General features: G+C 44.1%; 1 protein-coding gene and 1 pseudogene across 3 annotated transcripts; one reads left to right on the forward strand and one right to left on the reverse strand.

The window, feature by feature from the left end:
- Positions 1–22,312: 22,312 nt before the first annotated feature.
- Positions 22,313–22,491, forward strand: LOC139228433 (U2 spliceosomal RNA; annotated as a pseudogene).
- A 7,637-nt stretch (positions 22,492–30,128) lies between these two features.
- mapk6 (mitogen-activated protein kinase 6) lies at positions 30,129–54,101 on the reverse strand. 3 transcript variants are annotated; one of them, XM_070858417.1, is made up of 6 exons: positions 53,884–54,101; positions 44,333–45,552; positions 34,602–34,746; positions 34,059–34,223; positions 33,391–33,592; positions 30,129–32,669 (listed from the first exon to the last, which is right to left on the reverse strand). In XM_070858417.1, exons 2-6 carry the CDS (start codon positions 44,885–44,887, stop codon positions 31,541–31,543), a joined length of 2,196 nt encoding a protein of 731 aa, XP_070714518.1. In that variant the 5' UTR covers positions 44,888–45,552; positions 53,884–54,101; the 3' UTR covers positions 30,129–31,540. The 3 variants fall into 3 exon arrangements, with proteins under 3 accessions (XP_070714518.1, XP_070714517.1, XP_070714519.1); XM_070858416.1 differs by lacking the exon at positions 53,884–54,101 and adding an exon at positions 51,755–51,862; XM_070858418.1 differs by lacking the exon at positions 53,884–54,101 and adding an exon at positions 46,304–46,323.
- Positions 54,102–144,179: the final 90,078 nt, after the last annotated feature.

Genomic DNA, 144,179 nt, shown 5'->3' on the forward strand with positions numbered 1-144,179 from the left:
TGCACGCATTACGTACTTGCAGCAGAGCTGGTCTCCAGTCGTCTTGGTTAATCATTGCCACTGGACCAAGACCTAGCGCGGTCAAGCCCGTGTGGTGGCTGGTGTGCAATGGCCACGTTAAAAAAATCAACGCACAGGCATCTTCCACCCTTCAAAATATAGTTCGGGACCTGGAATATCAGGTCCCTCAGTGAAACACCTGTGAACTCATCCCTTTTTGGCATGGAAGCAAGTCATCCTCGATATGAGGGACCACCTATGATGATAATGACTGAGGCTCAAACCTGTGCTTGTCAGCTGTCTAATGAAAACTAGCGACTGTCCTTGAGGTGGCTCTGAGTTGATATGCATGTTGATCTAAACTCAGAAACCTCCACGGTAGACATGATAGTACATGAACTGGCAGATTGGCAATATACCTGGACACCATTGATAATTACAAACCGGTGTCTTACTCACTCATGCAACCTTTTGGAATAGACTTGACACCGGGGGTAAGTCGATGCCATAATGGGTAGGGTGACCCTAGCTGGACAAGCAGCAGGAAACCTGCCATATTCTGCACCGGTAAGCTGCATGGTTTCAGCTGGTTATACACCAGCACTACCCCGGCATGCCCTTGGGCATGCTAAGCCTTTCTCTGCTGGCCGCCGCATAAACTCTCTGGGTCAGTTGGATGTACCCCAATAGAGAGAGGATTTACAATACATACTGGGCAAACAGAATGCCTACAAGTTGGTGTAGATTGGCAGTAGTTTAATGTGAAGATTCTTAAAAATGGTGATGGATTTCCAGGCTCGTCAGGCTGGCCAAGAAAAATTGCAGTGTGTGTGTGTGTGTGTGTGTGTGTGTGTGTTCATGTGGATCAATCTCACTGTCACTGTGGAAGGTCTTGGGAGGGAAAATTGTCGTGAAATCTGGTCCTTTTTTCTGTGAATACTGGTAAAATCTAAAAACACAGCAGATCCAAAGCTGAGGATTGGCCTTGTTGAAAGCCATTGTGGGAAACCGAGCGGGAAGACATGTCGTGGCCAGAAGAGGTCCAAAAAGGTTAGTGTTGTTCTTCTTATTAAACTTTCCATGTGGGGCCAGGAGGAGCAGGTGTGCCCCTCTGGGACCCACAAATAAAATTTAAGCCTGCACCCGCCCCCCCCCCCCCGCCCCCACCACCACCTTCCCCAACCTTGAGGACCTCCCGAACCCCTTCAGAGCCACTGACCCGAGCACCAGGGATTGTCCCTTTGGTCTTCAGGGGCGACTTCCTACCACCTAACATTCGCCCGGCCTGCTGATACTTCCCATCTGGAAACTGACTGAGTCCACACCAATTTTAACACCGAGCGCCTCACAATGCCCATATCGGGACTGATGCTGAGAAGATGTTTCCCCTCGTCAGGGAATCTAGAACTAGGGAACATAGTCTCAGAATAGGGGGGTGCCCATTTAAGACGGGGTTGAGGAGGAACTTCTTCTCTCAGAGGGTCATGAATCTTTGCAATTCTCTCCCCCAGAGAGCTGTGGAGGCTGGGTCATTGAATACATTCAAGGCTGAGATGGGCAGGTGTTTGAATGATAAGTGAGTCAAGGGTTATGAGGAACTGGCAGGAAAATGGAGTTGAGGCCAAGATCAGATCAGCCAGGATCTTACTGAATGGCGGAGCAGGCTCAAGGGGCCGTATGGCCTACTCCTGCTCCTATTTCTTATGTTCTTATGCCCCATGCCTTAACAACAACAACAACAACAACAACTGGGTCGTTACAAATGGGTATGATTTGGTGGCCATTACAGAAACGTGGTTGCAGGGTGGCCAAGACTGGGAATTAAACATACAGGGGTATCTGACAATTCGGAAGGATAGACAAGAAGGGAAAGGAGGCGGGGTAGCTCTGTTAATAAAGGATGATATCAGGGCAGTTGTGAGAGATGATATTGGCTCTAATGAACAAAATGTTGAATCATTGTGGGTGGAGATTAGAGATAGTAAGGGGAAAAAGTCACTGGTGGGCGTAGTTTATAGGCCCCCAAATAATAACTTCACGGTGGGGCGGGCAATAATCAAGGGAATAATAGAGGCATGTGAAAAAGGAATGGCAGTAATCATGGGGATTTTAACCTACATATCGATTGGTCAAATCAAATCGCACGGGGTAGCCTGGAGGAGGAATTCATAGAATGCATACGGGATTGTTTCTTAGAACAGTATGTTACAGAACCTACAAGGGGGCAAGCTATCTTAGATCTGGTCCTGTGTAATGAGACAGGAATAATAAACGATCTCCGAGTAAAAGATCCTCTCGGAATGAGTGATCACAGTATGGTTGAATTTGTAATACAGATTGAGGGTGAGGAAGTAGTGTCTCAAATGAGCATACTATGCTTAAACAAAGGGGACTACAGTGGGATGAGGGCAGAGTTAGCTAAAGTAGACTGGAAACACAGACTAAACGGTGGCACAATTGAGGAACAGTGGAGGACTTTTAAGGAGCTCTTTCATAGTGCTCAACAAAAATATATTCCAGTGAAAAAGAAGGGCGGTAAGAGAAGGGATAACCAGCCGTGGATAACCAAGGAAATAAAGGAGAGTATCAAATTAAAAACCAATGCGTATAAGGTGGCCAAGGTTAGTGGGAAACTAGAAGATTGGGAAAATTTTAAATGACAGCAAAGAATGACTAAGAAAGCAATAAAGAAAGGAAAGATAGATTACGAAAGTAAACTTGCGCAAAACATAAAAACAGATAGTAAAAGCTTTTACCGATATATAAAACGGAAGAGAGTGACTAACGTAAATGTTGGTCCTTTAGAAGATGAGAAGAGGGATTTAGTAATGGGAAATGTGGAAATGGCTGAGACCTTAAACAATTATTTTGCTTCGGTCTTCACAGTAGAAGACACGAAAACCATGCCAAAAATTGCTGGTCACGGGAATGTGGGAAGGGAGGACCTTGAGACAATCACTATCACTAGGGAGGTAGTGCTGGACAGGCTAATGGGACTCAAGGTTGAAAAGTCCCCTGGTCCTGATGAAATGCATCCCAGGGTATTAAAAGAGATGGCGGAAGTTATAGCAGATGCATTCGTTATAATCTACCAAAATTATCTGGACTCTGGGGAGGTACCAGTGGATTGGAAAGCAGCTAATGTAACGCCTCTGTTTAAAAAAGGGGGCAGACAAAAGGCAGGTAACTATAGGCCAGTTAGTTTAACATCTGTAATGGGGAAAATGCTTGAAGCTATCATTAATGAAGAAATAGCGGGACATCTAGATAGGAATAGTGCAATCAAGCAGACGCAACATGGATTCATGAAGGGAAAATCATGTTTAATTAATTTACTGGAATTCTTTGAGGATATAATGAGCATGGTGGATAGAGGTGTACCGATGGATGTGGTGTATTTAGTTTTCCAAAAGGCATTCGATAAGGTGCCACACAAAAGGTTATTGCAGAAGATAAAGGTACGCGGAGTCAGAGGAAATGTATTAGCATGGATCGAGAATTGGCTGGCTAACAGAAAGCAGAGAGTCGGGATAAATGGGTCCTTTTTGGGTTGGAAATCGGTAGTTAGTGGTGTGCCACAGGGATCGGTGCTGGGACCACAACTGTTTACAATATACATAGATGACCTGGAAGAGGGGACAGAGTGTACTGTAACAAAATTTGCAGATGACACAAAGATTAGTGGGAAAGCGGGTTGTGTAGAGGACACAGAGAGGCTGCAAAGAGATTTAGATAGGTTAAGCGAATGGGCTAAGGTTTGGCAGATGGAATACAATGTCGGAAAATGTGAGGTCATCCACCTTGGAAAAAAAAACAGTAAAGGGAATATTATTTGAATGGGGAGAAATTGCAACATGCTGCAGTGCAGAGGAACCTGGGGGTCCTTGTGCATGAATCCCAAAAAGTTAGTTTGCAGGTGCAGAAGGTAATCAGGAAGGCGAATGGAATGTTGGCCTTCATTGCGAGAGGGATGGAGTACAAAAGCAGGGAGGTCCTGCTGCAACTGTACAGGGTATTGGTGAGGCCGCACCTGGAGTACTGCGTGCAGTTTTGGTCACCTTACTTAAGGAAGGATATACTAGCCTTGGAGGGGGTACAGAGACGATTCACTAGGCTGATTCCGGAGATGAGGGGGTTACCTTATGATGATAGATTGAGTAGACTGGGTCTTTACTCGTTGGAGTTCAGAGGATGAGGGGTGATCTTATAGAAACATTTAAAATAATGAAAGGGATAGACAAGATAGAGGCAGAGAGGTTGTTTCCACTTGTCGGGGAGACCAGAACTAGGGGGCACAGCCTCAAAATACTGGGGAGCCAATTTAAAACTGAGTTGAGAAGGAATTTCTTCTCCCAGAGGGTTGTGAATCTGTGGAATTCTCTGCCCAAGGAAGCAGTTGAGGCTAGCTCATTGAATGTATTCAAATCACAGCTCGATAGATTTTTAACCAATAAGGGAATTAAGGGTTATGGGGAGCGGGCGGGTAAGTGGAGCTGAGTCCACGGCCAGATCAGCCATGATCTTGTTGAATGGCGGAGCAGGCTCGAGGGGCTAGATGGCCTACTCCTGTTCCTAATTCTTATGTTCTTATGTTAACTTGAATTTATATAGCGCCTTTAACGTAGTAAAATATCCCAAGGCGCTTCACAAGAATATTATGAGATTTTAAAAAATTAACACCAAGCCATCTAAGTAGAAATTAGTGCAGGTCACCAAAAGCTTGGTCAAAGAGGTAGGTTTTAAGGAACGTCTTGATGGAGGTAAGAGAGGGAGAGGCAGAGAGGTTTAGGCAGGAAATTCCAGAGCTTGGGGCCTAGGCAATGAGCGATTATAATCAGAGATGTTAAAGAGGGCTGAATTAGAGGAGCGCAGACATCTCAGGGGGGGGCGGGGGAGGGGGGGAGGAGTTGTGGGACTGGAGGAGATTACAGAGATAGGGAGGGGCGAGGCCATTGAGTGATTTGAAAACAAGGATGAGAATTTTGAAATTGAGGCGTTGCTTAATCGGGAGCCAATGTTGGTCAGCGAGCTCAGGGGTGATGGGTGAGTGGGACTCGGTGCGAGTTAGGACACGGACAGCCGAGTTTTGGATCACCTCTAGTTTACGTGGGCTCCCCTGCCCACACAACAGCTGCCCCCAGTTAAAATCGGGGCTAAAGAGTTGTTTTGCCAGTGTGATAAGCTGCTACACATATGCAAGCATTCTCTTCTTTCAAAGAGTTGCATTTTCTGTAGGTCATCAATGAACTTCTAAACTGCAAACAAAACAATCACTGATGCTGAGTCCCACCACAACATTGTCTCTCTTAATCTTTCTGGATCAAAATGTTTGCCTTTTTTTCTTATTTCGCCCCATCCTTTACAGTTGGCCGAATGATTCAAGCCTTTGAAAAGTGCCAAACGTTCAACATATCAGTGGTGGGTATCAGTGGGCAGGTTGGCTCCTCGGGCAATCACCATCATAGGCAGTCCCCCGAAATCGAGGAAGACTTGCTTCCACCCCCAAAGTGAGTTCTCTGATGGCTGAACAGTCCAATACGAGAGCCACACACCCTGTCACAGGTGGGACAGACATTTGTCGAGTGAAGGGGTGGATGGGGCTGGTTTGCCGCGCGCTCCTTCCGCTGTCTGCGCTTGGCCTCTTCACGCTCTGTGCGTTGAGACTCTTAGAACTCAATGCCCTCCCGGATGCACTTTCTCCACCTCGGGTGGCTTTCGGCCAGGGTCTCCCAGGTGTCAGTGGTGATGTGGTGATGTGTTATATGTTGACAATGGTGGGAGCTTCCGCACGCAGACCACAGAACGTCCGCTGCCGTCTGGTGGAAGTGCCGCTTCCTGCCCTCGCCGCCTGAAGCGATCTTGGTGACTGGAACTGAAGGAATTGCATCATCGAGGATTTCAATCCACGTGGGCTGGATTCAGCGCAGTTGGTTTCAGTAAGCTATTTGATGAAACCTTAGACCTTTGTCAGCCCATTATGTCGAGCCTTCCTGTTTGGATTATAGATAAATCCACAGCTGCTAGCCCAGCGACAGACATCAATGAGAGGAGCTGAAGGACATGACTGTTCTTGGCTTTGATCTCACTCAGCTCAACTGTAGTTCCAGATCTGATCACGGGATTAAAATGTTGATGAGCTTTTTAATTTTAAGCATTTTTTTAATCAAACATGCCTTTCTTAACAATCTTCCCGATCATTATTGAAGCTTCTCTTTGACTGGCTGACTGAGAAGATGTATTTTTGCAGGGCAGGGCTGTCCCTATCAGCATTTTTCCCGCCTATGAGGGATAGAGCGCCAAAAAGAAAGGATTGAATTGTGTGGAGCGGCTGTGAAAGCTGGAGCTCTTTATGAGACAAAGACGTTGCATTTATAAAGAACCTTATCATATCTCTCAGATAAGTCCCAAAGCACTCCACGCACAATGAGGTACTCTGAGGTACAATGGCTGTTGTGTGGGTGAATGCAGCCACCGTTTGCACACAGCAATATTCACAAACAGCATTGAGACAACTGAGCGATGAATCTATATTTGGTGGTGTTGTTTGAAAGATGGATGTTGTCCAGGACACCTGCCTGCTCTTTGAATAGCGCGGTGGGCCCTTTAATCTCCATACGAACCACTGAAACAGGCAGATAAGGCCTCAGTTTAGCGTCTTGTCTAAAGAGCAGCACATCTGACAACGCAAGACTCCTCTGTACTGCACTGAAGTACACACTCCAGGAATTACACACTCACATCCTGAAATAGGACTTAAACCCCCAACATTCTGACTCAGAGGCAAGAGTTCTAGCAACTAAAACAAGCGGACATTTTAGCCTTGAAAGAGGAGACTGACATGGGATGTTACAGAGTGTACAAGATATTCAGTAGACTAGAAAAGGTAAATTAGAAGCAGAACATCAAGGTAAGCCAAGATACTAGAGCACAGGAAAATGGAAGGAAGAATTTGCTTTTATGTAGTGACTTTCGCATTCTCAGGAAATCCCAAAGCATTTTGCAGCCAGTGAATTACTTTGACATGTAATCAATGTTGTTATGTAGACAAACAAAGAAAGACTTGCATTTATATAGCTCCTTTCACGACCACCAAACATCTCAAAGCGCTTTACAGCCACTGAAGTACTTTTTGGAGTGTAGTCACTGTTGTAATGTGGCAACCAATTTGTGCACAAGCAAACTCCCACAAACAGCAATGTGAAAATGATCAGATCATCTGTTTTTTGTTATGTTGATTGAGGGATAAATATTGGCCAGGACACCGGGGATAACTCCCCCTGCTCTCCTTTGAAATAGTGCCATGGGATCTTTTACATCCACTTGAGAGGGCAGACTCGGTTTAACATCTCTTCTGAAAGACAGCTCCTCTGACAGTGCAGCACTCCCTCAGCACTGCACTAGAATGTCAGCCTAGATTCATGTGCTCAAGTTCCTGGAGTGGGACTTGAACTCACAACCTTCTGACTCTGAAGTGAGTGTGCTAGTATAGTAGTATTAGGCAGTCCCTCGTATCGAGGATGACTTGCTTCCACACCAAAACGGGATGAGTTCACAGGTGTTTCAATGAGGGACCTAACATTCTAGGTCCCGAACTACATACTGAAGGGTGGAAGATGCCTGTGCATGGATTCTTTTAACGTGGGGTGGCCATTGCACATCAGCCACTAACGGGCTTGACAGAGCTAGGTCTTGATCCAGCTAGGCAAGGGTTAACCAAGACGACTGGAGACCAAGTTCTGCTGCACAGACCTAGTGCGCACACATGCTCCTACTATCCGTAGATCGCACTGTGTGTTGGCCCATGCTGCCCCTGGGCCCTCGCCTCTCCTGGGCCCCGAACCCTTGCCTCTCCTGGACCACGATCACGATGCTCCTGGGCCCTGATCTCTCACTGCTTCTCTGCCCCGATCAAAAATGGAGCAGTCAGAAGCAGGACATCAATTAGTCTCTTCATATCTTGGAGACATCAAATATCGACACTGTTATCTGAAATATCAAAATATTAAACTCTAGCCTAGTTGAAGGGTCATTAACATCAGCAGAAACAAACAGTTATTACTGCTGTTATTCACATCCTTCTGAACTGTTTGTTTCTGCTAATGTTAATAATCCTTCAACTAGAGTGTGCTACCCACTGAGCCACAGCTGACACAAAGCTACAAATCTGCCACCAAGCCCACTGCCATCAAGTAATACCCACCCTCCTGTATGGCTCAGAGACATGGACCATGTACAGTAGACACCTCAAGTCGCTGGAGAAATACCACCAGCGATGTCGCCGCAAGATCCTACAAATCCCCTGAGAGGACAGGCACACCAACATTAGTGTCCTAGTCCAGCCCAACATCCCCAGCATTGAAGCACTGACCACACTTGATCAGCTCCACTGGGCAAGCCACATAGTTCGCATGCCAGACAGGAGACTCCCTAAACAAGTGCTCTACTCGGAACTCCTTTATGGCAAACAAGCCAAAGGTGGGCAGCGGAAACGTTACAAGGACACCCTCAAAGCTTCCATGATAAAGTACGACATCCCCACTGACACCTAGGAGTCCCTGGCCAAAGACCACCCTAAGTGGAGGAAGTGCATCCGGGAGGGCGCTGAGCACCTTGAGTCTCATCGCCGAGTGCATGCAGAAATCAAGCGCAGGCAGCAGAAGGAGAGTGTGGCAAACCTGGCCCACCCACCCCTTCCCTCAACGACTATCTATCCCACCTGTGACTGAGTCTGTGGTTCTTATATTGGACTGTACAGCCACCTAAGGACTCACTTTAAGAGTGGAAGCAAGTCTTCCTTGATTCCGAGGGACTGCCTATGATGATGACCTGTTTGCACACAGCAAGGTTTCACAAATAGTAATAAGATAAATTATCAGTTAATCTGTTTCGATGGTGTTAATTGAAGGAAATTATTCACCAGGACAACTCTCCTGCTCGTGTTGAACTAGTGCCATCAGATCTTCTACATCCCCCCGGAACAAGCAAATTGAACCTTGGCTTCACATTTCCATGAGAGATAGTACCGCCACAAAAGGAGTTTTAACTTCTGGATCTGTGAGGCCCACACCAAGGCTAACCCCAGCAGCAGAACATTTAAAAGTTTGCTTTGTACTAGAATCAATTACATTGCAACCAATGTGAAGCCTAACTGGTGTGAGATTGGTCAAGGGGTTCAAAACAGTGTAAATTGTGTTGTATAACAATAAAGAACTTGCGTTTATATTATGTCTTATCCTGTCCCAAAGTGATTAGGCCTATAATAGACTTACAATATATGATTCAAGCTATCATCATGTCCAGTATCAGCAACTATAAACTTCTGCAAAATGACACTGAATATCTTGAGTAAAGAAATTACAAGTGGCTTTGGATGGTAACAGAGAATCTAAAGGCTATTTAACAAAAAAGAATCAGTTCATCGTAATTGGGATTTAAGAAAGAAATGACACCATTCGAGATTCAACAAATAGACCAAAAAATACAGTGGGGCAGAAATTCATCTCGAACTGTGGTGTCTGTTATTGACTGCAATGGGACTGAATATCAGGCGCTGCATATAACAGGTGGCTGATCCAATACCACCCGTTTAGCGGCACCGCCCGAGTCAAATTTCGAGCCCATTGTCTCTTAAACAATCCAAGCTGGAGAGATTGTTTACCTCTGTAATGACTGTAATCTAACAATACAGTGCTTCGGACTTATTATCTTTATCTTTGGGCTTGAATGAATTATTTCCTTTTGTCTCCACCAACAAATAGCACATCTTTTAAGAGAGTGTCTCATGCTGTTCCTACCCCTCCCCACCCCCCGACCCCGCTCTTCACCACCACAACTCAGCCTCAGGACTGTTTAGTAGGTCATTCCAGATGTAGCTACAACGCTATGAACTTTGGCAAATCTGTAGCTGTTTCAGCTTTTGAAGCCAAAGTTCAGACCATTAGAAAACCCTTGGAAATAATGGTCTTCATCATCGGATCTGAATCCCCACACTCTTACATCTATTGCTTAGAACATAAGAACATAAGAATTAGGAACAGGAGTAGGCCATCTAGCCCCTCGAGCCCATGGCTGATCTGGCCGTGGACTCAGCTCCACTTACCCGCCCGCTCCCCGTAACCCTTAATTCCCCTTATTGGTTAAAAATCTATCTATCTGTGACTTGAATACATTCAATGAGCTAGCCTCAACTGCTTCCTTGGGCAGAGAATTCCAGAGATTCACAACCCTCTGGGAGAAGAAATTCCTTTTCAACTCAGTTTTAAATTGACTCCCCCGTATTTTGAGGCTGTGCCCCCAAGTTCTAGTCTCCCCGACCAGTGGAAACAACCTCTCTGCCTCTATCTTGTCTATCCCTTTCATTATTTTAAATGTTTCTATAAGATCACCCCTCATCCTTCTGAACTCCAACGAGTAAAGACCCAATCTACTCAGTCTATCATCATAAGGTAACCCCCTCATCTCCGGAATCAGCCTAGTGAATCGTTTCTGTACCCCCTCCAAGGCTAGTATATCCTTCCTTAAGTAAGGTGACCAAAACTGCACGCAGTACTCCAGGTGCGGCCTCACCTATACCCTGTACAGTTGCAGCAGGACCTCCCTGCTTTTGTACTCCGTCCCGCTCGCAATGAAGGCCAACATTCTATTTGCCTTCCTGATTACCTGCTGCACCTGCAAACTAACTTTTTGGGATTCATGCACAAGGACCCCCAGGTCCCTCTGCACCGCAGCACGTTGTAATTTCTCCCCATTCAAATAATATTCCCTTTTACTGTTTTTTTTCCCAAGGTGGATGACCTCACACTTTCTGACATTGTATTCCATCTGCCATACATTAGCCCATTCGCTTAACCTATCTAAATCTCTTTGCAGCCTCTCTGTGTCCTCTACACAACCCGCTTTCCCACTAATCTTTGTGTCATCTGCAAATTTTGTTACACTACATTCTGTCCCCTCTTCCAGGTCACCTATGTATATTGTAAACAGTTGTGGTCCCAGCACCGATCCCTGTGGCACACCATTAACCACCGATTTCCAACCCAAAAAGGACCCATTTATCCCGACTCTCTGCTTTCTGTTAGCCAGCCAATTCTCGATCAATGCTAATACATTTCTTCTGACTCCGCGTACCTTTATCTTCTGCAGTAACCTTTTGTGTGGCACCTTATCGAATGCCTTTTGAAAATCTAAATACACTACATCCATCGGTACACCTCTATCCACCATGCTCGTTATATCCTCAAAGAATTCCAGTAGATTAGTTACATATGATTTCCCCTTCATGAATCCATGCTGCATCTGCTTGATTGCACTATTCCTATCTAGATGTCCCGCTATTTCTTCCTTAATGATAGTTTAAAGCATTTTCCCCACTACAGATGTTAAACTAACCGGCCTATAGTTACCTGCCTTTTGTCTGCCCCCTTTTTTAAACAGAGGCGTTACATTAGCTGCTTTCCAATCCGCTGGTACCTCCCCAGAGTCCAGAGAATTTTGGTAGATTATAACGAATGCATCTGCTATAACTTCCGTCATCTCTTTTAATACCCTGGGATGCATTTCATCAGGACCAGGGGACTTGTCGACCTTGAGTCCCATTAGCCTGTCCAGCACTACCCCACTAGTGATAGTGATTGTCTCAAGGTCCTCCCTTCCCACATTCCTGTGACCAGCAATTTTTGGCATGTTTTTTGTGTCTTCCACTGTGAAGACTGAAGCAAAATAATTGTTTAAGGTCTCAGCCATTTCCACATTTCCCATTATTAAATCCCCCTTCTCATCTTCTAAGGGACCAACATTTACTTTAGTTACTCTTTTCCGTTTTATATATCTGTAAAAGCTTTTACTATCCGTTTTTATGTTTTGCGCAAGTTTACCTTCGTAATCTATCTTTCCTTTCTTTATTGCTTTCTTAGTCATTCTTTGCTGTCGTTTAAAATTTTCCCAATCTTCTAGTTTCCCACTAACCTTGGCCACCTTATACGCATTGGTTTTTAATTTGATTCTCTCCTTTATTTCCTTGGTTATCCACGGCTGGTTATCCCTTCTCTTACCGCCCTTCTTTATCACTGGAATATATTTTTGTTGAGCACTATGAAAGAGCTCCTTAAAAGTCCTCCACTGTTCCTCAATTGTGCCGTTTAATCTGTGTTTCCAGTCTAATTTAGCCAACTCTGCCCTCATCCCACTCTAGTCCCCTTTGTTTAAGCATAGTACGCTTATTTGAGACACTACTTCCTCACCTTCAATCTGTATTACAAATTCAACCATACTGTGATCACTCATTCCGAGAGGATCTTTTACTAGATCGTTTATTATTCCTGTCTCATCACCAACACCAACACGATATGCACAGCATTTAGTCAGATGCTGCAGAGTTAGAGGGTAGGAGATAATTGGACCAGGGTACACAGACATAATTCAGTCCCCAATTTAGTTATAGATTGTGTCCTTGTTAATATTTTGACAAATCTTGAGGCATCTTCTTCTACTTAGGCGATCCCTCGAATCGAGGATGACTTGCTTCCACGCCAAAAAGGGATGAGTTAACAGGTGTTTCAATGAAGGACTTAATATTCCGAATTCCGAACTGCATGTTGAAGGGTGGAAGATGCTTGTGCATGGATTTTTTTAACGTGTGGTGGCCATTGCACACCAACCACCACACGGGCTTGACAGAGCTAGGTCTTGGTCCAGTGGCAAGGATTGCCCAAGATGACTGGAGACCAGTTCTGCTGCACGGACCTAGTGCGCACACACATATTGCAGTGTGGGCTGGCCCGTTCTTCCCCTGGGCCCTCGCCTCTTCTGGGCCCCGAACTCCCGCCTCTCCTGGGTCCCAATCACATCCCTCTACAATCTCTCGCCGCTCCTTCGCCTCGGCCTCGCGGGATGTACCTGCCCAAGCTCCAATCACTGACCTGGCTTATGATGGCATCCAATCCAGTCGCCCTCATCACTGCTGTCACGCTCCTGCACCAGCTCACGCTGCTCCCTGGAGTGGTACGCTGCCATGCTGCTCCCAGGGCCGCTCGCCTTTTATAGCCCAGACCTGCTGCAGATGTTCCCTTGCAGGTCGGGGCTGCCACGTTGCTCCCATAGTGGTACGGTAGAATAGTGGTTATGTTAATAGACTAGTAATCCAGAGGTCTGGGCTAATTACCTGGAGTCATGAGTTCAATTCCCACCATGGCCGTTGGGAACTGAATAAAAATCTGGAATTAAAAGCTAGTGTCAATAAGGGTGACCATTAAACTACTGGATTGTCGTAAAAACACATCTGGTTCACTAATGTCCTTTAGGGAAGGAAATCTGCCGCCCTTACCTGGTCTGGCCGATATGTGACTCCAGAGCCACAGCAATGTGGTTGATTCTTAACTGCTCCTATGGCTCACCATCACCTTCTCAAGGAGAATTAGGGATGGGCAATAAATGCTGGCCTTGCCAGCGATGCCCACATCCCGTGATTGAATTAAAAAAAAGGTTTGGAGGAAGCAGAGAAATAGAGTTGGTTGCAGCACAGGCTGAGGAGGAGGGAGATACAAAACGGAGATGCTACAGCACCGGCATTAGTGAGAGCGTAGTAACTTTGCAGAAGGAGTTTACATTTTAAATGTGGACATAGGAATCTATAATTGAAAAAGCTGATCGTTGAACTGCATGCAGGCGTAAAATTTATAATTTATTATCGATTTAAAAGTGCCTGCAGAACAGCAATGTTTGGACCTGTCCACCATCTCATCATGGTGTAGTGTTCAAAGTGTCTGTTCTGTCTTGCTTTGCCCCACCATTGACTGCTGTGTCTTCAGCCGCTAGGGCTGTACACTCTGAATCCCCCTCCCTAAATTGCTTCACTTTCCTCACCTCCCTCTCCTCCTTGAAGATCCTCCTTAAAATCCACCCTTGTTACTGGGCATTTAGCCTCCCCTCCTATAATCTCCTTTTTTGGCTTGGCGTCCATTTTGTTTTGGCTTCTGACTCTGCGAAGCAGATGTTTTTCTACGTGAAAGGCGCTATGTGAGAGCAAGTCCTTGTTGCTGGACAGACAAAGAGAGGGATGTAACAAGCAGGGACTTTATGAATGAGACATTAAACCGAAGCCTCGTCTGCTCTCTCAGGTGGACGGAAAAGATCCCCTGGCACTATTTCGAAGAAGAGCAGGGGAGTTATCCCCGGTGTCCTGGGGCCAATATTTATCCCTCAATCAACATAACAAAAACAGATTATTTGGTCATTATCGCATTGCTGTTTGTGGGAGCTTGCTGTGCGAAAAGTGGCTGCCGTGTTTCCCACAATTCAACCATGACTGCACGCCAAAAGTATTTCATTGGCTGTAAAGCGCTTTGAGACGGGAAAGGTGCTATATAAATGCAAGTCTTTCTTTTCTTTCTCAATCACTGTGACACAATTTCAAACCGTTATCTGTACCGACTGCCTCCAGTCTCACATACCAATCACCAGCCCTTAGTGGAGTAGGTGTGCACAAGAAAAGCACCTGCTGAATACCCATTCAATCGAAAAATCTTAGGCCTCTTAAAATCTTTATCATGTTTATTTTCCACTTCAGGTCTTAGCTACTAATATGATGGCATGTTTACTGGCAATATAGATAAATGTGGAATGAAAACTACTAAGTCCATTTAGCTTGATATTTATTCATCACAATGAACTAACTGCTATCTTTCGGTTACCAAGACCTGTAGGAGTGTTTCCAAATATATGAGCAAGGCCCACACACAGAACAAAACAGATAACGCAGTGCCTCTCTACGCTGCTATTCCCTTACTCCCAGCAAATCCCATCAGAAAATCCCGTGACTTCAAGGCAGCCCCAAAGAAACAGGCAATAAATCGGAAACGGTTACCGCTTGACTACTGTTAACAATTAGTAACAAAGCTGCACTTCACAGTGATGTCAGCTCTAGCCTTACTATAGAACTGGTAATAAAAACCGCCTGACATCTGCAAGCTTGTGTCTGGCTACTTTAGGGGATTGTGTGGGTAATTGCTCTCATACGTTCGATGTGGGAGAAAGTTATTGTTTGGATTCTTAAATAACATACAGCTCCGTGTTGTGAAAACATGGCTCATTGGGAGGCTGGGGAGGGAGGCACTGTAGCTTTTAACTTGCCAAAGGTTTTAGTCGGGCATGGACCGTACTTGAGGTGCACAAAATGCAATGTTCCTGCTTCTCTGGGGAGGTGGGCACCTCTGCAAACGGAGGGGGAGGGCCCATTGGCAGAATCTCCCCAGCCTGTTGTTGCACGCCAAGGTTGCAGGTTGACCACGCAGTTCTACATTCAACTGAAGAATGGTGCAGAAAAGAGGATGTTCAAAGTGGTCATGGAGGTAGGTTTAACCTCAGATCTCGGGCAGAAGTAAACCTTGTAAGCGAGCTCTGGAATTGCTTTGCAGTCTCCCCGTGTAATGTCAGGAACGTGCTCACTTGTGTATTGAAACAACAACAACTTGCATTTATGTAGCGCCTTTCACGACCTCAAGACATCCCAAAGCACTTTACAGACAATGAAGTAATTTTGAAGTGTAGTTACTGTTGTAATGTAGGAAAGGGATGGAGTTACAGGGCTTTTAAAAAATTAGTTCATGGGATGAGGGCGTCGCTGGCAAGGTCAGCATTTCTTGCCCATTCCTAATTGCCCCTTAAGAAGGTGGTGGTGAGCCGCCTTCTTGGCAACAGAATGGCTAGCTAGGCAATTTCAGAGGGAAGAGTCACATGTAGGCCAGACTGGATAAGGACAGCAGGTTTCCTTCCCTCAAGGACATAGAATCATAGAATGGTTACAGCACAGGAGGCCATTTGGCTCATCAAGTCCATGCCAGCTGTCTGCAAGAGCACTTCAGCTAGTCCCTTTCCCCGTAGCCCTGCAAAGTTTTTTCCTTCAGGTACTTATCCAATTCCCTTTTGAAAGCCTCGATTGAGTCTGCCTTCACCACCCTTTTAGGCCGTGCATTCCAGATCCTAATCACTCGCTGCGTAAAAATGTTTTCCACGTTGCCTTTGGCTCTTCTGCCAATCATCTTAAATCTGTGGCCTTTGGTTCTCGACCCTTCCACCAATGGGAACAGTTTCTCTCTATTAACTCTGTCCAGACCCCCCATGATTTTGAACACCTCTATCAAATCTCCTCTCAACCTTCTCTGCTCCAAGGAGAACAGCCCCAGCTTCTCTAGTCGATGCATGTAACTGAAGTCCCTCATCCCTTGAACCATTCTTGTAAATCTTTTCTTTAGTGACATTAGTGAACCAGATGGGTTTTTACAACAATCCAGTAGATCCATGGTCACCATTACTGATACTCGTTTTTTAATCCAGATTTATTTAATTAACCGATTTAATTTCCCCCGATGTCGTGGTGGGATTTGAACTTTTGCCCCAGATCATTAGTCCAGACCCCTGGATAACGAGTCCAGTAACAGAACCACTGTGTCACAGTTTCTGCTTAGGGCCCAGGTAGCCTCGGCAACTGAAAGGGCACAGTTACAGGGCACAGGATTGGCTTTCATTTTCACTACTGGCACAGTGACTAAATTACTCAATGGGGAAATGCATTAGCAGAATTAAAGTTCATCGGCATAGCTTACTTAACAAAATGTGTAAAGGCCTTGAACACTGTACTTAGTTAAACTATTTTTGTCCAGCCAAATAAGAATGGATTTCACTACACAGAGCACTTGTCAATGAGTGAGTGACTGCCATGGTCATGGATACATGATACACAGAACATAGCGCGCTAATAATGTGTTTGTGGCACCGATCAATAATAAGCACGTCAGTAAAACCATCCCACACTGAATTATGAGTCAATAGACTGTTCCGATTATCTGAGAGGTTACTGACTCACTTATTACAGAAGCAACAGGAAGTAGCAGGCTTTAGAATTACATTTCAAATTCAAAGAAATGTCAAGGATCAGAATAATTTTAAAGTGAAATGGTTTGACAGTGAAAATGCAGCCCACATACAGAAACATTAAGGAAAGCAATGCTTCAATTAGCCAGTGTATAAACACCAGGTAACTCAGTCAGCCAGTCCCCGAATGTCATGAAACTCAATCAATTTTCGGCAGCACCTCCCAAACCCGCGACCACTACAACCTTGAAAGACAAGGGCAGCAGGCGCATGAGAACACCACCACCTTCAAGTTCCCCTCCAAGTCACACATCATCCTGACTTGGAAATATATTGTCGTTCCTTCATCGTTGCTGGGTCAAAATCCTGGAACTTCCTCCCTAACAGCACTGTGGGAGTACCTTCTCCACATGGTCTACAGCGGTTCAAGAAGGCAGCTCACCACCACTTTCTCAAGGGCAATTAGGGATGGGCAATAAATGCTGGTCATGCCAGCAACGCCAAAAGTACATAGCATACACCATGGGTTTCTCTAATAGTACAGCAGGAGAAATAGGAAGCCACATCACACAGAGTTTGGGAGACAAAGCAGCACCAAACACATCGGGGAACCACACTTAGATATGCTTCACAGTCGTATGATTCGGAGGAAAACAATCATTTTACTAGAGTTTGCTGCCCTGGGTTCTCATATCTCAGGACCCAATAACAACAACAACTTTTATTTATATCTGATAACGTAATGAAACGTCCCAAAGCGCTTCACAGGAGTATTATGAGATAAAAGATTTGGAGACCGAGCCACAAAAGGAGAAATTAGGGCAGGTGACCAAAAGCTTGGTCAAAGAGGTAGGTTTTAAGGAGCCTCTTAAAGGAGGAGAGAGAGGTAGAGAGGCGTAGAGGCTTTTAGGCAGGAAATTCCAGAGCTTAGGGCCCAGGCAACAGAAGGCACGGCCACCAATGGTGGAGCGATTATAGTCAGGGATGCTCAAGAAGGCAGAATTTGAGGAGCGCAGAGATCTCGGGGGGGGTTGTGGGGCTGGAGGAGATTGCAGAGATAGGGAGGGCTGAGGTCATGGAGGGATTTGAAAACAAGGACGAGAATTTTAACCCAGATCATTTTCAGGGCCCCAAAATCCTGGGATTCACAGCCTAGGATTTTGGGAATGGGCAGTGACAGAAGAGACAAAACATAGCTCACCCTGTGTTGTTCCTATTGATTGGGAATCATTACTAAGTCAAACCTGGGCTCACAAAGGCATGTGTGATTGCAAATCTTAATTGTAGATAACTACAGACCATACACTTTATTGTCTATTTGTAAAAGCTGTCTTAGTAAAATCAATAGCAATAGCATTTTTTTCAATGGAGTTTCTATGTAACTTCACATACTTTGTTTCAGTGGCTGAGGGAAAATAAACCCCCCAAAAGGAATGTAATTTTTTTTTCTAATGAGTGATATGTTTATATTCGATCGGCACAACGTAAACGGACAGATTATCCTTTATTCTATGAATGGGTCAAAATTATAGCTTTTAAATTGAGAAGCCTAATTGTAGGCCCATAAGTTGAAAAGGAGAGATGAAGTAAATCAGGAAGTTGACACCATGTTTGCCATTTATAAGCCTATAGACTCGATGGGCTGAATGGCCTCCTCCTGTGCTGTACAATTCTATGATTCTATAGGTTGTAGAGAGTGGGCAGGGGTGGGGGGGGATGGTGGTGGAGGGAAGACTGAAGAGGCCAGGAGTTCCAAAGTATTTAGGTCCTGGGAGAGAATGAATTAGAATAAGAGACAATAAGAGTTTTGATTCAACAACAGTGACAGAGAGAAAGAGAAGCTTGGGAGCCAAGTATGACCAAGAGATGAAAGCTCTAAAGAGCAATGCTCAAAGCAGAATCAAGAAAGTCAAAAGAAGCCCAGAAGTGGATCATGCGTGATACCGATTTTATTTTTTTTTTACTTTACTTGTCGTAAAAGACCTTTTAGTTTCGTGGTCCATGTGATGCTTGAGACTTGTATCTTATTCCGGGGGGTAAGAACTGACGCAAGCTGCTTGGTAATGCTAGTTAGTGACCCAGCACTCACCTCTCAGTAACAACAAACCCCATTCAGGCCCCAGGCAGCCCAGCATTTTCTCCAGGCGACTGATGTTTGCTCTGCTCTGGTCTGGTCTGAGCCACTGGGCGAGGCGCTGCACTAAATAGAAGGAAGAAAAACTGCAAGTGTCTGTCTTAGCCTCCTAAATAAAACCTTCTCCCAGCTCCTGGACAGTCACCGAGGAACTCTGTGAACATATCCTAGCCTTTCCTGAGGGAGGAGGATGGGCTTAACCAAGAGGCCCTTGAAAGGAAGATAGGGCAATAAATGAACGTTTAAAAATTCTGACATCAATTTCCTTATCATATATTCACAAAACATGACTCAAACCTTCTTTAAATCTCCAGTAAACAAGCGTCACCTGGTAATAGAAACAGTGGCACAGGGACATGAGTATATTCCAGGTTGTTTAATATCCCTAGAGTAACCATTGATGTGAAAATTACATTATTAACAAATCATCATTCATTGTGCAAAGGATAGAATAGCAGGGTGCTGCAGATGTGGAGTTCATCTTGAATAAATGTGTGTACTTTGTAATATGGGAGCCCCAGTGTGTCAGGAGAGGTTTGGCCTGGGTTAATATTAATAATCGAATAAATGGGATGAATCACTTTTGTGCAACGTCCCAGTTAGCTGGTTGCAATTGTACTTCGGTCCTTCTTCAATTAGCCTTTGTTGCTTCGGAGGACTTACAACTGAATACTGAAAGTGCAGGGTCACAGTACATCTTCCTACGCAAGCTATTTGGGATGACCCAGTAACGTGGTTTCATCAAGTATAGAATTTAACAACGGATAATTTACCGACCTTTAGAAAAACATTGCGTTCTCTTTAACTGTAGATTGCAGCAAGTAGGTAGGAGTTCAAGCTCTGTGTTTGCTCTACAATGTTGTCTTAAAACAAGGGGCTCGAAATGCAGTCGAAATTGCAGTCGAGGATTTAAACACAGTACAGATTTTAAACTGTCTAACATGGTCCCCTGGACTGGTGACTGAAAGTAGTTTTCAAATCTCCACACTTGGTTACGTCCACAATGACTAACATTGTAGTTATATTATAGACTTGGCCAGAGCATACAGCCTGAGGCCCAAGCTCCGCGTGTGCTCCTCCGAGTCCTGGTAATCTGGCCTTTGAAACCTAGGCAACCCAGTCCCACTTGTGTTCGCGTTTGTTCTTAGCTGATTTGTTTTTTACATTTCATGGCCTGGAGGTTTGGAAAAAAGGTTGTTCTCAGTGTTGTTGCCTCATTGGTGGATAAATCAGGGCACCGAGAGTTCTTAGTACAGTATCAACAACTTGATGTATATATATATGCAAATGAAAGATTGCACGTGACCCCCAACCCCATGACCACCTCCCCCTGCCCCCCACCCCCAGCTCTATAGTTCACACCTGTGCAGCTCAAGAAAGAAAAACAACCTTGGAACCCACTGGCCAAGCCACCTGTTTTCAGTTTTTATGGAAAACTAGTCAAGTTTGGCGAATGTAATCCCAAAACACTGGTTAACATTCCAGAATCTCAAGTAATAAAGAACAGAAATAAACTCAGTAAAGCAGTGAGCCTGCACACAGAGGCATCTAAAACTGAAACCTGCTGTTAGAGAGGCAAGTGGATAGAAGTGAGTTATTGGGCTGCAATACACATACTCACCAATCCCTGACTGCTGGGAACATTTCCAATGTTAGGGAAGAGTTCATGGGGACAATGCTGAAGGTTGGCTTTGGACTAAATGCAGCTGTGCTGACTGGTTGCTTGGAGGTTTTAAGTTAGAGAACCCAATTTGCTAAATACCTATTTTTAAGGTACCGTTTTGAACTGATACTTGGGGAATTGATAGCCCACTTATACCGTCGAATGAAGCAGCATCATAGAATTTGTAACTTTTAAATCAGTTTTTCAAAGATCCCATGTGTCCCTTGTACCTGTGCGCTCTCTCTCCTTTGGATTTCCTTCAGAGCAAATAGCTCCGATATTAGTTCGGTCTGGGAATCACATGGGCAGGGCATGATGCAGGCGGAATCTGAGGTGGGAGGGGGTTTGAGGCGGGAGGGGGTCTGAGGTGGGAGGGGTCTGAGGTGAGAGGGGGTATGAGATGAGAGGTGGGAGGGAGGGTCTGAGGCGGGAGGGAGGGTCTGAGGCGGAAGGGAGGGTTTGAGGTGGACGGGAGATGAGGTGGGAGGGGGTCTGAGGTGGGAGGAGGGTCTGAGGCGGGAGGGAGAGTTTGAGGTAGGAGTGGGGTCTGAGGCAGGAGGGTTTGAGGTGGGCGGGAGGTGAGGTGGGAGGAGGTCTGAGGTGGGAGGGGGGTCTGAGGCGGGTGGCAGGTGAGGCAGGAGAGGATCACCCACATCCATCGGGTGCCCTTCCTGCCTGCTCAGAAGAGGAGATTAAAATCGGAACCTGCTGTGAGAACAAGACCTATGCAGGTAATTCTCCAGGGCGATTTTAACTGCCCACCTTCCCAGTTTCCGCCAGATGGGCAGGGTTAAAATTGTCCCTTTATGTTTGCTTTGAGCCAATTTTTAGGAACTGGAGATGCCCCACCCATGGGGCAGGGCGGGGTGGAGTGGGACCGGGTTTCCACTGCCCCTCATCCTCTCCGAGTGTGAAAACAAGAGGTTGTAAGCAAGTTGGAGGTTGCGGAGTTCATCCCCAGGTCACTCCCATGCTTGTTTCTGCCCACTCATGGTTCTCAGCTGCTACTCACCAACACACTGGTGACGATGGACTCGCAACCGCCCCGCTCATTCACTTATGGGGTATGGTAGCATAGTGGTTATGTTACTGGACTACTAATCCAGAGGCCTGGGCCAATAATCCGGAGACACAAGTTCAAAACCTACCACGACAGCTGGGGAATTAAAATTCACGAATTAATTAAATCTGGAATAAAAAGCTAGTATCGGTAATGATGACCATGCAACTACTGGATTGTTGTAAAACCCATCTGGTTCACTAATGTCCGCTAGGGAATGAAATCTGCCACCCTTACCCACTCTGGCCTATATGTGACTCCAGGCCCACAGCAATGTGGGTGACTCTTAACTGTTCTCTGCCACTCAGTTGTATTCAAGAAGGTGGCTCATGGTGGGTGGGGTGGTTTGACCCATCCACCTCCACGGAGGTGTGGGGGGGGGGGGCCCTGACCCATCCACCTCCATGGCACGAACCTGGTATTGCAGTACTTCCAGGAACAGTGCAGTGGCTCTAGGCCTTTTGGCTAAGAGCATTGGCGAAGAGTGATCCTTGATGTGTGCAAGGTGACCTCTGGCGTTTGTAATCTGACAAGATGATCTGACAAAGAATTGGAAAGATTGGCAACGAATAAAATAAAAAATTAAGGAGGCGCTTCTCGGCCTTTTGGCTAAGATCAAGTGTAGTATCTATTCTTATCAGTTTAATATCCCCTATGGGAACATGATATTGAATTGATTTTTGGACAGGGAGCTGGATCAGGGGCATGCCCCGTCCACTCCATGCACCGACCTGGTATTGCAATATTTCCAGGAACAGTGCAACTTCGCCTCTCGGCCTTTTGGCCTAAGATCAAACACATTGGCGCAAAGTGATCTTTGGCGTTAGATTTGATCTGGAACGAAATTGGATTTTAAAAAATGTTTTTTAAAATAAAAAAATTAAAATTAAAAATAAAAAAAAATAAAAAAATAAAAATAAAAAAAAATTAGGGATGGGCAATAAATGCTGGCCTTGCCAGCGACGCCCACAGCCCGTCAGTGTATTAAAAAAAAGAAAAATTCAGTTAGGCCTGGGATGGTCTATATATTGGTTTCAGAGGAAATTCGAATGCTGAAATCCATTCAACAGATCTTGACCAATGTTACTTAAGTGTTAAAGGTTTTTGGGAAGTAGATTTTAAGAAAGTGTGGGAATACCACATTGAGCTCACCCACTTGTAACAAATGTTTAATTCTGTGTGGGTTTGATTGTAATAATGATGTAATCATTATCTGTTGCTCAACTCGTGATGGTATAAAATACTTCAATTGGTTATGGCTCTTGTGTGAATGAACGAGATATCATTACAAGTAAACAGTAAACATTTTACAGATGGTAAAGGCAAAACTTTACCTTAGCCCTTGTCTAAATTCATGCACACAGCTGAGATTCTGCAATACAACACTTAGCAATCTCAGTTCACACATTAACAGGAGGACCAGACCGTCTGATCAGTCCAGTTCTTTAAACTCGGCTGCCCGTGTCCTAACTCGCACCAAGTCCCACTCAACCATCACCCCTGTGCTCGCTGGCCTATATTGGCTCCCGGTTAAGCAACGCCGCAGTTTCAAAATTATCATCCTTGTTTTCAAATCCCTCCATGGCCTCTCCCCTCTCTATCTCTATAATCTCAAGCCCCACAACCCCCTCGAGATATCTGTGCTCCTCTAATTCTGCCCTCTTGAGCATCCCTGATTTTAATCGCTCCTCTATTGGTGGCCATGACTTCTGTTGCCTAGGCCCGAAGCTCCAGTTAAACCTCTCTGCCTCTCTTTCCTGCTTTAAGACGTTCCTTAAAATCTACCTCCTTCCTGCCCTAATTTCTCCTGGTTCAGTGTCAAACCTTTTGTCTCATAATACACCTGTGAAGTGCCTTCGGACACTACACTACATTAAAGGCACTATATAAATATAAGTTGTTTTTGTTGTTGCACAGTTAAAGCATTGCTCAAATTCTATTTCAGCTCATAAAAAATAAAATTGTTTGAATTTTGATGTTTAACTTTTGCACTAAAGTATATCGTTCGTTACTGTGAGGAAGAATATTTCACACTTTCTGAAATTGTGTCACAATTTTCCAATAAATTGGAGTAACATAATCATCAGAAACAGGAACTCAAACAATTATTATCTATATCTGTCAAGAGAGAGTGAGAAGTGGTTAAAACCACTATTGTGGTGCTTGAGATCACTTCAAATTACCACGTTTTTACTAAAGATTATAAAGCATTCACATTTATCTGACTTACGTAATTGCAATCTATTGTTATTAAATACTAAAAAAAATGAAATTATCCTGTAATTTCAATGAAAGAAAATTGAAATCTTAATGCTAAAAAGAGTTGAATTTGCAGATAATTCGAATCTGTAATTCTCTCCCCCAAAATGCTGTGGATGTTGGGTCAATTGAATTCTTCAAGACTGAGATCTGCAGATTTCTATTAGGTAAGGGTATCAAACGATATGGATCAAAGGCAGGTAAATGGAGTTGTGATACAGATCGGCCATGATCTAATTGAATGGCGGAAGAGGTTCGAGGAGCTGAATTTTCCTAAACCACTCTTATCGAAAGGACCTTTAAAACTGCAAGTCATTGTTGTTGTAATGGTTCCAATTGTTCTTCAGTACAATCATACGTGCAATGAGCAATTGGGAAATATGACAGTGAAAACAAACTGAGATGACCTGACTTTTGTTCCAATAATCTAAGAACAACTAACGTAGACCAAAGGCATTTCACCGGAATGTAATCAAACAGCAATTGACACCAACCCAAAGGAGCAGCAATAAAGATAGGTGGCTAAATCCTTAGTCAAAGAAGAGCATCTTAAAAGACTGAGGTTTAGGGAGGGAATTCTGGAGTTTAGGGCCCAGATGGCTGAAGGCATGGCCGACAATGGTGGGGCAAAGGAAGTGGGGACTGCACAAGAAGCGAGAGTTGGAGGAAAACAGGGTTCTTGGAGGGTTGTAGGGCTGGAGGAGTTTACAGAGATAGGGAGGAGGAAAAAACTCTTAACTTTGAGTTTATTTCACAGACTTATTTGATTGTAAGGAAGGTGCTCAAAAATGGCATACAATATACTATAGTCTGCTTTAACTGCATAATTAATTTTCAGTTTGAAATAAGCACCAATGTCTCCTTGTGTGCATTAAATTAATATCACATCAGATCCAAATGATACAGAGATGACTGTCTGTTTCTTTCCCTATTTAACCCCAATCCCTCTCCTTACCTTTCTTATAATCCCATGAACATTATTTCCCTGATCGTTACTTCCTGATTTACCTTGTCTTCTCTTACTCTTCAAACTCAGTGACATCCTGCCCTCTAGGTTTAAATCCTTCACTTCAGTTTCTCAATGATAAACGACATTCTTAGATCAAAATTGTTTCTAAATAGGCAACCCTCCAGACAGTTCTTAAACGTTAATGACTGATGTGGAAGGACCAACTGACAGTCAATGAGAATTAACATCAGCACATTCAACAAACAAGAACAGAAAAGCCTTATTTAATCCTTTTGAAAAATTGATCAACTTAATGTAATCCAAAGGAAGTTTACACGAGTCGTCCATTTCTGTGGTTTATTTGCCTCTTCCAGATGACATGGCTGCGGGAGGGTAAGACATATCTCGTCATGATGGTAACATAAGAACATAAGAATTAGGAGTAAACCATACGGCCCCTCGAGCCTGCTCCGCCATTCAATAAGATCTTCGACCTCAACTTCACTTTCCTGCTCTATCCCATATCCCTTGATTCTTCTGGAGTCCACAAATCTCAGCCTTGAATATACTCAACGATTGAGCATCCACAGCACTTTGGGGAAAACGATTCCAAAGATTCACAACCCTCTGAGTGAAAAAATTTCTCATCACAGTCTTAAGATGGCCGGCCACTTATCCTGAGACTATACCCCCAAGTTCCAAATTCTCCAATCTCTCAGCATCTACCCTGTCAATCCCCCTCAGAATCTTACACATTTCTATGAGATCACCTCTCATTCTTCTAAACTCCAGAGCGTATAGGCCCATTCTACTCCATTTCTCCTCATCGGACAACCCTTTCATCCCAGGGATCAATCTAGTGAACCTTTGTCACTCCGCCACTAAGGCAAGTGTATCCTTCCTTAAATAAGGAGACCAAAACTGTGTACAGTACTCCAGGTGTGGTCTCACCAGAGCCAATCCTTTATCCATTACCCCCAACCCCATGTGCCCTTATGTTCCAGCCATCATGAGTGTAGGGCAGGGCTTGATGGACCAGATGGGTCTTTTCCTGCCTGTCATTTTCATATGTTCGTACAACGTCACATGCAGCTTTGCATAGGCTGACTGTAATATATAGTCTGGGAGGAGGATCTATCTTAATGATTTGAATAACTGTACAACTTTACATCAATTTTAATATTCTCAAACAAGACTAGGCTCATTTGCATACTAGGAGACTTGCCAAGAGGGTTGCTATAAAGGAGCTTAACCGTGAAGTTAAAGGTCATGCACTTGCAAGCTGCTATGTTCTTTTTTGTTTACTGCCTATCTCATTTACCAGTTGCAAAATCAAGTGCAAACGTGTTGTAGATTAGGTGATGCGTCTGTAAACTGAACCATCTGCCTGTGAGTCATCAGGTGCTTTGATTTGATTACATTTCCGCCTTCTTGATGAGACATTGCAAACTTTTTGTGTGTAACCAGCAGCCATTTGTTGATTTAGTGGGACTGTCAAAATGGCAAGTGACAGTAATGGAAATTTAGTACAACTGAAAAGTGTAGAGAAAAGGTCATCTACTGATGCTGCCGATTGTTTACTGGTTGAATTATTAGCAAGACAAAAATCGATGCCCGTTCAGCTTGAAAACATTGCTTTTATCGTTGATGAAATCTTGTCACTGCTGGTGAACGTTGAGTAGGTGCTTGACATTAATAGTCTCCAGTAAAAGTCAAGGCCATCACACAATGGCATTATTGAAAGTCTGATAAAAAATTATATCTGATTTAATGTAGTGCACATCCAGTCAATTTCATATTTTATATTCAAAGAACACTTTAGCTGGAGGAGTGAGTGTATGCTTGTACACTGTCCCTTCACTTTCCGACCCTAGATTGAATTCAGCCCAAACTGGTTGGGTGGCAGTTTTCCATCTCTGCTGTGACTCCTGCATGGAATGGATGGTCTGGACCCAGGTCCAATTGGGCCCAAGCCCATAAAACAAATTAGGCCACAATCTTCCACAAGATGCTGATCTCAGAACAACCATAATTATAGCTGCATGAAAGGTTGATCATTTCAGTGCTACAAAGTCAGACTCTTTAAGGTTGGGGGGGGGGGGGGGGGTGGTGGTGCGGTTAAAGTACATTGCAGGTGAACAGTCGAGGGAGCGTTCCTATTCACCCAATTGTGCTTGATCTTAAATGTCAACACTTCTTTTTAGGCAATAACTTAAAAGGAGCAATTTTGACTGCTACAAGTTGTGGTATTGCTATTTAAAAAAATACTTGATTTATGTAGCTTCTTTTAGAAACATCTCATAAAACACTACACGTACAATAAATTCATAGAATCAAAGAGTGTTACAGCACCGAAATGGGTCATTCGGCTCAGTTCCGTGCCCGTGTTTCCCGTTACATAAAGTAGCTAATCTAATCCTGCTCTTCTGCTCATTCCCATAATCTTTAATATTCCTTTTTCAAGAAACTATTTTGTGACTACTTCAAAAAATGTGACAGAAAATTCCACACCTTCTGTCTAAAGATTTTTTTCCAAACCTTCCCTTTAATTCTTTGTGATTATCTTAAATTTATGCCCTCTCGATTGAAAAACATTCATCATTAATCTTATAACCCTTCATAATCTTGAAGACCTGTCAGGTTACCCCTTAACATGCTTAGTTTTAGTGCAAAAGGCCCCAACTTGTCACTAGAATCACCATTGAATACACAGTAGGCATGTTGAAGGTATGCTTTAGCTGCTAGGATTGATCTCTGGGCATGCGAAGTGTTAGGAATCATGGTGGCGTGCTGTACGCTGTACACATTTTCTTTCATGAAAGCACAAGGAAATAGTCATCTTCAAAAATGGCATCAGCAGCAACCTGAAGAAGTAGGTGACAGCCTATTGCCAGCTGCAAGAGCTATTAATGATAATCTGATACAATAGACCTCTTCATTACCACATCTACTTTATTGACAATAGTGCCCGCACCTTTGACCTTCCCATCACAAATATGACAATGTGCAGACATTTCTCATACCCTCATTAACGCCACTTCCAAATTTTACCAAAAAATGAGCGATGAGTTCTTCCTTAGTTTTATTCAAAATCCAGTGTGCACACATTTAGTGCTTCTCAGCACTGTGCTTCCCCTCAGTGAACTATGAGAGAGTTCTGGGTGTTACCCAAGTAGTAGAACAGTGTGTGTCTGGACCCCCCTTGTCTCATGGCAGCTAAATTCTGAGACTGAGTTGCTGCTGGTCCTTGTACTGCATGTGCAACCTGACCCTGCCTCTTTTCTGCCAAACATGCAGGCACTGGAGGGAACTGGCAGGAGAGCATGCATGAGCTATCATCCTTAGAGATGGTGCCGTCCTGATATATCACTAACAGTGGCTCTGCCTGGCCACTGATTGAATATGAAAAGCAGATTTAATGGCCTCAATGAGATCATTGAAGGGCTCTGATAAGTTTCAAAACCCTGGAGTTGCCATTATCATTCACATTGAACTGCAATGTTGTTAAATGGTCCTCTATTATGTTGAGTATGCTGCTGGCCAACTCCACCTGAGCTGCCACCTGCACTATGCTGACTGGTACATTGTCCAATGCCTGCTGCTTTGTGAGCGTTTTTTTTTAAATGCACGGGCCCCAAACTGCAGAGTCACCTCGACCTTTTTTTACCACCACCCGGTATGCCAACTCCCATGTCTCCCCCAACTTCCACACACACTTTTCTCAGCTGTAAGGCAGTTGCACAGGAGGAATGGAATGATTAAGGATGCATGCTGCAGAAAGCCAGCATTGCTGAGGCACCAGTTAAACTGGTGATCAGCAGAATTCGCATAACACTTTGTTGAATGCGACAGCAAGATTTTGTGATATGGGGAAGCTGATTATGTGATCAAGGCTACACATCACTGGTATTGCTGCCCATAGGAGCGGACCGTCCCCATAAAGCAGTTAAATGGCATTTAAGCGTATTGCTCATAATGCACTGGGCACATCTTGTGACTAGTATTTCAGGCACCAACCAGTCGAGCACTGCTACTGCTTGAAAGTCCAAGCAGTGGACACCTTTTGTTCACAAGCAACTACACTTCGAAAATAATTAATTGACTGAGCGCCTTGCAACATCCGAAAGATATTAAAAGCGCTATATAATTCCAAGTTCTTTCTTTCTGAATAAAGGATAGAATTGGAGAAACATAATATCCTGACCTGCTCTGCTGGCATATGCTCTCCTAATTCATCTCCAATAAAAGTGCCATTTAATTGTTTGAGCTGACCTCATTATAGGGGAGGTCACTATCCCAGTGATGTGTAGCATAACTGGCCCCCATAATCACAAAATCCTGCTCTCACATTGAACAGTGTTATGCAAACTCTGCTCTGATAACCAGTTTAACTGGGGCCATTTCCAATAGCATTCATGGCCACTCTATTCCCAAGTGTGCATGGTTCTCTCATTAGGCAAGTGGTTCCCCACCGATTTCTCTCAACTGGTTTAGGTTGTCTTAAAATGAATGCAAGTGAGCTACCTTCATTAAAAATACGGTGCAGTAAAACCAGTGTCTGCCTATAACCTGCAAGAGGAAGATGACTGCTGCCAACAGCAAACATTGGAGGGTGAATTTTCCACTTTTGTGCAGTGCAATGGTTAGAAAATGATTCATTTATGGAATTTGATATTGCAATTTAGTATGCAGGGAAGGACCATGTTAAAACATTAAAAATCATGCAATGTATTAAGTGATGCAGTTAAAATGGGGGAAGCAGGCACCTTCATTGTACATTTAATAAATGTAATCAGTTTTGTTTTGCAATGAATCTCCTTGGTTGAATAAAACGGTAGTTTCTACTGAGCAGAACAAACTGCAAATAGGATTCAAATGACTGCCCATGAAATGTTACGTCAAATTCTCCATTCCACTTTTGCTAATTGTGCAATATTTTAATTTTTTTTTAAAAAAATGTTTTATTTTTAAGAAGGGTTCACGAATGTTCAGCCTTCCTTTCATAAGATTAACAGCAGAGTAATCTTTGAGCCCAACAAGCGTCCAATTGCTCATTTCTCAGCCGCTAGCATCATGTACTAGTGGAACCATTTGTTCAATTTACAACAAATGCCTAACTCTCAACAAAAATTTTTAGACTTCAAATTTCTGGGTAGGAATCCCATTAAAATTCAGGTAACACAGCAAGCCACAAGCATTCAGGTTCTGGTTGTTTATTTGTTCCTTTTTGGATTTTTTTTTGGGGGGGGGGTGGGTAGGGAAGAGGGCAAGAACCAGTAATACAGAAACTTAGTATCTAAATTGGTAAATGCAAATAAATTTCCAGAAATAATTCTACATGCTATATTCTGAACCTATGGGAATCATGCTGGCTTGAGAAATTACAAATTTAATAAAAAGGTACAATAAAAATAAAGATGAAAATTCAACATTCATCTTACTGTAGTCTATAGTTTTAACTTTTACAGTAATGTTTGTAACTCAGTTATTTCCATGCAGAGAATTCTAGTCTTATCAGTTTTAACAAATTAAATACAGAATTTAAGACTTCTTGGAGCATTTCCAAAAATCAGTTTTGAAATGGATTCTGAATCGTTAAAAGTTGCATTTAATGGGAAGTCAAGCACCACTAAAATGTACCAATTCCTATATATGTAGTGAATGCTCTTTTCAAAACAAGCCAATTCTAAAAAGGCAGGGAAAGCATCAGGACAAGGAGATTTTCATTTTTACACAATTAACCATAGTGCTAAACACAAAGTTAGCTTCAAAATGCCTCAAATTCATTTTAAAGTCACAATGAAACTATAAAATTAAAATAAATACAGAAAAAAATCTTACATCTGCTAAAATAAATAATGTATCTGAACACTTTACTATGGAAAATGCATACCAGAATGTCACAAGTACAGACAGCTTTTCAAACGGGAAATAACTGCGAGTACAGCGATGCTGGCTAAGTTCACGTGCATGCTGTGAAGCACTGTAGGTGGCTCAAGGTCAGCCACTCATTGCCGTTACCTTGAGGTAGATAACACATGCGTACCATGTTCTGCATTCATTTGCTGGTTTTGCTGGCATCACATGTTTTAAGAAACATTTAAGCGATCAGAAAATGTCTAATATACTGCTGGGGAAAACAAATGCACTTTACTGCTTGGACTTAAACACTTTAAATTTGTTTTCAAATGAAATTTTTGGAGGAAAAAAAAATCTCATGCACGTATATTTCAACTGTGTATTTGCCAAAATGGAAACCATCCATTGTAAAACAAGTAGACTGTGCTTGGTGGGGTTTTTTTTGTTTCACCAATAAAATGTGTCCACTTGGCTTAGTGCATTTTTTCACCACTGTTTTATAGTCACAATTTTCTGCATGTCATTGTTTTTTTTTGCAATGTACATTATTTTAAACTGTGTGCAAATGACGTGCAAGTTTACAAAAAATTTAAATGCAATGTCAAAATAATTTGACTCGTAAAAATGGTAAACCGTTCAAACTAAAAGCACATATTTGAAATTACAAAAATAAAACAATTCCAGACTTAAGAAAACAAGACAAATGCACATAGTAAAGTATACAAAACAAATGTCTGCTGAGTGTTCTATTCAGTTCAAATGTTTCAAGATGCTACTATAGGTCTTAGGAGGAATCGGAGGAGAGAGTTTTGCAGCCGCAGGTGCTAAAGTGGTCTGAATCGCTCTAGATTTCAACGGTGAGCTGACAGGATTGTCAAACTGGGAGATACCGATGGACTCCAACTGCCTGCTGAAGGGGATCTCTCCATTTCTGCTCATCTCTTTCACACTCTCTTCGCTAATTCTGTCCCCCAGCTTACGGTCACTTGCCGGCTCAGATTCAGCTATTTCTACATCCTCTTTTTTATTGAATAACTTGTCTAAGTAACTAGTGAATGTACTTTTCTCCAGCTGTTCATCCTTCCTGCTGTCCCAACAAACATCTTCATCTAGGTGAATTAGAAAGCTTTCATCCCCACCGCCACTTCCATCAATTGCAAACTGGCACTCCCATGGACTCTGGCACTCCAGTTGAGCCAAATTGGCCATCCCCTTCTCCTCCTTCTCCTGACTGACGGACTTGCAATTTGACATTGAGCTTTTTAGGTCCAACTGGGACACTGAACTGTTCAAGTCATTCAGCTTGTCTACATCAGGAGACTCTGGCTGCAAACTAAGCTTGATGGTGCTTGCCATGAAAGAATCAAAGTCAAACCCCCGAATCTTCTCTTTGTCCTTCTCAACAATCTGTTGGGATGCCTCCACCAGAGCTAACTGGGCTTTCACCAGTCCGTTCTTTTCACACTTTGATTTGCCTTTTTTATCTGGCTTCTCTCTGCTCTGCTCTTTCCAGTTAGATAGGTCTATAATAAGTTTGGGCTCATAGTAATGGTTCACTTCACTCTCCCTCCACACCAAGTTATCCAAGTAGGATGGTGACCCCACTTTATAGTTACAGGTGTGGCCACATTCCAGATCACAGTATTTGTTTTCATGGTGATCTGGATGTGGCCAAGAATGTTCGGTGGAAAAGTTCAAGTCAAAGGCAGGATCCTCCAAATACTTTTCACGGTCTCCATCTAAATACTTGCGAGGGTCCACTTGCACCTCCTCTTCTTCAGTCATGTCAGACATTGCTCGTGGATCACGCTGAACATCGTCTGCCTCAAAGTTACTGTGCAAAGGCCAGTCATGGTCTGACAATTCACTTTCATGGTATCTGAAACAAACAATTTCAGCATTCTAAAGGAAGAGTGCAAATCTAGTGTGTATTGAACTCATTACGCATAGCAACAATACTTACTGATGGCAAAGTGATTAAAAAAAACACTATCGACAGAAACTCGTCGGTCTATCTTGTACAGTAACCTAGGATCTGGGTAATGCTACAACCATCATATGGTTTTGTTGTCTCATTTGTGATAATACCTTCCACTTTGTGATAAACAGTCACCTATTCAGTCACCTATTTTTACCCCTCACTAGTTTTCTTCATCGAAGCTAATGTCTTCTACCAAAAATCTTCCTTGGAAGGTCCCACCATTATGCCTTAATGATGAATGCAAGTTGCTTTCCAGGTCATTAAAGTGACTTACCAGAAAGAAAGAAAACTTCAGTTAATTGATACCAAACTTCATTTAAAAGATGCAAGATTCCCTGCTATAAAGGCATAAAAGGAGGGGAACTTTACAGCCATAAAAACAGGGGCAATTCCTTTGTAATGTTGCAGAACACTATCTACAGAAACACCATCTGTGCCAATGCAAACTGTAAACTGAACAATTCTCAACAAGCAAATGATAAAGCTTCGGTTAAGTTAACTCCCTTCTGGTCTAATTATTGAATTAGATTTCTTAAAAACAAAATCTCACAGCAGCAGTATTTTTTTTACCAAACACAAGATGAACAGTGTATTAGAGGTGATGCAGCAAACTTATTACCTGTCCCAGTTGTAAATATGACTGTGACTCTCATCCATCAGCAAAATGTCATCAACTTCATCCTCAATGTGGAAGGGGTGCGTAGAAGTGGGTTCATCCAATGGGAAGGAATAAATACTCATGTATGGATGCGCCAAGGCTTCCGCCGCTGTCAGTCGGTCCATCGGATTGAAGGTCAAAATTTGTTCCAAAAAATCTAATGCTAGTTTTAAAAGAAAAGGGCATTTTTATAGGAGCCTCAACTTTTGCTTTCACCTACTCTCCAATTCCGCAAGTACCTTTTGTCTCATTATTCCCCTGTCTGCCCGTCAATAGATAATTGCACCAATAATTCCCAACGCCGGGGAAGTAGAAAGGCAATCTGCCCCTAAACTCCACCAATCCCACCGGATGTTACACTGCAAGAGCCTGGATTTACCCTTCAGATTTCCCCTCACTTCAGTTGCTCCTGCCCAGTAGTTCAGCCAAAATTGGGAAACTAGCTGGGGAACTATAGCACTGTCACCTTTCTAAATCCTTTAAGAAAATGCAATTTTGGAGTTAAGAGTTGGTTATAATTTTTTTTAATTCACAGATTAGACTAAATTAGAATATAAGTATCTGAAATAAATTTGAATTAATTCAATGAGAATACAAATTCAGGACAAGAAGTTACGTGTAGCAAGTACCTTCAGAACAGATGCCGGGGAGTAACTGCGGTAACGGGTTGTGCGGTTCAGTCATGTCATTTTGTATATAAACTGGGATGACACCCAATAGCTCCTGATGGTCCTCTTCATGGATTACAGGGATCGAATTAAGAATCAACTGCATTTGCTCCAGCTCATGAGCACCTAAACAAAGTTTAAAAAAAAAACTTTGACCATCTGAAGGGATAAAGTATTAACAAGCAAAGCAGAACAGTATAGCAATCACCAAGGCAAACAAAATTGTGCATTGATCAGAGTCAAGTGAGCTTTGAATCATTCCATTAACTGCTACAACATGAAATGTCTGGGCTCTACAAACGAAGTGCTGCATTGAATTCATGCTTAAAGGGATAAAATAAGCATTTAGGATAAATTCCACTGAAACACTGATATTTATATCCTTTTCTGTTTCATGAACAAAATAATTGCCTAGTTCAAAACATATAGCAGTTTAGTACAGGCTAAATTACTGTACAATAACGCACTCGCACTTACTCCTCATTATACTCTAGCAACACTGACCCGCAAAAAGTGTTTTCCCAGTAAGCATTTCTGCAAAGATGCAGCCGGCAGCCCACATGTCAATGGCTTTGGTGTAGTTATTGGGAGAGAGGAGGAGGCGTGGAGATCTGTACCACTTAGTAACCAATCCTTCAGACAGATGGCCCTAGAAAAATAAGAGTTACATTTTTTTCCCTCCAAAAAGTCGATGCATGCTAAGTCTGTCACTTGCACTCAAAAATAGAATAAAATAATCCATGCACGCGCCATTTAAACACAATCAGTTGGTTTACAGCTCTATTATTCTCTCCTGTAAAATACATTAGATAAGACATTCCATGCAGCAATCTGGAAATTTAAACTTCTGAAGTTTTGGAAACTGCTTACACTTACAACAGAATATTGGATCTGAACAGAAACTATTGTCACTGATTTACTTGTCAACAAACTTTCATTTGTGGGTAACATGCTTACGTTATTGGTCTATCACACAAATTTTAAAAAGTGTCAATTGCCAGCAAGCATCCCATTTCTACCCCACATCGTTGAATAAAAATCTCAGCGGTGTCAGTCTCTGTGTTCTGGAAACACTAACATGAATAAGCGGTGCCTTCCAATCCTAGAAATTGTATATGTAAATGTTCCATCATAACTTGTGCTATAAAAGTTAATTTTTCTGCTAGTTTTCTAGGTGGATCCACTTACTAAGTGTGTGCGAATACTTGCTATATTCATGGTCAGGGAAACAAAATGCAAGTGACCAGAAAGGTTAATTCCCATTCCAATGCCACTGCTAAATGTTTATTTATAATTCAGCTAAAAAAAAAACACAACTTAGAAGTAGGCCAGTAAAAGTAGAATAAAAAAAACATTATGGCTCTAACCTAGTGTTCACTAAGATTTTACACATAGTCTTTTCCTATTACAAGGAAAATTGCAGTTACTTCTTCAACAGAAATGTTTTAAATCAGCTTACAGAGGACATTTGAAGAATATAGTCATGCGGGTTGCAATTTTAAATAAGGCCATTATGCAATTTTTCAATGCAAGCCATCAAAATTAAACATGCTTTGCCATGCAACATGAGCATTATGACAACTGATCTAGGTTATCTACTACTCAAATCAAATCCACATTGTGACACATTTTTCACTCTGTTTTCTTCAAATTTACCCCATTCTCCTGCCTGGTTGAAGACCGAAAGGATCCAGCAATATTTGGTCATTCAACAGTGCACATAATATCTGGGAGGTTGCAATAGCTTCCATTCAAAAGATTGAGCTACTGAAAAGGGTAATACTAATCCTCCTGTTTTGCTAAGTTTTAAGGCAAGTGTAAACACCGACTTTTGGTCCACCCTTCGAACAGGGTATATTTTTCTCCATTCACCCATTTTCCTCTTGCTAAAGATGGCAAACTAAAGAAAATATACCCAAGATATTAGGAACAAAAACCCAACCTAACTTCCCTATTAGAGGTTACAAGGGAGAATAAAAGACTGTTGAAGGAAGATTGGAGAGCTATGGCCCTGCCTCTAATTCAATGATGTGATTGCATGAAATTTGTTTGGCCTATTTTTGAAAAATTCAGCACAAAAAACAAAATCTGGAACTATCAAGACAGAAGCAAGAAGGTGGATTGGCAGGAGCTCAATACTGTATTCCAATCACTCACATCATCCATCAAAATCACTATAATTATCTACCAGTAACTGTAAATACAAGGATGTACTACGTCCTCGGACTTGAACATACTCCCCTGTATTTCTCTCCCTCCCAAAACTGCCTAGACTTCTGCAAGGAGGGCAAGTGGGTGGTCTAATTCCTGACCTCTACCACGCTCTGGTAATCAAGCACTAGGTGATGAAAAGTAGTGCACAGAGGTAGTACAAGGAGATTCTAAAATTTCCATTTGGTACAGCGTAGACCAGGAACTGACCACAATGGACAATCAAGACACTCGGGCTTTAGTACTGAGCGTGCCTGCCCCAATGCTCCTCTGGCTGGTAGGCAGCTATAAGCTATGCTTCCAGACTACATTTACCACAAAGACTTGGTGTTCTGGTCTTTGCTCAGTGGGTACAAGTACTGTTATCGCTCCAAGCCATACAGAGAAAAGGTATAAATAAACATTTTTTTTTTTTTAAACTGCATATGCTGGAATTCAAACAAAAACAGAAATTTCTGGAAACACTCAGCACGTCAGATCAGCAATTCTTGCTTCAAGTGAATGTCAAGTGAGCAAGGGCAGGGCTTGGCTGTGAATAGCAGAATTAGCACTCACCATCCAGGTTCACACATGAAGAATGGCCATTTCAGAGCTACTGGAGGGCCACTGCGTGTGGAACCATATCCTGGCACAAACTGCTGCCTTCAGGAGAGGAAGGGAGAGGTCTGGAGGAAACATAAAGGGACCCTTGTACGTGGAATGTTTAGCCACACGGAAAATCTGTGCATTACCAACAACTAATGAAAACTTTACATTCAGGTGCACATTTAAATAGTCACAGCATGGAATTAGAAAACCTAATTAGACAGCATCAAGCATGTAGCAATACGCCATGAAATGCCTAACATTATTTGAAGTTACAGGTTTGAAACTGGCTGCATTTATCTAGCTTATTTTTGGTGCCCAAATGTTAATGGTGCTTTCCGGGGCAAAAGGTGTCACTCCCAATTTTCATCTCAGTAAGTCAAAGCACCCAGTGAAAATATTTGGTTAAAACCAGTGGCTCAATGAGTTTATCCAGGAAGTTTGACTTCCAGTCTGTGCTGTGAGCTGCCCTTAGCAGGGACAGCAATCAAGAGTGCTACAATTGCACAGTAAAGCATCAGTATTAGACAGAAGGTAAATGAAAATGCTAGGGTTCCCACTCCAGGCTGCTATCCAGCAACCCCTGCTGTGCCCACTAGGTGAGGACCAAAATCAGGCTCAGCGGTGATCTCGTCACTTGCTAATAAGGCTCACACAAGTAATGGTCACTTAGGGGAATCGGCATTAGGCAATCAGTGACGGTGAGACTGTACCCCAGTGTAGCAAATTGGTGAAAGAAAAAGTTGTGATTATGGATAGGTAGGCTGCACCATCACAGAATGCCCATTTTATACCAAATTAGTGATTAAAAATATTTCAGTGAAACACTTGGTTACATAAGTGCTTAAACAAGTATTAAACAAGCCACCAAGTAGAGCAGCTGCCAGGTTAATACCAGAGCCCAAAACTGCATCATTCAGCATCCAGAGTTTCAAAATGTAACAAAACTTTGCACCCAAAATTACTATTCACACAAGTAAAAAATCTGCAACCAATTTTAGCAATATAAAACTTTCCACTACAATAAATAAGTTACTTCATTAGAAGACTAAATGTTTCAGTAGTGAGAGTTGAAACACTAGAATTAACTTCCGTATAGAAGTTGAATGTTAAACTGAAGATTATATGGACCTACAATGTAGAGGCCTGCTTGTTACCCTAAGTTAACTCTGCCTCATTCCACAGCACATAACGAATACGGAGGGAATATTACATGAAACCCAGTGAAGTAATCTGCCAAAGCTTCTAATCCACAAAACAGGAAAACGAGTTATATTGGCCTCTAAAATAGATTAGATTAAATGGAAAAAGTCTACATTTTCTCTATCTTCTTTCTGCTCCAAAATAGCTCCATTAATTCAGACCAAATTAAGCAAATATAAACACAGCCAATCTGAATACATGGGCCAGTTTGCAAAGAACTGGATTAGTAGACTGCTATTAAAGAGAAATTTTAAATTAAAAACCTGACACTATTTGTTACTCAAAATCACCTGATGAAAAGCATTTGGAACATAGCAATTTCTACTATTCATTCCTTCCCTAATATTGATGCTGTTTCATCAGGAACGGCAAATTTAAAAGTTTTAAAGACCTGTCAGTGTGTGCTTAGTGCAAGGTTACACTGCCATTATAATGTAGAAATCTCCCAGTTTTCTATTCAAAAATGGTGGTGGCCTTGAAATCATACCGTCAACTTGATTTCATGAAACCATAAATCCCAAATGAATCCAGCAAGACTTCAACAGCTCCTTATGCAAAGCCAAGTTAGAAATAAACCAACAGAGACAGATTCTGGGCTCCAGACTCCCCTGGAATAGGCTTGTATTTGTATAGATCAAAATTAATCCCAAATTTGACATTTAGTCACCAGCTGAAGATGCAATAACTCTCAAATAATCACCATCACATGAACACCACTTCTAATAAAAGCTGCGAATAGTTTTTTTTAATATTTAAAAAGAAACAGATATATGCAACTGTAAATCAGTGGTCTAATGGGTGAAGGGAATGCTGGTTTTGGCTTGTGATTATAGTGTTGCTTCAGTGTTTACATTCTATGTTTAATGCTTTCCCTAGTTCCAAGCATTTGTCAGTGTTTAAGGGGTCAAGCAGGTATGCATGAATATAGTGTTTTAAATAAAGTAGTAGTGGGTCAGTAAATTAAGGTTTTAGTTAGGTCTTGATTGACTAGGTCTCACAACAATGTCATAATCTTGAGTTTAGTAGCATTAAAAAAATCTGAATCAACAAATGTTAGAAATACACAGGCCATATGACTTGTGTGTAAATGTTGTTCTGATAAAGGGTACACATCCAAACCACCATAACCTATTTATTCTCTGCAGCTGCAGGCTGACCGACAGTGTATCGCCAGCATTTTATGTTACTATTCTATATTTTGAGATTGAACAATTTGAAAAGAAAATAAGTATGATGAGTCCTTTATCCAAATTGGTGACAATTTGAAAAAGTTTTAAAATTCAAGAGGGCACTGATGCTCAAGTATTCACTTTTTAGACGCCTGACCAGATGCACTCCCTCTGGGTTGAGGAATCATTTGCTAAGTGGAAAGTTGTGAGACCTTTTACTTTTTTTACATGGATGTTTCCATTCTCATTTCCGTACAGGAGCAGTGTCAGACAAAGGGAAAACATGCAAGTTTAATTGAAATGTGGAGAGGTATTTAAAATGAGTGAACTGAGACAAATATTAGTCTTTCCCACCCTAGTGCTCATCGGGCAAAGGGATTACTATATAACAGTTTAAAAAGGTCACAGCGCATCACAAATGCCATCAAAACTTGAAAATCCCCTAGTTTGTTTAAAGAGGCAAAACTGAAACCAAACTAGATTATTTGTTAAAACTAAAATGCACAAGAATGAAAGTTGATTTTCAAATGTAGAAATAGGAAGATAGTAGAAGCAAGTTTTTTTTAATTAAAGAAAGTCAATATATAAAATGGCAGACCTAGAAGAATGGTGTCAGAAGCTATGCCAGAAAGTCGGAATTTACATTTCTGGGAAACCGAACTTCAAAATAACATTTTAGGCAAAAACTATTGAAAAGTTGGCAGGGAACCAATTTAGAAACCGGCATTTGCTACAGTTAAAAATAAACACTTGAAGTGGGTTTTGTCTGTGTGCAATCATTTTAACTCCACAGTGTGGTAGGCAAAAGCGACAATGATTTAAACCCCGGTCGCCCACAGAGGAAGACACTGGATTTTAAAAAGAAATCTTTGAAGCTTTCAGTGCATGCAACTCAAAACCAGTTACAAACTAGGCTGCACAGCATAATCTAAAATTAAACCCCAAATGATTAAGTACTAAGGCCACGATCCACATCACTGAAGCTTTATGCTCTGGTGAAGCCAAGCATGCAATGTGTATGGAATCAGCCTTTGCAGCACCATTTCAATTATCAGCATTTACCAAAATAACACCAAGCATTTTCCTTTCCTCAAATTTAAAAAGGCAAGTTACATCCCCACTACTCATTATGTAAATGTAATATTTTCTGCATCAACTGCACTACGGATTAATAGTGGTATATACATTTTACTGTGAGAACTGAGCATTTTGCAGGTAATGTTATTTCTAGGTGCACATTTCCCTCATTACAGACCATTTTAGAAGACTTTAGGGCTATTTGGTGCTCTGCCCGTTTAACATTCACTCAAGTTAAAACTTGGCTCCATAGATTGCTAACTGCCACTTACTGTACTGGGATCATTACATTCAGTACAGTCCTTCCACGTTCGCTCAAAATGAAGTTAGAGTGCGGAACACCAAGGCCCCGCTCCTTTAGTGCTAAATCAGGCACTGAACTAAAACAAAATATACAGACCTTCCTGCAGACATTACATAACTTTAATCCAGCATTTGGCTCAGCGCTGAGCTCCTGGCATAGGCTCAAATATGATTTTTGCACACCCTTCCCAGACTTTCTTAATACTGTAATGGCTCCATGTACATATGAACCCAGAAAACTGGTAGAACAGTTTGGGATAAAAATGCCCATCATTGAAGTTAGTATTGGGTTTAGTTTAAGAATTGACCAACTAACATATGTATGGATAGAAAAAAAAGCTGGTGTTCCTGAAGCATAATGGTGCCAAAGCACGGAAAGAGTCCGGTGTTTCACAAGGAAATTGAGCTATATTAAGCCGTTTCATAAAGATGAATGCACAAATTTCCATTATCCATTTCAATTAAAAAAGCCTGTTCCTTGTACATTCTCATAAGCATCATGCTCACATCACAACATGCAAATGTGCCTAGGCTACTCAGCCCAATCGCTTATTCCAAGAATATTCTATTCGTTGAGTCAGTAAACTCAACCCTACTCAAAAGCAAACTATGCAACCATTTAAGACTCGTAACAGTAAAGGAGGAGGAGACAGTAGCGATATTGGATAGGTTAAAAATAAGAGGTTGGCAGTCCTAAAAGTAGAATGGTCGCCCGGTCCAGTTAGGATGCATCCTAGATTAGAGGGAAGTAAGGGTGGAAATTGCAGAGGCTCTGGCCACAATCTAACAATCCTCCTTGTATATGGGGGTGGTGCCAGAGGACTGGAGGATTGCAAATGTTACACCCGTTTAGAAAAAGGGGCGAGGGATAAACCCAGCAACTGCAGGCCAGTCAGCCCAACATCGGTGGTGGGGAACTTTGACACACAATAATACAGGACAAAATTAATTACCATTTGGAAAAGGAGCTAATAAATGAAAGTCAGCATGGATTTCTTAAAGGCAAATTGTGTTTGACTAACTTAATTGGAGTTCTTTGATGAAGTAACGGAGAGGGTTGCTGAGGACTATGCTGTTAATGTTGTGCATACGGGCTTTCAAAAAGGCATTTGACAAAGTACCACATAATAGATTGCTGTTCCCCAGAGGTTGGTATTGGGACTACTGCTCTTTTTGATATATTAATGACCTGGACTTGGGTGAACAGGGCATAATTTCAAAGTGTGAGAATGACACGAAACCCAAATGTAGTAAACAATGGAGGAGGATCAGAACAGACTTCAGGAGGACACAGACTGGTGAAATGGGGCAGACACATGCCAGATGAAATTTTACATAGAAATGTGAAGTGATTCATTTTGGTAGGATGAATGAGGTGAGGCAATATGAACTAAATGGTACAATTTTAACCGGGGGTGGGGGTGTATAGAAAGAGAAGACACTTGCGGGTGTATGTACACAAATCTTTTGACTGTGGCAGAACAAGTTGAGATGGCTGTTTTTTTTAAAGAAAATATAGCATCTTGGCTTTATTAATGGAAGAAGAGAGTACAAAGGCAAGGAAGTTATGATCAACCTTTATAAAACAGTGGTTAGGCATCAGCTGAAGTAGTGCGTTCAATTCTGGGTACCACACCTTCGGAAGGATGTCAAGCGATTGGAAGAGGGTGCAGAAGAGATTTACTGGAATGGTACCAAGATGAGGGACTTCAGTCACGTGGATAGACTGGGGAAGCTGGGGCTTCCTTGGAGCAGAGAAGATTGAGAAGATTTGACAGCTGTTCAAAGTTCAACAGTTTTGATAGAGTAAATAAGGACTCAGTAACCAAAGGACACAGATTTAAGGTGAGTGGCAAAAGAATCAGGTGACATGAGGAAACAATGTTTTTTTTAAATTGTGATCTGGAATGCACTGTCTGAAAGGGTGGTGGAAGCAGATTAAATAGCAACATTCAAATGAGATTTGGATTAATACTTGAAGGGAAAAAACACAGGGCTATGGGGGAAAGAGCAGGAGAATGGGACCAATTGGATAGCTCTACCAAAGAGCTTACACAGGCACAATGGGCTGAAGTGCCTCCTTCTGTGCTATATCATTCTAGGATTCTCCTGAACTCTATCCACTATAGCTGAAAGAGACCATGCTGTCAAACTAAAGATTTTATTGCCATCCGGATGGCTTATATTTCTTATGCAGTATTCACTGTAGGTATATGCTGTTCCCTGATAAAAATGTAACGCATGATCAGAAGCATCCAGACATTTAATCTGCACACAAGGAACAGATGCTAACCTTATGACAGATGTCAACATTCTAGTGCCTTAATTTCCAAAGGGACTACAAAATGGGATACCAGCAAGGTCACACCACCTCAGTATTATTACACACTACCATCATATGCTGCCATAATAAAACTACTCCAGAATGTAATCCACGAGTTACATCCTGGAACAGTCAGCAGCAGAAAACCAAGATCTAGATATGCTCACTTCAAAGCAGGATTCTGTAATGCCGTGACCATAGAAACTCTGGACTGTGGAAGAACACCTTCTGAATTTGCTCAAATATTAACACTGATTGGCCCAAGCGACCTCCTAAAGTAGTGATCAATTAAACATTAGTTTAGATTTATTTAGGTGTGTAGACTGCAATTAACTTCTTACTTCATTCAGTCCCCAAAATTTCAATACCACAAGAACACATTTTAGAATTGGCAATTGGTGGCAGTGCATGCTATTTGGTTTTACATTTAGAAGTACCACTTCAATTACTGCTGCAAGTTTCCGTTAAATATTTTCAGGCACAAACCATAAGAATGGCTAGTTTGAAAAGCAGAAGTACAATCTTCTCAGCTGACCTAAACTTAGGGGATGGTGGAGCAGAGAAAGGAAGAGGCTCGTGCTCCTAGATAACCTGCTGACACACCAACTAGGCTCACACACTAGGGACATTTTTTTTTTTTAATTACAAAGCAAAATAAATTAGATGAAATCCAGCTTTTTCAGTGATTTGGGTTATTTATCTCTGCTTACAATATGAAACTTGCACAAGTGGCAGCAGAAAAAGGCACTCTTCTGAAATTAGTGAGGCAGATTTCTCTGCATCTGGTTGATAAATGGTGGAATTTACTACTGAGAATATTAAAAATGCAAACACTTCATTATCAGCAGTGCCATTTTGTCAAATAATAAAATGCATACCAGTCTATGCTAAACTACAGCATAGTATTTCAACATGGTGTTACATTACAGCTGTGATATGCACCAATATTTGAGGACAAGCTGCTGACTGAAATACGTCAAATGAACCAATACAACTCTCCATACCTCTCGGATGCAACTTTAGTCCTCACTTGTGGGCTACATTCTGCATTCAGAATGTACTTCTTAAAAACAACATTTCTGTTGCACTAATAAAGGTTGCAAGAATTGCAGTCAGTAAATATTGTTAAGACGGTTGCATAGTTAAGAAATTTAGTTTACACAATTGGCCCTTAAACGGCATGAAAATTCTTATTACAAAATGCTCGTATATATGCTCCTCAGACAAATTACCCGCTACTCAACCCTCCTTATACTATATTGTGCTCTTGCTAAATATTATTGCAAAACATCTGAACAATGACAGCCAGCACTACTAGCAACATAACTACCTTATTTGTTCATGGGTAATAAATTAAAACTTACTTTGTGAGAGTAATGGGGATCCATGATGCGTGCCAGACCAAAATCCCCTATTTTCAGCACCAGATCCTCAGTGTTAATGAAGAGATTAGCCGGTTTGAGATCTCGGTGCAGAACATTAGCTGAATGGATGTATTTTAGCCCACGAAGCAGCTGGTACATGAAGAGCCTAGCATGCTCTTCTGAGAATGGACCCTGTTCCAACAACTTCGCTAGATCGGTCTCCATGTACTCTTGAACAATGTATACTGAATTCAGTTCTGTGATGGCACCCACATCATCAGACATCGGTATCCCACTTGGACCCAAAATCTCAAACACTTTCACTATGTTATCATTGTCAAGTCGTCGGATGATTTTGATCTCTCGCAAGGCATGTTTGACACTCTGTGGGTCACTCAGGACAATTTTCTTGACAGCCACACGCTTGTCACAGTCATTGTCCACAGCAGAGAAAACCAGGCCATTGCCACCATACCCTAGTGGCTTCAAGTCCATATACCGAGCACCCAAATCAAAACCATGAATGTTCATTAAACTTCCAAACTTTTCTGCCATGTTGATAACCCTCAAGCTTTCCTCTTCTATCAGATGGCCAATCCTATGTCAAAACTAACCTATTGAAAAATCAGCTTCCACAACAAAGAGCTTCCTTAGAGAGCAAGCCAACCTTAACCTTTTCGGAACTTCAAGATATTTTCTCTTTGAAATGTGTGCGCCATCTAGCCTAGCTGAACAAGGTCAGCTCTGTTCCCATTTGAATCCCTCCTTTCAAGAATGAACAGCTTGCAGAATAGAAATTCGGGTCTGACCTACGTCAGTAAATGTTATGCTTCTAATTCAAAAAAGGGCATCCCTGCAGACATTAAAAATTAAACTAAAGTTTGATTGCAACGGAATGAACTTCAACAGACAGATGCATCCAAACCACTGTTGTAAACAGGCTAACATTTAACAGGGTGTGTGAGAATACATATATGTGTTATAAACCTCTATTGACATCCTCCTCATAGTGCAGATACATTCAGTGTAAGACTGGTCCTGAGCAGCGTCATTCTACAGTGCTGATGAGCACTTTTTCTTTCCTTTTAATTATAGTCTGGTCAAGCAATGAACTTGTGGCAGCTTTTCTATCTCTAAAAGATGGCTCCCGTTAATGATCAGGTGGCTCGAGCTCACCGCAGTCACAATCAAAGCTATCATCCATTTTATACTTGGACAACCTATAAACAAAAAGAAAAAGCAGCATTAAGTAATGGATCCACAGTCTTTGTATCAAACAACTGTAAATATAAAAATACTGAATAGCAGAGTTTGTTTTTCTCAAATTTTTCGGCCGCTCACTTTTTAGAGGTAGGGAGAAAACAAACAGGCTAATAGGCCTGTCGGTTTGTGGTTCTCTCGACTTGATGATACAGGATATTGGAAACGTGTTGCGGAGACTGCAAGATATATGTGTGCCAATCAGCTAAATATTTTCTTGTGCGAGGTGTTTCTCCCCTGCTTTTCTGGCTTTACAACCAAAGCAGTCTAAACAGTGACAGGAACCTTCTTGGAATGTTGGCACTGTAGTACAAACCAGAGCACTGCAGCCACTTCTATTTAAAGATCGGCGTATTGGATTACAAGCTTTTGGAGAGTAGGGAGGGGGTTGATGAAACGAGGATAAAAGGAAAAAGTAACTGAAAAAAAATCAATCAAGGTTACAATACAATGAAAGTGATCATATGACACTTACTTGATGACCCGGGCAATATTGGAATTTAAGTTATTCAATTGCAATTTGTACGACTAGTGCATTTTGTGCACCAGTATATTCTTTCTCTACAACTAACATGCATGTTTAATTTACTTTTGCATCAAGACAGAAGTTGAGCGCAGAAATTGAGCTGAACAGAACAATGCATTCCGTCACATTTGAGTTTGTATTGAAATATTAGTTACATTGAAAATAGTTCCAGTTTTATAATTTACCTAATAAAATATACATTACAAATATTTGTATAAAATACTTGGGAGGACCCCATCTGCGGACAAAGCAAAATCAGTATTCACAAAAGATAAGGTTTTAAACTATTTGTGGACAAAATACAATAGGAATTTTGAAATTTTAAAAATCCATTGTTACCGCATAATTATTAGCAAGCAGACTTGCACCATTTCTCCTGAATGTCTATTCAGTAATCAAAGATAATACCATTATTATTTCAGATGCAGTTAGATGTTTACAGCACTAATTCTGTACATTCACCATTGGTAGTTTGGTGACAACACGAAATTTGAAGAGAAAGGTTTATAGTGTGGTGCTATTTCAGTGCTGAAACCAGAATTGGAGCCTAGGCAGCAAGGGAAAGTGTGATATTTAATTGGCACCTATATGATTTTCATGATGGCTGCCTTGAAGCTCTGGATACAAGACTGATTCCCACTCAAATCACAGACCCTCGCTTGCTGCCCAAGAATAAGAAATCCCTCTTAGAATCAGCAAGGATGTCCAGAATGAACATCATATAAGCTCGATGAAATGTTTGCATAAACAAAATATCTAAGTTCCAGGAATGTTTTTGCACACCACATGCATGAATAGTCTAAAATAATTCAAGTCATTTTGTAGTTATGGCAGTTTATTATTCAGGTCAAGTTCCACCCACCCCCCAATCATTATCAGGCATATAATCTTAATGCAATAAACTTAATCAAGCACAAAATAAATCTTTCAGCTCTGTGGGTTAAATATTAAGCATGGTAAGCACATCAAATTTACCCAAATCTCCCCTTCTGGATTGAATACATGAGAACAGATGGTTCTTAGAAAGGGATAAGCAAGGAAACATGTCCAAAATTAGCATTTCATTTTTGAAGCAAAAATGTGATTTAGAATGAGCTATTTCTTATCCCAATCTTGTGAATGTGTCCATTAATTGAGTTGGGAGGCCACTGTCTGTTTAATGAACTTCCACACACCAAAGAGCATCTTGTATGAATTTTATTCTGATTCCAGGAGCTAACAAAGTGTGAATATTTTGGCTTATTTAACACTACAAAATAAAACACAAATACTATGAAATTTTCCCACACACGAAGAAAACATTAGTTACCCTGGAATTCAAGACAATTTATGGTTCATTGTATTTATGCAAACATTACACAGGTAAGCCTGGAGTTTTCTCTGAGTGCAACACCGAAGTTCGACCTGAACACGTGCCCAATGTCGCCCCATTTTGGCAATGCGAAAAATGTTCAAGTATCTTCTGAATCTCGTTAGAATCTACCCGAATACAAAACATTTTAATTCTACCGTAAACTTTTCAGCAATGAATATAAAGAATAAAATCGATCAAACAGACAACCCAAGTTCTTTAATTTTTACGGCTCCTTGAATGAATGCAGTAGCTACAGCTGCTCAGGTTGATTCACTTTGTATGATATTGTCCACTGAGCAATGGATGGGTGCATATCTGGTCAACCTGACAAAAATGTAATGGAATGGTGTGCTGGTGCAACACAGTAGGTGGGAGTATGTGGCTATATGTAAATCCATCACATTAGCCCACAACAGCTTTCGAACAAATGTTTTCCTTCACACATTACTTTGAGGCCCCTTCTCTCATGCATTAAGGCTTATCTTCTCCATTAGTTACTTTTCATATTTTGCACAGATCAAAACAATTAGAAAAGACATAGCTTCTTCTACAATATCAATGTACCACTACGCGCAACATAATTTTTAGGTTTACAAATAATAGCCCCCTTCCATTCAAAAAAATAATTGAATAGGTGGATGTGTATTGAGGTATTAATGTAATGTGCCATACAGAGGGAGGATTTAGAATTAAAAACACATCCCCATGCTCGTAATTCCCAATCTCTGCCATGCTTTCAGAGAGGCAACCAACCATATTTTTCCCACAGGAGGGAGAATAACGTGACCAAAAGCTCTCATTATTGAGCAACAGCGACTGTGGCATGGGAGAAGTTACATGCCCATCCTCTGAGCTGGGACATAAAAGTGCAAGACATAGCAGAGAAGATTTAGGTAAATTCAGTGCGCTTATAATGTTCAATATAACCCATGGGAGTATAATTAAAAAGGAGAAAATTAGATATTTTACATACAAGAGTTCCACCACCTATTCTATTTAAATTCCCAAATTGGGGTTGGTGGAAAAAAAATGTAAGCATCATACAAGTATTGGATAAATGCCTCAATTTATCAGATAGTGGAACTATAGTGAAAGTTCCACACATGTTCCTCCAAACCAATTACCACAATTAACCAACCCTAAATATTAGTTTAAAATTTGTTCCAGAGCTAGATCAAAACTTTTAACTCCATAAAATTATTAGGACTCGAATACACATCTTAGCTACCTGCTTCAGTTTCCTAGTTAGAAGTTATGCAAGTACTGAATATGGGGAAAAGGTGGACAGTGAGTCGCCACCACTTCGTGGTAAGGTCTTAATGTTGACAAGTTATGTTTTTGGAATACTTGTTAAATTTCGTCAGGATTATTTCAGGATAACACTAAGGCAAGTAAGTATAATCATGGTTTGGAGTTAAAATCTCAGCAAACTTTTTGGAGAGGCAACAGGGAAACAGGTAAAATTTCCAATACAGTAGCAGAAACTCTTTGGATAGTAGGCTACAGAGCAAGAGCTGGAAAGTGGTATTCGGCTGGATCGCTCTTTCAACCAGTACAGACACTTTTGGACCAAATGGCCTCCTTCTGTGCCGTAAATTTCTATGATTCCAAGCTCTTACAACTTCATATCTGCATCATTTAGAACTTCCAATTTCAAATACTTTCAAAGTCATGCCAGTAAATGCTAACAAATATCCAATTTAACAACTTTATAATACACAACTTACACTTTGGACTGTAAATTTTAGGAAAAATGTGTTAACCCATATAATGGGCTTCAAATGACACACATACTTTTGGCTTTGGAATAGTTCAAAGTATTCAACCATATGCCCTGGCAAGAGCTACAATGCAGCATAGATTTATTTTTTGCATTTCCTGTTGTAGCTATCAAATTGATTCATGTGACAGAAAATTAAAACGAACTTTACTCGAATGAAAAGCTCTTAGTTGCTTCAAATATCTCCATAATTTAAAACCATCCTCTGTTGAAGTGCTCACTTCTGACACATGTATGGCAGGGAGACGAAGCCTATTCGTAATATAATTACAACGTGAAATTTCCTATCACAGCACAGGATCATTTGGTATAATAACGTCACAGTCACAACTTTTGGCTCTAGAGTCGGAGAAACGGAGGACTGGTACCGCTGTTATTCTTTTCTGCCTCTAACTACAATTTTCACAATTACAAAGCGTCTGACTAAAAACACTAGGCGGCAAACTTCACACATTTGGCCTCCTAGTACATCGACCATGCACTCCTCCAACCCAAAAGGAATCGCTACCAGAACAGAACAAGGTCAGATATGCACAATAGTTAGAGAAACACAAAAGCGTGTTTCTAATCACCACACCAGCAAAATAACCCTCGCGACCATTACCTGTAAATTATGTACGAAGCTTCGCTTGTATAATAAAATCACAATTTCTAATAACTATCCTTGGTTCACATCAGAAATTTCAAAAACCCCACTGTTCCGTTCCATATGTAGCATCTAAATATCGCGGACTGACCACATTTACCCCTGCGTTGTTAAACACTGACATTTAATATTCAAATAAAGTTCACAGGGATGAATCTAAAATAGTTGACTCAAAGGGGAAAGCCCAATTGGTGAGGCAGTTATCTCACTCGGTGTTCTTGATCGGAAAGTAATTTTCAGTGAAGAATTACCCTCCAGCAAAAAAAACTCCGCGGGGAATTGATCACATGGCTGACTAACCCAACACATAGTTTCTCACCATTGAAATTAGATCAAAAGGTGTATACATAGGTAATCTAAACTCTTATCATTCCGAGAATTGTTTCCAAAGAGGAAAAAAAAATAAGCCAACATTTCGGGAGGACTATTGTGGACTGCCATTTCGGATCACAGCTATGCTTTGGACTTGAAATAATTCGGTGGATTTAACAAATTCCTGTGTTAATTCAGGAGCAATGTACTGAAAAATACCCGTGTAACACCACACGTCCGAGTCAATGCCTGGAGTGGCCATTCAAACCCGGTGAACGCGTCACAGGAAAATAAACCGCAACTTTTGTTAAAAAAAAATCCGTAAGAGTCACATGAAAACGAGCCACGTCGCCGTTTGTGGGCAAGACGAATCATTGACGTTGCATCGCCCTGGAAAGATTACTCACTGACTGGAGGTCTTCAATTTTATTTAACGCGTAAAAATTCCGAGTATAGGGGGGGGGGGGGGGCATGGACAGCGAATCGAACATCCTTTAACAATGAAAGAAACCTATTGAATTGAGAAACGCAAATCATTACTGCTGCCGGGACACCCTTACAACAGTTCTTGCGCAAAGTCACCAGAAATGCGCAAAAGGAACACTCAAAAAGTAGAGATTTAAAAAAAAATAGATCTCAGAAAAGATTCACTTTTATTGTAGTAAAATTGTAATTGCTGCATTAAGTTAAAACGATTGCTTAAAGCCAAGAATCCCAATTGGGAACTCCGACTCCATAGCTCTCCAAAACCAGGCGTTTGCTGAAGCCGAGCCGCACCGCGTGTCCCTGAACAATGAGACACACAGTGGCCGCAGGCCGGCCGGCCGGCCAGACACGATGCGGCAAACATCTCCGGGGCTTGACCGCTCAGCGCTGCCCGGCTGTGGTCCCCGCGGTACGGACAATAACCCCTGCCGGGGCTGGCGCCCGCATGCGGTTTTTTTTTTTAATTATTTAAAAAGACAGGCGCCTCTTTATTTATTCCTTTCCCTCCCTGGATTATTCCCCCCACACCCCACACAATTTGATAAGCAGCGGCGGCCGCCGCGCAGCTCCACCACACTTGACTTCACCCAAGTCCCGCCCTCGCCGCTCGCTGATAGGCCGGTCCTCAGCGGGCAGCCCCGCCCATCGCGACGGGCTCGGGCTCTGTATGGCCCGCGCCGTTGTCGATCAAAGCGGCGCCTTTCGCTCTCCGGCTTTTGAGCCTTTCTCGCTTAAAAAGGGGATTTAAAAGCCGGGAGCCGGGTTCAAATGAGGGGGAAATCTATCCGGCGGAGTGAAGCCGTCCCAAAACCGGCGGAATGCCGACTTTCTTCCCCCTCCCCATTCCTCCTCCTCCTCCTCCTCTTCAGCCGGATAAAAAAGCGCGACGGCCTGCTCCCTCCGTCTCACCTCAGCCGCGGCCCCCTTCACCCGTCAGACAAAGGACACCGCGGCCTAAAGACAGACAAGAGAGACCCGCCAAACCCGCGCCTCACACAACAATAAAAATAAATCATACACCCGGAAACCACCACCGACTCCTCACACTTTACACTCACTCGGCGTCCCGAAAGCATGAGGGGAAAGGTGTCGGGAGTGCCGCCGTTGCCGCCCGCTCAGTGCCGCTGCCGCATCCGCCGCCCGAGGAAAGGCGCACTCGCCGAGACCCACCATCCAGCGCGCGGCCGCGCCGCGCCACACGGCCTCCCGACAGCCCCCGCGCGTCGGCGCCAACTTCAAACCCGCACAGCACCTGCAGGCTGCAGCCCTGTGTCCCGTCCCCTCCTAGTCCTCGAATAAAATCGCAGCGCAACCATTCTCTTCTCCACACCCCCTCCCGTGTTCCCAGGGGCGATGCTTCGACGTGGAAAATGCAAAGGGGAAAAATTAGCACAAGCGTATAATTTATGTTTTTCTTTTAAATTAGCTAGCCTGTAATTTTACAAAAAAAACAGTAAAATTGCTGCAAATGCTTGGCAGCATCTCTGGCATTCATGCTGCCTGACCGTCTGAGTATTTCCATGCCTTTTCTACTTTTAATGGTACACTTATGCTTGTCCCGTTTGCATTTCCGAAATAAAAGCTGCAAATGCTCTGGCATCTGAGTATTTCCAGCCTTTTCTGTGGTTTTTTTTTTACATTTCAGATTTCCAGCATCCGCACTATTTTGCTCAAGTACAAATGTGTAATAGGAACAGTACATGCGAGGCTGCATTGCGCATCTGAAAGGAAACCCCGCAGGTGAATGTTTCAAATCTGGAGCAAAGGCCTTCAGTTTCCACCGCGACCATGAGATTTTTTTTAAATTACTGACGGATGTAAACATTCGCTGTTTTTCTTTCTGTACAATTACAAATCAAGTGTATCTGTTCCTCACCTTCTGGGGATGCTGTCAAAACTATACTTGGCCTGACCTACGCATCTGCTCACCGAGGTCTGCGTTATTCTTCACTTAGTCTATAAAGCTAATGTAAAAGTCCAGTTGGAAGCAACATTCATTTTGTACCCAGTGCCTATTTACTATATAACACGACAAAAGTTATGAAATAACATAGATTACCATAGTAACTACAGGTACAATGAAGTGACCAAACAATGAATTAAATGGTATTGTTTTTCAAGTTGGACAGTAATTTGACACGGTATACGTAATGCTGCCCGCGGCAGATTGTGCAATTTGCTTTAACCATTGCCATCACACGATTAGTATCTAAAGCAGCGGATGTAAAAATGAACATTAAAATAGCACCTTTAAATGCCTGTATATATGAATAGATAACCAACTACCTCCAAGAGTTGTTTCCTTATTTGCTTTACTCCCTTCAGGAATGAGATCGCCTGATTATAAGGTATGTTCCGTATTACCGTAACTAATGGAGTTATATTTCAATCACCGGATTAAATGTGAAAAACCTTACTATATGAAAGAGATGTTGCTTGCCAGTTTTGTTTTATATAAGGAGCATATACAACGTTATGATGTATATGGGTACAAGAAAGTCAGGACTTTTTTTGTAAAACCATTAATTTCACTAGGCGTTCAGTTAAGTAACATAACTTTTTTTTAATGCTTATCATGACAATCGTATTCTTGGAACACAATTAGAAGGGGAATAACTAAAATTCTAATATATACATATATTATTTTTTATTTTGTAACTGGATTTGGAAAATGGATAGCTGGCATGACATGCCAGATACATGGAATGAGTAATTGTTTACAGGTCAGAGGAATTCATTTATTGTTTAAACTTAACGAGGTGATTTGGGGGAAATCGCCTTTTTATTCTCTCTTGAAAATTTCCAATTGATATAGCAGTTTCGACCTTATAAGCGAAAACAAATCAGGATTACAAAATGAAATGGCGTGTCAAACTTATGAACACTATTAGCGCCTCAAATTAGCGAGACACTGTATATCATGCCAGTTAACAGCGAACAAACAGTAATAACTCACTTAACTCCAATGGACTTACGAACGACAATAGGCGCCTTCAAGACGGGAACTACATGTAGTCGATGGAAGTGAGTGCGAACTGCAATACGTAAATGCAAGTACAATTGCATAAAACTAACAATAGCAATCAATGTTACCCGAGATATCGACGCCGAAAGCCAGAAATCTACGTGTTTCTCAATCTTATGCTGATAACTTAAAAACTGGCAAGTTTGTTATGAAACAGCTTACCATTTTTGGCCTTTGACAGCGGTAATATAAGAACTGCGTTCTATTTAATAAAGTTATCAGACAACCGGGCGCGGCGAAAAGAATCCTCGTGTTCAAGAATCGAACGATCACTAATTCTTTAATGTGGGTACTTTTTCTGCACTCATTTACCATAAGCCGAAGCCACTATGTCTGTGAGTAGCGAGTGCCGGCCGAATTTAAATTGCGTTTGCAGGCAGTTGTTGCTGGTTTTACAGTATCGGAGGCGGCGCTTGTATCAGTGTCAATGTCATTGTCAGTGTCAACTCTGCAGTGACGCATCGAGCTCGTAAACAGAGACCCGGCCCACATTTCCCTGTCTTGCACAATTACCATTGCCCGTAAAACAGAGAAGACAAAATACAGTAAAAAAAAAATCTCTACCACGATACGATTGATGAGGGAGAAGAGAGGAGGGGGGTGGAATCGAGTTCCATTTCTCCCTCAGAAACACGCTCAATTGCTTGGAGCTGTCTTCACAGATATTTATTTATTTGGGGTTTGTCTATGTAATGTGCAGCAAGTCTGATTATTCACAACTCAATGTACGGAGTTGCTGGTCTCCGATCAGATTTCATGGGGGCGGGGACTTCTAGTCACTTCTCTAAATTGTGTGGAGCTATAAAACAATATCTTTGTATACGCCGGTTATAAATTAGCTGGTGCAAATTTCCTGAATACAGGCGTCCTTCATAATCAGTGTATACGCTTAGTTTATTCATTTAATCCCGTGCACACCAACGGAAGGATGATTTCCATTGTCCTGGTTATTACTGCATTCTCACCGCATTTATGGTGCAATAAGGCATTTTTTTTTTCGTATTCAGTAGTTTGGATCGCAGGACAGCGCCGTTTGTGCGCCCGCTCTTAGCGTTAAAACTGGCTCCCTCAGCCAGATGGCAGAATGATAGGCGCGTGTTACTGCAAGGAGTAACGCAAGGTTATCCACTGTTGCCCACATTGTCCCATACCCTCACCAGTGGTGTGTTTGGGTGTTGTTATAAGGGATGGTCTCAGAGTGTGCTTTCTGAAGAGTAGGGGAGTTATCCCCGGTGTTCTGGCCAACATTAATCCCTCAATTTAAAACAGATTACCCCCCTGGTCATTATCACATTGCTGTTTGTGGGAGCTTGCTGTGCGCAAATTGACTGCAGCGTTTCCTATAGTACAACAGTGACTACACTTTAAAACACGTACTTTATTGGCTGTAAAGTGCTTTGGGACGGGACGTCTGATGGTCGCGAAAGGCGCTATATAAATGCAAGTCTTTTATATTTCTGGAAGAATTACAGTACTCCTTTCATAGACTGTTGGCAGATTCAGCTGAGGATTGAATGCCCTCTACTCCTGAACACTCCAGTCTAGATTTTCTGATTGCCATTTGTTTAACATCGACGGTTACTCATTTTGGGTAAATGCTGGTATTACTATAACATCAACAGGAATATTTAGGTTTGTTAAACAGTGGTGCGCGGTGGTGGCTTTCACAGGTACAGTATTATGTCTTTCACCAGCTCAAGAGGGAATTTCAAAGGAAATTGAATGGTTGGCACAAGGGGCTCCCATTTCAGTCCTGGTAGATGCCAGCTTTAGCCTGGACTGCTCCGGGAATCTGCTAACAAGGAATCAAGGGTAATTTTGTATTTTAGTCTTTCGTCAGTGTGAAGGTCCAGATGCAGATTAAGCCTGTGGTCTATGTGACATATGATATATGCAGACAGCTCTCCTCCTTAACACAGAATTAACTATTAAATGTGCAATAGATGGGCTCAGTGGCTGGTTTCTGACAGAGCTGGGATCCATCCTGCTTTAAGTAACACTTGAACGTTTCTATATGAAGTTTTGCTGGTCTGCAGTTGACAAACTTAAATTAATCTCTGTTTGCTGCTTATTCTGTCTTTGGGTGGGTGATGGGTGTGCTTCGAGTAAATACACACAATTCTATCCGGGAGCATCACTTATTAATGGAAAAAAAATTAACAGATGTTTGTTAACTGCTGTCTCCGTTAATGTTTCCTTTGGTCCTTTCATCTTGATTAGCCTATAAGTACAAGCAAATACCATGCACCCGTCTGGAGTACAGGTGCTAACTCCAAAGCACGGGAAGCCTATTAGGGATAATTCCTCAGACAATCCTTGTAATTTGCCAGATACCATCATAGGCAGTCCCTTGAAGCGAGGATGACTTGCTTCCACACCAAAAAAAAAGGATGAGTTCACAGGTGTTTCAATGAAGGACCCAAACTACATCCTCAAGGGTGGAATTTGTCTGTGCTGAATTTTTTTAACGTGTGGTGGCCGTTGCACACCAGCCACCATACGGGCTTGACAGAGCTAGGTCTTGGTCCAGTGGCAAGGATTAACCAAGACGACTGGAGACCAGCTCTGCTGCATGGACCTAGTGCGCACAAATATCGCGGTGTGGGCTGGCCCCGAACTCATGCCTCCCCTGGGCCCCGATCACATCCCTCCACAGTCTCTCGCCGCTCCTTCGCCTGATCTCGGTGCTCCTGTTGTGTCTGCCCACGCTCCAATCACCGACCTGGGCCTTGATGACGTCACTCTTCGCCAGATACAGGGATATAGCCAATCCATTCAGGGGTATTATGTTGGGGAAGCTGATCTTCTATCAAAATTCAACCCTGTGCCATGAAAGCCTTCTTTTAGCAGAACACCCAAGTCACTGGTGAGAAGGAACTCCACGGTACTTGGAGCCCATATTGTGCTTCATCTGAAATATTGGAGCAAAGCAATCTAATTATTCCAAAATATTTGTTATGTTGGATACAGATAATACTTGAATAAGTACTGTATCGGTATTTGTATCTGTTTAATAAACTTGCTACTGCGTTTATTTCTTACGAGGAATAAACAATTTGTAGCTTGAAATATATCGTCTAGCAACATGATATTTTTCACCTATTGGAGAGACCAGGAGGTTATAGTACAAAATCACACCTCCTTCTATAATGCACTCAGGATTCACAGTGCTAATCTGACTGCTGAGTTATACTGTGTTTTTACATTGATGCAAGGCTTTATTGCAAAGTGACGGTATAACTACATCCTGCTCATGGTAGCATAAACAAGACAATAAAAATCCCAGTATAAATCCAGCAAGTCCAAGTGTTTTTTCTCCGTCACTTTCGCACCCTACACTCAGAGGGAGGTCAAACAGTGGATTACGGCTGTGTCAGCTCCACTATAACCCTACTGCCTTCCCCAAATACATGCATCTTAGTATGCCGGTATAGCAAGTAATCAGGAAGGTACATGGAATGTTGGCTTTTATTGCAAAGGGGATGGAGTATAAAGGCAGAGAAGTCCTGTTACAACTGTACAGGGTATTGAAGAGGCCACACCTAGAGTACTGCATACAGTTTTGGTCTCCTTATTTAAGGAAGGATATACTTGCATTGGAGGCAGTTCAGAGAAGGTTCACTAGGTTGATATCTGAGATGAAGGGGTTGACTTATGAAGAAAGATTGAGTAGGTTGGGCCTATACTCATTGGAGTTCAGAAAAATGAGAGGTGATCTTATTGAAACATGTAAGATAATGAGGGGGCTCGACAAGGCAGATGCAGAAAGGGTGTTTCTAGAACTAGGGGGCATAGTTTTAGACTAAGGGGGAATCTAGAATTAGGGGGCATAGTTTTAGAATAAGGGGTCGCCCATTTCAAACTGAGATGAGGAGGAATTTCTTCTCTCAGAGGGTTGTAAATCAGTGGAATTCTCTGCCCCAGAGAGCTGTGAAGGCTGGGTCATTGAACATATTTAAGACGGAGAGAGACAGATTTTTGAGCGATAAGGGAGTAAAGGGTTATAGGGAGCGGGCAGGGAAGTGGAGCTGAGTCCATGATCAGATCAGCCATGATCTTATTGAATGGCCGAGCACACTCAAGGGGCCAAATGGCCTACTCCTGCTCTTATTTCTTATGTTACGACATCAAAATATAATTGTGGTCCTTGGGGCCAATATTAATACTGATTTACTAGTGCAGATTTGACCTTTTAGATAATGTACCAGTATTTATGTGTAGCATTTCTCTTACTGTTGGGTGCTTCATGCTCCTCTGAAAGTCAAAGCACCACCATGTATTGTGTGGGTATATATGTAACACATGACGCAGCATTTAAATGCCTGCTTATGTACAGTGTTGTTTCAATTTTTAGAGGAAGCTAGAGAGCCTTCATTATGGGCTAGAAATTAGTTTTTTGGCCATACCAGTATTTTTTTCGGCATTTATCGCCAAAAATACTGCTAATCACACCGCCATTTTTTAAAAGCCTAAGTTTCATGAAAAAATGCGCCCCAGCAGTAAAAATTAGCATTGCACGAGGATTCGCAGCGGAAATCATGGTCCTCACCAACTTTAGTCCGAGGCTGATTACCGCTAAAAGACAGGCCCTGGGAGGGAGGAAAACACAAAAAAATAGCAAAAAATAAAAAAAATCACAAAACATTTACAAGACCCGTAACTAAGTAATCGCTGCAAAAAAATTTAAAAATAAAAACTTTGTTACCTGTTTTGCAGGTGTTCATACTTACCACCGTTTTTGAGGCTGCAACGCAGGTTTTTCTCGGGCATTTTTTTTTCGGACAGCATACGGGAGCGCCAAACATCCAAACTATGGTAATAGCGGTATTTCCAGTCTTGCACGCCAGCGGTCCACTTTTCAGCGGTATTTCAAAACCACTGGCCCAAGACTTCGGCAAAACTATCGGATCACCATTTTTTGCCAAAAGCGGTGAAATATTGCCAAAAGAAACAGGCGCAAGGTTGGTGCATTTCCAGCCCTATGTGTTTAGGGTAGCCAGAGGTGGCATTATAAGAACATAAGAACATAAGAAAAAGCAGCAAGAATAGGCCATTTGGCCCCTCGAGCCTACTCCGCCATTCAATAAGATCATGGCTGGTTTTCTACCTCAACTCCACCTTCCCGCACTATCCCCAAATCCCTTGGTTCTCTTAGTATCCAGAAATCTATCGATCTGTCTTGAATATACTTAACAATTAAGTATTCACAGCCCTCTGGGGTAGAGAATTCCAAAGATTCACAACTCTCTGAATGAAGAAATGTCTCCTCATCTCAGTCCTAAATGGCCGATCCCTTATTCTGAGACTGTGACCCCTGGTTCTAGATCCCCCAGCCAGGGGAAACATCCTCCTTGCATCTACCCTGTCAAGCCCCTTAAGGAATTGTATATGTTTCAATGAAATCACCTCTCATTCTTCCAAATGCAAGGGAATATAGGCCTAGTCTCTCCTCATAGAACAGCCCTTCAATCCCAGGAATCAATCTAGTGAACATTCACTAAGTTAAATATATCCTTCCTTAGGTAAGGAGACCAAAACTGTACACAGTACTCCTGGTGTGGTCTCACCAGGGCCCTATATAATCGCAGTAAGGCTTCTTTACTCTTATACTCCAATCCTTTTGTAAATAAAGGCTAACATAACATTTGTTTTCCTAATTGCTTGCTGTACCTACATGTTAACTTTCTGTGATTCATGTACAAGGACAGCCATGCCCCTCTGAATACCAACATTTCCCAGTCTCTCACCATTTAAAAAATATTCTGCTGCTCTATTTTTCCTATCAAAGTGGATAACTTCACATTTTTCCACATTATATTCCACTTGCCATTTCTTGCCCATTCACTTCGTGGACCAAGACAGCTTGGGCATCCATTGTAAAACGTTTTGCCCTCTTCCTCCCTCCTACCTTGGCCTCCACCATTAATTGATCCTCACTACTATCCATTATATATAATAAGTGATCTCCATCTTTTTTTATGAATCAGAAAACTCCCCCCAAAAAATCAGAAAGAGATGAGTGCAGAACAGGCAGGCATTCTCTCTTTTCTCTCTCTCTCTCTTTTCCTTCCTCCTCTGCGCATGCATGGGCTGACCCCTGACCCCCGAATCGCGGGAAAAAGAAGAAAAAAAACACGCATGCGCAGTAAGATTGTTGCCAAGGACGCCGACCTTACATGAGGAAAAAAATCGCTCCCGCCCGATCACTACCGCTACCTCTACCACCAGGGGAAAAAAAACGAAACTAGCGGCTTTTGATCTTCGCAGTATTCCGGTGGTATTGAAAAGTCGAGAGGTGTATACCGTCGGAATACCGCCGAGATATGGGCGGTAACGGTAAAAGTGGAAAGTCTCGCCTGTGTTTTCTCTATCCTCCTCACAACTTACTTTCCCACCTAGGTTTGTATCATCAGCAAACTTGGATACATTACACCTAGTCCCCTCATCTAAGTCATTGATATAGATTGTGAATAGTTGAGGCCCAAGCACTGATTGATGCAGTACCCCACTAGTTGCAGCCCGCCAACCCGAAAATCACCCATTTATTCCTACTCTCTGTTTTCTATCCGTTAACCAATCCGTTAACCATGCTAATCCCATGAGCCCTAATTTTGTGTAAGAACCTCTTGTGTGGCACCTTATCGAATGCTTTTTGAAAATCCAAATACACTACATACATTGGTTCCCCCTTATCTACCCTATTAGCTACAACCTCAAAAAAACTCTAAGATTTGTCAAACATGAACTCCCTTTCCTAAATCCACGTTGCCAATGCCCAATCATATTATGATCTTCTAAGTGCCCTGTTACCACATTCAATGCCTCTCAGTCATAGTAGGAGATGAAGCAACATAAACAACAACAGCAACAACTTGTATTTATATAGTGCCTTTAACGTAGTGAAATGTCCCAAGGCGCTTCACAGGAGTATTATGAGATAAAACATTAGCCACTGAGCCGCATAATGTTTAGGTTCACCTCTACTTTACATAGGGTAGAATGTGAGAGGCCAGCCAGGAGTGCATTGGAATAGTCAAGTTTAGAGGTAACAAAGGCATGGATGAGGGCTTCAGCAACAGATGAGCTGAGGCAAGGGCGGAGAGGGTATGGAGGAGGAAATAGGCGGTCTTAGTTATGCTGCAGATATATGGTCGAAAACTCATTTCAGGGTCAAATATGACACATAAGGGGCATGTATAGAAACATAGAAACATAGAAAATAGGTGCAGGAGTAGGCCATTCGGCCCTTCGAGCCTGAACCACCATTCAATAAGATCATGGCTGATTGTTCACCTCAGTACTCCTTTCCTGCTTTCTCTCCCTACCCCTTGATCCCTTTGGCCATAAGGGCCATATCTAATTCCCTCTTGAATATATCCAATGAACTGGCATCTACAACTCTCTGTGGTAGGGAATTCCACAGGTTAACAACTCTCTGAGTGAAGAAGTTTCTCCTCATCTCAGTCCTAAATGGCTTACCCCTTATCCTTAGATTATGTTCCCTGGTTCTGGACTTCCCCAACATCGGGAACATTCTTCCTGCATCTAACCTGCCCAGTCTCGTCAGAATTTTATATGTTTCTATGAGATCCCCTCTCATTCTTCCAAACTCCAGTGAATACAGGCCCAGTCGATCCAGTCTCTCCTTATATGTCAGTCCTGCCATCCCGGGAATCAGTCTGGTGAACCTTCACTGCACTCCCTCAATAGCAAGAACGTCCTTCCTCAGATTAGGAGACCAAAACTGAACACAATATTCTAGGTGAGGCCTCACCAAGGCCTTGTACAACTGCAGTAAGACCTCCCTGCTCCTTTACTCAAATCCCCCAGCTATGAAGGCCAACATACCATTTGCCTTCTTCACCGCCTGCTGAACCTGCATGCCAACTTTCAATGACTGATGTACCATGACACCCAGGTCTCGCTGCACCTCCCCTTTTCCTAATCTGCCGCCATTCAGCTACTATTCTGCCTTCGTATTTTTGCCACCAAAGTGGATAACCTCACATTTATCCACATTATACTGCCATGCGTTTGCCCACTCACCTAACCTGTCCAAGCCACCGTGCAGCCTTTTAGCATCCTCCTCACAGCTCACACTGCCGCCCAGCTTAGTGTCATCTGCAAACTTGGAGATATTACACTCAATTCCCTCATCCAAATCATTAATGTATATTGTAAATAGCTGGGTTCCCAGCACTGAGCCCTGAGGTACCCCACTAGTCACTGCCTGCCATTCTGAAAAGGACCCGTTTATCCTGACTCTCTGCTTCCTGTCTGCCAACCAGTTTTCTATCCACGTCAGTTCATTACCCCCAATACCATGTGCTTTCATGTTGCATGCCAATGTCTTGTATGGGACGTTGTCAAAAGCCTTTTGAAAGTCCAAATACACCACATCCATTGGTTCTCCCTTGTCCACTCTACTAGTTACATCCTTAAAAAATTCTAGAAGATTTGTCAAGCAGGATTTCCCTTTAATAAATCCATGCTGACTTGGACCGATCCCATCACTGCTTTCCAAATGTGCTGCTATTTCATCCTTAATAATTGATTCCAACATTTTCCCCACTACTGATGTCCGGCTAACCGGCCTATAATTACCCATTTTATCTCTCCCTCCTTTCTTAAAAAGTGATGTTATGTTAGCTACCCTCCATTCCATAGGAACTAATCCAGAGTCGATAGACTGTTGGAAAATGATCACCAATGCATCAATATTTCGAGGGCTACCTCCTTAATTACTCTGGGATGCAGACTATCAGGCCCAGGGGATTTATCGGCCTTTCCCACCTAATTTCCCACCTAATAAGGATTTCCTTCAGTTCCTCCTTCTCACTAGACCCTCGGTTCCCTAGTATTTCCGGAAGGTTATTTGTGTCTTCCTTCGTGAAGACAGAACCAAAGTATTTGTTTAACTGGTCCGCCATTTCTTTGTTCCTGATTATAAATTCACCTGAATCTGACTGCAAGGGACCTCCATTTGTTTTCATTAATCTTTTTCTCTTCACACATCTATAGAAGCTTTGCAGTCAGTTTTTATGTTCCCAGCCAGCTTCCTCTCATACTCTATTTTCCTCCTCCTAATTAAACTCTTTGTCCTCCTCTGCTGTATTACATAATTCTCCCAGTCCTCAGGTTTGCTGCTTATTCTGGCCAATTTATGTGCCTCTTCCTTGGATTTAACACTATCCTTAATTTCCCTTGTTAGCCACGGTTGAGCCACCTTCCCCGTTTTATTTTTACTCCAGACAGGAATGTATAATTGTTGAAGTTCATCCATGTGATCTTTAAATGTTTGCCATTACCTATCCACCATCAACCCTTTAAGTATCACTCGCCAGTCTATTCTAGCCAATTCACGCCTCATACCAAGTTACCTTTCTTTAAGTTCAGGACCCTAGTCTCTGAATTAACTGTGTCACCCTCCATCTTAATAAAGAATTCTACCATATTATGATCACTCTTCCCCAAGGGGCCTCGCACAACAAGATTGCTAATTAGTCCTTTCTCATTACACATCACCCAGTCTAGGATGGTCAGCCCTCTAGTTGGTTCCTCGACATATTGGTCTAGAAAACCATCCCTAATACACCAGGAAATCCCCCTCCACCGCATTGCTACCAGTTTGGTTAGCCCAATCAATATGTAGATTAAAGACCAACTCACTAAACGTGCTATTCACGGCATCCTCAGCAATGCGAATGCTCCATAGTAAATCCACCCGCAGCTCCAGTGCCGCAACGCGGTCTGTCAGGTGCTGCAGGCGGATGCACTTCCCACACATGTAGTCGTCAGGGACACTGGAAGCGTCCCTGACTTCCCACATAGCACGGGAGGAGCATAACACATGCCCGAGCTTTCCTGCCATGACTTAACCCTTAGATTAACTTAATTTGGCAACAATAATGCTAAAAGGTTACTTACTGATAAAGAAAATAAAAATAAAAACTACTCACCAATCACCAGTCAATCACTTACCCCCTTGGCTGTGACATCACTCTTCAATTTCTTTCTACTTCTTTTTTGCCTTCCTGCTGCAGTTGCACCGGCTGGCCTTATGTAGACCTCCCCAAGCTCCGCCTCCTCGAACTCCCGCTGGCTCCCGACGCCAGTTGGGCCTCAAAGCAATCTGAATTTGACCTTTGTCTTATTGAAACTATTAAAAGGGCTTTCAAGTAGATCCCATATGGATTGCATGAACTTGGTGAAGCAAACAACATTGAATCACTCTGGTGCGAACTTGCCAGCGAAAAGGATACCGCTTTAGATTAATCTCACCACTCTGTTTATGATTCTATGCCACCAGAGCACACAATTTCACCAATGTATATATAAAGCTGGGTTTGAATAATATTCAAGAGAAACCATTCCTCTTACAAGACCACTGTATCTGTCTTTATTCCAATTCAGATCTCCATTTCAGCAGCCAGCCTGCTGAACCCAGGTTCTTCCTAAATAAATTATGGTATTACCCCCCCATTATTAGATTCCTCCCGGATACATATGCAATTACATGATACAATCTTAAACACTACATGCGTGCTTCTGCTCGTAAAAGAAAAAAGTTTTCATAGCCTCATGTGCCCCAGTAGCTAGGGAAACTGGTACTAGTGCATCTGCAAGATGTAAACTGTTTGCAAAGCTTACATTATCCTCATTTTCAGTTTTCTTGTTTACTTCTGTTCCTGTTTTTCTGCACAAACAACAGACACTCTTGGGAGGGTTGGGGGGGGGGGGTTGGGTGGGAGGGAAACCAAGTTAATAAAAGAAAAGACACAGCTCCTGATTGATCTGGACACAGACCAGTTACATTCATGTCAATGCTTGACAACGGATGTGATCCACAGGAAACCCCACAAAATTACACCACTGGGTTGCAGTCACTTCACTTCCTTATCATTGAAATGGATGTCATCTTGATATTATGAATACAAAAAAGATCCTACAAATGCCCACTTCTCACAGAATAAAGATGCCACTTAAAAATAATGAACTGGGAAGAGTTATATTTTCTTTTTAAGAATTGATGTGAATTTGCCGGAGGACAAATGTTCTCTCTGTTCCTTTCCTTCAGTGTGGCTGTTTCTTGGAAACCAATCATGACTATAAGGCCTTTACTACAAATTTCTAAAGGGATCTTATCTATGCAAACTTTTAAACTGTAATGTCTTTACTCAATGGCACAAAACCTACACGAGGCACATTCTATGGACAAGGTCATTCTATGACCTGAACCTTTATTCACAGGACCAAGAAGTGATGACCCTGCGTGGGGCCTCCTTTTATATACCTGGATGATCAGGTAAGGAATGTCTCCCACAAGTTCACCTCCTGTGGTCAAGGTGTGCATTGCTTAAGTATATACAGTATTGCAGTGGTGTTACATAGAGGTTACATACATGACATAAACCAAAAGCAGTTCTGCCTAAATTGTATCATAAAAACTTACAGCACAGAAGGAGGACATTCGGCCTGTCGAGCCTGTGTTGGCTCTTTGAAAGAGCTCAGTCCCACATCCCCGCTTTTTGTCTGTAATCCTGTAACTTCCTCATCCCCAAGTGCCTGTCCAACTCCCTTTTAAAATTATTTACAGAATCAGCATCCGTCACCTTTTCAGATGGAGCGTTAGGTATCAAGCAGCATCATTTCCCATTCTTTTTTATGTGGCAGACAATTGCATTACTTTCCAATGCTGTAGTATATATAGGCTGAGGAATAGGCCTCTTAGAACTAAATCTAGCTAAAGCAGTTGTTATGATTTATAGGCTTACTGTGTAGTGGCGTTATTCCAGTAATTGGTGCTCCAGCAATTTGTGGTAATGTGTACTTCAGTATACTCTCCAGGATATCAAAGACATCTTCCGAGAACTTGGCTGCGGCTGGGCACCTCCTTAACATATGCATATGATTTGTATCATCCCGGGCGCAGTGCCCGTAAGTACTAGATAGTCAAATACTTTGCCTTAGACGAGGTCAAATACATTGGTTGCAAAAGCTTCAACTAGAATAATCTTAGGCAAACATTAGTACAGGTACTTGATTTAAAGAACATTAAGCATTCATGCAAGCCTTCATGTGTCCTTATCAGCTTCTTGCCCTAATTCCTCAGCCTATTTATCGTGAATATTATAAAGTGGTTATACTATTAAGTTGAACATAAATCCTCGATACTCGTCTGGTTTTGTATCAGTCTTTACGGTAGAGGACACAAACAATAGTGGATAGTCAAGGGACTGATACGTCCTTACTACACAGTATAAATGCACACGAGGCCCATGCTTGAGAGAAGGTCAGTCTGTGACCTGTCCTTTATTCCTTAGCACTCAAGTGATGAAGGTGGGTGGAGCTTCCCCTTTTATACCTGAAGGTCCAGGTTAGGAGTGTCTCCCACCTAGTGGTCAGTGTTCTCACAGTGTACAACTTAGGTCAGTTTATACATGGGTTACAATGCTGGTTGAATGCATGACATCACCTCCCCCCCCAAAGTCTTATTGGGATCACAGGTTAAGTCTCTCTGGTGGTTTACGTTCCCTTGTAGAGCGCCTGAGTTGGGGCTCCGGTTGTTGGGCGCTGGCCTGAGTGTCTGCTGTTTGCAGTGCCTCAGGCCTGTCCGGACTGCCCACAGTTACTGGGCTCTCCTCCCTTTGGTTCCGGTGTTCAGTCACCTGTGGTGGAGTGAACTCTATATCGTGTTCTTCCTCTGCTTCTTCTATGGGGTTGCTGAACCTCCTTTTTGTTTGATCCACATGTTTGCGGCAGATTTGTCCATTGGTACGTTTAACTACCAGAATCCTATTTCCCTCTTTGGCAACCACAGTGCCTGCGAGCCATTTGGGCCCTGCAGTGTAGTTGAGGACAAAAACAGGATCATTTACATCAATACATCGCACCCTCGCATTCCTGTCATGATCGTGATATTGTGACTGGTGCCTGCTCTCGACAATTTCTTTCATGGTGGGGTGTATAAGGGATAATCGGGTTTTGAGCCTCCTTTTCATTAGTAGCTCTGCGGGTGGAACCCCTGTGAGCGAGTGTGGTCGGGATCTGTAGGCCAACAGGAGGCGTGATAAGCGGGTTTGTAGGGAACCCCCTTGGAATCTGAGCATCCCCTGTTTGATTATCTGCACTGCTCGTTCTGCCTGGCCGTTTGAGGCAGGCTTGAACGGTGCCGTTCTAACATGGTTAATTCCATTGCCTGCCATGAAGTCCTGGAATTCAGTGCTTGTGAAGCACGGGCCATTGTCGCTGACCAAGATGTCCGGTAGACCATGGGCAGCGAACATTGCCCGTAGACTTTCTACCGTGGCAGAGGATGTGCTTGAATTTAAAATGTCACACTCGATCCATTTGGAGTAGGCGTCTACTACAACCAAAAACATTTTCCCCATGAAAGGACCTGCGTAGTCCACATGGATGCGTGACCAAGGCTTGGTGGGCCATGGCCAGGGGCTAAGGGGGGCTTCCCTGGGCGCATATCCCAGCTGGGCACACGTGTTGCACCTGCGAACACAAAGTTCCAGATCTGCGTCTATCCCTGGCCACCAAACGTGTGACCTGGCAATTGCCTTCATCGTGACAATGCCCGGGTGCCCATTGTAGAGTTCTCTGATGAACACCTCTCTGCCCATCTGGGGCATGACTACGCAGTTTCCCCACAGTAGGCAATCGGCCTGAATCGAGAGTTCATCCTTGCGTCTGTGAAATGGTTTAAATTTCTCAGGGCATGCCCTGTACGTGGCTGCCCAATCCCCATTCAGGACACATTTCTTGACTAGAGACAATAGCGGGTCTCTATTTGTCCAGACTTTAATCTGACGGGCTGTCACGGGTGAGCCTTCGCTTCCGAAAGCTTCAACAGCCATGACCATCTCAGCACCATGCTCGGTAGCCCCCTCAGTGGTGGCTAGTGGGAGCCTGCTGAGTGCATCGGCACAGTTTTCGGTGCCCGGTCTGTGTCGAATTGTGTAGTCATAGGCAGCTAACGTGAGTGCCCACCTCTGTATGCGGGCTGATGCGTTTGCATTTATGGCCTTGTTGTCAGCCAAAAGGGACGTTAGGGGTTTGTGATCTGTCTCCAGCTCAAATTTCCTGCCAAACAGGTACTGGTGCATTTTCTTTACCGCATATACACATGCGAGCGCCTCCTTTTCTACCACCCCGTAGCCCCTTTCTGCCTGGGACAGACTCCTGGAGGCATAAGCTACCGGCTGTAACTGACCCTTGGCATTGACATGCTGCAACACACACCCGACACCATAGGACGACGCATCGCACGTTAACACAAGTTTCTTACATGGGTCATATAGCGTTAACAGATTGTTGGAACATAACAAATTGCCTGCTCTATTAAAAGCCCTTTCCTGGCTGTCCCCCCAGACCCATTCGCGACCTTTGCGTAGGAGCACGTGTAGCGGCTCTAGCAGCGTGCTCAATTTGGGAAGAAAGTTACCAAAATAGTTCAGGAGCCCCAGGAACGAACGCAGCTCCGTCGTGTTACGGGGTCTGGGTGCTCTCTGGATCGCTTCCGTCTTGGATGCAGTAGGGTTGATCCCGTCTGCTGCTACCCTCATCCCCAGGAATTCTACCTCTGGAGCTAGGAAAACGTACTTCGCCTTTTTCAGTCGCAGACCTACCCGGCCCAGTCTGTGTAGCACCTCCTCCAGGTTGTGGAGGTGTTCTTCAGTATCATAACCCGTAATGAGGATGTCGTCCTGAAAAACCACCGTCCCTGGAATCGACTTGAGGAGGCTTTCCATATTTCGTTGGAAGTTCACGGCAGCCGAGCGAATCCCGAACCGTCACCTGTTGTACTCAAACAACCCCTTGTGTGTCGTGATGGTGGTCAGCTTCCTCGACTCACTCGCCAGCTCCTGGGTCATGTAAGCTGAGGTCAGGTCCAATTTTGAAAAAAGTTTGCCACCGGATAGCGTCGCAAAGAGGTCCTCTGCTCTCGGTAGCGGGTACTGGTCTTGGAGTGACACCCGATTGATGGTGGCCTTGTAATCGCCACATATCCTGACCGACCCATCCGCCTTGAGCACCGGCACAATCGGGCTCGCCCAGTCACTGAATTCGACTGGCGAGATGATGCCTTCCCTCAACAGGCGGTCCAATTTGCCTTCTATCTTTTCCTGCATCACGTACGGCACCGCTCTGGCCTTGTGGTGTACTGGTCTGGCGTCCGGGTTTATGTGAATCACTACCTTGGCCCCTATGAAAGTGCCAATGCCGGGTTGAAATAATGAGTCAAATTTGTCCAGGACCTGTGAGCATGATACTCGCTCCACAGAGGAAATTGCATTGACATCGCCCCATTTCCAGTTCATGACAGCAAGCCAGCTCCTCCCCAGTAGTGCGGACCCTCCCCTGGGACAATCCAGAGTGGCAACCTGTTCTCCGAATCTTTGTGGGTCACGACTACCGTGGCGCTGCCTAGCACCGGAATTATCTGCTTTGTGTAAGTCCGTAGCTGTGCGTCAATCGGCGATAATTTTGGCCTCCTGGCCTTGGATGCCCACAACTTTTCGAACTGTTTGATACCCATCAGGGACTGGCTGGCACCCGTGTCTAACTCCATTGATACTGGGATGCCATTGAGGAGCACTTTCATCATTATCGGTGGCGTCCTGGTGTATGAACTGTATACGTGCTCCACATGAACTCGCTGAACTTCAGCTTCCAGCGATTTCCCCCAGTGTCCATTTCTGCAATTTCTGCAGGTATTTTGCTCATCTCTGCAAACTCCGGCTGAATGTATGCTTCCACGCCTCCAGCATGAGTTGCGGTTTGAAACAAAAGGTCCTTTGCCAGTCGATCGTCCCTGACTAACCCTGTTATTGTCCTTGAGTGCACCATTAACAGGTGTTGATGGCCCCATTACTGGCCGCATTGTCCTTTGCAATGGCGTGAATCGCTGTTCAGCTTGCCATTGTCTCTGTCGAACTGCCCCTCTGGGTTCGACTACATGTTGGGGCATGCCTGACTGCCCTTGTCTGCCTGGAGAACTGTGTGCTGCTTTAACAATGTTGAATCTCTGTCCCAACCATTCCTTAACACAGTACCTCTCGTCTGTTCTGCTAGTGGCCATGCTCGCGTGGTTTAAATCCCAGTTTCTTGTCGCCATTGATACGTCCTTACTACACAGTATAAATGCACACGAGGCCCATGCTTGAGAGAAGGTCAGTCTGTGACCTGTCCTTTATTCCTTAGCACTCAAGTGATGAAGGTGGGTGGAGCTTCCCCTTTTATACCTGAAGGTCCAGGTTAGGAGTGTCTCCCACCTAGTGGTCAGTGTTCCCACGGTGTACAACTTAGGTCAGTTTATACATGGGTTACAATGCTGGTTGAATACATGACAGGGACTATACGGGGGGAGGAACTTAACACAATCACAATCACTAAGGAGGTGGTACTCAGTAAGATAATGGGACTAAAGGTGGATAAATCCCCTGGACCTGATGGTTTGCATCCGAGGGTCTTAAGAGAAGTAGCGGCAGGGATTGTGGATGCATTGGTTGTAATTTATCAAAATTCCCTGGATTCTGGGGAGGTCCCAGCAGATTAGAAAACTGCAAATGTAACACCCCTATTTAAAAAAGGAGGCAGACAAAAAGCAGGAAACTATAGACCAGTTAGCCTAACATCTGTGGTTGGGAAAATGTTGGAGTCTATTATTAAAGAAGCAGTAGCAAGACTTTTGGAAAAGCAAAATTTGGTCAGGCAGAGTCAGCATGGATTTATGAAGGGGAAGTCATGTTTGACAAATTTGCTGGAATTCTTTGAGGATGTAACGAACAAGGTGGATAAAGGGGAACCAGTAGATGTGGTGTATTTGGACTTCCAGAAGGCATTTGACAAGGTGCCACATAAAAGGTTATTGCACAAGATAAAAGTTCACGGGGTTGGGGGTAATATATTAGCATGGATAGAGGATTGGCTAACTGACAGAAAACAGAGAGTCGGGATAAATGGTTCATTCTTGGGTTGGCAATCAGTAACCAGTGGGGTGCTGCAGGGATCAGTGCTGGGACCCCAACTATTTACAATCTATACGAATGACTTGGAAGAAGGGACCGAGTGTAACGTAGCCAAGTTTGCTGACGATACAAAGATGGGAGGAAAAGCAATGTGTGAGGAGGACACAAAAAAATTTGCAAAAGGACATAGACAGGCTAAGTGAGTGGGCAAACATTTGGCAGATGGAGTATAATGTTGGAAAGTGTGAGGTCATGCACTTTGGCATAAAAAAAATCAAAGAGCAAGTTATTATTTAAATGGAGAAAGATTGCAAAGTGCTGCAGTACAATGGGACCTGGGGGTACTTGTGCATGAAACACAAAAGGTTAGTATGCAGGTACAGCAAGTGATCAGGAAGGCCAATGGAATCTTGGCAATTATTGCAAAGGGGATGGAGTATAAAAGCAAGGAAGTCTTGCTGCAGTTATACAGGGTATTGGTGAGGCCACACCTGGAATACTGCGTGCAGTTTTGGTTTCCATATTTACGAAAGGATATACTTGCTTTGGAGGCAGTTCAGAGAAGGTTCACTAGCTTGATTCTGGAGATGAGGGAGCTGACTTATGAGGAAAGGTTGAATAGGTTGGGCCTCTACTCATTGGAATTCAGAAGAATGAGAGGTGATCTTATCGAAACGTATACGATTATGAGGGGACTTGACAGGGTGGATGCAGAGAGGATGTTTCCACTGATAAGAGAGATTAGAACTAGGGGGCATAATCTTAGAATAAGGGGCCGCCCATTTAAAACTGAGATGAGGAGCAATTTCTTCTCTCCAAGTGTTATAAATCTGTGGAATTCGCTGCCTCAGAGACCTGTGGAAGCCGGGACATTGAATAAATTGAAGACAGAGATAGACAGCTGCTTAACCAATAAGGGATTAAGGGGTTATGGGGAGCGGGCAGGGAAGTGGAGCTGAGTCCATGATCGGATCAGCCATGATCGTATTAAATGGCGGAGCAGGCTTGAGGGGCAGTACGGCCTACTCCTGCTCCTATCTCTTATGTTCTTATGTCAGAATTATCTTTGAAATTTTCCAGAGAAGAAGTGATTGGGAGTTCCAGGAAGATAATCAAGTATTCGTTCCTTGTTGATTGGATTTAAATGTACAGAAATTATTGATTTTCCAGAATCTCATATTTAAAACGTAAAGTATACATCAAAATGATCCATTCAACAGTATAGGATTTTTATTCTCATTTGCTGTGCCTTTTCTCTGCCTGCCTTTACCCACTCTCTGCCCCATATCATGCTATTACAACAACAACAATTTGTATTTAAATAGTACCTTTAACATAGTAAAACGTCCCAAGGTGCATATTATCCTAATGTGGGTCTTCAGGTGAGTTTCTACGGTCAGTGTTATGTATCATCTGTTGTAGTATGAACCACAAATCTTTAATAATGTAGTGTTTCTTACTTATGGCAATGTTTACAAACTGATAGCGATTGGAATGGTTCAGCTCTTCCAAAGAGAGTAGGTTTAGTTTGTTGCCGAGACCCTCGGAAAAACAGACCTCTGAACCCAAATCTGAATATTGTACACAGCCATAGATGTTGATTGAGAAAATTAGGGACTTCAGGCACCTCTCCTTTTTCCTAATTTTCCATTGACATCAGTGATTGTTAAAGCCTATCCAGTTAAAACATTGATGAAACTGAAAAGCCAGATAATGAAAATGTAGGTCAGGCTGGGGAAAGTCAGTAGAATTTCACTGCCTGAACAGTTCAGCCACATTAAGTCTTGCTGGTTTCTTCTCTAATTAATCCCCTACTGATTGATTGAATTACTTGAACAAAAACAGAATATTTCGAAATAAACAGCAAGGCAGTCAACAAGTGAATGAGAACAACATGTTAGCATTTTATATAGAACTCTTCATTTGAGCAAGGTAACTTTGATGTAGCAAAGAATAATGTTGAAAGGTTAATTCATGTTAGGAATTTTATCCTCTTTGATTATATCCATCCTCCCTAAACGGTGAGAGATCAAAATGTACCACTCTGTTTATTTTTTGTGCTCATCAAGGCGAGGGATGTCAGCATTAGGGAATAATGCACTTTATTTTCATGCACCCAGCACTACTAGGTCAGGTGTAGAATAGCCACATGCAACATAAACAACAACAACTTGTATTTATGTAGTGCCTTTAATGTAGTGAAACGTCCCAAGTGCTTAAACAGGAGTATTATGAGATTTAAAAAATTGACGCCGAGCCACATAAGGAGAAATTAGGGCAGGTGACCAAAAGCTTGGCCAAAGAGGTAGGTTTTAAGGAGTGTCTTGAAGGAGGAAAGAGAGGTAGAGAGACAGAAAGGTTTAGGCAGGGAATTCCAGAGCTTAGGACCTAGGCAACAGAAGGCTGGTTGAGCGATTATAATCAGGGATGCTCAAGAGGGCAGAATTAGAGGAGCGCAGACATCTTGGGGGGTTGTGGGGCTGGAGGAGATTACAGAGATAGGGAGCGGAGAGGCCATGGAAGGATTTGAAAACAAGGATGACAATTTTGAAATCAAGGTGTTGCTTAACCGGGAGCCAATATAGGTCATAGAGCACAGGGGTGATGGTGAGCGGGACTTGGTGTGAGTTAAGACACAGGCAGCTGAGTTTTGGATCACCTCTAGTTTAGATAGGGTAGAATGTGGGAGGCCAGCCAGGAGTGTATTGGAATAGTCAAGTCTAGAGGTAACAAAGGCATGGATGAGGGCTTCAGCAGTTATTTTTATTCTGTCTCATGAGGGTGCATTCTGTTCTGCCTCAGAAAAGCACTTCATACTTCCCCAGTGGGAATTTTCCATAACATACAGGTCATTTGTATGGCCTTGGAATTAAATTTACCAATTTGATTGGCAATTTCGATTAATCTGTGGACTGTATGGTGCTGTGGATCCACAGTTATTAGGAATGGGCTTCAGATTCTCCAAATTTATTTCATGTGGGACTCTGGGTCGTTTTACTGTGTGAAAGGTGCTATATAAATGCAAGTTGTTATTGTTGTAATTAGCAGAGAAATCCAACTTTCAATTTGAAAGTCTGGGCTTGACTCAAACTCAGGTTTAAGAGATGAAAGGACAGTATGTTGACTCATTAGGCCTACCGCTGGAGGAAGGTATGCAGCCTTGGAGCCACTGATGCAGTGCAAGCATAAACGGGGAGTGGAGGCCACGAGTAATCATGGCAGGTGGCTATTGGTTGAGGAAATTGTAACTGAGCTCTGTTTAAGCAGAACCTATGAGTATCCCACTGGCTGCTCCCCTCTATCAGCTGATTCCAGAGGAGGAAGGACAGAATCCAAGGAGATGCAAAGGAGGGGCCTGCTTAGGTGTCCAAGATGATTGCAACCTAATGCACCTTATGCATATGTGCCCTGTAAAGAATCAATGTCATGGTGAAGAAGAAGAGTACAGACCTCACCCAGTGACAGAACCGGGCCTTTCCCCATCAGTCACTCAATGTGAAGCTACGAACTTATAACAAGCAGTTACCTTGTGTTGGCTGTCTGCTTGGCATTGGTTCCTTGACAGATTTCATGGGCCACAGGGCAAACACATTAACATGGCCGCCACACAGAGTGAAGTGCTAAACCATACACATGCCTGTGCATTTGGAAAGTATGTGAACAGTTGCCAGAGTGCTGTACATTCTTCCTCGGTGATGCACTGCTAGGGAAGTGCTGTTGAGATCCATGGTAAAGTGCAATGATCCTGAGGGACTGAGCTGTGAGAAGTTACAGCCATGGCTCTTCTCGTCCTCGGGTACGGAGAGGTGGGCCTCTTTGCTTAAGAATTCATAGCAACACATTGCTATTTAGAACTAGTTAGTTTATTAGCAAAAGGTTTAACAATCACACTCCACATTACCAGTTCATCCATCATCATCATCATTGGCTGTCCCTCAAAATCGCGGAAGACTTGCTTCCATTCTAAAAATTAGTTCTGAGGTGACTGAACAGTCCAGTATGGGAATTACAGTCTCTGTCACAGGTCGGACAGACAGTCGTTGAAGGAAAGGGTGGGTGGGGCTGGTTTGCCGCACGCTCTTTCTGCTGCCTGCGCTTGGTTTCTGCATGCTCTCGACGATGAGACTCGAGGTGCTCAGTGCCCTCCCGGATGCACTTCCTCCACTTAGGGCAGTCTTTGGCCAGGGACTCCCAGGTGTCGGTGGGGTCAGTTCATCCACCAGGCTCAACAACCACCTGCCTCATCGTGGATCCTCCGAACCCAACTGGCTGGGATTTTATTGAGGCATGTGAACATTACGTGACTGGCTAATCCATTCCCAACTCAACAGCTCTACAAAACTGAGAATACTCACTGGTGCATACATTACAAAACCCAAAAAGGTTTCAATGGTGGAAGAGAGGTGCATAAAGCGAAATACTGTTGCAGTTGCTGTCTTAAATCTTTATTACGAGCTATTAAATATGCCTTGTTCTATGCATAACCTTGTTTACAGTTTTGTCTGGAAGAATTTAGTTTAGCAGACCGTGTTGTCAGATGCTTATGTGGGTATTCAAAAATGCAACATTGCAAAAACAAGCAAAGGTGATTTCTAAGACAGCATTATAAAGTGAAGCAAAATGGGAGCACACTGACCAGCAAATTTCATCCTCACCTGCTCTCAGGATCTGATCACAGGTCAGACAATATTCAACTTTTACTGATACTTCCACCTGGCCTGCTACCATGTTAGTCTCCAGAGGCGGTGTCCGTCTGCTCCAAAAAGGCCAATCCTTCTCTTCAGGACCTCTTGCAGCAGGAACTCCAATGCTGCATTGCGGGAAGGTGCATTCAAGTGGGAATTAAATTTAAATGTTGCCTTTTTTTAAAAATGCGTTCACAGGAACGCCACCAGCGGTGCTCTCCTGGAAGGTTTGAGCACATTAAAGAGCCACAAAGCTGAGCAGCCAATCAGGAAGACCTTGAAAGAATGATACTGAACTATGTAAACAGCGACAACTGATATTAATAACACTCAATGGGACTGCACAGCTGTAGAGTGCATAATTTCTGTGATAAATGGACAGAGAACTTAGAAGATGTAAAGGAAGAGTTGTGGATCAATTCTAAATGATGTGAGGATGTGGTTAAGTTCCCTATTTGAAGTGGAAGAGCAAAGCACCTATGTCCAGAGTATGATAAAGTCATGGAATGCCAACTCACATGAAGTCCTTGAAGGGTAAGAGCAGAAGGTCATCTAGAAAAAGATGCCAGTCTTGAAGACAAGTGCCAATGTGAGACATGAGAATGTAGGTTAAAAAGAAAGAAAGACTTGCATTTATATAGCGCCTTTCAAGCCCACCGGATGTCTCAAAGCACTTTACAGCCAATTAAGTACTTTTGGAGTGTAGTCACTTGTATTGCAGGAAATGCGGCAGCTAATTTGCACACAGCAAGCTCCCACAAACAGCGAAGTGATAATGACCATATAATCTGTTTTTGTTATGTTGATTGAGGGATAAATATTGGCCAGGCCACTGGGGATAACTCCCATGCGCTTCTTCAGAATAGTGCCATGGGATCATTTACGTCCACCTGAAAGGGCAGACGGGACCTCGGTTTAACGTCTCATCTGAAAGACGGCACCTCCGACAGTGCAGCACTTCCTCAGCACTGCATTGGAGTGACAGCCTAGTTTAAGGGCTCTAGCCCCTGTAGTGGATCCTGAACCTACAACTCTTTTGGTTGGTTGGAAACAATAAATAAACAGTTAGATCAAGTGCCCCCAATCTAGGGGACACTCCAAACATTTTTCCAGGCCCCTTTTTTGTTTTTTGGGTTTTTTTTTTGTATTTTTTTGTAGTTTTTTGGGGGGGGGTTTTTGGGCACTAAAACCATAATTTACAAGTGCCCCCTATAAAAGGGGAGGAGGACATTAAAACTGGCAATTAAAACAAATTAAACTTTAAAACATATAAAATCAAATTAAAATTTGGTTGCCGGGGGTAATAATGCACTCCAGTCCCTCCGGAGCCCACCTCTCACGGAAGGCCGTGAGCGTACCGGTGGACACCGCGTGCTCCATCTCTAAGGACACCCTGGCGCGGATGTACACATGGAAGAGAGACAGGCAGTCGGGCTGAACGACCCCCTCGACCGCCCGCTGCCTGGACCGGCTGATGGCACCCTTGGCCATGCCCAGGAGCAGTCCTACGAGGAGGCCCTCGGACCTACCCGCTCCCCTCCACACAGGGTGCCCAAAGATCAGGAGTGTGGGACTGAAGTGCAGCCAGAATTTCAGGAGCAGCCCCTTTAAATAGTTAAACAGGGGCTGCAACCTCGCACATTCAGTAAAAACATGGAACACGGACTCTTCCAGACCGTAGAAATTGCAGGCGGCCTGGGAGCCCGTGAACCGGCTTAAAAATGTATTGCACGGCACTGCTCCATGCACCACCCTCCAGGCCAAGTCCCCGATAAATAGTGGGAGGACTCCCGCGTAGAGTGCACTCCATCGGGGACCCCCGCCTCCTCCGGACGGCAAGGTGGTACGCCATGGCGTGTCCGGACGGCAGACGAGGATGGCAAGGTTGAGAGTGTGCAGGAGCAGCTCGTACAGGAAACCCCTCCGCGGCGAACTGAAAGGCACGGAGGGGACTTCCCCGAGGCGGCTCAAGTTGTGAGGCACCGACTCCCGAGGGAGGTTCCGGGGTTTGGCGCCGATGAGGAATTCCGTCCGGACGGGGGTCAGTTCGGACGGGATCTCCCCACGTGCTTGAGCCTCCTCGACACACCTAACGGAGTCAGGGCCCAGCGCTGTTTTTAGCAGATTGATGGCATCGGCCGCGCGGCAGACGTCGGCCCAATTTAGGCGCCGTGCCAGCATGCCTGGCACCATCCAGCCCGCTCCTCCACCATCGAGCAGGTCCCTGACCCTGGTCACCTCGCCAGCCACAGTCCTCTCGTCCGACTGCCACCTAAAACCTCGGTCGTGGAGGTACGGATTCCCGAGCAGCAGCTCCTGCAGGACAGCCGCCACTCCAGCCGGTGGAGAGCTGCGCTTGGTGGAGACTTTGTTCCAGACCCTGATGAGTTCCTGGTAAAAGACAGGCAGCCCCTGGACGGCGGTCCTGACATCCCCCAAGCTCACAAACAGGAGCTGCGTGTCGTAGTTGAGGCCGTGCTGCTGGCGGAAGAAATATGTCGCCAGTGCACGCCACCTAGGAAGGGGCTCAACGTAAAGGTATCTCTGCAGGGTCTGAAGACGGAAAGTCGCTAGCTGGGTGCTGATGCACACCAACGACTGACCGCCCTCCCCAAGCGGGAGACTCAAGACCGCGGCAGAGATCCAGTGCTTCCTGTTGTTCCAGAAGTCCACCAGCTTCTTCTGTATCCTGGCGACAAACGCAGGGGGAGGGGTCAAAGTGACCAGCCGGTACCACAGCATGGCGGCCACCAGCTGGTTTATGACTAGTGCTCGATCCCTGTAGGACAGCACTCGGAGCAGTCCTGTCCAGCGCCCTAGGTGAGCGGCAACCTTGGCCTCCAGCTCCTGCCAGTTCGCCGGCCAGGCTTCCTCGTCGGGGCTAAGGTAGACTCCCAGATAGAGGAGATGGGTCGTGCTCCAGGCAAAAGGCCTGGGCTCCTCCGGCAGGGAGTCCACCTGCCACTGACCCACCAGGAGTCCGGAACATTTCTCCCAGTTGATTCTGGCGGAGGATGCGGCCGAGTAAATCTCCTGGCACTCACGCATCCTCTGCAGGTCAACGGGATCTTCTACCATGAGGAGCACGTCCACGGCATAAGCCGAGAGGACGACCTCCACGCCCGATCCTGGCAGAGCCAGTCCCGTCAACCTCGTCTGCAGGAGCTGCAGGAAAGGCTCCACGCAAATGGCATAGAACTGGCCGGACATGGGGCATCCCTGGCGCACCCCTCTCCTAAAGCGAAGGGGCGCCGTTAAGGACCCGTTAACCTTAATCAGACACTCTGCGGCGGCGTACAAAAGTCGGATCCGGGCGACGAAATGCGTCGCGAACCCGAAAGCGCGCAGAGTTCCGAACACATAATCGTGATCCACCCTGTCGAACGCTTTCTCTTGGTCGAGGGATAGGAAGGCGACTGACAGACCAGCCTCCTGGGAATGATGGATGAGATCCCGGACTAGATGGATGTTATCGTGGATTGTCCGGCCTGGGACCGTGTAGGCCTGGTCGGGGTGGATCATGTGGTCCAGCATGGCGCCAAGGCGAGCAAACATCACCCTGGCGAAGATTTTGTAGTCCGTGCTGAGGAGGGAGACCGGGCGCCAGTTCTTAAGTAGGTGGAGATCGCCCTTCTTCGGCAGCAGGATGATGACTGCCCTGCGCCAGGAGAGGGGCATCTCCCCGGTCACCAGACTTTCTCCCAGGATGTCCCAGAACACCCTGTGGAACTCCACGGTCAGCCCGTCCAGCCCCAGGGCTTTTCCCCTCGAGAGCCGGGGGACAGGCTTAGCGGAGCTTCCAGATTTTCGGCGCCCTCCGGGCCGACCTTCAGCAGGTTGTCCCACAAAACTCTACACACTTCCTCGCTGGACGGCTCCGGAGAGAACAAAGCCCCGTAATATTCTCAGGCCCTGTTGCTGACGCCCTCCTGATCCGAGACGAGAGAGCCGTCGTCGGCCAGCAGCGTCAAGAGCTGATTTTTTTCTTTTTTTAAGATAGTAGGGGGAACAGATAAGATAGATAGATCGACCTGTCACTCATTTTTCTTTCTGCATAATCTGTTTTTGTTATGCTGATTGAGGTATAAATATTGGCCATGGCACTGGGGATAACTACCTTGCTCTTCTTTGAAATAGTGCCATGGAATCTTTTACGTCCACCTGAGAGAGCAGATGGCATCTTGGTTTAACGTCTCATCCAAAAGACAGCACCGCCAACAGTGCAGCACTCTCAGTACTGCACTGGAGTGTCAGCCTAGATTTTTGTGGTCAAGTTCCAGGAATGGGACTTGAAACCATCAAACCTTCTGACTCAGAGGCTAGGATGCTACCAACTGAGCCACAACTGACTGATACCAATCAAAACAAGTTACAGGTATCAGATAAACTTGTTGGAGTACCTTATTATACTTAATTTAGGTTTTATCCTGGAACCTGTTGGAATTATAACATAAAAGGAACTAATGATCATAGTTGGGAACTGGTGTAGCAGGATTAACATAGTACAACCTAGATGGATGTCAGCTGAGAAAGATTGAAGATTGTTTATAAGTGTTTATGCATACAGCTGACAATTACATGTACTTAGTGAACTCTTAAACATGCTCACAGAAGAAAGAAGAGGCCCAAGGTTGATCCCTAGCAGGATTGAGTTATAAGGAAAGACTGGAGAAACTGGGGATCTTAACCCTTGAAGGGTGGTGGCCGGCAGGAGACATTATAAAAGTATAAGATATTAAACAGTACAGAAAAGATTAATTCGATGACATGATAGTCAGAAAGTTTTTCCTTATTCTGGGTAGCTGAGTTGAGATGGATTGTACATCTATATTTATGACTTTTGTATGCAATTTGGCTGCTGCGTTTCCTACATTACAACAGTGACTACACTCTAAAAGTACTTCATTGGCTGTAAAGTGCTTTGAGGTGTCCGGTGGTCATGAAAGGTGCTATATAAATGCAAGTCTTTTTTTAAGGTACTTAACATTCAGATAAACAATGTGTAACACCATAAAACTGCACTGCTGGTTCATATACACAGCAGAGTATTTTTCAGTGCTAGTTGCCCTCTTGTCCCAGTATGCATGAACACAATATTTTTACCACTACCAGAAACTTTAAACACATCGTCAAGAGTTCTTATTGAAAAGCGAGAGATTTCAGATGGGATCATTTCAAAAGAAGCTATCATTAAAAAAGTAGTGGTCTCAGCACCCCCAATGGTTTATTTGCCCATACCACCAGTACCTGCTGATTAGTTGCACTGACCTTGGTATCAGTTAAATGTCAAAGATTCCGAGGAACTGCTATCGAGATTAACCTCTGGGAATTCCCCAGAAGTTAGTGACTGAATTTTCTGCATCTGCTCTGTGCTGATAAGCCAAAAGAGATAATTTATTGCAACTGTAAAGGTTGTGTGTTAAATTGGTACAATATCCAGGATAAGGGATGTAAATTACCCACAGTGAAACATACCTCCCGATCTCTGAGAGGCAGCGAAACAAGGCAAGCTGGTCTTCAATCAAATTCAGGTCGCTGATCCAGAAGATATCAGATAACTGCAAAGGACTCCTCTGAAGTACGCAAATGTACACCAACCAGTTATGTAAAGAGTATGCATAGAGTTACAATATCTTATGTATGCCTATTATTTACATACCCTTGTAAGTCTATCTCATTGGAATTCTTTTACACAAGATGACATTGCTTCGAACTGCTGCTGTACACGTGAAAAACGAATAGAAAAAGGAAACCCTCTTCTAGTTCAAATCAGAGCTGCTATTGGATGGGTGGACTTACAAGAAAGGAACAATGCAGTAGGTGGGCTTAGATAGTGGCGAGGTGGTCATGTCCCAATGGTGGTGGCATAATCCCACAATCCAGAATATCAGAGAAAATGCTCCATCTCTGAAACATACTGCTCCACATTATTGTTAAAAGTAATCTAAATGTGTGCTGATTCGGTACTGCTCAGTCCTGGCAAGGATAAGATAATGTAGACGTGCCCACAAGCCACAAGAAGCTGAGCAGAAAATGATGAATCAGTGAGTTGCTGCTAATGTGTTGAGACCTGAGTGTGATTTCAGGTTTCAGACTCACTTTTTCTTCTTTTGCCACATCACAAGATCATAAGGTAGTTACGAAGGAGGAAGGTAACTTGGCCAGTTCACCCATCCAGAATGACTCTAAACCCTGTCCCACACCCCAGTGCAGCATTCTGTTGGTTCCCAAATCCACAACTCTATCCAAGAGTCCATTTCATCTGTTGAACATCCAAAGTTATGTATAAGTTTTTTTTCTTGGACTGGGGCATTAGCTAGACATAGTATATGTCTTTTTGGAATGTGTTGGGGGAGAAGGTTGGCTTTGAAGCATGTTGCTGGCTAAGAGGGAAAGTGTTCCTTGTCTGATAGCTTGGGACAGCAGACATCTGAACCAGTCATAGATTGAGTGTTTAAAATCAGTTATACTCATCCTTCGCATGGATTTTCTTGTAATATATCAGAAAGCGCCTAATGGCCTCTTCCCAATCGACAACAACTTGCATTTATATCATGTGTTATAATCCTGAAAATATCTCACGTTCTTTTGTGCTGGATGAAATTTGCTCCAGGATCCAAGAAGAAATAATTTCAGGGAAATAGGTAAATATGAAATCAACATCTTTGGAGCTGCTGATGTCAACGTTGTGCTATGTCTGTCACAAGGGATGTTATTCCTTTAGATGAGATGGATTAAGCTGTGTACATGTTCCAATTATAAGTGTCTATGGGTAACCTTCACATTCACACTCATTGCCTTCGAGCAGACATCTTAATCTTGCTATTCAAAATGCAAGTGCTGCATCAGTACACACGGTATAACCAACGCATTTACACTGTGTTCCTTCTGCACTGATTCATAGCCATGGGAAGAAGCAGGAAGACTAATCTCCAATACCTGTACATTTTAGCTCTTGTGTTTGGTTTGAAATTAAATCTTTCTTTGTACCATAAAATAAATAACTTTTTTTATTTCATCAATCTCCAGAGAGGTCATAGAAGCAAGCATTGGCACGAATCAAGCCATAAAGGGGCAACATTCTCTCTTTGGAAACAAAATGAACTAAAATTATGAATTGTTACATTTTTATGACTACAGTACTTATGACGGTGTCAGAGCAATTATAGTTATTCTCTTTCCCCTGCAAACAGCGGAAAGAGCGCACGACAATCCAAGCACCCCACCCACCCGTCCCTTCAACCACTGTCTGCCCCACCTGTGACAGAGACTGGAGGTCCCGCATTGGACTCATCAGTCACCTGAGAACTTATATTAGTGTGGAAGCAAGTCACCCTCGACTCCAAGGGATTGCCTAAGAAGAGAAAACTTTAGTAGGACATTTGGAGAGGAGGGGGGTGGGGGTGAAAGTTGACGAGGAAGAGAGAGAAAAAAAGACCCTCCATTTACTCTTTTGTTCAAACAGGAAACGTTCTTTTGTTTGAAGTTATGAAAATCAGTCACTGAAAGTAAATCCAAGAATGAAGGCAAGTATGAACTATTCAGCTTCCCTATGGCCCTGTGAGGTAATTTATGGTTACTTTGATCTGACATATGAAACCAAGCATGAAATATAATTTTCACCCTTATTACCTAATCTTTACATGGAGATATATATTAGCTCAGTGCTGGCCAGGATAAGAACAGTGGGGAAAGTGATATTTATTAGCATAAGATACACAACTTCTTTTGAAGCCAAGAAGTTTTACATGACGTGAGAATAACGAAGAATAAAAACACAACTTAAGGTACAATTATACTTCACCAAGCAAGCTGACAGAGAATTGCTCTCGAATTCACTGGAGAGCTGACTTAACTAGCTCTTCCAAACTTACTTCCCCAGTTTCAAAAGTGGGCAGAAGCTTGTTGGTGTCATCACACCATGCATGTACCTACAGTAACATCATGGAACTCGGAGTTCATGAGTACGTGTGCAGTTTTGGTTACTAACCATGAGAGCCTTTCATACATTATTCCTAAGGGGCACATTCTACTGGGAATTTCATGAATAAAAAACATAAAACAATTTACCTTGGTGTGAAAGCTCTGCTATGTTTAACCCGAATGCAGAAGGCCACATTTAGATTACAGTCTGGGATCTGTAGTTCATTTATGAATACCCCAGCTACTGGGAGCTTCACTTTAGCAGCTACAGTGCGATCACTCTAAGATTGCTATATCAGTCCTCATCAATATACTACAAAAAGAAAAATACTGTGGATGCTGGAACTCTGAAATAAAAAAACGGAAAATGCTGGAAATACTCAACGGGTCAGGCAGCCTCTGTGGAGAGAGAAACAGAGTTAACGTTTCAGGTCGATGACCTTTCGTCAGAACTGGAAAAAGTTAGAGATGCGACAGATTTTAAATACGTATAGAGGCAGGGAAAGGGGGAGGGGAGGAAAGAACAAAAGGGAAGGTCTGTGATAGGATGAAAGGCAGGAGTGATTAAATGACAAAAGATATGATTGTACAAAGCAAAAGGAGATGGTTTGTTCTGACGATGCCATCTTCCACACATATGTCTTACATTTTCCTCAACCAAGGATTCCCCTCTCCCGTGATTGACATGGCCCTCGACTGTGTCCATTATATTTCCCGCACTTCTGCTCTCACTCCTTCCATTCCCTCCCAGAACCATGATAAAGTTTCCCCTTGTTCTCACCTTTCACCCCACCAGCCTCCACACTCAACGGATCATCCTCCGCCATTTCCACCACCTCCAGCGAGATCCCACCACCAAACATATCTTTCCCTCCCCTCCCCTTTCAGCATTCCGGAGGGACCGCTCCCTCCACGACACCCTGGTCCACTCCTCAATCACCCCCAGCATCCCCTCCCCTTCCCACGGTACCATCCCATGCAAGCGCAGGAGATGCAACAGCTGCCCTTTTACCTCCTCCCTTTCCATCTTCCAGGGCCCCAAACACTCCATCCACGTGAAACAGCGATTTACTTGTACTTCTGGCACTTTAGTATGCTGTATCATCTGCTCACGATGCGGTCTCCTCTACATTGGAGAGACCAAACGAGATTGGGTGACCCCTTGCATACACCTCAGTTCAGTCTGCAAGTGTGACCCCAAGCTTCCGGTCGCCTGTCACTTTAATTCTCCACTCCACTCCCACTCTGGCCTCTCCATCCTCGGCCTCTTACACTGTTCCAATGAAGCTCAACACAAGCTCGAGGAACAGCACCTCATCTTTCAGTTGGGCATTTTACAGACTTCTGGACTCAATATCGAGTTCAACAATTTCAGATCATAACCTCTGCCCCTATTTTTTCAGATGGAAGCTGTTGACGTTTTTGCCATTCCCATTCTCACCCTATCTAGACCCACATTTAGTTTCTTTCCTTGTCCCATTACCATCTCCTTTTGCTTTGTACAATCATGCTGTTTGCCATTTAATCTCTCCTGCCTTCCATCCTATCACAGAGCTTCCCTTTTATTCTTTGCCCCCACCTTTACCTGCCCCTGCACTTGCTTAAAATCTGTTACATCTCTAACTTTTTCCAGTTCTGACGAAAGGTCATCGACCTGAAACGTTAACTTTGTTTTACTCTCCACCGATGCTGCCTGACCTGCTGAGTAGTCCCAGCATCTTCCATTCTTCTTCCTGTCACCATTCTGTTGTGACTCTAAAGTCGCTGTGTAAATGCACCCTGTATGACATTGGAACTATTATAAAGGTTAATGTATATTGATTTTGTTTAAACCTCTAGCCAACCACAAGTTGATTATTATAGATTTAAAGTGATTTGTGAACTGATGTCTGAAGACTGATATATTGGGCTTTACTTTTACACTGTGTAACAGAACTTTACAGTTTCCCCACACACACTACAACCTGACTGGTCTAAAATTCTGGGAGTACTGTGCTCAGATGGAAAAGCATTTCTCCGTGCTCTGATTCAACCATACAAATAAAAGCTGGCACCAGGCTGCGTGTTGGCTTATTTCAGCTGGGGTGGCACTGGGGGCATCACAATTGGCCTCGATATCCCTGATCAGCAGTTACGGAGGAGTGGGGAGGGGGTGGGTGAGGGGTGGGGGGGGGGGGGGAAGGGGGTGAGCCCTGCTGGAAGTGTCCATGTGCGGACATTGGCTGAGGACAGCAATGGGTTTGGTTGTGATGCCCCCACAATCAAATAGCCTGCTGACACTCATAAATATCAGGCACTTAATTGAAGTAGCCTGCGGGAGTCAATACCGTCACAAAATAAAATAAAAAGTGGGAGAGAGTGGATAGGTAGAAATGTTGATAAATAAATGCAGCATATCAAAATGATGGGATGCTGGTTTACACACCACCTTCCAATTCCCTATATGATGAGGAACTGACCTTGGCTCAGCCATTTTATTTATTGGCTCAGCCACAGAGATGCTTCCCCATGAAAATAGAGTGCAAACTGTATGGTGAGTCACTCCAGTCTGATCTTACAGATCTCCTAACATCCAGATAGACAGGCAGAGACAAACAGACAGACAGACAGACAGGAAGATAGACAGACAAATAGTTAGGAACAGGCCCAGACATTTGCCGATGTTGGGGTATATGGAGATAATAGTGGAGAACTCTGGGACCTGGTTAATGTGGGGCTGAGACATTATTACATTTCCTATGACCCACTGGGTCAGCAGGATTGAGGTTTTGGGATTGTCCAGATGTGCAGGATTGTACCCTCCTCACCACAGTCCCTGAGCTCCAGCACTTTAGGGTTCCACGTGTATAAGCAGGAAGAGGTTTCACATTGGCATGGGTTTATTTTAATTTACCATTCTTTTCTTGTTGCAGTTGAGACCATGTTCACAGATAGATTCCTACTCGCCATCAATTAGCATTCTTTGGAAATCTCTTCCTCAGGCTCATTTTGCTGAAGTGCCCTTATGTCCATGAAATTCATTTTGCCATGCCTTTGTGAGCAGAATAGAAAGCTCTTCACAGTTGTGAACAGCTTCTCTATCCAAGTTGGTGTGATTGGACAGGGAATGTGCTGATTTGCAGGTACCAGAAAAGGTTGCCCTCATGAAGTTGATACTTGGCTCTGGGGGCCTCAAGAGATTTATTGAAGTTATTATGTTGATGTAGTGACCGTCCATGTATGCCCTGTTTGCACAATGACTTGAAGCACTCCCTCAGGGCCACCATGGCGTTGCCCAGATTTGGGAAAGTGACTGGACGAATAAATCAAATAGGGAATTCAGGAGAAACTTATTTACCCAGAGAGAGATTAAAATGTGGAACTCGCTACCACAAGAACTAGTTGAGGCACATTGCATTGATGCAATATTTCAATGGAAGCTGGATAGACACATACAGGAGAAAGGAATAGAAGGATATATAAAGTAAAGTGGGAGAAGGCTTGTGTGGAGCATAAACACAGGCACGTACATTCTAATTCTATGGACTAAGAGTGGCATATTGCGAGGAATGACATTAGGAAGATATGCAATAGGGAGGGAGTGGCAACCTATGTATTCCATCCTTGTCTGTGTGTAGTCTAGTGTAGGGATTAGCGTCGATCACTATTAGTTGAATTTATGACCATCAAGGAGTAGCAACACCAGTTAGGATATCGGAGGAGAATCTATTTCTGATGGCTGGAAAAGCTGTGAATCCAGGTAAATGGCTTCCGCCCTTGTGTAGTTTATCTTATATTCTGAAAGGTCGCCTTACCTATTACTGATATTGCATAATTAATGGGCTATTGCAGGTTCCAAAGATTGCTAATTGATGACGAATAGATATAACACTGAACCACCATGAGATACTTCACCAAATGACCCAAATGACATAATCTGGTCCAACATTGGCAGGTGTAGTTAGTTGAGTGGTAAATGGTTGCCAAACTTATAATCATTTGGTTGGGAGGTAAAGTCAGTGGTACTGGATACAACATACGCCTCATTTGTTCCTCATTTACATGCAGCTTCAATGCTTTTCTACCTTGTGCTCACACTGTGTTTAATAGAGTAGCTATTATTGGGCTCAAGTGGAGTACCATAGTTGTCTTTATCCTGCAGTGAACAGAAGTTGCACCTACAAGCTTTGTTTAACACAGCGCGAGCCATAATAATGACTCAAATGCTATTTACCAACAAACTTTTCTTTGTCTGAATCGGTCTTGTCTTCAAAATGCAGGTTTACTTCCCCAGTTCAAATATTACTTTGACTCCATGGCCACAGCAGCTGCCCAGATGTTACAGTTCATTGTTCTTGGCTTACAAATCAAAGATTAGTGTTTCAAAGAACATTTTTTGCTCTATTTAATTTATGACTTATTTAAAAGAGAAAAGAAAATGGAAGAAAAAGCTAGACTCTCCTCCACCCCTACTGCCACATCCTGTCGCCACACTTCCAAGGTGAAACTGTCTGAACTGTTGGGTTCTCCGCGTTACTGGTAACTCTGCACCAGGATCTGCTGACAGAAGGTGTACATCTGTGGGCAAGAAGGCGCGACCAGCTTTTCCTCCCACTCCAGCAGCACACTGTGTGGTGTATCTAGCGAGGAAACAGTGCAACTTTTCACTGACGGAAAACCTCACTTCAGTTTGCACATTATAACAGACCCCACATATAATGAACGCCAATTTCCCAGTGCTAAAAATTTCTTTTATATCAGAATTTTGCAAAGAAAGAAAGACTGGTATTTCGATAGCGCCTTTCATGAACACCAGCCATCCCAAGGTGCTTTACAGCCAATTAAGTACTTTTGGAGTGTAGTCACTGTTGTAATCTGGGAAACGCGGCAGTCAATTCAAGCTCTCACAAACAGCAATGTGATAATGACCAGATAACCTGTTCAAAAGCAGGTTGACCTTCAACAAGGTGAATTCTGTCAAAGCTCTGGAGGAAGGGGGTTATGTTGGGGGTCTAACGCTCTCTCACTAGACAGCCAAGTTACTAATGAAATGCTGGAACACATGATAAGTTACCTGTGCTCACGGGACTGGATTGTTCCCATATCATGGAGCTGCAATCAGTGCAATCCATGGAGGATGAGCAAGCAGCCAGGAAGCAGACATACAGACAATACAGCTGGTGGAGGAGCTCTCCGGATAAAGAAAGACTTGCATTTCTATAGTGTCTTTCACAACCACCGAATGTCCCTAGGGGCTTTACAGCCAATGAAGTGCTTTTAGAAGTGTAGTCACTGTTGCAATGTAGGAAACCGTGAAGGATTATCAGTGTACATTTCCCAAATTAAACAATGAACCTGCTGACCAAGGTGATCCAAAACTCGGCTGCCCCGTGTCCTAACTCGCACCAACTCCCACGCACCCATCACGCTTGTGCTCGCTGACCTACATTGGCTTCTGGTTAAGCAACCCCTCGATTTCAAAATTCTCATCCTTATTTTCAAATCCCCGCATGGCCTCGCCCCTCCCTATCTCTGTAATCTCCTCCAGTCACAGAACCCGCCTAAGATATCTGCGCTCCTCTAATTCTGCCCCCTTGAGCACCCTGATTATAATCACGCAACCATTGGTGGCCGCGCCTTTTGTTGTCTAGGCCCTAAGCTCTGGAACTCCCTGTCTATACCACTCCGCCTCGCTACCTCTCTTCCCTCCTTCAAGGCGCTCCTTAAAACATACCTCTTTGACCAAGCTTTTGGTCACTTGCGCTAATTTCTACTTATGCGGCTCGGTGTCAAATTTTAATCTCATAATACTCCTGTGAAGTGCCTTGGGACATTTCACTATGTTAAAGGCGCTATATAAATGCAAGTTGTTGTTGACATACAACACTGTATTTCAATCATTTGTTCAAGCGACATTAGTATAGAATTATAATGCATTTGAATCAGGATATTTCAAAATGTTGCATGTAGGTGGGGATTAATTACAACTAGGTACATTATACCAAGGAACTAAAGTTTGGATTGCTGTTGGTGCAGTATTTATTTCATGGTGCTGGTAATTTAATGATGTGCTTTCGAGATCTATCATGACGAATCGAGGTTTAAAAACTGCTAGCAAGCAGCACAGACACACAGCAGCGACAGACGCTTTGTAGGAGCCACCTGTGTTGGGATGTTTGCAACAGGTCGGAGATTTTCATTGAGGGTTACTTTTGGTTTTGAGGGTGACATAGAAACCTTCTTAACACACAATCTTTGCTACTTGGGCCAAAAGGTTAACTTTAACTCCTGCACAGCAGGATAACCAATGGGAAAAAAAATCTACGATCAGCTTTGAACTGAAATATGGAGGCATTTAAAGCTGAAAAGGCACCAGGGAGTCCAAGGTAGCTGTTAATTGAGCAAAACCGCTTAAGAATGGGATGTCACAGAATGTGCAAAGGCAGTTTTAAGGTCTAGGGACTGGAAACCCCGCAAGGAAGCAGGGACATTTTATAGGACAGATGGCTGACCCTTTATAAGCTTCAGGTACAGCAGGTGTGGGAGGTGGCCGTAAGAAGCCAGCAGCACCAGTTAGTCTTGGACATAGCGAACATGCAGAGCCCTCACAATGTACAACCAAAGGGGTTTAGGGCCATCAGAATCCCAGCAGACTGCCAGTGCACTCTTACAACCGCCAGCATTACTTAATCCTTGCAAAAGGGAATCATCATAGGCAGTCCCTTGAAATCGAGGAAGACTTGTTTGCACTCTAAAAGTAAGTTCTCAGGGGATTATAGTCTCTGTCGGTGAGATACGGGGATTACAGTCTCTGTCACAGGTGAGACAGACCGTGGTTGGAGGAAAGGGAGGGTGGGACTGGTTTGCCGCATGCTCCTTCCGCTGCCTGCGCTTGTTTTCTGCATGCTCTCGGCGACGAGACTCGAAGTGCTCAGCGCCCTCCCGGATGCTCTTCCTCCACTTAGGGCGGTCTTTGGCCAGGGATTCCCAGGTGTCGGTGGGGATGTTGCACTTTATCAGGGAGGCTTTGAGGGTGTCCTTGAAACGTTTCCTCTGCCCACCTGGGGATCGCCTGCCATGAAAAGAGAATCAGTAGTTGGTTAGCTGTCACATCATCCATATAATGGATGAAATAAATGGACTGCACTTGATTTGAACATTGTGTAGTGTATTTATCTGCCATTGTTATTGGCAAGAGCAGGAACCCAATATAACATAGCATTGAATGGTATATAAAGGATGGAGCATGAAAATGTAGGAGGACATAGAACATTGCAGATTTGGGTTCGCACTGAAGTATGGTGAAGTATGAAGTACTGTGATCTTCAGTTATTAAGTTAGCAATGAGATTACTATGACGCTAAGACCCAACTTTCACCCCACAGCGAATTCTCTTTGTTCAGGAAACCTGTAATAAAGTGAGGGCTGATCTGTATCACAAAATTACCGGCGTTATGCACCTTGTATTGAATACCGATGCTGCTAAAGTGAAATTGATCATCACCGAGCACGCCACAAGGGCCTGATTTTCTGATCCTAGCAAAAAAATGGGCATGTGCCAGGCCAAATCTCAGGTGTGCCCATGCCCGTGAGAGAGAGATGCGTTGCATTCCAAAAATTATCCGTGAAACACCTCCCCCCGCCCCCCTCAAACCCATGGCCCTAGCAATACCTGATCTTAGGGACTCATTGGTGGCTCTGGCACCCAGTGTTGCTAAGGGTGTAAATGAAGGAAATACTTCATGTGACATATTTCTATTTGTGCTAGAATATAATATGGCCACCCATTTTTGGGCAGGCATATTATCGACCTGTCCCAGAAGGGCTGGGATTTTCAAGGGGACTGAAAAGCGATAGCGCGTGCCAGGTGGGGTTCCCGTCCCAATGCCACACCTCCCCTCTCCACGGATAGTGTGTACAAAACCGCCCTCCCAGGCTGCCAGAATTTCAGAGCCCTTACATTTAAAAGGAACAGGATCACCTTTCAGATTGATTCAATTCTTGAATAGGCAGGGTACTGAATGCTCTGAAAAATTAACATTGAAGCCACAATGTTGGGTGTCAGACTGTAGTATGTGTTTAAGGTTACAGAGTGAGGTACTTCTTTTTAAATGTCACCTTTGTGAGTACTCAATGGTGAGTGAGTGGCTGGAGCCAGGTTATCTGGAGTTCTTTTAGTGTTACTGTGACTCCATTTTTATTTCAGTAACTCAGCAACAACTTGCATTTATATAGTGCCTTTAAGAACGTAAGAAATAGGAGCAGGAGTAGGCCATTTGGCCCCTCGAGCCTGCTCCGCCATTTAATAAGATCATGGCTGATCTGATCTTGGCCTCCACTTTCCTGTCTGTTCCCCATAACCCTTTACGTCACTGTAGTTCAAAAATCTGTCTATCTCCGCCTTCAATATAGTCAATGACTCAGCCTCCACAGCTCTCTGGGGTAGAGAATTCCAAAGATTTACGACCCTCCAAGAGAAGGGTCTTTATTACTTTAAAGTACAGTTGTACCTCTGGCACACTTGGGGCCTGCCCGGTGCCGGACCAGAGAATTTTCCGGACCATGGGAGGTCACGCCGACCCTAGCATTGTAAGCAGTGCCCTAGACTTACTGGGTACTGCGTGACAACATCCCGGCCGTGTTCTGCGTATTCGCTGCGCAGAAGCCTACTGCGCAGCATTTCTCAGGCCCAGCGTCAGCGCCTCAGTCAGCCGCCACGACCCTCACTCCCTCTCGGCGCTGACCCGACCAAGGAGGGAACACCGGAGGCAGCGGGGAGACGAGGAGTAGCCAGCCCCAGAACACAACGCGGGTCGCGACACCCAACCCCCCCGCCGGGAATGATGCCGGACCATGGATGTTGCCGGATCAAAAAGTCCTGGACTGCAACAGTACAACCTGTAATAAAATGTCCCTCGGCACTTCACAGGAATGTAATCAGACATATATTGACACAGAGCTGTAGAAGGAGACATTAGGGCAGGTTACCAAATGCTTGATCAAAGATGTCGGTTTTAAGCAATGTCTTAAAGGAGGAGAGTGAGGTGGAGAAGCAAAGGAGTTTTGGGAGGAAATTCCAAAGCTCAGTCCAAAACGGCCGAAGGCTAGGCTGCCAATGGTGGGGCACAGAAAGTGGGGGATGCACCAGAGGCCAGAGTTGGAGGAGCACAGAGTTCTCAGTGACTTGCAGGGCTGGAGGAGGTTACAGAGATAGGAAGGGTGAGGCCAGGGAGTGATTTGAGTACGAGGATGAGAGTTTTAAAATTGAGGTGTCGGTCGACCAGAAGCCAACAAAGGCCGGTGAGCACAGGCACTTGGGGGTGAATGAGACTTGGTGTGAGTTAGGATACGGGAAGCAGAGTTTTGGATGAGCTCACATTTATGGAAGGCAGAAGATAAGAGAGCATTCGAGTCTGGAGATAACAAAAGAACGGATGAGGGTTTCAGCAGCAGATGGCTGAAGCAGCCAGTGTACTTGTGATATTTTTTCACCTAAAATATTACACGTGGGCAAGTTAACACTGCAGCAGGCACGGCACCTGGTGCAGTGTGAAGTTTTGCGAAGTGATTTTGTATTTTTAATTTTAATAAGTCACTTCATTACATTTTAGTTCGGCTACTGATTAAAATAACTGTTTTCTGTATGTTGCCCTCTATCCTGTTAAAAGCAGATGAAAAACCCCACCCATTTAATACACACAGAACTGAGATTTTCACATAAGAACATGAGAACATAAGAAATAGGAGCAGGCCATTTGCCCCCTCGAGCCTCCTCCGCCATCATGGCTGATCTGAACTTGTGCACTTCCCTGCCCGCTCCCCTTTACCCTTGACTCCCTTATCATTCAAAAATCTGTCTATCTACACCTTAAATATATTCAATGACCCAGCCTCCATATGCTTCAATTTGCAATCAACAAGCTGACATCGTCATCCTTTGATGTTCAACAGGCACTCATCGATACTGCATTCACTGAAGTGCGAGAAAAACTATTTCTCCTGTAATAAATCTAAATTCCCGACCGTTCAAAAGGATTTTAATTCATTTACAACAAATACAGTTACATTTGCAGAAGCCAAACTCATCATCTACTTACCACAGACACTTGGATGTGCTGTCAGGACTACGATACGCAATTACACTCAATGCAGTCTAAACACTCATCCCCAGTGTATCATCATAGGCGGTCCCTCGTATCGAGGATGACTTGCTTCCACGCCAAAAAGGGATGAGTTCACAGGTGTTTCAATGAAGGACCTAATATTCCGGATCCCGAACTACATGCTGAAGGGTGGAAGATGCCTGTGCGTGGATTTTTTTTAACGTGGGGTGGCCATTGCACATCAGCCACCACACGGGCTTGACAGAGCTAGGTTCAGTGGCAAGGATTACCCAAGACGACTTTTAAATTCTTTATTAAACACTCATCCAATCCCACCTTCTCTGTACTGTCACAGATCTGTGTACCACAAATGGAGAGTAATTACTAGCTGCAATGATTGTTGCTTCTGGAGAAGCAAGCCCTGGCTTTATAAATGTGTTTTGTTTTTAGAGAAGTGCTGCAGATCTGTGAATGAATCAGCTTTTACAGCACAATGTCTCACGCTGTGAATTTATTTAAGTTTCAACAACTGACTAGCAGTAAGGATAGAATTCGAGAAATCTGAAAAATCACAGCATTTGACTACTCCAACACTGCGATTAAAAGAAAAAAACTGTGAATGTTGTGAACATCGGCAATAGAAAACGAAAATGCTGGAAAGTGGCAGGAGGCTGATAAGCCTCAGGGAAAGAGAAATAAGGTTAATGTCTGCCCGATCATCAGAACAGTTCAACAGCTCTGACCAAGGGCCATACTCAAAGCATCAACCTATCAAGCTATGATTGCAATTGCCTTTGCTATCTATTTTTGTCAAAAAGTGTTCCATTGTCCTCTAAAGGTTAAATATCACCAGCGGATTAGCTGCCTTAATGATTTCTGCGACCCTTGTCCATCACATTGTATTTGGTGCGCACTTTTACTCGAAGGAATAGACTAAATACTAGAAACATTAACAAGAATTCTATTTGACACAGCAGTATGGGATGGTGCTAGATGCAAAGTCCAGCGAGGAGATTATTTAGGTTTAGAATTGCACTGTAATTAAGATACTGATTTTAACATCACATGGTCACTTTATCTACTTATTTCTCAAAGACTTCGAGAAAGCATACATGTGAAGGGTTCCATGGTGAGTAAGCAGAATTACTGGCGATATGCAAGAGCAAATATTAAGTTAGACATGTGATACAAACAGTAGAATTTTATAGTTGAGTAAATTGTCCCTTAATTACAAAAGCAACAACAACTTTGTATTTATATAGCATCTTTAATGTTGTGAAATGTCCCAAGGCGTTTCACAGGAGTGATATGAGATTTTAAAAAATTGACACCGAGCCGCGTAAGGAGAAATTAGGGCGGGTGACCAAAAGCTTGGTCAAAGAGGTATGTTTTAAGGAGGAAAGAGAGGTAGAGAAGCAGAACAGTTTAGGCAGGGAGTTCCAGAGCTTAGGGCCCAGGCAGCTGAAGGCATGGCCACTAATGGTTGAGCATTTATAATCAGGGATGTTCAGGAGGGCAGAATTAGAGGGGGGGGGGGGGTTGTCGGGCTGGAGGAGATTCCAGAGATAGGGAGGGGCAAGGCCAAGAGGGATTTGAAAAAAAGGATGAGAATTTTGAAATCGAGGCATTGCTTAACCAGAAGCCAAAGTATGTCAGTGAGCACAGGGGTGATGGGTGAGTGGGACTTGGTACGAGTTAAGACATGGGCAGGCGACTTTTGGATCACCTTTAGTTTACGTAGGGAAGAATGTGGGATGCCAGCCAGGAGTGCATTGGAATTGTCAAGTCTCGAGGTAACAACGGCATGGATGAGGGTTTCAGCAGCAGATGAGCTGAGGCAAGGGCAGAGTCGAGCGATGTTACAGCAATTATGCACAGTATTTTAAAACACTACCACAGATATGTACACTTGGTCATGGGAACAAAGAAATTTGTCTCAAAACAAGCAGGCAGCTCCAGAATGCGTTTTTAAACACACTTTCCAGAGTTAGAAACAGATTTGACCCCAGTTCATGGATTCAACATTCACAGATGCCTAAATCTAGTCCCATGGAGTTATTCATTCCTTCTCCAAGGTCGAAGGAATAACTTTAACCTTGTTAAACTTTCAATAGAAATTCACAGCGCCTTCATGAACACTGGATGAGCAAGTGTGTGCACATGGCATGTACTGAACCATTCAGATGCCAAGTTCAATTGCTGGTCTGTGCTGATTTAAGCGATTGTATCTTGGGTGGCCACAGAGCAATATAATTAGTCTTGGTGTTTCTGGGCCAAGGAAGAAAAAATGAATGAATAAAAAATTATTTTGGGCCTGTTTAAAAGACACAGTGGCAGAGATTGGTGAAAAGGTCTGGGAATTATTGTTAAAGCCTCTAATGCTCCATGATTCCACAGTCATCGAACCGCAGATGTCGCAGAATTTCCACTTGCAGCCGCTGATTTCCCTTGTTTTCCTTGCCCAGCTTTACTCTTTCTAACTGTACTGGACCTAGTGTTCTGAATCAGAGTGGTGTCAGGACATAATTATTTAACATTTCCATGCATTTCATATCTTGCACAATAAGCCTACTTCTGAACAAAATCAAAATACTGCAGATGCTGGAAATCTGAAATAAAAAAGGAAACGCTGGAAATACTCAGCAAGTCAGGCAGCGTTTACGTTTCAGGTTGATGACCTTTCATCAGAACTGGAAGAAATTAAAGATTTATCAGTTTTTAGGCAAGTAGAGAGGCAGTGAATGGGAGGGGGGGGGGCGGTGAGAAAAGAACAAAAGGGAAAGTTTGTGATAGGATGGAAGGCAAGAGTGATGAAATGACGAGGGAGATGATAGTGCAAGGCAAAAGGAGATGGTAATGGGAGAAATAAAGAAGCAAAGATGGGTCTAGGGGAGGTGTAAATGGCAACAGCAGAACCATTACTAGCACGTGCTGTCTGAAAAAATAGCAGCAGTGGTTATGATCTGAAGTTATTGAAATCAATGTTGAGTCTGAAAGGTTGTAAAGTGTCTACATCTGAAATGTGCATGGTGAGAAATGTAAACACACCCCCTCTCCCCTTCTTAATCTCAGTTCCTTAATCAGTACCACTGAGTCTAGTTTAGAAGGTAAATGAGCAAGGTGTGATTAATGACTCGTAAATCAATGAAGATTCTGATTCAGAGTACCAGATATCGATATACTAGGTATTGGCTACCGACTACTTAATACTCATCTGCCACAGCTGCTTTGTGAGGTGAGCTAGCTAGGTGGTAAGTGGCAGCAATTGCTGGGGACTGAAGAAGCGATATCGTGGTTTGCATGAATGTTTTTTGCCAATGCCCTACAAACAGCCTCCTTTATCTCAAAAGGGACTGGATTACAAAGGAGAGGAAGTGATGCTTCAGTTGTAGAGAACCTTAGTCAGACCCCATCTGGTGCACTGCGTTCAGTTTTGGCCACCACACCTCAGGAAGGATATATTGACCTTGGAGGGTGTCCAGTGCAGATTCACCAAATGTTGTAGCATTTTTTTGTAGCAGAGGATTGCTGACCAAAATGTAATTCTTAGCCACGTACCAAAGGAGCAATTCTTATTGTAATCTTGTTTTCCCAACACACCATGGGAGGGACTTGAAATAGAAAATTGCTTTAAGAGCAAATAAGTTCCCAAGCCTGTTATTTTCATAGAACCCTACCTACCTGCTTTCTCATCATACCCCATTGACCCTCATTTAGGCACCCACCATATCTCTCAACCTCACCTACACACCATAAATCTCAACCCCACCTACCAAACCATATCCCTCGACCCCACCATATCACTCAACCTCACCTACTCACCATATCCCACGACCACACCTATCCATCATATCCCTCGGCCCCACCTACACACCATATCCCTCGACTCCACCATATCCTTCGACCCCACCATAACCCTCGACCCCGACTACCCACCATAACCCTCAACACCACCTACCCAACATAACCCTTGACTCCACCTACCCACCATAACCCTTGACCCCACCAACCCACCATATCCCTCGACCCCGACTACCCACCATAACCCTCAACACCACCTACCCACCATAACCCTTGACCCCACCTACCCACCATAACCCTCAACCCCAACTACACACCTTATCAGAATAATACCGGGCTTAGAGTGCTAAATTATAAGGACAGGTTGCATAAACTTGCCAGATTTTCTTGAGTTTAGAAGATTGAGGCGTAATCTGATCCAGGTGTTTAAAAGGATTCAATAGGGTAAATATAGAGTGACTATTGCCTCTGGTGGGAGAATCAAGAACGAAGGGACATAATCTTAAAAATAGAGCTAGGCCATTCTGGAGGGAAATCAGGAATCACTTTTTCACACAAAGGACAGTAGTAATCTGGAACTCTCTTCTCCCCAGAAGTCTGTGGATGCTGGCACAGTTGGAGCTTACAAGACTGCGATTGATTCATTTTTGTTGGGTAAAAGTTTCAAGGGATATGGAGCTAAGGCGGACAAATGGAGCTGAGGTACAGATCAGCCGTGATCTAATTGACTGGCAGAGCAGGCTGGAGGGACTGAATGGCCTACTCCTGTTTATGTTCCTAGATATGCTGGGTTCTCATTTGGCTATGCGCGAAAGTGATTGTGAGATTCCTGACAGTGATGACGAAGCATGGTTATATTGGAAAGTTTAAGATTATCGATGATCACAGCGGTAGAAAAATTGTTAACCTCACAGGAAGACTGAACATTCGCCCCAGATTGGAAGTTTAAGTAAAAGAACGAGAGAGGTGGTAAATAGATCTACTGCCTTCCTGTCAGGTTGGCTACCTGGTTCTAATGACTTACGGCATCACGGATCATGAAGAGGCCAAGCAAAGACATACAGAAGGAAAAGTCTTGGCTTTCTTTCTCTAAGATGTGAAACAGTGCTGTAATAAAACATTCAAACCATTTGTTCTGTCTGTTAATGTGTATCAAGTTCGTTTTCACCATTGGAGAAAGTGAAGGAATATTTAACCATTTTAAGTGCGTAAATAGAGCAAGTTGCTGCAAAAAAAAGTTTCACAATCAGCAAGTTTTCTACACAAAATCCACCCGTGCGGCACTAATTACATACTGTATTTTATTATGATTAATTGAGATAAATCCCAAACCCTGGACTGACTTACCCACAGAACCTATAGTCTCACAGTGGAGAATCTGAAAGTGTCAGCTGTAGCTCAGTGGGTAGCGCAGTCACTTCTGAGTCTGAAAGTTCAGGGTTCACGTCCCACTCCAGGGACTTGAGCACAAAAAGTCTAGGCTGATGCTCCAGTGCAGTGCTGAGGGAGTGCTGCACTGTCAGAGGTGCCGTAAAAAGTCTCATGGCACTATTTTGAAGAAGAGCAGGGGAGTTATCCCCATCCCCGGTGTCCTGGCCAATATTTATCCCTCAATCAACATCACAAAAACAGATTATCCGGTCTATCACATTGCTGTTTGTGGGAGCTTGCTGTGTGCAAATTGGCTGCCGTGTTTCCTAATTCATCATCATTATCATCATCATAGAAAATCCCTTGAAATGAGGATGGCCTGTTTCCACGCCAAAAAAGGATGAGGTCACAGGTATGAAGGACCTAATATTCCAGGTCCTGAACTACATCTTGAAGGTTGGAAGATGCCTGTACGTGGATTTTCTTAACGTATGGTGGCCGTTGCACACCAGCCACCACACGGGCTTGACAGAACTAGGTCTTGGTCCAGTGGTAAGGGTTATCCAAGACAACTGGAGACCTGCTCTGCCACACAGACCGAGTGCACACACATAATATCGCAGTGTGGGCTGGCCCATGATGCCCCATGGCCCCTGGGCCCGAACTCACGCCTCCTCGGGGCCCCGATCACACCCCTCCACAGTCTCTTCACTGTACCTGCCCACGCTCCAATCACCGACCTGGACCTTGATGACATCACTCTTCGCTGCCGTCACCCTCCAGCACCAGTTCGCGCTGCTCCCTGAAGCAGCATGCCTCCACGCTGCTCCCGGGCCACCGTTCCTCCACTCCTTTTATGGCCCCGACCTGCCGCTGGTGTTCTCACGCAGGTCAGGGCTTCCACGCTGAAGGAGTATTGATTACATGAGATTAAGTTTAGATTTTAACAACCTGTAGATTGTAGAAGGGCTGGCTGAGGGAGCTATAGAGTAACTGGTTTGACGGTCCAGGGGAGAATGAGTTAGAGTAGAAGATGACACGGGTCTTGTTTCCAGCGTGGCGAGGATGCAGGAAGGTGGAAGGGTGTGTAGGATGAGGTATTTGGAGTGCAAGAAGAGAGAGAAATCTTCTCAGGAGCACATAGTCATTTTGAACTAATTTTTTCTTACTGAACTATAAAAAGGACCATGTGCCCCTATGGGCTGGAGAAGCTGGGTAGTGTCCTTTATCGGGTCCATGGTGTGTGGAAGCTGGTAAGTGGGAGATTCCACATAGATTATGTGTGAAAGATTTATAAATGGGGTAGATAGTACATGGCATGTGGAAAGGCTTTATGCCCTTTCTTTCTCTCTCCTATTCCTTTATGTAATGCCTCCCAGTGTTAGGATCTTGAAAAGCCTGACCCTTTGGTAAAAAGAAATACTTGCATTTATAGCACTTTTCATTACCTTAGGACATCCCAAAGCACTTTATAGCCAATGACGTACTTGCATTTAACTGTTGCTTGTAACACAGCAAATGCTCCAAGGCACTTCACAAATGGCGGGACAGACAGCGAGCAGGGGATAGTAAGAAAGAACTTGTAATTATAGTGTGCCGTTCACAGCCTCAGAACATCTCAAAGCGCTTTACAGCCAATGAAGTACTTTTGAAGTGTAGTCACCATTGTAATGTAGGAAACGCGGCAGCCAATTTGCGTGCAGCAAACATTAATGTGATAATGAGCAAATCATTTGTTTTTAATTATGTTGCTTGAGGGATAAATATTGGCCAGGACACCAGGACACCTGCTCTGCTTCAAGGTAAGGGCCCTGTGTGGTATCAGAGACCATGCTGAAATGAACAAATGTGAAGTGTTTTACTCCAACTTTTCCATTGGTTCCAAGCAGCAGCTGATGAAGAAATGGGCCAGCAGAATCCACTGAACTTGCTCACGGAGGCAAGAGCCAGGCTGGGAGCTGCTTATACTGGGTGGCAGGGTGAGTCAACACTTCTAAAAGCAAGATTTTACCAGATAGCCAGTGTCAACTGTTTCAACTAAAAATATTAGGAACAAAAATGATGGTGTGTAGAAGCATTAACAAATTCCGAGTGACTCAATGAGTACATGGACTACCCAGTGTGGTACTGAAACATACAGACCTGGCATAAATAGCAGTAAGGGGTGCTTACATTGGCCACAGGATGTCTAGGTTGAGATGGGAGGGAGGAAAATCAGCCTGGGTTCCTGTCTCTGATCGCTATCCACTGACTCCTGCTGGGAGGTGCAGATGTCAGGCGAGGGCAGGTTTAGAGCCTGCTGTCACATCCTTCTACAGTCGAATATCCGCACCCACCAGAATAGGTTACTAGATGGTACAGTGGGAAAGACACTAGCCTTTCACCTCTGGGTTCAACTCCAGCCCAGACAAATGATAAAAGTCTCCCATGTGTGTGTGTGCTGGGCTGGGTTTGATCAGTCTCGGCCCAGTTCCCAGTGGGCTCAACCCACAGGCACAAAACCATTCCCACAGTGACTACACTCCAAAAGTACTTCATTGGCTGTAAAGCGCTTTGAGATGTCTGGTGGTCATGAATGGTGCTATAGAAATCCTTTGACATTTTTAGAAGTTTAGAAATTTTAGACATTTTTGCTGCAGAATTGCAGAAGCCCAATCTGTCAGTTCAGACTGTGGTGAGCAGTGAGTGTGGTAGATGAGGTCAGCTTTCAGCAGTTTCTGCTACCATTCCTCTGACTGAAATAAAACACAATAGCCACTGTGGAACTGCACTACCAGGGAAAGGGAGAGGCCGTTATTAGTGGAAGCCAAGGGGAAACAATGGAGATGATTAAATACGCAGTGTGGTTTTTTTCCTTGATTACATCTGGGGATCAGGGATGTTTATGCAGCATGTTGTTGTGGAAAATTAAATAGATGAGGTTGAATCTATTGCAAGGTAAATTGTACATGTGGGTCAAATTACCTTTTCACGCTCTTTAGTGCATAGTGCATCATCATAGGCAGTCGCTCAAAATGAGGATGACTTGCTTCCACGCTGAAAGCGGATGAGTTCACAGGTGTTTCAATGATATTCCGGATCCCGAACTACATCCTGAAGGCTGGAAGATGCCTGTGCATGGATTTTTTTAACGTGTGGTGGCCGTTGCACATCAGCCACCACACGGGCTTGACAGAGCTAGGTCTTGGTCCAGTGGCAAGGATTAACCAAGACGACTGGAGACCAGCTCTGCTGCACGGACCTAGTGTGCACACATATCGCAGTGTGGGCTGGTCCGTGCTGCCCCTGGGCCCACGCCTCTTCTGGGCCCTGATCACATCCCTCTACGAACTCTTGCTGCTCCTCATGCAAAGTATCAAGTTAACACAGGGTTGACAAAACTACCAGGGCTGAGCTGTATAGAGATTTAAGCTCCATTATAGTTTGATGAGACTTTGTAAAAAGCATTCAGGGTAAGCATGACTACATTGAAAGTAGTTTTGATGAGGTCAGGGAATCAGTATTCCCTTCAGCATAGAGTGTGTCTCCATTGTTGGGATTTTGTTCATGCTAATGAATAAATTATAATTGCATTATTGTATCTATTTGCTGCTTCATTATTTTTTGCTTACTTAGCAATACATTATGACATTGTCCCCCTTATTATCCAAGCCCATTTGTTAGCTACATTGATGTATTAAATAACATCAATCTGATTAATAAAACATCAATATCTGGTCATTATCGCATTGCTGTTTGTGGGAGCTTGCTGTGCGCAAATTGGCTGCCGCGTTTCCCACATTACACTTCAAAAGTACTTCATTGGCTGTGAAGCACTTTGGTGTGTCACCAACTGAAGACTGTGCTCTCACACTCAGAGGCAGAGCTGATCAAGGCCACTTTCATAATAGCAATAGAACAAGCCAGGGACAGGACCAAGCTAGCCTGCCTAACCTGTTAGACAAGGAACATTGCATGGATTGGAGAAGCTAAATGTAAAGCAATGGAACATGTTTTGAAATTATATGCTAATAGTTAGCTTGTAATTTTAGATTGTACAATATTCCATGTTTTATTCCCAGTCTTTGCTAACTTACGTGATCTCAGCTTGACTCAGACTTGATAGCACTCTTGCCTCTGAGTCAGTAGGTTGTGGTTTCAAACCAGTCTGGAACCTGAGCACTGAAGTGTAGTACTGAAGGAATGCTGTATTGTCAGAGGCACTGAATTCAGATGAATCATCAAACCAAAGAAAGAAAGACTTGCATTTATAAAGCGCCTTTCACAACCACCGGACGTCCCAAAGAGCTTTACATCCTTGTTTTCAAATCCCTCCATGATCTCACCCCTCCCTATCTTTGTAATCTCCACCAGCCCCACAACCCCCCCAAGATAGCTGTGCTCTTCTAATTCAGCCCTTTTGAGCATCCCTGATTATAATCACCCAACCATTGGTGGCCATGCCTTTTGTTGCCTAGGCCCAAAGCTCTGGAACACCCTGCCTAACCTCTCCGCCTCGCTACCTCTCTTTCACGACGCTCCTTAAAACATCCTCTTTGACCAAGCTTTTGGTCACCTGCCCTAATTTCTCCTTTTGTGACTCGGTGTCAATTTTTTTTGTTTTATTATACTCCTGTGAAGCACCTTGGAATGTTTTACTACGTCAAAGGTGCTATATAAATACAAGTTGTTGTTGTTGTGAAGTCCCACATGATCCAGGACAGATGCCGGCTGGCAGGCGGGCAGGGGCAGAAGATTGTAGGCTGGAGGAGGGAATCTGCAGGATCGGTCCCCGGCAGTCAGGTAAGTGGTAGAGAGGTGGGGTTGGGTGTCATGGCGGCCGGAGAAGGCTGGGGTAAGGGAGCCTCACAACCTCTTTGTGAGGACCTGCTCCTCTTGGCCCACAGGGAAACCTGAAATCAAAGTGTAACGACTCCAGGGCCTGTTCAGGCCCATGATCCACCACCCGACAGGTTGGGCCTGATGGGGAAGGCCTCACTGTGCGTCCCCTCCCCTCAGGTCACAGACTAAAGTAGCAGATTGGGTTCCGATGACGTCATCGGGCCCCAATATTCATGTTTAAAGAGGACCTTGGGGCAGGTGTCCTGCTCACCTGCTCAAAAGAACTGGTTAATATTCGGAACCATCGGGAAGGCCGCGGGAAGTTGTTTCTGTGGTTTTAAATTACCCTCCTCGCCCGATTTCCGCCAGGCAGTGGGAGTTGTCGGGGCCTCACTGACTAGGCATGCACATGAAGAATTGCCACTTGGGCAAGACACTGCAAGTGCTTACGGAAATCAATGAACCCACCAATTAGTTACCTCCTTCAGATGAGGGGAAAATGAAATTTTTAAAAGTCTAACGATAAAAGGATTCTTTGAATAAACTTACTACATTTATAAAGGGAGCAGCTTCAGTCACTTTCAGAGAAGTCAAGGATAAAGGAATATCAACCTATAGACAACCTCTCCCTTCTGTCTTCTCAGATTGTCATCGCCAGAATGAGAAAGCATCTGTCTTCTTCTTCATCCACTTGGGTACATAGATTGAGAATGAAACTTTCCACTGAACTTTATCTTCCCCTGCTCTTCATTCCTACCTAGGAGAGGAGCCCTACATATAAATCTGAATGTCCCAGGGCACTCATTCACTGTCCATCAGGTAGATTATGTCACCAAAAGGAGTACGATCACACAGGAAAGTGTACAGTCAGGCTGAGTCTGTGGGACAGCTAGGAATACACTTGGGGACATTTTTATCACCGGGAACACAGGAACATAGGAATTATGAGCAGAGTAGGCCATACAGCACCTCAAGCCTGCTCCGTCATCAATATCATGGCTGATCTACCCCAAGTCCACTTTCGTGCCCAATCCCCATAGCCCTCGAATCCCCTGGAGTCCATCGATCTCAGCCTTGAATATACTCAATGTCTCAGCATCCACTGGGGCAGAGAATTCCAAAGATTCACAACCCTCTGAGTGAAAAAATTCCTCCTCGTCTCAGTCCTAAATGGCTAACCCCTTATCCTGAAAGTGTGACCCCTGGTTGTGGACTCTCCAGCCAGGGGAAACAGCCTCTCAGCATCTACCCTGTCAATCCCCCTCAAAATCCTGTATGTTTCAATGAGAGTTGGACTAATATACAATACCTACCTGAGGCAGATATCTTGCGCAGCATAAATTTGTTCCAGTGTGGTTTTACCAATGGTTTCCACTCACAGCAGAGCATTTAAAGTGGTACATGTAATGAGTAACACATTGAGATTGCCAATGTCACAAACTGCATCATTGCATACTCCTCTGTTTGCAGGGACTTGGCAAGAGAGTAGGGCCCCTTTAAGGCAAAGTGGGTGGATTGATTTATAGGGTTTATTTTGATCCGTGTTCTTATTGGCAACGTAGTCTTGGGTGGAGTAACCACAGAATACGTTTACGGTGTGTAAAAATAGAGTGATGGAGGAACATCAGCAGAATCTCCACAAATACAGATAGGAACTGAAGGCGGCAGAATGGAGTCTTGTTAATCCATGAATTAATCAAGGGCAAGTATTGTATACATACAAATCTTGCAAAAGAGGCACAGACTTTAATATTTACATAGAAATGGATCCGATTATGGATACAGTTGCTATGTATCAGATATAAATGGAACAGAACGTTTCAGCCGAGGTACTTGAAACTTGAATGTAAGTCTAATCGTGGAGATGAACTTTTCCTTCTGTTGACTGAAGAGTTTACAGCAACAGTAAAACAAACGGAGTGTCTGCCAGCTCAGCCAGACCCGCAGTGCACCAGTGCTGGGCAAGTGGCTGTTCGGCGTTTAGGACTTTGGCTGTAGAAGGAACTCCAGCAATTGTCACATTACTGGCTCACTGAGGGTGGGGTGCACAGGACAGCTGCGAGCACCGCTGGCCTCGATAATATTATTCAAATGGCTGATCCCCTGTGGGCTTTGCTCATGAACATCGTATTTAAAAATTGGCCCTGAAATTCTTGGCCCAGAGGGTGTTGCAGTAGCGAAAACTAGAAAGCAGCCACCCGCTCTCGCCCCCATCCCGTCCTGACTTCAGAAGCGGTGTGGGGATTGGCAGGATGATATTGGCCACCATAAATCCCACCCGTTCAACCTTCTCAGCTCCCAGTGAACGCCAAACCTGCAGGCAACAAGCGCGCTACTGTTGCCAAGATATCATGGTGATGGTAGTGGGTCCCATAATGCTGGTTGCCTTACCGTTAGGAAAGCGGCTACAACCAAATTGATTGTTTCTTTTGTACATTCCTTGATTTCTGGCTGGACTGGCTAGCCTTGCCCCCAGAGTGGCCACCTCACACCTCCTGGCCCCCGAGTGTAGTGCCATAAATGGGAGTGCTGTAACTGGAGTGGGTGTACGCTCCCTTTATGCCAATAACTCCATGCCTCTGGTTTGGGGGCAAGGTCAGGGATGGGGCAGACTCACGGCTGGAAGCTCCACGAGACCTCTGGACGCAGAGCAGGGCTCAAGGAATTTCACATTAAATATCTCTCTGTCTCATTCTCCACTTCTATCCTGCTCCTAGTTTCAGTTTGCCTTGCACTGTCTATATCTCCTTATTGTGCCTTTCTCTTGTTATATCTGTATCTTCTTGACTGACTGTCTCTCCGTCAGTCTCTCCTCCTTCTCTGTGCTGTGTGTTTGTTAATCTGCTTGTATGCTTGTCACACACTTCCTCTCAGTATGTCCCCAATAGTAAGCAAAAAGGAAAATCCCACCTTTAGTTTAGGATGTACTGGCTCAGTGGATAAAGTACTGAGCCAAGCAGATCAGGAAAATCTCAGCTTTAATTCCTGGTTTGTGCCGAGCTCCTTGTACTTAGCTTGAGGTTACAGTGAGGCACTACAGTTGATCTCTTTGTCACCAGGTTAAGGAACAAAATAGCCGGGGTCCCTGCTTCTGATCTTTACATAATCACCCAAATTTCAAAATTTCAAAAATTAGTGAGCGTTGAGAAGGATAGTGATAGACTTCAAGAAGACATAGACAGGCTGCTGGAATGGGCGGACACATGGCAGATGAAATTTAACACAGAAAAGTGCGAAGTGATACATTTTGGTAGGAAGAATGAGGAGAAGCAATATAAACTAAAGGGTACAATCCTAAAGGGGGTGCATGAACAGAGAGAGCTGGGGGTATATGTGCACAAATCGTTGAAGGTGGCAGGGCAGGTTGAGAAAGTGGTTAAAAAAGCAAACTGGATCCTGAGGCATAAGCAAGGGAGTTATGATGAACATTTACAAAACAATTTATAAAACGCTCAACTGGAGTACTGCGTCCAATTCTGGGCACCGCACTTTAGGAAGGATGTGAAGGCCTTAGAGAGGGCGCAGAAAAGATTTACAAGAATGGTTCCAGGGATGAGGGACTTCAGTTACGTGGATAGACTGGAGAAGCTGGGGTTGTTCTCCTTAGAACACAGATGATTGAGAGGAGATTTGATCGAGGTGTTCAAAATCATGAGGGGTCTAGACAGAGTGGATAGAGAGAAACTGTTCCCATTGGCACAAAGGTCGAGAACCAGAGGATATGGATTTAAGGTGATTGACCGAAGAACCAAAGACGACATGAGGAAAAACTTTTTTATGCAGCGAGTGGTTATGATCTGGAATGCACTGCCTGAAAGGGTGGTGGAGGCAGATTCAATTATGGCTTTCAAAAGGGAATTGGGTAAGTACCTGAAGGAAAATATTTTGGGGGGCTATGGGGACTAGCTGGAGTACTCTTGCAGAGAACCGGCATGGGCTCGATGGGCTGAATGGGTTCTATCTGTGCTACAACCATTTTATGGGGCCAAGTTTCGGCCTGAGTTGCTCCTGTTTTTTTGGAGCAACTGGTTTAGAATGGAGTATCTTAGAAATTGCAATTCTCGGCATTTAGTTTGCTCCAGTTCTAGTCAGTTAGAATAGTTTCAGTTTCAAACAGATTTTTTTTTCAAAAGGGGGCATGTCCGGCCACTTACGCCCGTTTTAGGCAGTGAAAACATACTCCAAACTAACTTAGAATGGAGTAAGTGTAGATTTTTGTACGCTCATAAAAACCTTGTCTACATTTAGAAAATCAGGCGTAGGTTACAAATCAGGCGTAGGGAATGGGGGGGGGGGGGTTTAAAGGGAAGTTTACAAACATTAAACACTTCAGTTTTACAAATAAAGAGCCATCATCAATAATAAATGATAAATACATCTATAAATCAACCAATAAATCAATCAAAAAAAATTAATAAAAAATGTAAAAAATTAAAAAATCAATAAATAAAACATTTTCTACTTACCGACTGCAGCACCGGGAGTCCTCCTACAGCGTGCTGGGACGGCCCCCCCAGTGTGTTTCTGTCAGTGTCTCTATCTCTCTGTCTGTCTGTGTGTGTGTCTCTCACTCTCTGTCTGTCAGTGTCTGTGTTTCTGACAGCGAGGGGAGGGGGAGAAGGGGGGTGGGGGAGGGGGAGATGGGGGAGGGGGAGGGGGAGGAGGCGTTGGGGGAGAAGGAGGGGGAGGAGGGAGGTAGAAGGGGGTGGGGGTTAGTGGGGTTAGGGGGATGGGGGTTGGGGGGAGTAGGGAGAGGAGAGAGGAGGGAGGGAAGGAGAGAGGAGGGAGGGAGGGAGGGAAGGAGAGAGGAGAGAGGGAGGGAAGAAGAGAGGAGGGAGGGAGGGAAGGAGAGAGGAGGGAGGGAGGGGGGAAGGAGAGTGGAGGAAGGGAAGGAGGGAAGGAGAGATGAGGGAGGGAAGGAGGGAAGGAGAGGGAGGGAAGGAGAGGAGAGGGAGGGAAGGAGAGGAGAGGAGAGGAGAGAAGGAGGCTGAACGGCCGGGCCCAAGACTTCGGGCTGGATTTACAGGTAGATGGTGTCGGGTCTTGGGTCCTGGGTACGGGGGTCGCTGAGATTGGGGGGGGGGGGTGTCGCGGAGATGGGGGGGTGGTCGTGGAGATGGGGGGGGCCGCGGAGATGGGCGGTCGCGGAGATGGGGGGGTCGCGGAGATTGGGGGGGGTCGCGGAGATGGGCGGTCGCGGAGATGGGGGGGTCGCGGAGATTGGGGAGGGGTCGCGGAGATGGGGGGAAGAGAGAGTCGCAGAGGTCGGGGGGGAGAGAGAGTCGTGGAGGTCGGGGGGTAGGGAAGAGAGTCGCGGAGGTCGGGGGGGAAGAGAGTCGCGGAGGTCGGGGGGGGGCACAGAGAGAGAGAGTCGCGGAGATCGGGGGGGGAGGAGTCGCGGAGGTTGGGTCGCCGGGGGGGGAGGGGGAAGAAGAGTCGCGGCGGTCGGGTCGTCGGAGGTGGGGGGGAAGCGGAGGTCGGGTCGCCGGGGGGGGGAGGGGGTTAGCGGAGGTTAGATCACCGGGGGTGGGGGAAGGGGGGGAGCGGATGTTGGGTCGTGGGGGTCGGGTCCGGTCTGGTCCGGGGAGCGGGAGTCAAGTCGGGTCGGGTCTGGTCAGGTGGGAGGCAGCCTTATCCACACAGCCATTCGGCCAGGGCTAGGGGCTGCGTGCTTCGGGCCCCTCCCACAGTTTTGGGCGCCTGGAGCTACTGCACATGCGAGCCCACTGTAGCGCGCATGTGCAGAGGTCCCGGCACTGTTTTCAGCGCAGGGACCTGGCTCCGCCCCCCACAGCTCATGCTGCGCCGCGCCCAGCTCCAGAGGACCTGCAAGGAGCCAGCGAATAGGTGAGTTTTTTTCAGGTGCACTTTGTGGCGCGAAAGGCGCGGCCCGAAACTTGGGCCCTATGATTCTATGATTGTGGTTGTTGGAAGTCAATCATCCCTGCCCCAGGACATTGCTGCAGGAGTTCCTCAGGGCAGTGTCCTCGGCCCAAACATCTTCAGCTGCTTCATCAATGACCTTCTCTCCATCATAAGGTCAGAAGTGGGGATGTTCGCTGATGATTGCACAGTGTTCAGTTCCATTCGCAACTCCCCAGAAAATGAAGCAGTCCATGCCCGCATGCAGCAAAACCTGGATGACATTCAGACCTGGGCTGATAAATGACAAGTTACATTCACACCACACAAGTGCCAGGCAATGACCATCTCCAAGAAGTGAGAGTCTAACCACCTCCCCTTGATATTCAACGGCATTACAATCATCAAATCCCCCACCATTAACATCCTGGGGGTCACCATTGACCAGAAACTTAACTGGACCAGCCACATAAATACTGTGGCAACAAGAGCGGGTCAGAGGCTGGGTATTCTGCGGCGAGTGTCTCACCCCCTGACTCCCCAAAGCCTTTCCATCATCTATCTACAAGGCACAAGTCACGAGTGTGATGGAATACTCTCCACTTGCCTGGATAGGTGCAACTCCAACAACACTCAAGAAGCTCAACATCATCTAGGACAAAGCAGCTCGCTTGATTGGCACCCCGTCCACTCCCTTCAACATTCCCTCCACCACCGGCGCACCGTGGCTGCAGTGTGCACCATCTACAACATGCACTGCAGCAACTTGCCACGGCTTCTTCGGCAGCACCTCCCAAATTTGCAACCTCTATCACCTAGAAAGACAAGGGCAGCAGGCGCATGGAACACCACCACCTCCACATTCCCCACCATCCTGACTTGGAAATATATCGGCCGTTCCTTCATCGTCACTGGGTCAAAATTCTGGAACTCCCTCTCTAACGGTACTGTGGGAGTACCTTCACCACAAGGACTGCAGTGGTTCAAGAAGGCAGCTCACCACCACCTTCTCACAGGCAATTAGGGATGGGCAATAAATGCTGGCCTTGCCAGTGACGCCCACATCCCATGAACAAATAAAAGAAAAAATGACTCTTGATGGAAAGTGAGATCAGGCTTGATTGTGATGGCTTCTTTGGTCAAACAGCCTGGCAATACTCATTATCCAGATTCATATATCAAGAATGGCAACTTGGATGAGGTACTGGAGACCTCACCCGAGCTGGAGAAAAAAACTGTCCAAATAAACTAGCAATGAAAAATAGTGCAATCGACAATATTGGGTAAATTTTGCTAAGTCCTGTGCTTACTGCTGAAGCCTCGCCTTCAGACAGCAACTGTATAAAAGTGGGAGGAAAAATTGATAAAGCTGTAAAAGAAATGCAAATGGAATCCTCGCCTTTATAAATAATTTAATCAAATATAAAAGAAATGAGGTAATTCTAAACCTACACCAATCGTTGGTTAAGCCACAGTCAGAATGCAGTGTCCATTTATTTGGCACCATACTTTAGGAAAATTTTCAAGGCCATGGCAAGTATGCAGAGAAGATTCGTTAAGATGGGATGGGAGGATTTAGCTATGAGGAGAGAATAGAAAGGGTTACAGTTTCTCATTAAACTTGGAAGGTTCAGAGGCCTGACAGGTGTTCAAAATTAGAATAAGGTAAATAAGAAAAAAAGCATTTCTATTGGTAGGTAAGTCAGTAATGCAAGGGCATAAATTAAAAATCATCACCAAAAGGAGAGGTTAGGCATTTTTTTTTGGTTGTTAGGACATGGGCTGCTCTGGCAGAAATAGTACTGTAAGTATAATCTATAATAGCTTTTAAAGGGGAACTAGATGAATCTTTGTAAAAGATTCTAATCTATGATTCTCTATCTGAAAATCACTCCCCATGATTTGCTACCCACTGATCTGCACTGGCTGTGTGCAAGACCCTGTCACAACACAGGGCTTGTAAATTTACTCTTATCTTCCAAGGTATCTTTCTAAAGGGCGATGTCTCCTGGGAGGTTGTCCTGTGCACTGTATTCCAATTTGAAACACGGGGAGAGTGGGGGCAGCCTCGATGTGGAATTGAGTCAAAGATTACACCTTCCATTAATTTTATTTTGTTCAAAATTACGCCATGTATAAAAATAGCCTGAAACTCACACCTTACAATAGCACAAACGCTCCTCGCCGGCCACCTATTATATTTTTTACGGGGATCTTGCAGAACAGACTGTTCTTGGCTCCGTCAGGTACCGAACCACCTGAAAACTGCCCTGTGAAATCACAAGAGATAAATCCGTAATCTACAGCGGGTACTTTGAGTTCTGGATCGCCTTGTACCATTCATCTGTCTTGTGTCCCTTCTCACTGAAATAACACAACAAACATGCATTTCGGATCCCTTTGCCTCTAATTATACTAAAAATAAGCAGATTTAGTATCCCGACTGATAATATCCTGGGGCTCTCAAAATGCTGTCAACATCGTTATAAGTTAATCACATGCTGCCACGGTACACTCAAACCGGAATCGACACTTCAAGCCTTTCGTAATGGTTGGGGCAGAAGAAACTTTGCGATCATATGAAAATTAGGGACTAGAAAAATCTGCGAGTCCATCCAGCCTGTCCCAGAGACTCCCCACTCCACCCCACCCGGAGGCAGTACTGAAATGTCTCATTAAACCGGCTGCATTCTCACGGGAAAGGGGGCGTTAATATTACAGCGCTATGGGATATTGGGGCACTCGGGAAATCTCCCGATTTCTCAGATGGAGGGTCTGCACTTGTCATTAAATGTAATATTTGCACAGCTAAATGAGGCAACCATCGTGGTTTCTCTCTCAATGTTTTTCTTTATAGCTTTTTTGAGCGGTGGCAGCTACTAATTATGCTTATAAAAACAGAAAATGCTGGAAATACTCAGCAGCTCAGCCAGCATCTTTGGAGAGGGAAAACAGAGTTAACGTTTCAGGTCTGTGACCCTTCCTCAGAAATGGAAAAAGTTAGAGATGTAAGCGGTGTTAAGCAAATGCAGAGGCAGGTAAAGGAGAGAGGAAAAAGCAAACTGGAAGGTCTGTGATAAGATGGAAGGCAGGGGAGATTAAATGACAAAAGGTATGATTGTACAAAGCTTCATCATCATAGCCCCTCGGAATCGAGGAAGACTTTCTTCCACTCTTAAAATGAGTCCTTAGGTGGCTGAACGGTCCAATACGAGAACCACAGTCCCTGTCACAGGTGGGACAGATAGTCGTTGAGGGAAGGGTGGGTGGGACTGGTTTGCCGCACGCTCCTTCCGCTGCCTGCGCTTGATTTCTGCATGCTCTCGGCGATGAGACTCGAGGTGCTCAGCACCCTCCTGGATGCACTTCCTCCACTTAGGGCGGTCTTTGGCCAGGGACCCCCAGGTGTCAGTGGGGATGTTGCACTTTTCAGGGAGGCTTTGAGGGTGTCCTTGTAACGTTTCCTCTGCCCTCGTTTGCTGTGAAGGAGTTCCGAGTAGAGCGCTTTCTTTGGGAGTCTCGTGACAGGCATGCGGACAATGTGGCCTGCCCAGCAGAGCTGATGATTGTACAAAGTGAAAGGAGATGGTAATGCAACAAGTAAAGAAACAAAAGATGGGTCTAGAAGATGTGTAAATGGGATAAGAAATAAGAAATAGGAGCAGGTTTAGGCTATTTGGCCCATCGAGCCTGCTCCACCATTCAATAAGATCATGGCTGATCTGATCATGGTCTCATTTCCACTTCCCTGCCCGCTCCCCATAAACAGTTTGATCAGAACTCTGATAACATCACCACTACACCAACACACCTAAGCAACATTGAGTCCAGAAGGCAGTAAAGTGCCTGAACGAAAGATGAGGTGCTGTTCTTTGAGCTTGCGTTGAGCTTCGTTGGAACAGTGTAGGAGGCCGAGGATGGACAGGCCAGAGTGGGAGTGGGGCGGAGAATTAATTTCAGATTTCTAGCACCTCAGTATTTTGATTTTATACTAATTATGCTTGTTGGTTTATTTACTACCACAAAAAACATGTTATTTTAAAGAGGCTTTTGACTCTTTTGCTGGATTAAGAAGGGTGTGTCTGTCCCTTTTGAGAAAATGAGCTGAGGGTTGTGATACTGAGAAAACAGTTTGATCCCTGAGTCAGCCTGGGCAGTAGGAGCTATGCTGCAGTTGTCTTCAACATAAATTGGCTAGGGAGGGAGGGAGGGCAAAAATACAGACAGGATTTCCTCACTTGATGACTAAACAGTGACCCCTGTGGAAATGAACATGTGCGAGGACAGGACTGCCTTGGCTGTAATAAGAACATAAGAAATAGGAGCAGGAGTAGACCATACAGCCCCTCGAGCCTGCTCCGTCATTCAGTAAGGTCATAGCTGATCTTCAACCTCAACTCCACTTTCCTGCCCAATCCCCATATCCCTTGAGTTTCCTAGTGTCCAAGAATCTACCTATCTCAGTCTTGAATATACTCAATGCTTCAACATCCAGTGCCCTTTGAGGTGGAGAATTCCAAAGATTCATAACCCTCTGAAGAAAGAAATTCCTCCTCATCTCTGTCTTAAAAAGGCGACCTCTTATCCTGAGACTATGCCCCCTAGTTGTAGACTCTCCAGCCAGGGGAAACAACCTCTCAGCAGCTACCCTGTCGATCCCCCTCAGAATCTTATATATTTCAATGCAATCACCTCTCATTCTTCTAAACCCCAGAGAGTATAGGCCCAATCTACTCAATCTCTCCTTATAGGACAACCGTCTCATCCCAGGAATCAACCATGCCTTCATGGTGCAAGAGCCTCTTGACACTCGCTGTTGAGGGTCACTTGTGAAAAATAATCATTTGCACGAGTTGAAGGAAGGCTGCCAGTATTTGTGGAGTTTGTTTTGGGCAGCCTGGTGTCTGCCATTTGCAAAAAACTCATTGTTTGGTTTAAAAGGCCTCCAATCAAGGCACTGAGAGATCCACATATGCAGAACACACACTTTCCCATCATGGAGAAACACGCCACTTATTCAAGTCCAGTGAGCACAGGCAAAGGTAGGCCAAGCTAAGGCTCAGAGACCCCCAAATATGCACATGGTTACTGCTGGTGCTTAACCAGCTAAAGCTGCATAGTTCACCAGCACCAGACTACTACTTGACCAGCCAGGAACACCCTACCTGATAAGGCATTCATTGGAAAGGTTAGCTGGAAGTGAACGGGAAGAATCCCACTCCCAAATTCCACTGGTGAACACAGGAACAGGAGGACACCATTCAGCCCCGCGAGCCTGTTTCGCCATTCAATTAGATAATGGCTGATCTGTATCTTAACTCCATCTTACCTGCCTTGGCTGCGGAATCTTTAAAAACCAAACAAAAATTAATCAATCAGAGTTTTGAAATTTTCAATTGACCCTTCCCCCCACTCCTTACCACAGCTGCAGCAGCTTTTAGGGGAGACAGTTCCATATTTTCACGATCCTTTGTGTGAAGAATTGCTTCCTGATATCACCCTAGAATGGCCTACCTCTAATTTTAAAGCTATGCCCCCTTGTTCTGGACTCCCCCACTAGAGGAAATAGCTTCACTCTCTCTACCCTATCAACTCCTTTAATCAACTAGATCACCCCTTTACCTAAAGTGAGCCAGATAGGTTTGAGGCATGCATACCCTCGGTGATCCAGGGTGCAGTTATGCTTTTTATCTACAAGTAGGGGGAACCTAATGAAACTGAAAACTACGGAGGAATCTTACATACATCAGTGACTCTTAAGGCAGTTCTTCAGGCAGTCACGGCACACATATCACATGCATTGGACATCCGAGAGTAATCAGAAAGGAACAGGGTGGATTTTCTTATCTCAAGGCATGTGTAGGATTAGCTTAATATGAGATTACAAAGTATCGTAAAACTCAGGGGAAATCATCAACTTATGGTGCTTTCATCGATTTTAAGGCTTCCAACTTAGTACATCATGTCAGGAAGAAGTTGGAATGCTGGGTCAATTCTTGGATTTTATCCGGGATGTGTACTTCAGCCCAAAGATTGGTATAAGATTGCAAGAGAGACCAAGTGCATCTAACTCTTTTAAAAGGCCACTGCTCATTCTATTTAATGTCTTCATCAATGACATGTTGGATGGCATCATAAGGCATGGCCTTGGAACATCTGAACGTATTGTGCTGCTTTTTTCCAAATGATTTTGTGCTGTTGGTGGACCCACTTTATGATCCAAAGGCATGATAAATTGATGTTGAGTCTAAATTTGTCTGATGCCTGATTCCTCAATTTTCAGTTCCCCGTGCACATGTTCTGCACCTTTACAACTGGTGCAGGTGACCCAAGTATCTACTTTATAGCCTTTAAACACTATAGCCTGAATGTTACACTTGTTTCTGTGGCTGGAGATCTGGATTGGCAGATCACCACTTAGTTTGCAGATCATGTGCATTTCTGGGTCAGGGAAATGGGAGCAGGAAGCACCTGCCTGAAACAGGCTCAATCATAAATAATGGGGGTCCAGGCTTGCTAGGGAGTCGGCAGTGAATAATAGTTCATTTAAAGGGAACAGTGGTGTAATGTATTTGCTTCATGGGTTCTTTGGTTAAAAATTCATAGCAACATATTGCTATTAAGAACTAGTTGGTTTATTAACAAAGGTTTAACAATCACACTACACATTACACATTACCAGTTCACCCACCAGGCTCACAACTGCATACCTCATCGTGGATGACCTAGACCCAACTGACTGGGGTTTTACTGAGTCTTGTGAACATCATGTGACTGGATAAGCCAGGACATAAGGGATAACTTCCCTGCTCTTCATCGAAATAGTGCCATGGGATATTTTACATCCACCTGAGAGAGCAGACAGGGCCTTGGTTTAACATCCCATCTGACAGATGGCACCTGCGACAGTGCAGCACTCCCTCAGCACTGCAGTGTCAGCCTAGATTTATGTGCTCAAGTCCCTGGAGTGGGACTTAAACCCACAACCTTGTGACTCAGAGGCAAGTGTGCTACCCACGGAGCCATAGCTGACACAGTATGAAGCTGCCATTTGAAGGTTACCAGGGCTGGTAGTTCAACGCATAGAGATTAAGTTGTGTAAAGCAGACCAAAATAACTCACTCATGTGTAAATGCAACGTGAACTCTTATGGCAAAGTTGTATAACAGAGTTCAGATTGCATTACAGAGTTCAACAGCACTGAGTCGGAAAGCTCCTTCCTCTACAATTTAATAGAATGGAATTAGAATGTAGTGCAAGTCTCTGCAAGTGAAAGGCTGCTTTAATCTGTGTCCCTGGGAGATATTTTCACTGTGCAGCCCAGCAATATTTCATTGTGGTCCAAATAAATATCAGCTTTCAAATCAGATGGAAATTAGCCATGAGTGGCATTAGATCTCCTCTGGTATTTAACTGTTAAATGCTTGGCTGAATTTCAATTTTACCCTTCAGAGAAGAAACCGGACAAATAGGATATTATCCGAAAAATGCTGAAAATGCACGCAGGCCCACCGTGATCTGCAAGAGAAAGTCAGCTAGATGAAGACCCCAAAACGAAACATTAAGCATTTTCCTCGTTCAGGATGCTGAGCGATCTGTTGTGTATTTTCAACATTTTGTGTTATTATTTCATATTTCCAACATTCATGTTTAAAAAGAAATCTATTACATGGCGAGTTGAATGAGCTGTTCCAGTTATCAGAGACTTATAAACCCACTCCTTGCTTTATTGTCTTTCACACAAAGGAAATCAGCCCTCAATCAATTAAAATCTATCCAGTGAAGTCAATAGAAATAAAAATCGGGAGAGGTTGTAAAATGGGCAGCCGATTCACTATTACCCATTTTATACTATCACACCAAGTCTAAATTACCCCCTCTAACTACATATTAATGACCCAACAATCTAAGGCATATGGAATGGCATTGTTTTGCAGAACAGGACAATAAGTTCCAAAGTACTGATAAGTGGACAGGAAGTCGTTTGCAGTATCACCAGTCCTTTATGGCACAATGGTCCAATGTGTTCAGGTGTATTCCAACGTGCTCAAGTGATATTGCCATCTATGGAGTTTGGGCATGACTTGACCTTTTGTATGAATGAATAACATACAGAGATAAGATACAAGGCCACATTTAAGTGGATGTATTCTACATTGTCAGTGGAAGGAAGAATAAGTGCCCGGTTATCAGGGTAATGAGCTCCAGAAGTGCTTCACTAAGAAAGAAACTGAATTCTTTGCTATGGAAGTATGTAAAATGAACATTATTTTTAACAAGTTACATGTCTCAATCCCGACTTCTCCCACCACTTCTGAAACTCTAACCCATGCTCTCATCTCACATAGTCTTCCAGCCAGTCTCGCCATCTCTACCCTATACAAATTACAACTCATTCACAATGCCCATGTCCTCCACCACTGTTTTTTTGTGATTTTAAGATCCTCTTTCTAACTTTCAAATCCCTCCATGGCCTTGTCCACCATACCCCAGTGATCTCCGGCAAGCATCCTCCATTCTTCTGACAACATTCTGCCCTCTGTCTCAAACTCCTTCTGCTCCCCCATTAAAAATCACTCTTTAAGTCATTACATGCCTTGTATCTGGAACTCCAACCCTAAACATCTCCACCTTGCCACCTATGTCCCTGCTTTTAGAAACCTTTCTCTGCAAGTGTGCTATCGGCTTAACTCTCTATCTCCTTTTCTGTTCTTCTAGAATGGACCTTTTCCCTTCAACCATTGGCTCAGTCAGTAGCACTCTCGGCTCTAAGCTAGAAGGTTGTGGGTTCAAGTCCCACTCCAGTGACTTGAGCACAAAAATCTAGGCTGACACTCCAGTGCAGTACTAAGGGAGTGCTGCACTGTTGGAGGGGCTGTCTTTCCTTGAGACGTTAAGTCAAGGTCCCATCTGCCCTCTCAGGTGGATGTAAAAGATCCCATGGCAATATTTTGAAGAAGAGCAGCAGAGTTACCTCCGATGTTCTGGTCAATATTTATCCCTCAATCAACATAACAAAAGCAGATTTTTTTTTCATTAGCACATTGTTGTTTGTAGGAGCTGTGCACAAATTGGCTGCCACATTTCCTATATTACAACAGTGACCACACTCCAAAAGTGCTTCATTGGCTGTAAAGCCCGGTGGTTGTGAAAGACGCTATATAAATGTTCTTTTCTCACTCTAAAGTACTTTGTGAGGTCCTTCTGTGTATGAACAGTACTATGAAAAGGTTGAAAACGTTCCAGTTGAAAACCCTGGGACATGATTACTGGGAAGATTTGTGCTCTATCATATGTTTAGGAGGATAATAGGAAGCATTTAATGGCATGAAGGGGTACATTTTCCGCTTGCATAAGCATGCCTTGGAGCCACGTCTGTCAGCAGTAGATCATCAGGAAGTAATGTGGCTCATGATTTTCCACTTGTTATTTCATTACGCAGAAACTCATGGACTGCATACATATAATTTCCCTGGGGTGGGGCAAGGCTGTATACTAGGATCGTGCAAGCAGAAAATGTATCCTGAAGTATTCTGTCAGGAAAGCTGGAACAATGGCATTCTGTGGGGAGCACATTCTCCCTTGGGCAATACTTGGTTCTGCCTTGCATTAAAAGCTGTTGTGGACAAGGGGCAATTTTGTAAGGTGCTGTGTCCAATAGCAAGGAGAAGAGAAAGAGAGAGAGAGCGAGAGAGAATATGAGAAAAACGAACATTTTAAAACATACTTGTCACCACATCCTCTTTCTGATCCAGTAAGTAAAGTTGTGTCTGTTTATTTCAGCATATCACTGACCGTACTACATGTCAGCTTGGTGCAGTTGGCAGGACTCCCGCCTCTGAGCCAGAGAGTTGTAGGTTCAAGCCCTATTATCATAGAATCATAGAAAGGTATAGCACGGAAGGAGGCCATTCGGCCCATCGAGTCTGTACTGGCTCTTTCAAAGAGCAATCCAGTTAGTCCCACTCCCTGTTCTTTCCCCATATCCCTGCAATCTTTTTTCTCCTTCAAGGATTTATCCAATTCCCTTTTGAAAGCTACTGTTGAATCTGTATCCACCACCTTATCAGGAAGTTCGTTCCAGATCCTAAGCATTCGCTGCATTAAAAAGTTTCCCCTCATGTCTCTTGCCAATCACCTTAAATCTGGGCCCTCTGGTTATCGGCCCATCATCCGTTGGAAACAATTTCTCTTCATTTACTCTATCCAAACCCTTCATGATTTTAAACGCCTCTGTCAAATTTCCTCGCAGCCTTCTCTGCTCTAAGGAGAACAACCTTATTTGAGAAGATAATCTAAACCCTGGTGAAGCTCTGACCTATCTCTGCTGCTCATAACCAGTTAGCAATCTCCCTCATATCCAGCGATGGGCCTGACCAAGCGATCTGCAGAGAATCATTTTTAAACCCTGAACTGTTTATCTCTCCTGGCACACATGCCAGAGTTGTGAAAACCACTAAAGAAAATGTGCCTGCAAACAGCAGGAATTACAGCAAGATGGTGATCATAAACCCTCCATTATCATAAAACACATCGAGTAATCAGAACAATGTAATACACAAGCTGTTGTCTATCACACTATTATTCATCGCTAAAAGTTGCGACACAGGTTAGCAAGGCCATAAAAAAGAAAAGCAAGTGCTAGGGTTTATTTCTAGAGGTATGGAATTGAAAAGTAGGGACGTTATGCTAAACCTGTATCGAACCTTGGTTAGACCACACTTGGAGCACTGCGTACAGTTCTGGTCGCCATATTATAAAAGGATATAGAGGCACTGGAGAGGGTGCAGAGAAGATTTACAAGGATGATACCAGAAGTGCGAGGGTATACATATCAGGAAAGGATGAACAGGCTGGGTCTCTTTTCTCTTGAAAAAAGAAGGCTCAGGGGTGATCTAATAGAGGTCTTTAAAATGATGAAAGGTTTTGAACGAGAGAATGTTTCCACTTGTGGGGAAGAGCATAACTAGAGGTCATCAATATAAGATAGTCACCAAGAAATCCAAGAGGGAATTCAAAGAGTGGTGAGAATGTGGAACTCGCCACCACAGGGAGTGATTGAAGCGAATAGTATCGATGCATTTAAGGGGAGGCTGGACAAGCATATGAGGGAGAAGGAAATAGAGGGTTATGCTGATAGATTTAGATGAGGAAAGACGGGAGCAGGCTCGAGTGGAGCATACACGCCGGCATGAACTGTTGTGCCAAATGGTCTGATTCTGTGCTGTATATCCTGTGTAATCCTATTACTGCACTTATACTTCATATTTTGTGCATATTGCTCTGGCCACAGCAACAAGCCATAAACTGATGCTGAATGAAATTGTGAAGACCAAGACAAACATATACAATCATGGCAGCCATTACATAGGATGAAAAAGCACAATATAACTCTGGCTGTAACATTTAAGAGCAATTCCACTCTGAAACAATTAGTGGGGGGGGTGGGGCGGCATTTAATGAACGGTCACTGTGATTATTGGTAAATTTATTTACAAGTATGGCATAATTTGATTAACCAGTGTCTTACCACCACACGATTCCAAAGTCTGATCTTCTCAGCATTCATTTCCAGTCCGCTCTTCCTTCTTAACAGGTTTAAACAAACAATAAAGATGGCCATTGTTGTTATTTGGAAGGGTGATTTCCCCAAGTACACTGTGGCATCTGGTTAGTACCAACGGTGAGGTTTATGGGCTATGCAACCGCACTGTTTTACTTAACGTGTTATGAGCAGCTGGATTTCCGGCAGCTTGAAGCGCCTGCAGGGGGCGAGGGGAGGGATACGTTCACAAGGAATTAAATAGAATGGGAATTATTGTGCCCCCTTCACAAAAGACACTTTTAAAATACAATTCCCCCCCACTCCAGGCCTCCTTGTCTCAAAGCCTGTAGTTCAAAGCAGGAAGATATGGCAAGCATTTGGAGAATTGCACTGTAGCATATCAGCAAAGCCAGTTGTGCATCTGAAATTCACTCTCAGCTATCCAAAGACCTGCTCTGCAAGTCTTCTGATAGCTGTGCTCCTGCTTATATTTCTCCTCTATAAGCAGCTCTGTGCATTCAGAAAGATAGTCATCAACCATCTCTTCATTCACGCTCGCTGTCATCCATTAATCAATTTGTCGTCTCTGTCAAACCTCCTGACAAAGGAGGATTATAACAGAGTGATGGAATCATCACATGGGTAGATCTGGGGTAGTTAAGCAATAAATAAATGTGGCATCATTTTTTTAAACCTACAGTTTGCATCTGGTTTGAATGATTTTATTTCAGTTGCAGGAAATGGTCATAGAGAAGCGAACACATGAATACAATGAATAGACTCCCCCACAGACAGGATAGAGATGGAGATAAAAATGGAGGGGGGGGGGGGGTGAGGGGTCGCACTATTGATTAAAGAAACAATTACAGCTGTGAGGAGGGATGATATGTTGGAAGGATCATCAAATCAGGCGATATGGGTTGATTAAAAGAACAAAAAAGGGGTGATCACACTGGGAGTGTGGTATAGACTGCAAAACAGTCAGAGGGAGATAGAAGAGCAAATATGTAGGCACATATCTGAGAATTGCAAAAACTATAGGGCAGTAATAGCAGAGGATTTCAACTACCCTAATATTAATTGGGATAGAATTAGTGTGAAAGGTATAGAGGGTGCAGAATTCCTAAAATTCTGGTTGAGTCTATACTCATTGGAGTTCAAAAGAATGAGAGGTGATCTTATCGAAACATAAGATAATGAGAGGGCTGGACAAGATGGATGCAGAGAGTATATTTCCACTCACGGAGGAATCTAAAACTAGGGGGCATAGTCTCAGAATAAGGGGCTGCCCATTTAAAACTGAGATGAGGAGGAATTTTTTCTCTCAGAGGGTTGTAAATCTGTGGCATTCACTGTCCCAGGGAGCTGTGGGGACTGGGTCATTGAATATATTTAAGGTGGAGATAGACAGATTTTTGAACGATAAGGGAATAAAGGGTTATGGGGAGCGGGCAGGGAAGTGGAACTGAGTCCATGATCAGATCAGCCATGATCTTATTACATGGCGGAGCAGGCTCAAGGGGTCAAATGGCCTACTCCTGCTCCTATTTCTTGTGTTCTTGTGTTCTTGTAAAATGCATTCAGGAGAACCTTTTTAGCCAGTATGTAGCAAGCCCAACAAGGGAGGGGCAGTTCTGGACTTAGTTTTAGGGAATGAAGTTGGGCAGGTGGAAGGGGTGTCAGTGGGAGAGTGTTTTGGTGGTAGTGATCATAATTCAGTTAGATTTATGGTAGTTATAGAAAAGGTCAAAGATAGACCAGGAATAAAAGTTCTCAATTGGGGAAAGGCCAATTTTACTAAGCTGAGATGTGATTTAGCCAAAGTGGACTGGAAACAGCTACTGAAGGTAAATCAGTGTCAGAGCAGTGGGAGACATTCAAGGAGAAGATCGTGAGGGTTCAGAGCAGGTATGTTCCCTTAAAGAAAAAGGGTGGGACTCACAAAGCTAGAGCCCTCTGGATGCCAAAGGGCATACACGGTAGGATAAAAAAAAAGGGAGGCTTATTACAGATACCGAGGGCTCAATACTGCAGAACCTCTAGAGGAGTATAGAAAGAGCAGAGGTGAAATTAAAAAGGAAATTAGGAAAGCAAAGAGAGAGCATGAAAACATTTTGGCAAGTAAATCAAAGAAAACCCAAAGATGTTTTATAAATACATTAAGAGTAAGAGGATAAAAAAAGAAAGGGGAGGGCCTATTAGAGACCAGAAAGGTAATCTGTGTGTGGAGGCGGAAGATGTGGGTATGGTTCTTAATGAATACTTTGCGTCTTTTTTCACAAAAGAGAGGGGCGATGCAGATATTGCAATCAGGGAAGAGGAGTGTGAAATATTAGATGAAATAAACATAGTGAGAGAGGAAGTATTAAGGAGTTTAGCATCTTTGAAAGTGGATAAATCCCCAGGCCCGGATGAAATGTATCCCAGGCTGTTAAGAGAGGCAAGAGAGGAAATAGCAGAGGTTCTTACCATCATTTTCCAATCCTGTCTGGTTACAGGTGTGGTGCCGGAGGACTGGAGGATTGCTAACGTTGAACCGTGTTTAAAAAGGGAGAAAGGGATAAACCAAGTAATTACAGGCCAGTCAACCTAATCTCGGTGGTGGGAAAATTATTTGAAATAATTCTGAGGAACAGGATAAATCTTCTTTTAGCAAGACACGGAATAATTAAGGACAGTCAGCATCGATTTGTTAAGGGAAGGTCGTGTCTGACTAAATTGACTGAATTTTTTGAGGAGGTAACAAGGAGGGTCGATGAGGGTAGTGCGTATATGGATTTTAGCAAGGCTTTTGATAATGTTCCACATGGCAGACTGGTCACGAAAGAAAAAGCTCATGGGATCCAAGGCAAAATGGAAAGTTGGATCCAAAATTGGCTCAGAGGCAGGAAGCAAAGGGTAATGACTGATGCGTGTTTTTGTGACTGGAAGGCGCAGTGGCGTTCTGCAGGGCTTAGTACTAGGTCCCTTGCTTTTGGTGGTATCTATCAATGATATAGACTTGAATGTAGGGAGTATGCTAAAGAAGTTTGCAGATGATTAAAAAATTGGCCGTGTGGTTGATAATAAAGAAGAAAGCTGTAGACTACAGGAAAATATCAATGAACTGGTCAGGTGGGCAGAACAATGGCAAATGGAATTCAATACGGAGAAGTGTGAGGTAATGCATTTGGGGAGGGCTAACAAGGTAAGAGAATACACAATAAATGGTAGGACACTGAGAAGTGCAGAGGAACAGAGCAACCTTGGAGTTCATGTCCACAGATCCCTGAAAGTAGCAGGCCAGGTAGATAAGGTGGTTAAGAAGGCATACAAATACTTGCCTTTATTAGTTGAGGCACAGAATATAAGAGCAGGGAGATTATGCTTGAAATGTATAAAACACTAGTTAGGACACAGCTAGGTCACCACATTACAGGAAAGATGTGATTGCACTAGAGAGGGTACAGAGGAGATTTACGAGGATGTTGAGGGGAGACCTTATTGAGATGTATAAAATTATGAGGGGCCTAGATAGAGTGGATTGGAAGGACCTATTTCCCTTAGCATAGGGGTCAACAACCAGGGTGCATAGATTTAAAGTAATTGGTAGGAAGTTTAGAGGGGATTTGAGGGGAATATTTTTCACCCAGAGGGTGGTGGGGATCTGGAACTCACTGCCTGAAAGGGTAGTAGAGGCAGAAACCCTCACCACATTTAAAAAGTTTGTGGATGTGCACTTGATGTGTGGAAACCCACAGGGCTACGGACCAAGAGCTGGAAAGTGGGATTAGGCTGGATGGCTCCTTGTCGGCCGGTACAGACACAATGGGCAGAATGGCCTCCTTCCATGCTGTAAATTTCTATGATTCTATGAAAGCAGAACCCAACAATATCGAGCAGTTATTCTGTTTTTAAGGAAGATTGCCCCAAAATTGGGAACCTCAGCTGGTAAGAGGTGGCCTCACCGTGGGCCAGTGCCAGTTGGCATTTTGGGCTTGAAATTCCCATTGTTTGGGGATTCTTTGCTCTCAGTGCTCCCTAGCCTGTCCTGCTATAGTTGGATTCTTAAAGCTAGGTCCTCAAAGTTTAATTTTTAAAATCTTTAATATTTACTTGCATTTTGTTCTCTGCATTAGTTTCTCTTGCTGTGGATGATGACATTTTTGCATCTTAACGTTGCTTGTTTACGACACTTTTTCCACAGTATCGCTGATTGTTGCTTCAAAGTAACTTGCAGCAAGCAAAGTGCTGGAGATGGAAAATGAGAGACAACAACCTGTATTTATATAGCGCCTTTAATGTAATGAAACGTCGCAAGGCATTTCACAGGCGTATTAAGTGATAAAAATTTGATACCAAGCCGCATAAGTTGAATTAGCACAGGTAAGAGGTAGGTATTAAGGAGCATCTTGAAGGAGGAAAGAGAGGTGGAGAGGCAGAGAGGTTTAGTCAGGGAGCTCCAGAGCTTGGGGCCTAGGCAACAGAAGGCACGGCCACCAATGATTGAGCGATTATAATCAGGGATGCTCAAGGGGGCAGAATTAGAGGAGTGCAGATATCTCGGGGTTGTGAGGCTGGAGGAGATTGCAGAGTATTGGAGGAGCGAGGACATGGAGGGATTGAAAATAAGAATGAGAATTTTGAAATCGAGATGTTGCTTAACCGAAAGCCAATGTAGGTCAGCGAGCTCAGGGGTGATGGGTGATCGGGACTTGGTGCGAGTTAGGACACGGGCAGCCAGGTTTTGGATTACCTCTAGTTTATATAAAGTAGAATGTGGCAGGCCAACCAGGAGTGCGTTGGAATAGTCAAGTCGAGAGGTAACAAAGGCATGGATGAGGGCTTCAGCAACGGATGAGCTAAGGCAAGAGCGGAGATGGGCGATGTTACAGAGGTGGAAATAGGCGATCTTAGTTAGACAAGGATGATACCTGCTGGATCGGGGCGGCACTCCTCCGAACTCTCCCTCCATTCACTCGGGGCCAAATAGATCTCCCCATGTTGGGTTAGCTGCTTCACCTATGGTGCTCCCCCGCCCATCCATATTCACTCCTGACAGTTACATAAGAACATAAGAAATAGGAGCAGGAATGGGCTATACGGCCCCTCGAGTCTGCTCCGCCACTCAATACAATCATGACTGATCTGATCATGGACTCAGGTCCACGTCTCTGCCTGCTCTCCATAACCTCTTATTCCCTTATCGTTTAAGAAACTGTCTATTTCTGTCTTAAATTTATTGAATGACCGAGCTTCCACAGTTCTCTGAGGCAGCGAATTCCACAGATGCACAACCCTCTGAGAGATGAAATTTCTCCTCATCTCAGTTTTAAATGGGCGGCCTCTTATTCTAAGATTATGCCCTCTAGTTCTAGTCTCCCCTATCAGTGGAAACATCTTCTCTGCATCCACCTTGTCAAGCCCCCTCACAATCTTATACGTTTCGATAAGATCACCTCTCATTCTTCTGAATTCCAATGAGCTGTGAGCAGTTTTTCCTTGAAAGCACGCACAAGACATCCAGATGTTAGAAATTGGCAGAGTACCAACACAGCCAGCCCTCTGGCCAGTGCACATCCTTTCTTGTGTGAACGCAGTCCAGTATAGCATGCATGTACGTACTGGAGATAGTGCTGGGGTTTAGAGCAGATCTTTCAACATTTAAATAGCACAGTGTTAGCCAATTGTGTGCTGTGCCAAAAGTTGTGCACAGGAGCTTTGCTACAATTATATAGAAAAGGGGAAAGTTGGTTTGGATGTTCATATGGTACCTTCTTGAGGGGGCTGCAATTCAAAATTATGGTTTCTGTCGTGCTCCCGCTATTTAATAAACAACAACTTATATTTATATAGCGCCTTTAATGCAGCATGTTAATGGGGGCAGACAGAAAGTACAGTCTGGTGGTATTTTGTGCGCAATTGTCCTCGCTGTTTAATAATACCAGCAGGTATCTGGCAATAGGTTGGTTTGGCCTTTTCACAAGTGTGCTACGGCATTCTAAAAGTCTTTAATGTTCAGAGCTCTGCTTTGCAAAATGCATCACAATTACTAAAGGATTTGAGTCGCGCTGAATGCACTCACTAAACGGTCATGGTAGTGTGATTAGCATGTAGGAAAGCGGGTTGTGTAGAGGACACAGAGTGGCTGCAAAGAGATTTAGATAGGTTAAGCGAATGGGCTAAGGTTTGGCAGATGGAATACAATGTCGGAAAATGTGAGGTCATTCACCTTGGAAAAAAAAACAGTAAAAGGGAATATTATTTGAATGGGGAGAAATTGCAACATGCTGCAGTGCAGAGGGACCTGGGGGTCCTTGTGCATGAATCACAAAAAGTTAGTTTGCAGGTGCAGCAGGTAATCAGGAAGGCGAATGGAATGTTGGCCTTCATTGCGAGAGGGATGGAGTACAAAAGCAGGGAGGTCCTGCTGCAACTGTACAGGGTATTGGTGAGGCCGCACCTGGAGTACTGCGTGCAGTTTTGGTCACCTTACTTAAGGAGGGATATACTAGCTTTGGAGGGGGTACAGAGATGATTCACTATGCTGATTCTGGAGATGAGGGGGTTACCTTATGATGATAGATTGAGTAGACTGGGTCTTTACTCGTTGGAGTTCAGAAGGATGAGGGGTGATCTTATAGAAACATTTAAAATAATGAAAGGGATAGACAAGATAGAGGCAGAAAGGTTGTTTCCACTGGTCGGGGAGACTAGAATTAAGGGGCACAGCCTCAAAATACGGGGGAGCCAATTTAAAACCGATTTGGGAAGGAATTTCTTCTCCCAGAGGGTTGTGAATCTGTGGAATTCTCTGCCCAAGGAAGCAGTTGAGGCTAGCTCATTGAATGTATTATGTTCTTATGTTCAAATCACAGATAGATAGATTTTTAACCAATAAGAGAATTAAGGGTTATGGGGAGCGGGCGGGTAAGTGGAGCTGAGTCCACGGCCAGATCTTGTTGAATGGCGGAGCAGGCTCGAGGGGCTAGATGGCCTACTCCTGTTCCTAATTCTTATGTTCTTATGTAGGAGCAGACAAGAACCAGCCATTATTTGCAGCGGGGCATAGCAGAGGCAATAGAAACAAAGCTGTTCTGTACCTTGGAACTACTGCAAGCAATTAAATAAGATTACCTTTGGACTGAGACTAACAAAGTCAGTTTCATTTTCTTCCGGGTAAAGCCCAAAATTTGTTTAAAATAAAATCTTTGTAGTGATATTCGCGTCTTGGCATTTCTTTCAGCGAGTCTCACTAATGTTGCGCAAGCTTAATCAGACTTGTAACTATTTGGGATCAAAGCTTTTCATTGAATATGCATATTACTATTCTCACTGTTGATAAGCTAAATAAGAATTTACATTTTAATAAATAAATCTGCTTCCTGTGAATTATTTGATTGAATGTCTGTAACAATAATGCAAAAGTATGTTTGGAGCCTGTTGTAGGACAGAGCCTTACCTGATCGGTGCCGAGGGCTCCCTGACCTGACATTTAAATGAAAGAGCTAGGGCATTATCCCCATAGGCATTATTACTTTCAAATGGAAATACACTGGTGGAGCTTGATGGACATTGCCTGGAACTGCAAGGACTATACTTCCAGGGCTGGGGAGTCTAGAACTAGGGGTCACAGACTTAGAATAAGGGGTCGGCCATTTAGGACTGAGATGAGGAGAAACTTCTCCACTCAGAAGGCAGTGAATCTTTGGAATTCGCTATCCCAGAGGGCTATGGATGCTCAGGCTTTTATATTCAAGACCGAGATCTTGATTTTTGAATATTCGGGGAATCAAGGGATATGGGGATAGTGCAGGAAAGTGGAGTTGAGGTAGAAGATCAGCCATGATTTTATTGAATGGCGGGGCAGGCTCGAGGGGCCGTTGGGCCTACTCCTGCTCCTATTTCTTATGTGCTTATGCATTAAAAGGAGAATGCTCTAAAACAGGGACATCTAAACCACAGCCTATGGACCACATGAAGCCCTGGCAACCCAGCCCACAAGGCCCAGTTACCTCAGTTCTAGTTGAGCTTCCAAGGGTAAATTTTACCATCGGGATGGAAAACAGGTGGCAACAGAGCTGTGACTTCCTGACAGGCACTGACTGAGTGTAAGAAGCGCGTAAAACCGCGCTAAATTTACCCTTTCTTTTTAGGTACGGATATTAAGAGACATGTAACCAAGGTGGGTAAATGGAGTTGAGATACAGATCAGCCAGGAACTAATTGAGTGGCATAGCGGACTCAAGGGGCTGAATGGCCTACTCCTGTTCCTATTTCTTAATCACTGGTTTGCAAGGTTTTCATGAGCCCAGAGGTTTGCTTACGGTTAACACCGTTAAGTGATTGATAGATAAATCTTGAATCAGAACACCAAGATCTGTTAGCATTATTAGCTTGAGATATATGAACATTTACTATTTACAATCTATATTAACGACTTGGAAGAAGGGACTGAGTGTAACGTAGCCAAGTTTGCTGACGATACAAAGATGGGAGGAAAAGCAATGTGTGAGGAGGATACAAAAAATCTGCAAAAGGACAGAGACGGGCTAAGTGAGTGGGCAAAAATTTGGCAGATGGAACATAATGTTGGAAAGTGTGAGGTCATACACTTTGGCAGAAAAAATCGAAGAGCAAGTTATTATTTAAATGGAGAAAGATTGCAAAGTGCCGCAGTACAGCGGTACCTGGGGGTTACTTGTGCATGAAACGCAAAAGGATAGTATGCAGGTACAGCAAGTGATCAGGAAGGCCAATGGTATTTTGGCCTTTATTGCAAAGGGGATGCAGTATAAAAGCAGGGAAGTCTTGCTACAGCTATACAGGGTATTGGTGAGACCACACCTGGAATACGCGTGCAGTTTGCGTTTCCATATTTACGAAAGGATATACTTGCTTTGGAGGCAGTTCAGAGAAGGTTCACTCGGTTGATTCCGGGGATGAGGGGGTTGACTTATGAGGAAATGTTGAGTAGGTTGGGCCTCTACTCATTGGAATTCAGAAGAATGAGAGGTGATCTTATCGAAACATATAAGATTATGAGGGGGCTTGACAAAGTGGATGCAAAAAGGATGTTTTCACTGATGGGAGAGACTAGAACTAGAGGGCATGATCGTAGAATAAGGGGCCGCTCATTTAAAACAGAGATGAGGAGAAATTTCTTCTGTCAGAGGGTTGTAAATCTGTGGAATTCGCTGCCCCAGAGAGCTGTGGAAGCTGGGACATTGAATAAATTTAAGACAGAAATAGACTGTTTCTTAAACGATAAGGGGATAAGGGGTTATGGGGAGCGGGCGGGGAAGTGGAGCTGAGTCCATGATCAGATCAGCCATGATCTTATTGAATGGCGGAGCAGGCTCGAGGGGCCATATGGCCTACTCCTGTTCCTTGCAGTTGGATTCAGGTGAATTTATAATGCGGAACAAAGAAATGGCAGACCAATTGAACAAGTACTTTGGTTCTGTCTTCACGAAGGAAGACACAAATAACCTTCCGGAAATACTAGGCGACCGAGCGTCTAGTGAGAAGGAAGAACTGAAGGATATCCTTATCAGGCGGGAAATTGTGTTAGGGAAATTGATGGGATTGAAGGCCAATAAATCCTCGGGGCCTGATAGTCTGCATCCCAGAGTACTTAAGGAAGTGGCCCTAGAAATAGTGGATGCATTGGTGATCATTTTCCAACAGTCTATCAACTCTGGATCAGTTCCTATGGACTGGAGGGTAGCTAATGTAACACCACTTTTTAAAAAGGGAGGGAGAGAGAAAGTGGATAATTATAGACCGGTTAGCCTGACATCAGTAGTGGGGAAAATGTTGGAATCAATTATTAAGTGTGAAATAGCAGCGCATTTGGAAAGCAGTGACAGGATCAGTCCAAGTGAGCATGGATTTATGAAGCGAAAATCACGCTTGACAAATCTTCTGGAATTTTTTGAGGATGTAACTAGTCGAGTGCACAAGGGAGAACCAGTGGATGTGGTGTATTTGGACTTTCAAAAGGCTTTTGACAAGGTCCCACACAAGAGATTGGTGTGCAGAATTAAAGCACATGGTATTGGGGGTAATATACTGACGTGGATAGAGAACTGTTTGGCAGACAGGAAGCAGAGAGTCGGGATAAACAGGTCCTTTTCAGAATGGCAGGCAGTGACTAGTGGAGTGCCACAGGGCTCAGTGCTGGGACCCCAGCTCTTTACAATATACATCAATGAATTAGATGAAGGAATTGAATGTAATATCTCCAAGTTTGTAAATGACACTAAACTGGGTGGCGGTGTGAGCTGTAAGGGGGATGTTAAGAGGCTGCAGGGTGACTTGGACAGGTTAGGTGAGTGGGCAAATGCATGGCAGATGCAGTATAATGTGGATAAATGTGAGATTATCCACTTTGGGGGCAAAAACATGAAAACAGAATATTATCTGAATGGCGGCAGATTAAGAAAAGGGGAGGTGCAATGAGACCTGGGTGTCATGGTACATCAGTCATTGAAGGTTGGCATACAAGTACAGCAGGCGGTGAAGAAGGCAAATGGTATGTTGGCCTTCATAACTAGGGGATTTGAGTATAGGAGCAGGGAGATCTTACTGCAGTTGTAAAGGGCCTTGGTGAGGCCTCACCTGGAATATTGTGTTCAGTTTTGGTCTCCTAATCTGAGGAAGGAAGTTCTTGCTATTGAGGGAGTGCAGCGAAGGTTCATCAGACTGATTCCCGGGATGGCTGGACTGACATATGAAGAGAGACAGGATCAACTGGGCCTTTATACACTGGAGTTTAGAAGAATGAGAGGGGATCTCATAGTTAAACATATAAGATTCTGACGGGACTGGACAGGTTAGATGCGGGTAGAATGTTCCCGATGTTGGGGAAATCCAGAACCAGGGGACACAGTCTTAGGATAAGGGGTAGGCCATTGAGATGAGGAGAAACTTCTTCACTCAGAGAGTTGTTAACCTGTGGAATTCCCTGCCGCAGAGAGTTGTTGATGCCAGTTCATTGGATATATTCAAGAAGGAGTTAGATATGGCCCTTAAGCCTAAGGGGATCAAGGGGTATGGAGAGAAAGCAGGAAAGGGGTACTGAGGGAATGATCAGTCATGAACTTATTGAATGGTGCTGCAGGCTCGAAGGGCCGAATGGCCTACTCCTGCACCTATTTTCTATGTTTCTATTTCTTATGCTCTTATTAAAGGAAACAATGATTTAAACTTTCTGCGACGTTCCATGCTACGCATCACAGCAGTCAACAAAGGCAGGAGGATTGGGCACTGTATGTGAAATGTAACAGTAATGATTCTAAATCCACTTGGGCCAAGTGAGTGTGACCTGTTAACATTGTGGGGGGCGGGAAGCTTAAGGAACAAAATAAACCACAAGAAACACTTAAAACATTGCAGGACATTAAAGGAGAGGGGTAGGGATAAAAGCAGAGGGAGTTTCAGTAACATTCCCACACTAAGTGCAGCTGCCCATCAACACTGCAGCTTATTACACTCAACAATGATTTGGATTTAATCACCTTATATAAGCAGAAGCAGAGTTTGCATTGCAGGGGCTTTACATTTAATAGACAATAAATAGCATCTTCTTAATCTGGTGTCAGGCCTGCACATGTACGATCATCAAAGAACATGTTTGCAACAGGCAATGTAATAAATAGTTGACACAATGATCAGGGATCCGCCATTACCATTGTGCAGTGACCTTTTACTGCATCCTCTCAAGGCTCCTGATTGGCTCAGGGCCCTGTGCAATTGCACGATCCGAACGCAGCCCCGGTGTTTAGATGGCGAAGAATCCAGAAAGAAAATAAAACTAATAAACTATTAAGAAAAAAAGACTGAATGACCAATTTTTAAACAGGAGTCACAGTCATACATTAATGCATATATAGATAGTCTCTCCAGCACATTCATTTGCACTACACTACCTCATACCTTACACTACAAGCTGAATTTTAATGTTAGAGCGCTCCAGTCCTTACGCGTACAAACGAGGCAATTCACAAGTCACTTCCTATCAACTGTGCTCAGATTTGATGAATGCTCTTGGCTTTGACTGTCATGCTGAGGAACAGCATCATATACAATCCTTTCTGTCAGGGACCCATTAATAATTACATTGATTATCAGTGAATAGCAGAATGAATGAGAACATTAACCTTCACTCAAAAGCAGACAATTTCAGCATTTTTAATAAAGTACAATAAAAGCACACACACATGCATTTGCTCATAGTTGTAGATTTCATGCTGTGTGATGCTCCATTAAGTGTGCAAATTAAGTAGCAACATTAAAACGTTACAATTTTGCTGACTGCTTTATGCTTGTAAATGTAGTTTATTGTACTCACCACTGAGCTTATTTGAATTTAATCACCGTATACAGATACAATTGAGGGGACAAGAGTCCAGAGGGATGATAGAGCTCTTAGAATACTGTGTACAGTTTTGGTCTCCTTATTTAAGGAAGGATATACTTGCATTGGAGGCAGTTCAGAGAAGGTTCATGAGGTTGACTCCTGAGATGAAGGGATTGTCATATGAAGAAAGGTTGAGCAGGTTGGGCCCATACTCCTTGGAGTTTAGAAGAATGAGAGGTGATCTTATTGAAACATATAAGATTCTGAGAGGGCTTGACAGGATAGATGCAGAGAGGATGTTTCCACTCGTGGGAGAATCTAGAACTAGGGGGCATAGTTTCAGAATAAGGGGTTGCCCATTTAAAACAGAAATGAGGAGGAATTACTTCTCTCAGAAGGTCATGAATCTGTGGAATGCTCGATCCCAGAGAGCTGTGGAGGCTGGGGGCTAGAACCTCCACTTTTTTTGCATGCTTAAAGCCCACTTAATGCCCATTTTACCACTGAAATGACGCATAACGCCCATATATCGCCCATTTTGGCACAAAATGGAAACTGACAGTTTTTTTTAGGAGACTTATCGCCGAGCGTTACGGCGAGAAAAATTATTACCGCCCGCTCACTTTTTTGGGGCAGAATCAGCAGAATGGGCAAATTCAACGTCCATAATATCGCCCAGCGTTACTTTCCTCACGGAATTAATGCCGAGATTCACTATTAACGCCCGCCCACTGATTTTTGTCGTAAAGAGCATATTTACCCAAACTAGCGGCCATGGAGATTGTCCATCATCAAAAATGTAAACTAGGTGCTTTGAGAATGGGCGAGAAGCCAGCGATCTGAAAACCCTTTTTTACCGCTCATGCCAGAAATAACGCCCATTTTTGGGCTTTAAGCTTTTTATATGATAAGGGACTCAAGGGTTATGGGAAGCAGGCGGGGAAGTGGAGTTGAGGCCAGGATCAGATCAGCCACGATCTTATTGAATGGTGGAGCAGGCTCGAGGGGCCAAATGGTCTATTCCTGCTCCTATTTCTTATGTTCTTATGTTCTTAAGCTATTAAGGAAAAGCAAAATAAAATGTGCAACGTGGTGCAATCTGCATTTATGTTAATTTACTTATGGTTTTTACACTGTTCTGTGCAATAGCCAAATAGTCCTCTCCAAATACCACTACTTTACTTAATTTGCGCACATGTGGTTATTACAATCAGTTTAGGGAGTTTATAGCCATGTATCTGAGCCTGGACAGAGCTCTTTCTGTCAAAAGGAGCACCCCTTCCAACATCTCATTGTTTGTCAATCTACCATTAGCAATGTGCAAAAATAAATAATCTGTGCTTTGAGATTTTTATATCAACTTGCCATTTTTCTTTTAAACTGTGAAATGCAAAAGAGCAGAGTTTGTCCCTGTGTTTCGTGCAGATTAGACAGCATAACAATCTTTCTAATGTGCTTGAAATACAAAAGGTTAGTATGCAGGTACAGCAAGTGATCAGGAAGGTCAATGGAATCTTGGCCTTTATTGCAAAGGGGATCGAGTATAAAAGCAGGGAAGTCTTGCTACAGTTGTACAGGGTATTGGTGAGGCCACACCTGGAATACTGCGTTTATAATACAGGTTGAACCTCCCTTATCCGGAACCCTCGTGACCTGGCTTGTTCTGGATAAGGGATTTTTCCGGACGAGGGGTGGTCACAGGTACTGAGCAAGGGGATATCGAGGCTAGCTGATTTGGGGCTGGGAGTGCGGCAGAGAGATCATGGGGGGGGGTGATGGATCGCGGGGTCAGGCCAGCGATTGCAGGAGTCAGCAGCGAGGAAGGACTTCTATTTGTTCGATTTCTTTATGTTGGAGTTCTGCGCATGCGCCACCCAGTGACTGGGAATGGTTCTGGATGAGGGGTGGTTCCGGATAAGGGAGTTCTGGATAAAGGAGGTTCAACCTGTAAACAAATGCAGAGGGACATGCCAAATTTCTCTCCTGCACTTGTGTTTATTACTTATCAAAAGATGAGTCAATTGGCTACCCGTAATGTTTCCTGTAACCTGGTTCCTCTAGCCTACTTTTATAAAAATTCATTCGCGGGATGCGTCAACTCTGTTCCGCCTCCAACCGTCCAGTCAAACAACCTTTTGTCTTATCTATAATATTTTTGAGAACTAATAAACAAAAGTGTTTGTGGTATATTCTTACAACATCACTAATAAGCACACAACACACAAGATCGCACTACAGAAATGTTTGTCGCATGACCCTTTTATTGTATCCACATCAGTAGTTGCATTACTACAGTAGTACACTAGGTGGAGCAGTAGTCCACTAGGGGGAGCTCTATTACAGTGTTGAAAGAAAATGAAAGAAAAAACATAGCATTGTATTAATGCAGCAGTGTCGAGGAGATTCATCTTTAATTTCTGGAGGCACCAGTTAATTCTGGAGGGTTGGCAACCCTAACACTTTTGGCTTGGCCAGTATTTATTGCCCATCCCTCGTTGCCATGTCGTCTCTTGGGAGAGGCAAAAAAAACAGATAAAACCCAGGCCAAGTAAGAGGCAAAAAATCTGGACAATTCCTGTAGCCTCACAGTAACAGTTTTTGTGTGTGTTTAATTAGAAACGTGGGTAGCATAGTGATCATGGGCCCAAGTTTCGAGCCGCGCCTAGAACGGCGCAGTCCTGACCTGGACGCCCGTTTTTCACGCCACAAAGTGCGCCTAAAAAAACCCTCCGTATTCTCCACCTCCCTGCAGGTCCTCTGGCCCTCGGTGCAGCGCAGCAGGAGCTGTAGGGGGCGGAGCCAGGTCCCTCCGCTGAAAACAGTGCCGGGACCTCTGCACATGCGCGCTACAGTGGGCGCGCAAGTGCAGTAGCTCCAGGCGCCCGAAACTGTGTGGGAGGGGCCCGAAGCACGCAGCCCCTAGCCCTGGCCGAATGGCCTCACTGGGGCTGCGTGAATAACGCTCCTCCCACGGCCAGCTCCTGCTTCCTCCCGACCCGACTCGACTCCGGCTTCCCGCCTCCGGACCCGACCCGACTCCCGATCCGCCCCCGCCCCCGACTCCCGCTCCCCACCCCCAGACTGGATCCGACCCGACCTCCCTCCCCCCGACCTGACCTCCCTCCCACCACCCCCCCCCCCGACCCGCGCTCCCCCGACCCGACCCAACGCCACCTACCTGTAAATCTGGTGCTGGGGACAAGCCCTGCCCGAAGTCTCGGGCCCGGCCCGTTCAGCCTCCCTCCCCCATCTCCTTTCCCCCCCCACCTTCTCCTTTCCCCCCCCCACCTTCTCCTTTCCCCTCCCCACCTTCTCCTTTCCCCCCCCACCTTCTCCTTTCCGCCCACCCCCACCTTCTTTTCCCCCCCACCTTCTCCTTCCCCCCCCCCACCTTCTCCTTTCCTCCCCCCTTCTCCTTTCCTCCCCCCCACCTTCTCTTTTCCTCCCCCCCTTCGCCTTTCTCCCCCCCTGACCTTCTCCTTTCCTCCCCCCTTCTCCTTTCCCTTCCCACCTTCTCCTTCCCCCCCTCCCCACCTTCTCTTTCCCCCCCTCCCCACCTTCTCCTTTCTCCCCCCCACCTTCTCCTTTCCCCCCCCCTCCTTCTTCTCCCTTCCCCCCCTCCCCACCTTCTCCTTCCACCCCTCTCCCCACCTTCTCCTTTCTCCTCCTCCCCCACTTTCTCCTTTCTCCCCCCCCCCACCATCTCCTCCTCCTCCCCCCCCCCCCACCATCTCCTCCTCCTCCTCCCCCTCCAACCATCTCCTCCTCCTCCTCCCCCCCCAACCATCTCCTCCTCCTCCCCCCCCCCCACCACCTCCTTTCCTCCCCTTTATCCCCTCCCTCGCTGTCAGAAACACAGACACTGACAGACAGAGAATGAGAGACACACACAGACAGACAGAGAGATAGACACTGACAGAGACACACTGGGGGGGCGGGGGGGGGGGGGGGGCATCCCAGCACGCTGTTGGAGGGCTCCCGGTGCTGCAGTCGGTAAGTAGAAAATGTTTTATTTATTGATTTTTAAAAAAAAAATTATTTCTTATTAATTTTTTTTGATTGATTTATTGGTTGATTTATTGATGTATTTATCATTTATTATTGATGATGGCTCTTTATTTGTAAAACTGAAGTGTTTAATGTTTGTAAACTTCCCTTTAAACCCCCCCCCCATCCACCATTCCCTACGCCTGATTTGTAACCTACGCCTGATTTTCTAAAGTGTAGACAAGGTTTTTTCGAGCGTACCAAAATCTTCACTTACTCCATTCTAAGTTAGTTTGGAGTAAGTTTTCACTGACGAAACTTTGAAAACAGGTGCAAGTGGCCGGACACGCCCCCTTTTGAAAATAAAATTCTGTTCCAAAGTGAAACTGTTCTAACTGACTAGAACTGGAGCAAACTAAATGACGAGAATTCCGATTTCTAAGATACTCCGTTCTACACCAGTTGCTCCTAAAAATCAGGAGCAAATCATGTGGAAACTTGGGGCCCATGTCACTGGACTAGTAATCCAGAAGCCTGGACTAATGATCCCACCACGGCAGCTGGGGAATTTAAATTCCGTTAATTAAATAAATCTGGAATAAAAAGCTAGTTTCAGTAATGGTGACCATGAAACTACTGGATTGTTGCAAAAACCTATCTGGTTCACTAATGTCCTTTAGGGAATGAAATCTGCCGTCCTTACCTGGTCTGGCTCATATGTGACTCCAAACCCACAGCAATGTGCATCAACCTCAGCACCGCTTACAGACCCAGCCCCCAGTTGACCCTGCAAAGTGCTCCTCACCAAAATCTGGAGACTTGTGCCAAAAGTGGGAGAGCTGTCCCACAGACTAGTCAAGCAACAGACTGACATAGTCAGACTCACAGAATCATACCTTTTGGTTCCATGTCCCAAACTCCTCCATCTCCATCCCAGGGTATGTCCTGACCCACCGGAAAAAAAAAATCAGGTCAAGCATGGGCAAGGAAACCTCCTGCTGATTACCACCTACCGCCCTCCCTCAGCTGAAAAATCAGTACTCCTCCATGTTGAACATCACTTGAAAGAAGCACTGAGGGTAGCAAGGGCACAGAATCTATTCTGGGTGGGGGATTTCAGAGTCTATCACCAAGAGTGGCTCGGTAGCACCAGACTGACCGAGCTGGCCGGGTCTTGAAGGACATAACTGCCAGACTGGGCCTGCGGCAGGTGATGAGAGAACCAACACGAGGGAAAAACCTACCCGACTTTGTCCTCAGCAGTCTACCTGTCGCAGATGCATCTGTCCATGACAGCATTGGTAGCAGTGACCACCCCACAGTCATTGTGGAGACAAAGTTCCGTCTTCACACTGAGGGCACCCTCCATCGTGTTGTGTGGCACTACGACCGTGCTAAATGAGATAGATTCAGAACAGATCTAGCAGTTCAAAACTGGGCATCCATGAAGTGCTGTGAACATCAGCAGAATTGTACTCCACCACAATCTGTAACCTCATGACCCAGCATATCCTTGACTCTGCCATTACCATCAAGCCAGAAGACCAACCCTGGTTCAATAAGGATTGTAGAACAGCATGCCAGAAGCAGCCCCAGGCGTACCTAAAAATGAGGTGCCAACTTGGGGAAGCTGCAATACAGGACTACATGCATGCTAAACAGTGTAAGCAGCATGCTATAGACAGGGCTAAGTGATTCCACAATCAACGGATCAGATCAAAGCTCTGCAGTCCTGCCACATCCAGCCGTGAATGGTGGTGGACCATTAAACAACTAATGGGAGACGGTGGCTCCATGAATAACCCCATCCTCAATGATGGCGGAGCCCAGCACGTGAGTGCAAAAGACAAGGCTGAAGCATTTACAACCATCTTCAGCCAGAAGTGCTGAGTGGATGATCCATTTTGGCCTCCTCCTGAGGTCCCCGCCATCACAGAAGCCAGTTTTCAGCCAATTCGATTCACTCCATGTCACATCAAGAAATGGCTGAGCGCACTGGATACAGCAAGGGCTGTGGGCCCCTGATAACATCCCAGCTGTCGTGCTGAAGACTTGTGCTCCAGAACTAGCTGCCCCTCTAGCGGAGCTGTTCCAGTACAGCTATAATATTGGCATCTGGAAAACCGCCCAGGTATGTCCTGTCCACAAAAAGCAGGACAAATCCTTTCCAGCCAATTACTGCCCCATCAGCCTACTCTTAATCATCAACAATGTGATGGAATGTGTCGTCAACAGTACTATCAAGCGGCACTTACTCACCAATAACCTGTTCACCGATGCCCAGTTTGGGTTCCGCCAGGGCCACTCGGCTCCAGACCTCATTACAGCCTTGGTCCAAACATAGACAAAAGAGCTGAATTCCAGAGGTGAGGTGAGAATGACTGACCTTGACATCAAGGCAGCATTTGACCGAGTGTGACATCAAGGAGCCCTAGTAAAACTGAAGTCAATGGGAATCAGGGAGAAAACTGTCCATTGGCTGGAGTCATACCGAGCACAAATGAAGATGGTTGTGGTGCTTGGAGGTCAGCCCCAGGACATCGCTGCAGGAGTTCCTCAGGGCAGTGTCCTAGGCCCAACCATCTTCAGCTGCTTCATCAATGACCTTCCCTCCATCATGAGGTCAGAAGTGGGGATGTTCATTGAAGCAGTCCATTCCTGCATGCAGCAAGACCTAGACGACATTCAGGCTTGGGCTGATAAGTGGCAAGTAACATTCGTGCCACACAAGTGCACACAATGACTATCTCTAACAAGCGAGAGTCTAAACCATGGTCTTGACATTCAACGGCATTACCATCATCGAATCCCCCACCATCAACATCCTATGGGACACCATTGACACATAAATACTGTGGCAACAAGAGCAGGTCAGAGACTGGGTATTCTGCGGCGAGTGTCTCACCTCCTGACTCCCCAAAGCCTTTCCACCATCTACAAGGCACAAGTCAGGAGTGTGATGGAATACTCTCCACTTGCCTGGATGAGTGCAGCTCCAACAACACTCAATAAGCCCGACACCAGCTGCAGGGAGAGAAGGCAAAAAAGAAGTAGAAAGAAATGAAAGGGTGACATCACAGCCAAGAGGGTAAGTGATTGGTTTTTCTTCTTTTTCTTTTCCTTTATCAGTAGGTAACCTTTATCATTGTTGCCAAATTAAGTTAATCAAAGGGTTAAGTCATGGCAGGAGAGCTTGGACATGTGTCATGCTCCTCCTGTGCTATGTGGGAACTCAGGGACGCTTCCATCTGACAGACCGCATTGCGGCACTGGAGCTGCACATGGATTCACTCTGGAGCATCCGCGAATAGCACATTTAGTGAGTTGGACACTCCGCAGCTAAAGGTTACACAGGCAGATAGGGAATGGGTGACCATCAGGAAGAGCAGTGGAAGGAAGGTAGTGCAGGGGTCCTCTGCGGTCATCCCCCTCCAAAACAGATACAACGTTTTGGGTAATGTTGGGAGGGATGACTCATCAGGGGAGAGCAGCCAAGTTCATGGCAACGTGGGTGGCTCTGCTGCACAGGAGGGCAGGAAAAAAGAGTGGGAGAGCTATCATGGTAGGGGATTCTATTGTAAGGGAAATAGATCGACGTTTCTGCAGCCGCAATTGAGACTCCAGGATGGTATGTTGCCTCCCTGGTGCAAGGGTCAAGGATGTCTCGGAGCGGCTGCAAGACATTTTGGAGAGGGAGGGTGAACAGCCAGTTGTCGTGGTGCATATAGGTACCAACGATATAAGTAAAAAACAGGATGAGGTCCTACAAGCTGAATTTAGGGAGCTAGGAGTTAAATTAAAAAGTGGGATCTCAAAGGTAGTAATCTCAGGATTGCTACCAGTGCCACGTGCTAGTCAGAGTAGGAATTGCAGGATAGCTAAGTTGAATACGTGGCTTGAGGAGTGGTGTAGAAGGGAGGGATTCAAATTCCTGGGACATTGGAACCGGTTCTGGGGGAGGTGGGACAGTACAAACCGGACGGTCTGCACCTGGGCAGGATCGGAACCAATGTCCTAGGGGGAGTGTTTGCTAGTGCTGTTGGGGAGGGGTTAAACTAATATGGCAGGGTGATGGGAACCTATGCAGGGAGACAGAGGGAAGTAGAATGGGGGCAGAAGCAAAAGATAGAAAGAAGAAAAGTGAAAGTGGAGGGCAGAGAAACCCAAGGAAAAAATCAAAAAGGGTCACATTACAGCAAAATTCTAAAGGGGCAAAGTGTGTTAAAAAGACAAGCCTGAAGGCTCTATGCCTCAATGCGAGGAGTATTCGTAATAAGGTGGACGAATTAACTGTGCAGGCAGCAATTAACGAATATGATATAATTGGCATCACGGAGACATGGCTCCACGTTAACCAAGGCTGGGAACTCAACATCCAGGGGTATTCAACCTTCAGGAAGGATAGACAGAAAGGAAAAGGAGGTGGGGTACCTTTGCTGGTTAAAGAGGAAATTAACGCAATAGTAAGGAAGGACATTAGCTTGGATGATGTAGAATCTGTATGGGTGGAGCTGCAGGGGAGAAAATGATAGTGGGAGTTGTGTGCAGACCACCAAACAGTAGTAGTGAGGTTGGGGACAGCATCAAATAAGAAATTAGGAATTGTGCAATAAAGATACAGCAGTTATCATGGGCGACTTTAATCTACATATTGATTGGGTGAACCAAACTGGTAGCAATACGGTGGAGGAGGATTTCCTGGAGTGTATTAGGGATGGTTTTCTGGACCAATATGTCGAGGAACCAACTAGAGGGCTGGCCATCCTAGACTGGGTGATGTGTAATGAGAAAGGACTAATTAGCAATCTTGTTGTGCGAGGCCCCTTGGGGAAGTGTGACCATAATATGGTAGAATTCTTTATTAAGATGGAGAGTGAAACAACTAATTCAGAGACTAGGGTCCTGAACTTAAGGAAAGGTAATGTCAATGGTATGAGACGTGAATTGGCTAGAATACACTGGCAAATGATACTTAAATGGTTGAAGGTGGATAGGCAATGGCAAACATTTAAAGATCACATGGATGAACTTCAACAATTGTACATCCCTGTCTGGAGTAAAAATAAAATGGGGAAGGTGGCTCAACTGTGGCTAATAAGGGAAATTAAGGATAGTGTTAAATCCAAGGAAAAGGCATATAAATTGGCCAGAAAAAGCAGCAAACCTGAGGACTGGGAGAAATTTAGAATTCATCAGAGGAGGACAAAGGGTTTAATCAGGAGGGGGAAAATAGAGTATGAGAGGAAGCTTGCTGGGAACATAAAAACTGACAGCAAAAGCTTCTATAGATATGTGAAGAGAACAAGATTAGTGAAGACAAACGTAGGTCGCTTGCAATCAGAATTAGGTGAATTTATAATGGGGAACAAAGAAATGGCAGACCAATTGAACAAATACTTTGGTTCTGTCTTCACGAAGGAAGACACAAATAACCTTCCGGAAATACTAGGGGACTGAGGGTCTAGTGAGAAGGAGGAACTGAAGGAAATCCTTATTAGTTGGGAAATTGTGTTAGGGAAATTGATCGGATTGAAGGCTGATAAATCCCCAGGGCCTGATAGTTGGCACCCTAGAGTACTTAAGGAAGTGGCCCTAGAAATAGTGGATGCATTGGTGATCATGTATCTAATGTAACACCGCTTTTTAAAAAAGGAGGGAGAGAGAAAACAGTTAATTATAGACCGGTTAGCCTGACATCAGTAGTGGGGAAAATGTTGGAATCAATTATTAAAGATGAAATAGCAGCGCATTTGGAAAGCAGTGACAGGATTGGCACAAGTCAGCATGGATTTATGAAAAGGAAATCATGCTTGACAAATCTTCTAGAATTTTTTGAGGATGTAACTAGTAGAGTGGACAAGGGAGAACCAGTGGATGTGATGTATTTGGACTTTCAAAAGGCTTTTGACAAGGTCCCACACGAAAGATTGGTGTGCAATATTAAAGCACATGGTATTGGGGGTAATATACTGACGTGGATAGAGAACTGGTTGGCAGACAGGAAGCAGAGAGTCGGGATAAACAGGTCCTTTTCAGAATGGCAGGCAGTGACTAGGGGTGCCGCAGGACTCAGTGCTGGGACCCCAGCTTTTTACAATATACATTAATGATTTGGATGAGGGAATTGAGTGTAATATCTCCAAGTTTGCAGATGACACTAAGCTGGTGGCGGTGTGAGCTGTGAGGAGGACGCTAAGAGGCTGTCGAATGACTTGGACAGGTTAGGTGAGTGGGCAAACGCATGGCAGATGCAGTATAATGTAGATAAATGTGAGGTTATCCACTTTGGTGGCAAAAACACGAAGGCAGATTATTATCTGAATGGCGGCAGATTAGGAAAAGGGGAGGTGCAACGAGACCTGGGTGTCATTGAAAGTTGGCATGCAGGTACAGCAGGCGGTGAAGAAGGTAAATGGTATGTTGGCCTTCATAGCTAGGGGATTTGAGTATAGGAGCAGTGAGGTCTTACTGCAGTTGTAAAGGGCCTTGGTGAGGCCTCACCTGGAATATTGTGTTCAGTTTTGGTCTCCTAATCTGAGGAAGGACGTTCTTGCTATTGAGGGCGTGCAACGAAGGTTCACCAGACTGATTCCCAGGATGGCAGGACGGACATATGAGGAGAGACTGGGTCGACTGGGCCTGTATTCACTGGAGTTTAAAAGGATGAGAGGGGATCTCATAGAAACATATAAAATTCTGACAGGACTGGACAGGTTAGATGCAGGAAGAATGTTCCTAATGTTGGGGAAGTCCAGAACCAGGGGACACAGTCTAAGGATAAGGGGTAGGCCATTTAGGACCGAGATGAGGAGAAACTTCTTCACTAAGAGAGTTGTTCACCTGTGGAATTCTCTACCGCAGAGAGTTGTTGATGCCAGTTCATTGGATATATTCTAGAGGGAGTTAGATATGGCCCTTACGGATAAAGGGATCAAGGGGTATGGAGAGAAAGCAGGAAAGTGGTACTGAGGGAATGATCAGCCATGATCTTATTGAATGGTGGTGCAGACTCGAAGGGCCGAATGGCCTACTCCTGCACCTATTTTCTATGTTTTTATG

The sequence above is a fragment of the Pristiophorus japonicus genome, chromosome 17 (genome assembly GCF_044704955.1).
Source record: "Pristiophorus japonicus isolate sPriJap1 chromosome 17, sPriJap1.hap1, whole genome shotgun sequence".
Taxonomy (NCBI): domain Eukaryota; kingdom Metazoa; phylum Chordata; class Chondrichthyes; family Pristiophoridae; genus Pristiophorus; species Pristiophorus japonicus.

What these genes read in the sequence shown, in the direction of transcription:
- mapk6 (XM_070858417.1), bottom strand. Translation starts at nt 44,887, where the DNA reads ATGGCAGAAAAGTTTGGAAGTTTAATGAACATTCATGGTTTTGATTTG. An exon ending in TGGGAAAACACTTTTTGCGG is followed by an intron (nt 34,224 to 34,601) that starts GTCAGTGTTGCT and finishes AACTTTGTTTAG; the next exon opens with GTGCTCATGAGCTGGAGCAA. An exon ending in CCCCGGCATCTGTTCTGAAG is followed by an intron (nt 33,593 to 34,058) that starts GTACTTGCTACA and finishes TTTTAAAACTAG; the next exon opens with CATTAGATTTTTTGGAACAA.